The following is a 132,555-nucleotide window of genomic DNA, read 5'->3' as shown; positions in this document are numbered from 1 at the left end:
CATCCAATTAGACAAACAAGTTAACCAGTAAGCTTTTCCTATTACCTTCTTTTCTATTAATTATAATGTCATTATTTTGAAATCAATGTACAATTCATGAATATGTTTGGTGTCATTCTTTTTTTTTTAATAAAAACCCATATGTGGTCCCAAAATCCTAAAATATTTACTAGTTCACTAATAATAATTTACATTTGGTAGTATTTAATTAACTTTTCAAAAATCCTGAGATGTCTCATGTCTTTTCACCACCAATGAAACCCTTTATTCTGGGCTGGAGAGATGGCTCAGAGGTTAAGAGCACAGGCTGCTCTTCCAGAGGTCCAGAGTTCAATTCCCAGCAACCACATGATGGCTCACAACCATCTATAATGAGATCTGGTGCCCTCTTCTGGCATGCAGGCATACATGCAAGCAGAACACTCTATATATAATAAATAAATCTTTTTTTTTAAAAAAAGAACACTTCATTCTTATTCCTGGGACAGAGTTATATTACACTTATCCTATGTATCCAATATCAGTATCCTATTGATTTTGGCTCTGTATTACATCCCAATGAATAGACCATGAGGATATTTATTAACTGCTTCACTTCCAGCCCTTATTTGTCAAAACTTTTCAAGTTCTGGTACTCATTATTGTTAACCATTGATTAATACAATATCTGTACCAAAGTTCTGGTCAGTTAGAAACGGAGATGGGAAGACCTGGGGAAGACAACCAAGGGGATGGTGATCCTTTGGCTCACACAGCAAAAGCCAAACATCTGTTTTATCTGGGACATTGTATTTAGGTGGTTATTTGTACAGTAATTAGCATTACCTTGTTTGATATTACACTAGTACATCAAGTTAAAAAAATTATCTGACCTTGAAAATAAGCAAAATTACTAAGGAAATGATTACCTTCAAGTTTTGTGATGTACTGAAGGCATCACTGAGTTTACTCCTTTATCACTCAAAACTGAACACTTCTGTGATTCCTGACTTCATAAAATCCTGGGTACAATTTACTCAAAGAAGTCTGCCATTGCACTTGTAATAAATATTTATCATGTATTTATCTACAAATGAGTATCTTCATAAAATATCTTCTAAGAATTAAATGTGATAGTTTTCAAGCACCTAACTTATTTAGAAGGTTTTACTTCAAGAAAACTTCTGTTTCATGTATCCATACATTGTATATGTGCATATTTTCTGTATTATACATAATGTGTATATATAAATATATATATTTATTATATATATTTATATATATCTATTTCTTCAGCATATAGTTACAGCACACAAGTGCTTATGCATAAATTTTTAAAAGATTTATTTAATTTTAATTATGTGTATGCTTATGTGTCTGTGTTGTTACCTGCCCTTGAGTGCAGTGCCCATAGAGGCCAGAAGAGGGCATCAGATCTCCTGGAGCTAGAGTGGCAAGAAGCTGTGAGTTCCTAAGAAGGAAACTGAACTCAGGTCTTCTGTGTATGCTCTTGTCCATTCAGACATCTCCCTGGCCCAGGAGAATATTTTTCAAGAAACAAAATGCTAACAAAAAGAATAAGAAAGACATAAAGAAAAAATATCAAAATATTGAGAAAATGTATTTCTACTACAAATAGGTACCAGACAGGGTGAGAAGAATTAGTGATATTTTAGGCCTGCTATTAGGTGCTTGAAAACTATCATATTTAATTCTCAGAAGACATTTTGTGAAGATACTCAATTGTAAAAAAAATACATGATAAATATTTATCACGAGTGCATTGGCAGACTTCTTTGAGTAAATTGTATCTAAGATTTTATGAAGTCAGGAATCACAGAGGTATTTTACAGTCTCCTGTAACTCCAGCTCCAGAGGACACCATATCACTGGCTTCCATGGACACCTGTAGTATTCACTAGTATGTAGAGCATATACACACCTACAGGCAAATACACATAAAATAAATCTTTATTAAAGACTAGCTTGCTCCTTTTTAAAGGATCTTCAAGTACAAACTGTGGGGACATGGGGGCTCTGTCTAACACACTTGCACTGGATATAGCAGTCAGATTGTTTGGGATTGCTGCTGTTCTTACTGTTATAATAACGAAATGCCTAAGGCAACCTGACTCTGTATAGTAAAGAGGGTAATTTTTTCACCAGTTTGGAGGCTGAAGTTCCAAGACTGGGGATTCCTATTTGTTTTGGCCTCTGGTGAAGTTTAAGATCACACAGCATGGAAACATATAAGAAGAAGACATCTCATGAGAAATAGGAAGCCAGCAAGTGGCTGAGGGTAGGGGTTGACTTGTAACAACAGCTCATTCTGACCATCTCTTCTGACTGTAGCTCCTGAGGACTGCAGGAGTTTATGGTTGCTTTTGCCTTTTAAACATCTTCTCCCTTCAGTGTTTCCACAGGATCGCCACATTCAACCCATATACAAACTATCACATCAATAAATGGATAAAATAAGTTTCTAGCCCAATGGAATATATTTACACATGAACTGGAACAAGCTGGTTAAAAATATATAAGGAAAATAGGCTTAATGCCAGTTGAATATGTTTCTGATTGACACAGAGAATGTGATAATTGTAAGAAGTAATGCATGAAATGTGATCAACACAGTTGTCATTACAGTGAAGACCTGAACAAAGTGAGGGTAGAACTCAGAGAAATATCTCAGACATGAACATCCAAGAGAAATATACAGTTAGCATGGATGTTGGCACGTTCAGGAAATAAAATAGTAAAGCCTAGGGGTGAGGAATATAGCTCAACAGTAGAGTATTTAGAACGCATGAGATATATGAGGTCTATCAGTACATCATCAGTACAGCAAATATGTATATACTAATATATGTGTACATTAGTATATATGCACATGTATTAGTGGCCTTTATAAACTGGATCAGGAAAGGAAATAGATATCCTGGTTGCAGCTCAGTGAAGCCCACTTTGACTTCTGACCTACAGATATGTAAGATGAAAACAAGATGTGTGATGCCACCAAGAGTGTGGACATCTGTTATAAAGTCATAGAGAACAATATAGGAAGATAAATATATAGAAAGTCGGTATGGTTATGTCCATGTAAACTGGTATGTCATTTTTCTCATATTCTACTTGACAACATCAAAACGACAGTGGCAATATAAAGCTACTTACTATATATGATACAACTTATACACACACATGCACACACACATGCATTCATGCACCTTTCTATAGGTGAGTACATATGATGTATATTACAAAAATTGCATGAATTACAGACATCTAATGGGATACTTACATAATAATAATACTTGAAAGTAATAACTAGACTAACACTATAAAACATTATTCAGTGTAATTGCTGCTCAGATAGAATCACTGTCGATTATCTAAGTGATGTTGGCAAGGGATTCACCCAACTGCAACTACATTTAAAAATTGATTTAGCCGGGCAGTGGTGGCACACGCCTTTAATCCCAGAACTCAGGAGGTAGAGCCAGGCAGATCTCTGTGAGTTCGAGGCCAGCCTGGGCTGCCAAGTGAGTTCCAGGAAAGGCGCAAAGCTACACAGAGAAACCCTGTCTCAAAAAAAACAAAAAAAAAGATTTTTAAAAAAAGCATGGACTCCAGTGAAAGTCTAGAGTGATAGTTTAGTTCAGTAGATCTCTATGATGGAAACATTGTCTCCACCACTACCCTCCAGCAAGCCTGGTATAGTAAACAAGGCAGCCTCAACAACTAAGGCTGCTCCATAATGACTGGCTTTGGAGAGGCTTGCAGCCCCTCTTTCACAGGGTACTATTCTTCAGCCACTCAGCTCAGTGCTCCTGTGCCTCTTGCTGTAAGCACACTCCTACAGAAAGTGACTGTGAGATTGTTGCTTTATCAGCTCATCTGATGTTCTCTTACCAAGTATTAACACTCTAAAATTAAATTAGTTAGGCTCCAGTTTTTTGTTGTAATTTTTGCTAACTCTAGTTGGCTCACTGCTGCTTTGGTTTGTACTGATTACTCTGAGTCTAGAGTCCAAACAGAGCACCTCTTCACTGACTCTGTCTTCCTGTTAAGAGGACACTCCTCCATCCTAGGAAGCAAATCTGCATCTTCCCTGGGCATGAGTATGGTGTCAATGTGGTTATTGGTAATTACCAGTGTGTGGATGCATGCCAGGTGTGCTCTGCTTATATCTTAATTCTGTCTCTACTGTGGCTGCTTACTCTGCTCTGATGTGCAGATTTATATCAATTTCATCTAGGGTTAGAGCAAAGAGATTCCCAAGGAAGACTGAAGGAAAGAGAGGAATATGTGAGTACATTTGCTTTCCCAGATCCTTGGTGTTTAACTAATGAATGAATGAATGAATGAATGAACAAATGAATAAGTGATGTTTTCAGCTATGGTAAGTTGATAGGATGTTTTACTATGTTTCTAGGTTGGTGTCAAGTATTTGAATACTTAATACGTCTTACTTAATCCCTATACAAATAACATCCATATATACCTACCTAAATATATATATATATATATATATATATATACACACACACACATATATATACGCATACATACAAACACATGCACATATACATATATACCAACTCCATGGTTCCCTGCATATATATATGTATGTATGTATATGTATATGTGTGTATGTATGTATATTATTTGTATGTAGGGAACCATGAAGTGGGCGTGGCCTAGCTGCCTTGAGAGGCATGTGTCATAGGATTTTCAGGTTAGAGTCTGTGGCTCTTAGGGCACAACCTGCTTTTCAGTTCTTGAGAGACTGATGCACTCCCTCAGGCAGTGAAGAATTCAGCCCAGTTTGTGTTTCTCTGTATCTTCCCTTAATAGTCAAGGAAGCATGAGGACTTGACAGGGCAATAGGCCATAGACAATAATCTATGTACCCTATATGACTTGCAAATTTCACTGTATCCTGGCAATTGCCATTATATTCTGTCTCTGACCAAAGTATAAAAAATCTGATCGCTGTCAATAAAATTGTCACAGCCTCAGGTGTACTGTGGCCCCTCCAACCCGAGACTGGTTTCATTCCTTGTGGCCATATGAAGTGACCTTGGCACCAGGTAAGTAAGCACAGGTGGTTACACACATACATACATACATATGTATACACACATATATATATTATACACACACACACACACACACACACACACACACACACACAAATTACTGTGTGGTCAACTACCCTCAGATTTACATTTTATAGAAAAAGAAAAGGTATTCCCTTCCAGGCAACAATCTGGGATTAGGGTGACATGTAGGTTGAGTGTCACTGGCCTCACACGTGGGAAGAGAAACATACTTAGGACTCTGCAGTTCACTTGTCTATGGTTTGATGACATCACCTGTGCATACTAATCTGAGACCATCTGTCCCGTGGGTTCAGGCAATTTCATTCCATCTCTAGAGTGTACCACCAAATCCTAGATGACTGTGAGCTAGTCTGCATGATTTCTGTACAGTTGTTCCTTGTTTTCTTGTGACTTTTATTGAAATGCACATCTGCTTGAAAACAGTTTTTCTCCACCCTGTTAATCTCTTCCTCAAAAGCAGTCAAACTTGCTTCAGGCCTCTTGTCTTGCAGGATTTAGTGTGCAGAGTCCCCAGTCTAACAGTAACAGAGATTAGAGTGGGAGACAAGGGCTCTGAGCAGAACCTCACTTCTCAAGAGGACGAAGCTCTGAATAAGCCTGACCTCTCAGAGATGACATCACCATTATGCTCTTGTTGCTGTAAAATAGATTATTGAGTGCAGGGCCTCGCACAGTCCAGGCCACTGCTCAGCAGCTGAGCTCATCCTCGCTCAGAGCTTTCATTACCTTTTGCTCAACTTGTAATATTCTCCTAGCAGTAGAATTTCTAAAACCAAACAAAGGTAAGAGAGCATGAGAAGGAGTCCACCCATTGCTCCTTGTGGTGGGAAGTATTCCATCTTAATGACAGATCTATGTTCTAGCAGAGGTTGCCAGCAGGAAAATCCTTCCTAATTAGTAGATTTCTTTTTTTATCGTGAGTACACTTAGTAATATCAAATTATTGTAGTGTACAAATAAATTTTCTGTTAAGCTCAGAAAGCCATTGACTTTCTGCCAGACACTTAAAGAATTTCCCAAGTACAGAAGGCACAGGGTTTTGTTTTTCCTCCCACCGAGCAGTACAGAATTGCACGGCAAGGCCTCTTCTCTGCACTCTACCTGTTGAAGGTGCTGGTTTAACTACTCCCCTTTCATTTCCCTGTCCCTCTCAGCTCAGGCATTGCCATGGTGACAGGCATCATTTGGAGATCTCTTTCATAGTGGCTCTTAAGCATTTAAGGGTGCTTGACCATTCCTCGTAGCACAACGCACACTTTACATTATTAACCAACCACCTTTACAGAGAAACTAATAAGTGCAATGCACTTGATGTTCTCTGCTGTATTATTTATGCAAGCTCACAATGGATTTTGTGTTTTACTCATAGTTCAGAACTCCCAGCTGAAAATGATAATCTGTGTCAGAACACAGAGAAATTAAAAAAAAACAAAACAAAACTAATGTTCTTGAGTTTAAGAAAATGAGTATTTGTCATAAGAAAATGAATAGTGTATTTGTTCTACAATTTATGATTCAGGAGAATGTAAGGGAATCTCATGGTCCAAAGCTGACTTTTAATGTGGTGTATGTGGACCAACTCGAGTTTACATTCTAAACACGATTCCAGGTATAGTGCCCTTGGTGGTTCTGGGTTTGGCATTCCTGTGTCTTTGGCATTCCTGGGCCTGAGGGGAGTGTGATAGCCTGAATTTCCTCCAAATGGCCAATTTACAGGTATCTTTCCTCAGAGTTCTAAGGCTGCCCCCTTGTGGCAATCTAAGGTATATATTTGGAAGCTGTTGCTTCCAAACTCCAATAAAAGCCACAGAAGGAATTTAGGACATGAGTTCTCCCTCTGGTAGGAAGGGGAGATTGATCATGCTTTACCAGGAAAGCACAGTGGTTAGGGACAAGAGAAAACTGTGACCAAAACTGACATTTTGCTAAAGTGTTGTATAATCATTTAGCTTCTCTTGTCCTTTTAGTTGTGAGCCAGAGCCATTAACAGCTGAGCCACCTTTCCACACCACAGCATCAGTGAAGAGCTAGAACAGCACTTAATTCATCTCATGAGACCGTCATGAGGAATAAGTGAATTAGCACGCATAGACTGGAACATTCCTAGTCATATTTTAGCACATGAAACAGCAGCTCTCTATAGTGTCCATACTCTCAGCTGCAGCACAAGTCTGTCTATCCAACGCATATTTCTCCAGATTTTCCTGAAATAAGATTTAAGCCAAAGACCAAGGATGTAAAACGTGCATCTTAATTCTGCATAATTCTGAGGCATTTAGTCATCTAAAAGTGGTTACTGCACAGTCAGCTTTGTGCATCACAGACCCTGGCTGGTGACAGGGGCAGAGACTGATTGACATAAGTGACATTCAGACATGCCACAGTACCTATCACTGCATCAGACCTCTCTGAATTGTGTAGTTACACTGCCTTATGCTTTGGGAGTCTGTCACTGACATACATTCAGGTGTCTGTCCCAGGCAGCAGGAGTCCTTAGGAATCCAGATCTGAACAACCACCCACTGACCCTGAGCAGTGCCAGCTGCAGATGTACCACAGCAAGATAGGCTTGTGTCCAAGGTTTGTGGCTCTTTGAATGTGCTCCGTCAGTCATTCTTAGGCTACAGTGTCTCATGGATCAAAAACCTTTATACTGAAACCAGTGAAACTAAAAGCCATCCAAAATACAAAAAAAAAAAAACCAAAAAACAAAAAACAAATGAGAACTGAAACAAATATCTTCTGGTAGTGACAATTAGCCTATTTTCTACTGTCTGGGAAGTAATGAACAAAATTTAAATCATCAATTCTTATCCTCTAGGTTTTCCCTGTATCATATGGGGAATAAACACAGACTGGATTTCCTTTGATCTAAAATTACTACTTTTCCTCCATTTTAATATTTTTTAAAATTATGCATGACATTTTAATGTGATAATGCTCATTTTCATTTCTGAGAAAAGCCTGTTAATAAATCAATGCTGCATTTATAATCATTGCTAGCATTTCAGATTTAAAATTAGAAGAAGAAAAGCTAATGCTGATTACAACACACTATGAGGGATCAAATGAAAGTCTTCCTGGGGATTTTCAGGTTATAAACCCAGCAAGAGATATCTTCAAATTGTAGAACTCCTGGGATTTTAAAATGTACACATTGATTTGCACACACACACACACACACACACACACACACACACACACACACCAAGAAGTAGACACATACCACATGTTCTCAAACCACTTTTGCTACTGACTCCATCCCCAAATCCTCATGTGGAATATGCATGCCTTTGACCATTGTGTAGACCTTGAGGAGAATAGAAACTAGACTAAGAAGCTCCGACTTCTTTGAATTTGCAGCATGTGAGGACATTGAGAAGTATGGTTAGGTGAGACCTCTAATGGTTTCTTAGTAAGAGACACCAAAGACATAGTCGAAGGTTTGAAAATTTGTTTCTATTTTTTCCCTGTAGTCTCTGGCCAAAGCTTGAGTTCCACTGAGAAAAGAGTCTGATTTCTGATTTCTGAGAAGTCTCAAGAGTGTACTTCTTGACTCTGATTCTTCTTGTGGACCTTTCCTAATCTCCCAGGCTAAGAAGTAATGATAATGTGGCCATATATTAGGAAGCAGGAGATGGAGCATTAGGGAGAAGTAAGTGAACGTCTGTTCGGTCTCATGACCCTATGTGCGGCATATCTTATGTGCCCTCTTGTGGTAGATTTCCTGTCAGGATAACAACATTCATAGCTTCACCTACTTGCACATCCTAATCACCCACAAAATCTCAACCTCTCAATACCACCAAAGTGAGCAGTTAAGTTTACACATGAAATTCTGTGCAGACCACAGCATGTAGCACATACACACACACACACACACACACACACACACACACTCTTCTCATGTGAGTTACTAAAAAAAAGAAGCTGGTTTGCCTGATGCTCTTCAAAAGGAAATGATGAGATCCCAAACACAAATCACATGCTCATATGGTTGATGTCCTACTGTTGCCAGCTTGAAACTCTTAAGATGTTTTTCTGAATTTTCAGCTTTCCATGTGATGATGGATGAATGTGCATGTTGTAAAGGGTTATGCCCACCCTGTCCCCACTTCCTGCTGCTGGAGTCTGCATGCATCATCCATAATGATCTGAGAATCAGATTAGGCAGGTCTATAAGGCCAGTGACCCCAAAGATCAAGTTGTAAGTTACATGTTCTCAGTCTGTTTTGGAGAGTGAAACTATTCTGACTCAGAAAACAGGAACCAACCAACCCCATTGGATTTATTGTTCTTCACTTGATATTACTGTAGCAGCCAGCTGCTGTTGTAGAAATAGATACAGAGAAGGAAGAAGAAAAGACTAGACAACCAGAGCTCATTTCTCCTCCAGCAACCAAAAAGTAAAAGAAATCATTAAGTTAAAATGGTGCAATTCTACTGTTGTATAAAAAAATCATATATGGATACATATCTACACGTATATGTACATACATATAAAAGGTATATAGACACTATATGTAATGAGAAGAAATGTATATAAGCTTCTAATGCATGTTGTATAATTTCAGTGATTTCGTATACATCTTGGATTTTCTAATTTAAAAGTAACAGCTAAATGTCTTAATTATTAAAATAGGAAAGATTTAATTTAAAGCATTTAAAACTAATACTACACAATGCAAAATTTGATGACAAATAAAAACTGGTATTTTTGCTTACCTTAAATACTTGTAAGTGGTAACTAAATGCTGAAAAGAGAGAGAAGTAAGAAAAGTTGGCTCTTTCTTGTTTGCTTGCTTTTGTTTTGTTTTTGTTGAAGAGATAGGGCCTCTGTGGTCCAGGTTGGCCTCAACCCTATAAGATTCCTGCTGCCAATTCTACTGATACAGTTACAAACTTATGTCCATCTGCTTAGCAAGAAAAAGCTTTCTAATTTAGCACAACTAACATACTTTCTTCTCTCATGATGGGCTCAACACCTAGCATTATTATTTTTTACTATGCCCTGTAATTATTTTTAATGATGTTTAATTTATTATTTTTAAATTTCTTACATTAATTCAATGTACCTTGATCACATCCACCTCCTCCCTACCTCCAACTTTCTCCAACACCCCTCACCCATGAATTGCATCTCCTCTTTTGGTTCACTCAGAATAGAATACATGGTCAACGTAAAAGAAAGAACATAACAATGCCAAGAGAGAAGCAGAAAATACTTAGAAATTCTAATAATTTACTTGCTGGCTTGGATGTCTCTGGTTTCTCTGCCTCCAACACACCCTCACTCATAGCCCTTCTGTCTATTATATCATTTTGTCCACCAGCCACTGATACTCACTAGGCTCATAGGTTCCATGTCTTCTTTCAGAGGTTTTCATGTCTATCATTACTAAGTAGGTCCCAGGATTAAGAGAGACCCTAAAACAACAGCCTATTCACTCTGTCAAACCCATTGCTGATAACTTGCATCTGAATTTTGGAGTGGAGAGCTGCTGGAAGCAGGCTGAGCAGTGAGTGACATCTATGTCTTCTATACACTTAGCTCTTTTAGTATCAGAGTAGTCTATGAAATCAGCAAACACACTCTATGCCCATTTGCTGCATCTAGAAATAAGGAATCACCACAGTCAACTATCACAAATGAGTGTCATTGGTCCTAGAAGGCAAACGTAGAAATGACATGATTTTGGACATTATCCATGAGTTTCCATCAAGATTGTTATTTTTAGGTAAGTTAAATATTCTCTGAGTACACTTCTTCCTTAATGGGGTGTAGAAAATCCCATAGAACAAAGTCTTCCACTCAAAATCAAAACACATTTTACTTACTATCTCAACATTTTTCACCATAAGGGCTATTGACGTGAACCAGATCCCCTTTTAACCTGTATCCATCTAGGATTCTGAGTAATGTGCCATTGATGAGAAGACTTTAGCTCTATCCAGGTTCTTTCTGCAATGTCTGATGGCTCCAGCAGCCACACTAATCTGCAGAAGCAAGAGTGGTGGTCACGATAAAGCCAGCCAGCCTGACCTGATGTCACCAGAGAACTGAGTGCAAGAGCCGATGCATGGTGTCAATAGGGATGAAAGCTACTCCAGAGTGGGGCTGTTCCAGAATCTGAGCATTGCTCTGCTGCTGCACTAAGCCCTGATTGGTTCTTTGTCCTTCCCAGACTCTGAGAGCTTCCTGATAACCTTTGAGCAAATGTTCAGTTTACATTTGCTGGGACTCTCTCTGATGCTTCAGCTCATAACCCAATTGAAGCATCGTTAATGTGTGTGTTCAGATCCCAGGAAGTCTTGACAAATGGTATAGAAACAAATAATAACTCATTTCTGAGAATGTTTCTATACTCTTCTTGGAAAGGCCAACCAAATATTATTGATGACAGTATTCTGGAGGAAGAATGATGGATGAATATTTTATATTGTGTTAGAGAAATGACTACTGCATCTCAATATGCCAGATTAGCTACGAAGGGATGTTAGCTTAAGGGGAAGAACATCCTTTGCTTTTTGTCTGTGTGGATTTGGAAAAAATATCTGTGTGCTGTAGCATCATGATTCCTGAAAGATGTTTAAAAGAGCCAGTTCGCATTCATTGGGACTCTTAGGAAAGGTTATTTGATTTGATTTGATTGTATGAAGTACAGTGTCTTAGCTAGTTTGGGCTGCTGCAAGAAAATGCTTTATACTAAGCAATTTATAAAGAAGAGAAATTCATTACTCATTATTCTGGAGGCTGGGGCTTGCCTTTCCTCGGGCGTAGCATCATCTCTGTATAGACAGTAGAATAGAAAAAGGCTCCCTCAAGTTTTCCTGTTATGATAACACCATTCACAGTTTCATCCACTTGTATGTCTTAATGACCTGTCAATATGACAAAAGTGAAAATTAGGTTCCATGTGCCTTGCCTAGGGATAGAGATGTGCAGACCACACTGTACAGCACACTGGGATGTCCTATACATATTCTTGTCATGCCAGTTACTGGGCAAGATTTACTGTTTGGCTGATGTAATTCATGAACAATCATGAGATCTTATATTTGAAGCCAACAGAGGCCAGTGAGCCTTTTTCCCAACAGGAACCTGTGCATGTAATATAAGACACAGACAAGGGGGAACAGAAAGGACACTGGAATTTAACAAGGACTCCACACAGCTCTCAGAAAGTCTGCTTTGATGGAAGATTTACTCCAAAAGCATCAGCTTTAAGTTCCTTGGCCTTTGCAAGGAGTTTGCTTAGCTTTCTCGCTTGACCTTCACTGTGGCATTGACTCCTCTTCCAGAATGTTCTCTGAGATCTGGGGAGATGTTTATTGTTAGAGTCAAGAGCACCCCTTGGCCTTTATATGGTGCTACTTTCCTTTTGCTTTAAAAAATGAGATTTATGTGAGTTAGTGGTGGGAGCCATCCCTGGCGGTAGATGGGTCCTGCAGAGGATGTAAGGAGTCGGTGGTGGAAGAAGTGAACCAGGCCATGGTGGTCAGGAGAATCTTGTAGCTAACTGACTAGCAGCCAGAGTGTTTCTTTATTTATACAGAATTTAGTTAGCAGGGATACATTCATGATGTTCCAAAACATAGATCATATCATTTTTGGTTTTGGACATGTGTTTCACTTTCTTTTGCTCATCTTTTTGTCATCATTAATAAACTATGACAGAACAGAGTTATCATTTCCAATCATTTTCCCTCAAGTTTTGACATCATTAATAAACAGAGTTATCATTCTTACTCATTAACCCCATAACGCAATTTTTGAGAATCTAGAGGCATATGACAGCCTGTGCTCAGGCTGGTTGTTTTGGTTGCTTCAAGGACACTAGGCCAAAACAAAATCTTCAACCACCCTGGGCATTTTGTCATGTCCCAAGCAGTGTATTATTTACTCTTAGTGGTCAGAGTGCCCAGGAAAAATCCTCAGGCTAAAGCTGCTGTAGTTATTATTCAAAGTCTGGCATAATACAATCCATGTTCATATTTATATCCTTATAGAAGTTATCTATATGTCTAATCTTAGCATTCTGTTGTTCCTTGGTCATATGACATTATAGTGGCTCTATATGAGCTAACTTCTAAGAGAGGGAGTTCCTGACATCTCATACTTTTATCATCTTTCCACTCCATATTTACTTATCAATATGTCTCTATGTAGGGCAGAGTTGTATGCCACATAATTGTCTGAGTGTACAGTGGGAAGAGGCTTATAATCTGAACTGTGGCCAACTCCTCTATTCCACCGGATCTTGTTGACCTTTTTGAATTTACTTTGTTTTGAATATCTTGTTCCAGTGTAAGTATAGGGACAAATGTTTCAAGAATGTCTCATAGCCTCATGAAGAGACCTCTGGCTTCTTCTTTATGTGTCACAATCCCCAAGGCATAAGGAAGACCTTCAAGTAGATAAGGATATCTCCCTCAAAGTGTGGGGGGGGAATAGTATGTTCAGGAATTTCCTGGGTAAGCTTAGAAGCAGCGTTCCTGGGAGAAGGCATAAATGATTCATAAGGAATTTTCCATCAATCCAATGTCCTCAAATTATACAAATATTAAAAGTGCCCAAAGTATGTAACAGGTGGAGATGAAAACCAAAGGTGGCATTGCAGCCATCATGTGGCTCAGCTTTGCTGGATCTTTGTCAAGCAGCTGTGCTGGCTTTATGACTTCTGCCATTCCATTCAGATATGGCTGTGCCAAGTTAGAATGACTCTCTGTCCTTAGCCACCCTGTACTCTTTTCCTTTTTGCAATTACTATCTCCACTTCCTCTGATTCAGCTCTTTATTGCTATCAGTCCACCAGCTGGGGGCTTATCTTTTTCCAAGGAACAAAGAGGGGCACTGGGTTCCACAATTATCAGCAAGGGGATTTCACTGAAAGTAACGAAATTTTCAACTAACATAGATCTTAAAAGTAGAAGGAGATGCTGTATCATTGAATAGAAATTCTTAAAACTCTTACCATCACTTAAGAATGTTAGGCATCAATGTAATGCATCATATCTTCCCATAGATCAGCCACATCTAGAAAAAAAACAGTTTGCAGTTTCTCTCCTTAGGGTCTTGATATCTCAGACACATCTCTAGGCATTGGAGTTTGAGAGGACAGAATTCCACACTGGGAGGCAGAACAGAATTAAAAGGGCTTCTTTTCATATGCCTTTCCATTTTTACTAGGACTGGTAATCTTTCTCAAAATCTAAGAACACATCCTTCATTATAGATCCTTCTTCCGGAATGATCACTGCTTCATGTCCTGGTGTTGAACCCCTCATACCTGAAAAAAAATCTGTATTTCATGAGCAAGACATAATGTGTTAATTGTCTTTTAGGAAAACAGTCTGACTTCTAGCAAGACAGATACGAATGGTTTGTTTTTCTTACGAGAAAGCCAGAGTGGTAAAATCAGACACTTGGAAACATAACTGAAACGATGGGAAAGAGGGCTTACTTTTTTTGTGACTAATGGCCTAAATTGTGGAATTCACTCCAGTACCATGAAAACACCTCTTCCTTCTGTGTTTCCTCATACTCAGTCCATGACAGGAGGCAGGGCTAAGGACAGCAGCTGCAGAGGGATATGAGACATTGCCATGAAGAGGGGGAATCACATCCATGGAGTTTTTTTTCCTTTCAGATCTTTAGATCACAACAGGTAAATGGTAAGCACCACATGCAGAGACAGATGAGTGGGAGGCAACTATAACCCTTCCTGTTTGTGAGACACTGCCCTGAAGAGTCTGTGAAGACATGGCCCACAGTGATAAATGTCTGAGAAGAAGAAAGAGGGATTCAATTAGAAACAGTTCAGATTGCATCATAAAAGAAAATACTGTTAAGCTGAGGAGGGACCTGCTGAAAGAGAAGGCTAGATAGAAGTCTGAGATGAGATGATCCTAGGACAGGAATACCTCAGTTATAAATAATATCCATGACCATTGTGTAATTGTACCTCATTTTCATTATCCATTTTTCAATTACTTTGCTGTTAAAAGAAATAACATCATGAAATTTGCAAGCAAATGGATGGAACTAGAGAAAGTCATCCAGAGTGTGGTAACTCAGACCCTGAACGATAAGCATGGTATGTAGTCACGTATAAGTGGATATTAGCTGTAAAGTAAAAAATAACCATGCTACAATCCACAGCTCCAGAGAGGCTAGGTAACAAGGAGGAAACAATAGGGGGTGAATGGATCTCCCTGGGAAGGGGGAATGAAATAGATTTTGTGGGTGGACTGGGGGAGGGTGGGGTGGGAACAGGAGGGAACAAGTCAGGGAGTGCAGAAAGAGAGGACTGTGAGAGATGCATGGAAGTGAGGGGTAGGTATATTGGGAATGTGGCAGAAACCTAGTGCTAGGGGAACTCCCAGGAATCTACAGGAGTGAAAACTCCTGGTAATGAGGGATAGAGTCTGAACTGGCCATCTTCTGTAACTAGGCAAGGCTTCCAGTGGAGGGACTGGGACACCAACATGTAGATGTAACCAACCATCTTATTAAAATAAGAAACACAGAACCAATGCAAAGAAGAAAGCCAAGAGATCAGAGCTAAGAGCCTTACCCGCCTGCTGCAGCTAGCCTCTTCAGCCAAGAGACCTCTCCGAAAGAGATCTACTTCCTGTCTGTTTGTCTTTATATAGACTTTCTGTTCTGTCTTCTCATTGGTTGTAAAACCAACCACATGACTGCCTCGTCACTGTCTGTTGGCTGTATCCTTGAATACACAGAGATCTACCTAGCTCTGCCTACCAAGTGCTGGGATTAAAGGCGTGCACCACCACAGCCCAGCTTTTGCTATGACTCTAATAGCTCTGACCCCCGGGCAACTTTATTTATTAACATACAATTAAAATCACATTTCAGTACAAATAAAATACCACCATACCAACACAGCCACAAAATCTTTCCACCTACAATTTGTCCTACCTGCAAGATGGGCTGAAGTAAAGGTGGCACAGAACATGTGGGAGTGTGAAACGAATGACTAGTCCAGCCTGAGACCCATACCATAAAAGGGAGCCCATGTTTGACACTGTCTGGAGGGCCAGGAACAAGGGTCTGAATAGCCAAAAAACTAGAATAGAGTCAAACAGTTCCTGGGGATGGGGGAGTCAATGAAATGATTCCTTATGATACTCTGATATACTTGTAGAGGATAGCATAATTATTACGAGAGAAACTTCATTCAGCAACTGATGGGAGCAGATGCAGAGACCCACAATCAAGCATTAGACGGAGCTTGGGGAATCCTGCAGAAGAGGGGAAGGATTGTAGGAGCCAGAGGGGTCAAGGACACCACAAGAAAATGGCCAACAGAATCAATTAACCAGGGCTCATAGAGGCACACAGAGATTGAACCAACAATCCGGGAGCCTGTATGAGTCTGCTGACCTACGTCCTCTGCATACATGTTATGGTTATGCATTTGGATGTTCTTGTGGGACACCTAACAGTGGGATCAAGGGCTGTCTGTCACTGTTTTGCCTGCTTTTGGGACTCTTTCCCTCCTACTGGGTTGCCTTGTATGAGCCTTAATATGAGGGGATGTGCCTAGTCTCATTGCTACATATGTCATGTTTGGTTGATAACCCTGGGAGGCCTGTCCTTTTCTGGGAGGGGTCTGGGAGGAGAAGAGGGAAGGGAAACTGCACTTGGGATGTAATATATGAGAGAAGAATGATTAAAAAATGGAAAAAAAATCCATGACTTTATAATTAAATATGTGTGAAAATGAGGATGGTTGAGTGGATCCAAACCCTAACTCCTAACAGTATTAACTTCTTTGTGACCTTTGGTTCTTTCATCTTATTATCTGTTTCCTGTTTTAAACTAACCAAATCAAGCCTTATTATAAGTACTCAGGGCTATATGAGTTGAAGATGTACTTTTCATTTCTAAAACAGTATGTTAGAGAAAACAATGTGTCCCACAGTACACATTACACTTTGGGACAGTAACAGATTTCCGCCCCCCCCCCCCAGGAGTCCAGACATATGAAGCCAGAAAATAAAGGTAAATCATTCAATAAATAAATACTGCTTCTATTCAAAGGATAACACAAAAAGACTAGATAAAAGTCTGATGAAACACTGCCTGAAGAGTTGTTCCTGAGAGGGAAAGCAGAAGCAATGGGAACTTTATTTTTAAATTATCTAACATCTACGTATCTATTTACATTTTGTCATCTGCTTTCTGACATTCTCCTTCATGTGTGTCATCTATCTTCTATCTATCATCTACCTATCATCTCTCTAACAGGAGATTAAGATTTTCAGGAGTTGGTTTAAGGGTTTTGAACTTGACAAATCCCAGTGTTTTAGCACAGGCTGACTGAGGTCATGTGGAGATGATGTCATGTCTCCACCCTCTACTCAGTCCAGAGCAGAGCTTCAGAAACCTCATTCCTTCTCACTGGCACATTCTTCAGATGTTGTTAGGTTCACTCCATTATGGAAGACAATTCACTTTACTTACAGCATACTGACTTAAGTTTTAGTTAAATCTGCCAGGCGGTGGTGGTGCACGCCTTTAATCCCAGCACTCCAGAGGCAGAGCCAGGCGGATCTCTGTGAGTTCGAGGCCAGCCTGGGCTATCAAGTGAGTTCCAGGAGAGGTGCAAAGCTACACAGAGAAACCCTGTCTCGAAAAACAAAAAAAAAGTTTTAGTTAAATCTAAAAAGGACCTCCAGAGAAGCATCTGGACTGGTGTTTGACAATTATTAGGTACCTTGGCTGAGGCAAGTTGATACATAAATCAACCCTCATTTCACAAAGCAGTGGGAAACTGCACACTGAAAGGAACTAAATGATCAACTTTCCATGCTGTCCTTGCCTTCTTGGTTGTACACTTAGCCTTCAATGGCCAAGGCAGATCTCTAGCATCACTATTAGACCTTAATACTTATGAATATCTCAATCCTTATCATTACATAGGATAAGGTACCAATTCCTCAAGAATGTTAATATACATAACACATCAAAACGTAGTTAGTCACATGGCATGAGCTATTAACAGGCTCTGGTGTCAAAAATGAAGAACATATTAGGGCTTTATCTAGGTGAGGGGAGCAGAAGCCAGATGTTTCCATAAAAATAATTAGACAGTTTCCTAACTAACTTCAAGGAATCACAACACAATATTTTTTTATAAAGAATCCTTGGTGGTGGGTTGATAAAGGTGAAGGCCATTCTTCCTATAATGTCCTAGTACACAAGAGAAGGAATGTTACTGAAAGTCTCAAATGAGTGATAGAGAGCATAACAGAATAATGTATATTCATATTAGGAAAAGAAATAACAAAAGTAAAACCTGTGTTGATTTAAACAAACTCTGAATGGAAACCACAACTAACCACATATTAACATTCCATTTTTCAAATATCCAAATCTCACCTTGTACTGCACAAAGATAAGGGCATGACTATACATAGCAAATTAAATGGTCTTGCTGGTTGTTCAAAAAGAAATCGAGTGCTTTTGTTTCAAACATGAATTCAGTGGTGGTCTGCTATCACTAGGATTTGTGAGCTTAAGTAAGCTACTTGCACTGTGGAGTTCTGTTTATTTTCACTGGTCATTATATAAATTGGTTTTCAGAGTTTCCTTAAGGATTAAACATGATTACACACATAAGAGATTCAGAGCTAGTGAAACACAAGACAGTAGTTCCTTGCCTTAGATGCTGTGAGACTGCTGCTATACTTCACATTTTGTGTCCCTCACTTGCCTCATTTGCTTCTCATTGCTGTGATGAAACACTGAGCAAAAGCAACTTTGGGAGGAAAGGGTGTATTTTATCTTAGAGCTTAGTCTGTCATCTAGGAAAGCCAAGAACTCAAGAGAAGAGGCAAACACCACTGGGGAATGTTGTTTACTGGCTTGCTTTTCCTCTCATACTGAGCCAAGTATCTCATACAACCCAGGAACATCTGCCTAGTGGGGTTGGCCTCTCACATCTATCATCAGTCAAGACCATGGCCTACAAACATGCCCATAGGCCAGTATCACATGGTACTGCACAAAGATACTGGCACGGCTGTGCGCAGCAAATTAAACCAGTCTTGTTGGTTGTTCAAATGGCCCACAGACATGCCCAAAGTTACGCAGACACACTGAAGACAAAGTCTCTCTCTCTCTCTCTCTCTCTCTCTCTCTCTCTCTCTCTCTCTCTCTCCTTATCTCTGTCTGTCTCTGTCTCTCTCACACACAGACATACACACACACACCATTCTTAGTATACTATTACCAATTCTCTTGTCTTTATTGGGAAATCCTATGCTAATGACTTATTGTTAATTAAAGTGGTCTTATAAAATCCAAAAAAGCAAAGTACACCTGAAATGTGGAATTGCTTTGCTTAGGAATAAGTAGGCCCATTGAAAAAATACAGAGGAGGATGTTGAAAATGCCAGACTAACAAGGGAAGAGAGATGGTCAGTGCACCTGACCTGTGCCCTGTTCACTTTGTGGCTGTTCCCTTTCTCTAGTCATGGGTTTAAGATATGTGTGTCACTATGAGTGGTTATTAGAGAACATTGTGTTCTCTGAAGCTGAGCAGAAATAGATCTTCACTTCTTTCTGGAAAGCAGAGCTCAAATTTTGATAAATGTTACTAGAACACTATGTAAGAATGAAGAGACGAAGAGAGGGTGAGAAACTGAATATCCAACTCTGAGCTTTCTCAGCTGATACCTTAAAACCTTAGGGATGGATGAATCCATTAAGCCTTTTTCCTTCCAAAACTGCAGTAAGTAACTCAGGAACTTCAGCTATTTGTAGAAGATTAAACTAATTTCAGGGTTAAGACTCAAAAGCTGTGTCTCCCATTTCTACGTATAGGAATCATTTCATTAAGTGTTCATAATAAAATCATAGTTTAGAAAAACAAAAAATATATTGCTTTAAGGTCAAAACTGTTACAGGAATAAAAATGAAGCATATTTTATATATAAGTATTATTTTGTAGTTTTTATTTTTAAATTATTGCCTCTGAAAAGTCATTAATATTGAGAACTAGTCCTTATTTAATCTTTTGAGAAATATTGCCCATCCTGACAAGGAAAGATTAAATTAGAAGCTTCTCCATTAAAAGAGTTTTCATTAAGTATCTTTTATTATAATGTGTAATGCTATATTTGTGAAATGCTTAAATATACAGAATAATGAACTAAACACACACAGAGTACAAATTTTGTGTGTGTGTGAATATTGTATAAAGTAACAAATGAAGAATATAAGGTGTACAACACTGGTATGTATTGTAATAATTAAACATTGAAAACCACTGTTGTGGACTGCTTCCGTCTTCATTAGAAGCAGCGACCTTGAAGAGCCAACCTGATGGCATTCCCTCATGGAAGGAAGAGGTGGTTAGGGACATTAAGCCCTCCACTGAGATTTTAGCCTCTCCCTACCATGTTTCCTGCCACTTGTACGTAATTCTTCCTCAGCTGCACGAGGTCATAATGATTTGGGATCTGTCAGTTTATATGTACTGTGGAAGATGACTGGAGGGGGAGTACTGTCCATAAATCTATCAGGAAGTTGACATCCATGCTGGGGCAAGACTTTGCAGTGGTGCAGCTGTTTGGAGTCACAAACTTTGGTGAGTACCCCCTCAATGATGCAGTGGAAGGAAACCCAATAAACTCATTGTTAGACCTTGTAAGCCTTGGGTGGAATCATTCCTTGGGTCCTATCATTGGAAGACAGCTCTTGCCATCGTCAGTAAATATCTATTCCTTGTCCCAGGAAAAGTTTATATAACCACAACTCTTGACTTTATAAAGTAAGTACTGTTCTTCAGGTGTGCTCCTGATATTATCCACCATTGTTTCCCCTTCAAGAAGGAATTGCTGCTCTGAATTAACTGATTGAAATAGAAGAATGTGGTACAGGAGCATCAGCAAGACTAAGAGGATGCATGTTCCTGGAGACAGGCAATGCTCAGTTCCAGGTAGAAGACATATTAAAGGTGCTTTCCAAATTTAGAAGTGTAATATTTAGTTTCAGATAGTTTGGGTCAATGCTTTTATTTCTTTCACATTTTAGAATAATTTTACTTTGAAACAAGCACACTGTGTGTTCATAAAAGGTGATGGTAAGAACTGAGACAATATAAAAATTCATTCATCCAAGAAAGCTTTTTGTTTTTACTGAAAAACAATGGAAATTTGAAACACAAATATGGACTAATATGCATTTAAAATCCCCCTTTTCTCTCTTTGTTTACATGATATTCCATTAACTAAATCCCATTTCTACTAACACTTCACAGTGACACACTCAATATCCTCATTGCCTTTGGGAGCCATATACTATTACAAAGATGCAAATAAGCAACTAAGAAAGACAGCTATTGATTGACTTTGTCAAAAATTGAGTAGATGTTGGTCTATTGAGGTTTCACTGGAATTTGAAGTCTTTAACCTCAGTTTTTCTAAAAAATGAAGATATTCTAGAGTTTGATTGACAGCTTTGAAACATAAACATTAGGCAATTGCTAAGCTTGCATCCCTTTAAGATATCTTCTTGGAAGGCTGTCACCTTGAGTTGACTAGCTTGAACTGTTCGGGAGGCACCCAGGCAGTGGGACCAGGACCTGTCCTTAGTGCATGAGTTGGCTGTTTGGAACCTGGGGCTTACACAGGGACACTTTGCTCAGCCTGGGAGGAGGGGACTGGACCTGCCTGGACTGAATCTACCAGGTTGAACTCAGTCCCCAGGGGAGTCTTTGCCCTGGAGGAGATGGGAATGGGGGGGTGGGCTGGGAAGAGGTGGGGGAGGAAAGGGGAATCCGTGGCTGATATGTAAAAGTAAATTAAATTATAAAATAAAAAAAATATATTAACAAATAAAAGATATCTTCTTGGATATAAATATGTGCTTTATAAACAAGGGAGCATAGTGATGAGGGTAGAAGGCACCTTCTGCAATGGGAACTTGTTTGGAGGTAAATCTTAGATACTCTTTCTTTTTCTTTTTTTTTCCCCCAGGGGAGTCTTTGCCCTGGAGGAGATGGGAATGGGGGGGGTGAGCTGGGCGGAAGATGGGGGGGGCGTGCAGGAGGGGGGAGAACAAGGGAATCCATGGCTGATATGTAAAATTAAATTAAATTATTAAAAAAACTACAAATGGAAAAAAAACTTTAAAAAAATCTTACTCTTTTCTTAATGTGAGTAACCCAGTTTAGACTTCAAAACTGAAGATCAGCAACTTATTTAAGAAGGAAAATTAACTGACCCTCTTTTCTTACTTTATGTAATGATGTTAAAACTTCCTTATATAATACCATATATGTATATATAATCATAGTCTCCTTATTTATTACTACATACAGTATACAAGGCAAACACATTCAGGTTAGCCCCACCATGCCTTATGTGTCCTTACAGTTCCACTTATAACAACTATAATTTCCCTAGATCTTTCCATTTTACTGAATTATGAGTTCATCTCAAACATGTAACACTCTTATTACTCCTAGATTTTTGTGTCCAACACAAAAGATGTGGCAGAAAGAAGAAGCAGACTGAACTGCTTATAAGAGGAATTATACTGACTGGTCCTTCTACTAAGAGGTCAGTAAATGGTTGGGGCACAATAAATAAATAAATAAATAAATTAAATAAATAAATAAATAAATAAATAAATAAACAATCAAGCCAGGCGATTGAGAAGAGCAATTCTATGACATACACCCAGTCTAATGAAGTCAGGCAGTGCAAGGCTCACATATAAAGCCTGCTACAAGTCAGTTCAGTGCAGGGAGGGTGTTCTATTAGACAGTGTGTGTGTGTGTGTGTGTGTGTGTGTGTGTGTGTGTGTGTGTTTGTGTGTGTGTGTGTGTTTGAGGCTCCACAGGCCAGAAGAATCTCTAAAGAGGATCACAGTTCTGAAATGGTCCTAAAGAGATCCCTGCTCAAAATTATTTCTTCAAGTAATACATGTCACTTTTTAAGAGATAAAATTTGAAGTAGCTAACTACTACTAGAATGACCACCACCAAACACTTTTACAATGCCATGTTACCATCATCAAAATAATAAGGTTCTAACATTCACAGAGCATTACAATACTACCACACCATTGTTTTTACCCCATAGCACTAATTCACAAGTAGTCATCACTATTGCAATGTTATACAGAAATAAATACAACTGGTGTATTTACTTTCTGTAACTGAATTCATATCACCCAACTTTTATCTCAGAGTCACATGCCCTGTGTCAAATTCATGAATGCTTTCTCATTTATATCCAGCCAGTCTCCCATGCTCCCTTGCTTTCCCAACTTCTATATATGCTCTGCTTTGGCCATTATCATCTTATATTTGTAATGTTATCATTTTCTGAAAATCTTAATTTGAATTGCTCATTATAGATTTTTCACTCTAGAATGCAGGATGCAAATTCTTTGAGGACAGAGGGGTTGTTTGCTAAATGTACTACTGCCCAGCCAGAGAACAAAGCACTGTGATAGACAAGAGGTCCCAGTGAATGAACACCAAACAGACTAGACCCCCAAAGAAAGTCCCCTCGCAACATAATAATTAAACAATTAAACGTACTGAATAAAGAAAGAATATTAAGAGCAGCAAAGGATAAAGGTCAAGTGACATATAAAGACAAACCTATCAGAATAACACCCGATTTCTCAATGGAGACTTTGAAAGGACCTGGACAGATGTAATGCAGACACTAAGAGACCATGGATGTCAGCCTAGACTAATATACCCAGCAAAACTTTCAATCATCATAGATGGAGTGAAGAAGACATTCCGTGACAAAGCCAGTTTTAAACAATATTTATCCACAAACCCAGCCCTATAGAAAGCACTAGAAGGAAAATTCCAACCTAAGGAAGTCAGATACACCCTCAAAAACACAGGCAATAGATAAAGCCACAGCAGTAAACCCCAACGAAGAGAAGTACACACACATCACCACCAAAAAATAACAGGAATGAACAATCACTGGACATTAATATCCCTCAGTATCAATGGACTTAATTCACCTATAAAAAGACATAGGCTTACAGAATAGATACGAAAGCAGGACCCATCTTTCTGCTGCATACAAGAAACACATCTCAAATTCAAAGATAGACACTACCTAAAATTAAAAGGCTGGGAAAATACTTTCCAATCAAATGGTCTTAAGAAACAAGCGGGTGTAGCCATCCTGATATCCAGCAAAATAGACTTCAAACTAAAATCAATCAAAAGAGATCAAGAAGGGCATTACATACTCATCACAGGAAAGATCTACCAAGATGAAGTCTCAATTCTGAACATTTATGCCCCAAACACAAGAGCACCCATATATGTAAAAGAAACATTACTAAAGCTTAAATCACATATAAAACCCCACACATTAATAATGGGAGACCTCAACACCCCACTTTCACCACTGGACAGATCTCCCAAATTGAAACTTAACAGAGAAACAAAGGACTTAACTGATGTCATGACTCAAATGGACTTAATCGACATCTATAGAACATTCCATCCTAACAAAAAAGAATATACCTTCTTCTCAGCACCCCATGGAACCTTCTCTAAAATCGACCACATACTTGGCCACAAAACAAATCTAAACAGATACAAAACAATTGGAATAACCTCCTGTGTTCTATCAGACCACCATGGTCTAAAGTTGGATTTCAACAACAACAAAAACTACAGAAAACCTAAAATCTCATGGAAACTGAATAATACCCAACTGAATCACCAATGGGTTAAGGAAAAAATAAAGAAAGAAATTAAAGACTTCCTAGAGATCAACGAAAATGAAGACACCACGTATCCAAACCTATGGGACACTATGAAAGCAGTACTAAGAGGGAAATTCATAGCACTAAATGCCCACATAAATAAGCTGGAGAAATCTCACACTAGTGACTTAACAGCACACCTGAAAGTTCTAGAACAAGAAGAAGCAAAGTCTCCCAGGAAAAATAGATGCCAGGAAATTATTAAAGTGAGAGCTGAAATCAATAAAATAGAAACAAAGAGAACAATACAAAAAATTAATGAAACAAAGAGTTGGTTCTTTGAGAAAATCAACAAGATAGACAAGCCCTTATCCAAACTAACCAAAAGACAGAGAGAGAGAGCATCCAAATCAACAAAATCAGAAATGAAAAGGGGGACATAACAACAGACATTGAGGAAATCCAGAGAATCATCAGGTCATACTTCAAAAACCTCTATTCCACAAAACTGGAAAACTTAAAAGAAATGGATAATTTTCTGGATAGGTACCACATACCTAAATTAAATCAAGACCAGATAAACTATTTAAATAGTCCAATAACTCCTAACGAAATAGAAACAGTCATTAAAAGTCTCCCAACCAAAAAAAGCCCAGGACCAGATGGTTTCAGTGCAGAATTCTACCAGATCTTCAAAAAAGAGTTAATACCAATACTCTCTAAATTGTTCCACACAATAGAAACAGAAGGAACATTACCAAACTCCTTCTATGAGGCTACTATTACCCTGATTCCTAAACCCAACAAGGATACAACAAAGAAAGAGAACTACAGACCGATCTCCCTCATGAACATTGATGCAAAAATACTCAATCAAATACTGGCAAACAGACTCCAAGAACACATTAAAACAATTATCCACCATGATCAAATAGGATTCATTCCAGGGATGCAAGGATGGTTCAACATACGAAAATCTGTCAATGTAATACACCATATGAACAAACTCAAAGAAAAAAACCACATGATCATCTCACTAGATGCTGAAAAGGCATTTGACAAAATCCAACACCCCTTCATGATAAAGGTCTTGGAGTGATCAGGAATACAGGGAACATACCTAAACATAATAAAGGCAATTTACAGCAAGCCAACAACCAACATGATTTTAAATGGAGAGAAACTCAAAGCGATTCCACTAAAATCAGGAACGAGGCAAGGCTGTCCGCTCTCCCATACTTATTCAATATAGTACTTGAAGTTCTAGCCAGAGCAATAAGACAACATAAGGAGATTAAGGGGATACAAATTGGAAAGGAAGAAGTCAAGCTTTCCCTATTTGCAGATGACATGATAGTATACTTGAGCAACCCCAAAGATTCCACCAAGGAACTGATACAGCTTATAAACACCTTCAGCAACATAGCAGGATACAAGATCAACTCCAAAAAATCAGTAGCCCTCCTATATACAATGGACAAAGAAGCGGAGAAGGAAATCAGAGATACATCACCCTTTACTATAGCCACAAATGGCATAAAATACCTTGGGGTAACACTAACCAAGCAAGTGAAGGACCTATATGACAAGAACTTTAAGTCCCTGAAAAAAGAAATTGAAGAAGATGTCAGAAAATGGAAAGATCTCCCATGCTCATGGATAGGCTGGACTAACATAGTAAAAATGGCAATCTTACCAAAAGCAATCTACAGATTCAATGCAATCCCCATCAAAATACCAACACAATTCTTCACAGACCTGGAAAGAATAATACTTAACTTCATATGGAAAAACAAAAAACCCAGGATAGCCAAAAAATCCTGTACAATAACACAATCTCTGGAGGCATCACGATCCCTGACTTCAAGCTCTACTATAGAGCTACAGTAATAAAAACAGCTTGGTACTGGCATAAAAACCAACATGTCGACCAATGGAATCGAATTGAAGACCCTGACATTAATCCGCACACCTATGAACAAATAATTTTTGACAAAGAAGCCAAAAGTGCACAATGGAAAAAAGAAAGCATCTTCAACAAATGGTGCTGGCAAAACTGGATATCAACATGTAGAAGGCTGCAAATAGATCCATATCTATCACCATGCACAAAACTTAAGTCCAAGTGGATCAAGGACCTCAACATAAATCCAGCTACTCTGAACCTGCTAGAAGAGAAAGTAGGAAGCAGTCTTGAATGCATTGGCATAGGAGACCGCTTCCTAAATAGAACACCAGTAGCACAGACACTGAGAGAAACAATCAATCAATGGCACCTCTTGAAACTGAGAAGCTTTTGTAGAGCAAAGGATACAGTCAACAAAGCAAAGAGACAGCCTACAGAATGGGAAAAGATCTCCACCAACCCCACATCTGACAGAGGACTGATATCCAGAATATATAAGGAACTCAAGAAATTAGACATCAAAATGCCCAACAGTCCAATTAAGAAGTGGGCTATAGAACTAAACAGAGAATTCTCAACAGGGAAACTCAAATGGCTGGAAGACATTTAAGGAATTGTTCAACACCCCTAATCATCAGGGAAATGCAAATCAAAACAACTCTGAGATACCATCTTAAGCCTGTCAGAATGGCTAAGATCAAAAACACTGAAGACACCTTATGCTGGAGAGTATGTGGAGCTAGGGGAACTCTCCTCCACTGCTGGTGGGAATGCAAGCTTGTACAACCACTTTGGAAATCAATATGGCGCTTTCTTAGAAAATTGGGAATACATCTCCCCCCAGATCCAGCTATACCACTCTTGGGCATATACCCAAGGAATGCTCAACCACACCACAAGAGCACTTGTTCAGCTATGTTCATATCAGCATTGTTTGTAATAGCCAGAACACGGAAACAACCTAGATGCCCTTCAACTGAAGAATGGATAAACAAAATGTGGTACATATACATAATGGAATACTACTCAGCAGGGAAAAACAATGACATCATGAGGTTTGCAGACAAATGGATGGATCTAGAAAAAATCATCCTGAGTGAGGTAACTCAGACTCAGAAAGACAAACATGGTATGTACTCACTCATAGCAGGATACTAGATGTGGAACAAGGATGACTGGACTGCTACTCACATCACCAGGGAGGCTACCTGGAAAACAGGACCCCAAGAAAGACACAGGGATCGCCCAATGACAGAGAAATGGAATGAGATCCACATGAATAGCCTGGACATGAGTGGGGGTAGTGAAGGGCGAGGGTCGAGGGAAAGAGAGCTTGGGGGAGCAGGAGATCCCAGCTGGATCAACAACAGAGAGGGAGAACAAGGAATAGGAGACCATGGTAAATGAAGACCACATGAGAATAGGAAGAAGCAAATTGCTAGAGAGGCCCACAGAAATCCACAAAGATACCCCACAACAGACTGCTGGCAATGGTCGAGAGACAGCCCAAACTGACCTACTCTGGTGATGGGATGGCCAAACACCCTAATTGTCGTGCTAGAAACCTCATCCAACTACTGAGGGATCTGGATGCAGAGATCCATGACTAGGCCCCAGGTGGATCTCTGGGAGTCCAATTAGCGAGAATGAGGAGGGTTTATATGAGTGAGAATTGAGACCAAGGTTGGATAAAGCACAGAGACAAATAGCCGAACATATAGAAACACATGAAATATGAACCAATGGCTGAGGGGTCACCAACTGGATCAGGCCCTCTGAGTGGGTGAGACAGTTGATTGGCCTGATCTGTTTTGGAGGCATCCAGGCAGATGCACAGACCGGGTCCTGTGCTCATTGCATGAGTCGGCTATTTGAAACCTGGGGCCTATGCAGGGTCACTTGGCTTGGCCTGGGAGGAGGGGACTGGACCTACCTGGACTGAGTCTACCAGGTTGATCTCAGTCTTTGGGGAAGTCTTTGCCCTGGAGGAGATGGGAATGGGGGGCAGGCTGGGGGGAAGGTAAGGGGGGCGGGAGGGGGGAGAACAAGGGAATCCGTGGCTGATATGTAGATCTGAATTGTAGTGCAAAATAAAAATTAAAAAAAAATATTCTAGACTGAATTATTCCTATATTTCCCATAACCACCAAAGAGCTTATAACTCAATTTTTTATTAATTCCTATAATACACAGATGCACACAAATATATATATATATATATATATATATATACACACACACTCATATATTTATATACATACATACACACACTCTTATTTCTACTTTGTCCCTCTGAATTGTCTATAAACTACATTCTCTACATTAGTAGTTGGTTCTATGATTATTGTGAATAGCAAAGTCTGCCAATGCGGAAGTCTCTCTAGAAAACAGCATAGCATTTGTTTACATCCTCCTTCTGTTTCCCTCCAATCACATGGAAAATGCTCATATTTAATACAGCATAAATGCTAGGTGTATGGTTGTTATACTGTGTTCTTCAGAGAATAAGATTTGTAGGAAAATGCCTTTACTTATTTAGACACAATTTATTTTTCTGAAAAGTTTTCATCCTCTCTTGTCTGAATTCATGGATAAAGTCAAAGATATAAAGATCTGATGTATATTCAGTCTGTCCACACTGCAAAGTTATGAGTTATTAAAAGAAATACCAGCATTCTTAAATGTAATGACTCTTAAAACAATATTGAAACTGTGGCAAATAACTGTTTTGGGCAAGGCCTTCAGTGCTTAATGCAGATAAATTAATCAAATCAGAACCAAGTCTTATAATTACAAGCTCTTGACTTAACACCCAAGGCTTATCACAGGCAGAAAACCAGGGTCAATAAAGGAGTGTGTCCGTGCCTCCTGTCCACAGACAGATAAAGATCTCACAAGCCTTTAGTACTGTTGTTGACACCAAGTTAATCCCCTTCCTCCACTCTGATCACCTTGCTCATAAATGTCTGCCACCTTTCTCTACCTTGGCCACATATGAAGTCAAATCCTAGGGAAATCTTTCTGGAAGAAAGAAAAGAATTCTCAGTCTATTTATTGCTTAAGTAAAACCAGACACTCCACAGAATGCTGTTTCCAGAATTCCCACAAGGATGACCCCAGCTTAGACTACTATCAATAGTGCAGAGGGTGCTTGAGCTGGTCTAACCCAGTCATCAGAATGGTGAATACCCTGTCATCATAGAGCCTTCACCCAGTAACTGATGGAAGCAGATGCAGAGATCCACAGCCAAGCACTAGGCAGAGCTCTAAGGAGCACAGCTGAAGAGAGGAAGGAGGGATTCTGTGGGCAAGGGACATCAAGATAATGATTCAGAAACCTAGAGACAACTGAACTAAGCTAGTAGGAACTCATGAACTTTAAACTGACAGGAGTAGAGACTACATGGGACTGGACTAGGTCCTCTGCATAAGCAAGACAGTTATGTAGCTTGGTCTGTTAAAGGGGCTCCCGGCAGTAGGAACTGGATCCATCCCTGGTGCATGAGCTGGCTTTTTGGATCCCATTACCTATGGTGGGACACCTTGCACAGCCTTGATGAAGGGGAAGGGGCCTGGACCTACTTCTACTGAATGTACCAGGCTCTGCTGACTCTCCATGGAAGGCCTTACCATTTTGGAGGAAAGAATGAGGGATGGGTTAGAGGGGAGCTGGAGGAGGGATGAGAGGGGGAATCTGTGGTTGGTATATAAACTGAATAAAAAAATTTTCTTAATAAAGAAAAAAATAATTCCCTCGGGTTTTCAGATTGGGTTGTAGATTTCATTTTACATTTAGAGTTTTACCGTCATGGTTCTTTTGATGTATGAAACTTTTTATTCTTTGTTATTCTTGTATTTCATTGTTGTTTCATTTTTGTTGGTGGTGTTTTCTTTTTCTGTGCCCTTTTACTGTTTAATCCCTTCCTGTTCTCTTTATGTTGAGGGAAAGCATTGAGCTTTTCTATACCAGTTAAGTAGCTGCATCTTCCATTCAATCTCTACTCTGAGACTCCAGAATTCAGTTTCTGGGTTCTAAATTCCTCTCCACTTAGGAATCTCCCAAGGACTGGTTAATGTACTCAAGGAAAAATGGTGAGCTTCCCTTACCCTAAAAACACATAGAAGGTGTTAACTACTTTTACGGATTAGTCTTGTTAGCAAAACACACCATTGATGATACATCTGATCTCTGGGAGAGTCCTGTGAAAGAGCTTAAAACCTAAGAAGCAAGGACTACTAATGGCATCATAAAGCTATCCAAAGTACTGCTTCTAATTTGGGGAGTATCATCTATATCAAGAACAGTAAGAAAGCAGCCATTTTAGCATTATTCTTTTAGAAGACACCTTTATATCATAAAAATCAGAATGAGTTATTGGACATGCATGATGTGAAATGTCACAAAGAAGACTGACTGGAGTTTCCATGAGTATCCAGACATTCAGGGGAAAGTGTCGTACTTTACTGTTCATATACAGAGGGTATTTGTTCACAGGATTTCTCTTTGCGTGTCCCTTCATCTCACAATGTCTGTTTCTCTCTCTCTCTCTCTCTCTCTCTCTCTCTCTCTCTCTCTCTCTCTCTCTCTCAAACTTACTCACTCTCTTGCTGTATCTTCTCTTATCCTCTTTTTCTCTGTGATTCTTCAGTGATGACACAAGTCCATGATCATGTACCCATGTTCTCTATAACAAAGTCACACTCAAGCCACACTATTTCACTTTCTTCAAGTAATTTTCATATCACTTATAACACGTTGATGAAATTGGAGCTCGAGAAAATTTGGGGTTCTTAAATGGCTTGCATTTCAGGAGTGAAGGACTGGGTTTGCACACTGAAATCCACAAAAAATCCAAACATCTGGTTGCACATGAGTAATGCCACTACATGAAAGAAGTAAGCAGATTGTGTAAGTTTTGGAAATTATAGACCAGACAAACTGCCTAATGGCACACTTCCAAATAACTGAGAGGAACTGTTTCAAAGTCAAAAGGAGGGCAAGAAAGGACCACACACCAAGAGAATTCTGTAACCTCCCCATGACCACTATGCATGCTCACACCAATAAATGATATGGAACACACAAACATCTGAGAAAATAAGACATTGCGTGGTCACCAGAAACAACTGAGTAGTTTCTAAGTGTCTGTAAACAGAGGTGCTACACTTGCCACTCAAGCAGAGTTCAGGGGAATGCCTGGCACACTGCTACAGAGGCCTGAGTGCTGAGGTCCACTGAAAGGAGGGGATCATCTCACTTACCAGGCACTGACTCCTTCCTTGACTCTTTTCCAGTGGTGGAAATGGAGAGGGCCCTTGGATAGATAGCTTCCGGTCAGACACTCTGTCTGCTGCAGAGTCCTGACTTCTGAAATGCCTGAACCCAGGATACCCGGATGAAGATACCACCTGTTGATGGGGACAGGTCATTAACTGCCCTTATTCACAGTCCTTCAGAATTCCTGGCCTTGCCTCCAGCTCCAAGCCTGGAATAAACAGAGAATAACAATGTGGAAGAGATGACTGCTGAGCAATCAAAGCCTCTGAATGCCTATGAGGGCAGTACAGAAAACCAAGGCTCATCATTTCTCCCTCTAGCACACTCTGACATGCAGCAGCCCCTGAACTACACTGATGCTGGGAGATTAAGGTAGAAGCCAGATTCTGATAATGCCATCTTGTGAAGCAACAGCCTTGGTCTAGGAGAGCCTGGGTCTTTGCAGAGTGTCATGGTCTCAAGCATGACATGGAAGACATGACTACAGTGCTGTCAGATATTCACCTTCCCCAAATCTTAAACTCCCTCACTGACCTAGACCACCAGGAAAATCCCACAGCAATCCATTCCAAAGACTCCACAGTCATCAGGAAGGATCAGGCCCAGGAAAGTTCCAGCATCACTGGACTCTGAAAAAGTGAACAAGAAAGACCAGAAAGTATCTCATCTGCTTCATGGACCTCTTCAGGACCAAATCCAGCACCAGGACCTGGTGGAGGGAGCAGAGGCTGGAAACAATGCTGGGGCCAGTGAAGGGGATATTGACAACATGGACAACAAACACTTGGAGGTCAAAGCTCAGAAATCTGCACTCAGCAGGCCCAGGGTAGCTAGGGTGCAAGGACAAGACAAGACCAAGAGGACCAGAGAAAACAACTTCAGCAAAATACAGCAGCTGAAGCCATCATGTCACAGAGTCAAGACACAAGAGAAGCCCACCATCCCCAAGACCAAGAGGAAGAGGAATCCACCTGAGCTCAGCAATGACGCCTTTAAAAAGCCTCAAACTCACCTCGGAATGTACATAATGGGCATCCACTCAGGTCCTTCACTCACGGGGGAAGAAGAATAATGACAAAACTGGCATCTCCTCCTCCCAGACTCTGCTAAACTTCAGCAACAAAAATGTCTGGACAAGCCCAGCCACCACATCCCGTCTGGATGTGCCATGTGATGGCCGAGGCCATGGTAAAACCCCGAGCAACGCTCAGAGACCAGAGAGCAATGCTCACAGAGACTGTCCATCCCCATCTCAGTATGAGCTTCCCCACCTGGGAAGGTCAAGTTAGTACCTCTGGCTTTCCCAGGCCTGGAGAAGCCACAAGCCAGACTGGTTTCTAGAAAGCCTCTCTTATAGTGGTATTTTATTTGTACTGAAATGTGATATTAATTGTATATTAATATATAAAGTTGCCCAGGGGTCAGAGCTATTAGAGCCATAGCAAGAGCATGGTGGTGGTGGCGCAAGCCTTTAATCCCAGCACTTGGTAGACAGAGCTAGGTAGATCTCTGTGTGTTCAAGGATACAGCCAACATTGGAGACACAAGCTTTTAATCTCAATACCATAGAGGACCTGGAGGGCTGTACACACAGGCAGTGACGAGGCAGTCACGTGTTTGGGTTTACAACCAATGAGAAGGCAGAACAGAAAGACTATTTAAAGACATACACACAGGAAATAGGCCCCCTTTTCGGAGAGCTCTCTTGGCTGAAGCAGGAAGGGTAAGGCTCTTAGTTCTGACATCTTGGCTTTCTTCTCTGAATCGGCTCTGTGTTTCTTATTTAATAAGACGGTAGGTTACATCTACACTCTCTCCCTGGCTTCACGCAGGCTCCCTGCAGTATACCATGTGAGGCCTCATTCCCACTCAGCTCAGCCTACCACACTCAAGCCATCTAAACCAGCTCCTGCCTGCACTTCTTTGATGGCCTCTGACAAGCCTGTTCTGCCTATTGCTACCAGGGCCACACGAGCTAACATAACCAACCCCATCCAATCTTTCCCTGGGCCTCAGCCAGCTGTCTGTAGGCCATTATCATACAGGGCATCATCTCACACTTCACTACAGAGGGAGCTTATTTCTGCTGCCAGGAAAAAGGCCCCATCACCTCCAAAACCTCAGATCCATTATCTGCTGCAAGACTTCAGCTACCAACCAATTCCATGGAGGAAAGTCCACATTCCAGGGCCAGTCATCTCACAGCCCATCACAGAAGAGCAGAGACCAGAGAGGGAGGCCATGAAGAGACAGGCTCAACGGGAGAGAGAGAATGCTGCCAAGTACACCTCTCTGGGAAAACCACAGCTCTTCCTTCAGAGGCAGAAGGATATAGAAATTTCTAGATATTATGACTATATCATATAAGTCCTAGCCTAGTTTTTGGAACACAGTGGTATTCAACACAGACAAAATGAGATATAGACATAGATATACATGTATACGTTGGATTAAAATCTTGGTGAGTGTGTAGATAAGTAGGTACATATGGAGTTAGGAAAATTAATTGGTAGATCCAGGGATTTATATATAAATGGTCAGACAGTTTCTATACTTGTAAATATTTGAAGACACTAAAAGTGATTGAAGAAATTAAGTCAGTTATATCATCCATTAGTAAGTATATATAGAATGCTTTGACGGTTTCTTCATACCTTTGCTATTGTTCTTTAATGTTTCCAAAGTAGAAATATGTGTTACATAAATTCATCATATGCTAGAAATCACTGGTAGTGTTATTTAAGGTAAAAGTAATTTGTCAAAACCTGTTGTGGTTATAAAATTATTCTCCTTGACTTTTATTTTCATTATACTGGCTTTTGATCTTGGTATGTTTCCTATAGTGTATACTGTATAGTGAACACACTCCTGTTCTTCCAACACTTCCTCCCATTTTGTACCAATTAGCGAGAATGAGGAGGGTTTATATGAGAGAGAATTGTTGAGTCCATTTTCCTTTTAACAACATACGTGGGTTTAGAGAAGGAAAGAGCCATTCTCCAACTTCAAAGCCAGCTTTAATTGTTAATTGAACTAGGACTACAAAAAGACCAATTGTGTTAGTGGTCTGTAGAGAAGAGCAGAAACAAACATTTAGGAAGACTTAAGAAATTTTACATGTGATACACCAACAGGCCAAATTACTCTTTTTCTTGGGACATTTTTTCTAGATTATTTGTCCTTTATCTTCAGATGTCTCATTTGTCCAGTGTTCTTCAGATTCCTTGGCCTTCATTCTCCTGAAAGACAAAAACAAAAAAACGCTTCCCCAAACCTAACTTTGGAGAGGTTCCCTTTTGGCAAGTTATATCTGATTAAATAAAAAGGCATTTGTTAGTGGTATAAGTTAGTTTAAATTGGATGGTCATGCTGGTTGATGAACTATCACCTCTTCTAATTAAGGGGTCTCTGTTGTTCAAATTGAACCTATATCAATTTTGATGGTATCTACAGCTTATCTTTTCCTATAGAAACAAAAGCAAAACCTCGTTCCCAACATAACACATATCCTGGTTTCCATTCTGAGGTCAGCACATCCTTAAAGTATATAGGCCGATTTAATTCTTCAGTTTTATCTATTATCCAGTGTCTCTCTGCAGCTATTGTCCCTTTCTCATTAGCACTGAGAAAATTCAAAGTTAATAGAGCATTATGTAATCTATTTCTGGGGGGGGGGGTTGTTACCCCTTTCTGTTTATTTAGCATATCCTTTAGAGTTCTATTTGATCTTTCTAAAACTGCTTGGCCTGTAGGATTATGTGGTATAACTGTAATATGCTTTATATTGTAATAAGCAAAAAAAGTTTCATTTTACGAGAGACATATGCTGGAACACGGTCAGTTTTAATTTGTGCAGGTTTAACCATGATGGCCATAACTTCTAGCAAATGCATGATTACAGGTTCAGCATTTTCAGAACCAAAAGCATTTCTGCACTGAAATCCTGAATAAGTATCAATGGTATAGTGTACATATTTTAGTTTTCCAAATTCTGCAAAGTGAAACACATCCATCTGCCAGATTTCATTCCTCTGAGTACCCTTTGAGTTACATCCAGCTGGTAGCAGAGTCTGGTTATAAAAGGAAAAATTAGGACATTTCCTTACAATATCCTTAGCTTGTTGCCACGTTATAGAAAAATTCTTTTTTAAATCTTTACTATTGACATGATGTTTTTTATGAAATTCTGAAGCCTCCAGCACATTTCCTATCAATAATTTATCAATCTTGTCATTACCTTGTGCTAGAGGGCCTGGCAGTCCCATATGGGATCAGATGTGAGTTATATATAAGGGATGCTCCTATTCCTGATTATATCTTGTAACTGAATAAATAGTGAAGTTAATTCTGACTCATCAGGGATAAATTCTGCAGTCTCAATATGTAATACCACTCTTTCAGCATACTGAGAGTTTGTAACTATGTTGAGAGGTTCTGAAAAATCCGATAATATCAAAGAATATCATACAATTCCATTTTTGAACTGAATTATAATGACTTTGAACCACTTTACTTAAATTTTCAATTTTTTCCTGCTTCCTCAATTCTGTCCCACGCATTCATGGCTGCCATGCGGCATAGAATTAAGGTTTGATTATCATATAAACATTGTCTTTGATCCTGGGCAATGTCCACACCTCTTCTTCTACATGGTGTCTATTGCCTTAGCCTCCTCCTTAAGCCATTGTCACCACTGTAATTGTGCTCTGGATTCTAGAACATCTGTTACCAACTCTTTCCAGTCCTGAGGAATAATCCTATTACAAGTTGACCACGAGTTTAACATTTGCTTTACAAATGGAGAATGCATTCCATAGGATACTATAGCTTCTTTAAATCTCCTTAAATCTACCATTTCCACTGGAGTCCAGTTAGCTTGTACATGCCGTTGAGCAGGTAGTTCCTGTAAGGCTACCAGATGAGTTAAGTTTGATTGTTTGTAAAGAGGCTGTCTCTCTGTAACCATATAATGCGTTCCTGAAATAATTTCACCTTTAAAGTCTTCTGCCTGGGTCTGAATTTCTCTATAATTCATTTTAACCTTTTTTTCTCAAGCTTTTATCGTGGCACTTAAGTTGACCAATCTTTTTAATACTAAAATAAGGATAATTAAACAAATAATAGTTATAACTGTTGTTTCCTACATCCTATCAACATTAATTATCCTCTCATTTAACTGTACAGTTTTCAAGACTGTCTAATGAATTATCAAACAAAGATTAATTTCCTTTTATTGAAAAATATTTTCTATTTTTTAATATGGAAAAAATGTTCTCTTTTAACTAGTTTCTCCCTTTAAGATATCTGATATCTTAATTGACTTACCAAGTCTGCATAGAACAGTAGAAGTCCAAGGGATTTTCAAAGCAGCTACCTAGCATGATGGCAGTCCAAAATGAGAATCAGAGAGAGAGAGAGAGAGAGAGAGAGAGAGAGAGAGAGAGAGAGAGAGAGAGACAGAGAGAGAGAGACAGAGAGACAGAGAGACAGAGAGAGACAGAGAGACAGAAACAGAGACATAGAGAAAGAGAAAGAGAGAGAAAGCACCTACTAAAAGCTAAAAACTAAATAAAAAGTCCAGCCACGTGTTCTGGTCTGAACCAGGGGCTCTGTAAACACACAAACAGTGCAGCTGCTTGCAGTTCTGCAACCTTGCAGCTCCAGCAACATGAGTAGGAGATCTGGCTACAAGTAGCTCCAGCTGCATTTAGCCAGATCTCATGTAGCTCTGGCCAAGCCAGGGGGCCTGTAAACCCTGGCATATAAGGCCATCAATGGGTTTTTTTAATGAATTCTTGCCACATGAGCACCAATTGTAGATGAATTTCTAAATGGTCTTATTAAATAAGAAACACAGAGCCAAATATAGGGGTGAAAGCCTTAGAGATCAGAGAAATAGAGAGAGCCACCAACTTTACCTCTCCAGTCCTGCACCTACCAAAAGTGAGCTACTTCCTGTCTTACCCATGCCTTTATTGCCTTGCTATACTGCCCTCTCATTGGCTCTTAGCCTAGCTACCTCACTTCCTTGTCAATGCCTGTCTGTACAGACCGCCAGGTCTCTGTGGTTGGTACTGGGATTAAATGCGTGTGTCACCAAGCTTGGCTGTTCCCTACTGTGTCCTTGATCACACAGAGACCCTATGCCACATGATCGAATTAAGAGCGTGTGCTACCACTGCATCACTTCTATGTTTACTTAAAAGTGGCTGGCCATTTTACCCTTGATCTCCAGGCATGCTTTATATATTAACATACAAATAAGATATCACCACAAATGGTGTATCTGTCTTCACAATATCTAACTACTATGTGGGACCAAAATTGTTCATTCTAAAGAGAGCTATTTCCAAAGTCATTCATGTAGAAAATATTAACAAACCCACCATGAAAAGATGCTACTACCTGTATACGATGATCCTCACAGGGACAAATTTGGGTACAACAGAATAATGAAAAGCAATGGCTTAGGGAGGCCTCTGGTGTTATGCTGTCTTTGTGTGGCTTTAATTACAGATTTAAGCACTGCCATGAGACTACTGTCCTTCACTTTACATCTTAGGAGCAATAGAAATGCATTTGAATAGATATCTTCTAACCTTGATATTATTACTTTAATCTTGATGTTTTCAAACTAAGGGTGTTGTAGAATAATTCTTATTAAACAAAGCTCAGGAAGCATTTTCATATTAAAGCAATTCATATAGTGCTGTACTTGTATTGAATCCTTCTCAATAACATTAGTTCTCATTGTACTTTTCATTGAACATATTCTTTTAAAACTGTATAATGTATGCTGAGCCCAGTAACTTTCCTTAACTGTCACCAAAAATCTTAGACATTGACAACTGCTTGACAGCATTGCCTCCCAAGTCATGAATGGAACCATGGAGATATGTGTAATCTAGGATCCATATATACAGACAGCATCAGGAGATATTTGTCTGGGACTGGATACATATGGTATAATATGAAAATCACGAGTTACAAGAACTCTCCTGCAATCACCTTGACTGAATTCATCACTTTAGCTGAAATGGTTCTGTTGTGTGTAGACATCACATATTCCTTATCCACTGCTCTCTTATTGGAAAACAAGATCAGCTAACATAGATATTCCTGAAAAATGCTGCGATATGTACTGATGTGCAAAGCAATAACATGTTCAATTCCTTGGAGATGTATAAATGGGAAATGATATAGACATAGTGATGGTGTTTAAAGTGACCTCATACTGAAATAGAGAGAGGGTAGAATACTTCACATTATACCCACCAACTTATTGGTGTTTCCTGTGGAAGCAATACTTGGAAGCCCCCTACTTTCAGTTAACCCTTATTTCTACTCTCTAGCATAAAGAAAGACCATTTTCCAATGTGCCTGATAGTCAAATGCAAGTAACATCTAGAATGACAAGTCAAGTTTTCATGAATCTGCATGGCTCCTTCTACTATGTACAGTTAAGCTTCACAGACACAGACCTGTCTATCACTGCAAATTTCTGTTCAATTACTTTCTAAGGTATCCATCCATCCAAGGTAATCACTGCTAACATATCACAATGGAATGTTCACTTGATTTTTGAATAAAAAGCCATGCTACACTATTCTACCCCACTGCTCTAGTTCTCAATTTGATTGGACTACTAGTAGGACAATCCCTGAGCTTTGGATGGACTGCTTTGTACATGATCCATTTCTGAGTACCAGCCAGCCATCTCACCACAACAGCAGCCACTGAGACTCAGCAGCTGAAACAATTACAACTCTCTCCATCAGCAACAGAAACAAATGCCAAAGGATGGCCAGCAAGGAAGCAGACTCTAACTGTTACATCTGCATCTGCAACTACATTAATCTCCTGCAAAACTGCAAAGGTTTAGAAGGGAAATGTAGAGACCCAACCATTCCATTCAACAAAACAATAGCAGTTGTCTTACCTCTGGGACATAGGAACTACTCAGTCACAGAACATTTTATGGTGGATTGCAGTACAAGATAAGAATTCCCTTCTGTGCATATGTACACATAACAAATTGGAGAGTTGTTACAAATATATCTAACAACTGTGCCTTCTCCTTACCAGTGTATAATTCTCTCTTGACATTTTAATATGTGGAAGAGCCATCCAACAACCTAATAGCACAATTCCTGACCATTCTCCCCCAAAATGATGGAAGAGCCTGCTTGGTCTATGAAAGCCACCCAGCTGGCTATCAGAAAGGGGATTCCAGCTCCAGGCGAGTCTGAACTTCTCATATTCTGGAAATCATTCAATTTGGCCCTTTTCTACTTCTTGCTCATAACTTACAACAGGATCACAATAACTTTCATATTTTAGGAGGAACTAAGGACCTTCTTAGCCAACATCTCCTGAGGCTTAACCCTACCTCTGTTACTTAGCATTTAGCAGGCATCTTTCTTCAGAGAGTGCCATTTTCTCACACATACAGGATGCCATCTTTCAAGTTATTTAACTTACATTTACTTTTCTTGGAGATGCTGTTCTAAAAAATATTTTATCATATTTGTTTGTTATCTCTTGAAAGCTTTTTCTTTTGTAAAGAGGGAGAGAATGGTAGTATGTACTGAGAAATGAGGACTTGGAAAATAATTGAAAGGAGTGTGGTAACTAAGTTCGGTATATGTGGTTAGAGGAAATAAGTCATGTTACACTGAAAGAAAAATAATATGCGAATACTAAAAAGTAAAAAACACAGAAATTATGAGAATTAAACACTGAACACAGTTCTATCTATCTACTTACCAATCTTTCATTTTCTCTCCACTGTCAGAATTCAAATAACACAGGCCCCGGCATGTTCTACTCATTTGGTTCTAACCTGCTACAAGAGAACAGTTTTTTCTGATGGATTTACAACCAGAAGCCTGGATGAACCTTCCAACTTTCAGTCATTGCCACTTGGAATGTGTCACATTATCTGACAAGTGGTCAGTCATGAAGGAAACTACAAGGGTGAACGACAAAGGCAGCCTGCTGGCCTATGAAAAAGGAAGTCTTATTGCAGACCTTTGCCAAGCAATCCAAAATATGATACAATCCACATGGAGGAACAGGTCTACTGAGCTGGACATGTAGCTGCTAGCTACGGCACTAGCTCAGTGTAAAAGAGGTCCCAAGGGAAAGTGCTGACAGCTCATGTGAATGCAGGAGGAGAGCTAAACAGGCTCCAGGGTCATTTTCAATGAGGACTGACAGACACTGTCACAGTAGTGCTTGTTGAGGCAGTTAGAGTAAGAAATGTATATAAATGCACACTACACCCATGCCATAAGACAGTCTATGAACCATCCAGTGAATGACCAAAAATGATAACAATCTAAATCAAAATGAGGAAATACACAAGATTTCCCCGTATTTCATCAAAATTTTGCATTCCTGTCTGTGAAGATACACTGAGATGGGAAATGGGTTGTTCTCTTTTTTTCAAATATAAAGGGAAATTGTAGGATAAAAGAGCCAGCCAAAGAAACACACAGTGGCCCTGAAACTATGGCTCTAAAAGAAGAGCCAAAAGCTTAAAAAGGGCCAAAAAAAGAAATAGACCATAGCCCTGAAACCAGAGCCAAAAGGTTAAAAATGGCCAGTGAATAAAAACACACTTGGGACCTGAAACCAGAGTCAAAGAAACACACTCTGCCCCTGACACACTCAACACAAAAACCAACCAATCCCTTAGGAAGAAAACCAACCAATCCCTGAGCACAAAATGTAACAAATCTCTGAGTTTGTCCAAACTCAGGGACTGGAATCTGAGCAATTCTCACCCTGAAAAGCTCCCCCACTAAGAACCTCTACTACATAAGCCCTGTACACGTTCAGTTGGGAAATGCCTTTTTCCACTCTGTTAGAGGAAGCAACCTTCCTGGATTCTTCCCCTCTAATAAATCTCTTGAATGAGATTTGGGTGAGACCTTCTTTCGTCAGAAGGGAGCAGAGCAGAGAGGGAACATTAGCCGTAGTGGAGCAGAGTAGAGCAGAACTGTACCTTTTGCTGTGGAAACCTTCCCCTAACAAAGCAGAGTGGTTGCATTGGGGAAAGCTTTAACTGGAACAGATGTAAGCTGCTAGCTTAAATTGACTTTGTGCTATTGCTTGGCTCTCAACTGCCAGGATCCCATTCCAACAAGCTGCAACACTTACAAAAACACCTACATTGCATTTTCATGTAACCCACCACCACATACCAACAAATGCCTTCCTGCTCCAGGTGTTCCATCTCTATTTAGCCTTTTCTCATAAAAAAGCATGGCAGAGAATGCTAGAAGCCCAGGATTCTGCAGAGACTGTTGCCAGAAGGAAGAAGCTTCAGTAACTGTCACACTCATTATACTTGTGGATGAAGAGAGAAGGCAGCCAGACTCAATGACTAACAACTTCAAACTATAAGAAGGGAGGCAAGATACAAAGAATGCCCATGAGTCTGAGACCAGAGTGAGGTACAAGATGAGCACCCAAACAACAGGGGTTACCCCTCAAGTGCTTGCTACAACCAGCAGCCTCCAATTACAAGCATCTTCACGGTGAACAGAAGACCATTGCTTCTGGAAGTTCACCATGATACTTCCCACCACTCTAAGGATACAGGTTCACCCTAGTCCAAGAATCAAAGCCTACCAAAAAGGGATGAAAAGCAGAGAAGGGAGATGTGAGTCTTGGCTGGGTCAACACAGACCAAGGAAGGCCTCTAGGAGAAGAAACCCAAATAGAAGATTCTTGGAGTTGATCATCAAAGGTGCATCAATACCCTGTTCTTCTACCCAGTCAGAAGGGAGCCCTTTGATCTCTTCCTTGGGTCATGGACAGAGGATGACAGCTCATAAATCAGATCAAGTGAAACGGTTTCACACCCACGTTTCCTTCACGAAGGTGTTCCTCTCTTTCTTGCCCAAGGCTACTGACTGTATGTACAGTGTATGATGATGGGACACTCTATGCTGGAAGGTGACACCTCATGGGAACAATAGACACAGCTTCATCGATAAACCTTATAAGAAGCTCTGCCAATACTCTGGACTAAACCACATGAAAGGGGGACTTCCATGCCAAGATTGGCTTCTTTCACTAGCCCACACCTCAGCCTCTGTGGCTACTGTTGGATTCCTGGCATTTTCTTTAACCAATCCCATTTGTTAGCTCAGAATCCGATCTTCCCATTGGCTGCTGCCCTGTTTATGACATCAATCTCCCTCCAACTCTACCATCACCTGGTAGGTTCTAGGGGTTGTCATGGCGATGCCTGTAAACAAATTTGGATCATCACAGGTCACCTGTGACCAGTGACCAGTAAGTGCTGTCTGATACTGGACACACTTGCCACTCAGGTCAGCTGATCAGACAAGGACAACCAATTCTCTTGCTCAATTGTACTGTGGATTGCTGATACTCTCCCTCCAACCATGGCAAGTAAGGAAAGAAACTTTAAAACATTTCTTTTGATCACTTCTCCCCTTATTTTTACTATAATTTAAATCTTGGTTTAGTGGGGATACCATTGATGCTGATAGAGTTACCTGGAATTGAATGTCACATTTAGATTTGGTTCTTACTGGGGTTAGAAAATATGGAAATAAAAGAAGACAAACTGCAGAGATGACCCTGATGTACACAAAGGCAGTTTGGAACTGAATGTTACAGATAACCACAGATTATATAAAAAGGCACAAGACAATGTCACATCCCCACCCATTATTATGCAGCCACACTGTTGAGATTAGTCTAGGTAACGGTTTCCTGTCACATATACAAAATAATATCCAGCTGTGATCCCTGGCTCTTACACTCTATCCAGACCATCTTCCACATCATCCTCCACATTTTTTTGAACACTGCTTGTGTTGGATGTTATCAACATGGGCTGGGTACTCCACAGTCAGTTGTTCTCTGGACAAGAACTGACACACCAGTGTGTGCAAGAATTCTCACAAGGATTCCCAACTAGGAGAGTTACAAGAAATTAACAATTACTATGGAAGTGTTCATTGAAGAATGAATTTAACCAACTATTAAATTAAGAAATAACCTTATTCAGAGATGAACTCCACAATACATTTGTAGTCGCAAGACATCACACGAAACACAGGCAATCAACATGAAATGTTATCAGCAGGTTGTATTCATGTAGTCATATATGTATATGAGTTGAATGGTTATATAAAAGTAAGAGGTAATGACTTACACAAAAAGTAGTGGGGAACAGAAGGAGCTAGATGACCAAGGGATTCTTAGCTAAATACAGTTCTTATCTATGAAATTCCTGATACATCATTTCATTAAGAAAGCTCCGAGTAGAGCCAAGCCTGGAGGACATGGAAAGAACCTACAATGCCAGCACTCTGGTGCAGAGGCAGGCCAGTCTGTGTGATTTCAAGGTCAGACTGATCTAGGGAGAATCTCTCTCTCTGCATAGAGGAAGCTCTGCACAGAACAGGACAAAGGTACAGGCATGAGAAGCTGTCTAAGGTTCTCCTACTTTAAACACTTCTGTTCTGGGACACAGGTGTGAGGCAGTACCACAGCAGGTATCAGAACAAGACAAAGCAGGGCAAAGTATGGTGTTGTCTAGTCAGAGCAAGGGTCAACCTGGATCAACTAGGAAATGCTTGCCCACACAGGAAGAACAGGCAGCTCATCAAATGAGTGTCATCCTATCCATTACCAAGAATCATTCTGAACCACTTGTTTGGGATATGAGAGGGAAAATAGGTCTCAGACTTTCCCAGACAGAACAAACTGCAGTTAACAAAGCTCCTCATGGGAAGCCACACAGATTCCATATCACTGTTCTTCCCACTTTCCTCTTCCTTCCTACAGAAAATTTCCAAAGTGCACCTTTCTGTGGGACAGAATGTGCTCTGCAGCCCTCTGTGCCTGTGCTGAGGAATGCCACGCCCTTAGCAGGAAGTGTGTGCAACTTCTTCAAGGTCTGCATCCCAGCTGTGAGTTCAGCATGGCTCCTGCCATCAGACTCCAGCACTTGTTCCCAGCAGCTCATGGACAGTGCCTACCCCTACTTACCAGCTGGCACAACCATGGTGACTGCATTGACTGACCAGGGCCAGAGCTCTGCCTCAGCACTCTCCTATCCAGGTGTTCTTAGTGGGATCCCACGGGAAGCACTGACAGGAGGGGAGCTGCACTCCAGGACTTCACTGTAACTGTCATTGACCAGAATACCACATTCTCCTCCTTGTCTATGACAGCCCAGGGTGACAATATTTTAGATCCCATTGCCTTAGTCCTTTCCTATCCAACACTATCTGCCAGCCTTGTTCAGGCCACAGCACCACAGGTACCTAATCAAGGATACAGCCTGGCACCTTCCTACCAGGAGGGCAGCCACCTCTATCAAATGACCTCAACAGCCTCGGTCCTCTGATGGCTAGAGGACTCAGGCAGTGCATGCAGGCCTGTAGATCTGTGTCCTATTCTGGGGGTCAGTGCTCTGCCCTGAAACCAGGGATGGTGATGATGCCAAAGGAGATTCAGCCAACGAATGTCCAAACACCCTTCTCCAACTCTGCCATCTAACATCCCACACCTGCTCAAGACATGCCAGACACCCGTCTTCAAGTAAAGCCAGGAGGGGAGGAGTGAGATCAGCACACAAAGCAGACACAGCTCGACCTTTCAGCAGTGGATGTCCTCAGGGAGAAAGGATGGGAGTCCTGAGAGCTCAGCCTTGGCCTGGCTCACCATCCCCATCTTCAGTCTCTATAATGACTGACAATGCAGGGCAATGAGTGGCACCCATCCTCCATTAAGACATGTCCAAGGACACCACCACAGACACACACATCACTGACCTAGTTAATCAGTCCCATGCACCATTACACAGCAATCACCTGTGGGAAGCCTTCCTTGGCAGTGGATGGGTTCTGCAGAAAATGTAAGGAGTCAGTGGTGAAGGAAGTGAGCCAGGCCATGGTGGTTGCGAGAATCTTGTAGCCTGACTAACTAGCAGCCAGAGTGTTTTTCTTTATTTATACAGAATTTACTTAGCAGACATTCATCATGTTCCAAAACATGGATCATATCATTTTTGTTTTGGACACCTCCTTTTGCTCATCTTTTAGTCATCATTTGTAAACTATGACCAAACAGTTATTATTTCCAATCATTTTCCCTCAAGTTTTGACATCATTAATAAACAGAGTAATCATTCTTACTCATTAGCCCCATAGCCCTATTTTTAATAATCTAGAGGCATATGATAGCCTGTGGTAAGGCCTGTTGCTTTGATTACTTCAAGGACACTAGACCAAAACAAAATCCTCAACCATCCTGGGCATTTTGTCATGTCCCAAGCAATGTATTATTAACTCTTAATGGTCAGAGTACCCAGGAGAAATCCTTAGGCTAAAGATGCTGAAGTTATTATTCAAATTCTGACATAATACAATCAATGTTCACATTTATCTCCTTATAGAATTTGTCTATATGTTTAATCCTGGCATTCTGTTGTTCCTTGGTCATGTGACATTATAGTGGCTCTACATGAGTTAACTTCTAAGACAGGGAGGTTGTAACACCTCCTACTTTCATCATCTTTCCACTCCATATTTTACTTATCAATATGTCTCTATGTAGGGCAGAGTTGTATGTCACGTAATTGTCGGAGTGTACAGTGGGAAGAGCCTTGTAATCTGAACTGTGGACAATTCCTCTAGACCACCAAATCTTGTTGACCTTTTTAATTTTACTTTGTTTTGAATAGCTTGTCCCTGTGTAAGTACAGGGACAGATGTTTCAAGTATATCTAATAGCCTCATGAAGAAACCTCTGGCTTCTTTATGTGTCACAACATCCAAGGCGTAAAGAAGACCTTCAAGTAGATAAGGATATCTCCCTCAAAGTGTGTGTGGGGGGAACAGTATGTTCAGGACTTTACTGGGTAAGCTTAGAAGCAGCATGCCTGGGAGAAGGCATAAATGATTCATAAAGAATTTTCCATGGATGCAACATACCCAAATTGTACAAATATTAAAAGTGCCCCATTAAAAGTGTAACAGGTGAAAACCAAAGGCGGCATGGCAGCCATCATGTGGCTCAGCTTTGCTGGATCTTTGTCAAGCAGCAGTTCTGGCTTTATAACTTCTGCCATTCCATTCAGATATGGCTGTGTCAATCACCTACTTCCTAATCTGTTGCTCAGTGCTATAGAGGACACCAAGGCATTTCTATTTGGTAGACCTTTATTTTCTGTTTGCTGAATTCTGATTCTAGAGCAGTGCAACTCCAAATCTGTCCTAGAAGAAGTATTACTCCCAGATTCCAAGTGCTGGCCCTGCTGTTCTCTTACAAGCATAAGTGCAGTGAGAGTCCAGGATACCCAGTGTCTGCTGTTCTCTTACAAGCATAAGTGCAGTGAGAGTCCAGGATACCCAGTGTACCAGTGTACAACTGCTAAGTTGGGCAAAGCTTCTCTCTCTCTCTCTCTCTCTCTCTCTCTCTCTCTTTCATTGGCTCTGTCCCTCTCTCTCTTCTTTTTTTTGCAATGGTTATTCAGAGGTGAGCCAAGTCTATGCATAATCATTAGGATATTTTAGCTACTACACAGTCACACAAACCCAACATTTCACCTTCTTAACCCAATTTTCATATCATTAAAACAAGACTGTGAAGTGTGGAGCTGGAGGAAATCCAGGGTTGTAGAAATGATTGCCTTGCAGGAGTGAGGAACTGGGTTTGGTTACCTGAACCCATTTAGAAAGTCAGGCAACTGGGGGCATTTGAGTAATGCCAAGAGTTGGAAGACAAGGGGAAGTTCTTGAATATTGTGGACCAGACAACCTGCCTGATAGCAAACTTCCATGGAAATGAGGGTCACTCTTACAGACATGGGAAAGGAAAGGGAGGACCACACCCCAAGGGATTTCTGTCACCTCCCCATGATCACTATGCATGCACACAACACACAAACACCAAGGAAAACACAAACATTTGAGAAAACATGATATCACATGGTTACCAGAAATAAGACAGTGGTCACAAGTCTCCCAATGGAGGTGCCGCCTGTGCTACTCAAGCAGAGCTCATAGGAATGCCTTCCCCACTGCTGTAGGGGTCTGAGTACTGAGGTGCACTGAAAAGTGGGGAGCACCTCACTTACCAGGATCTGACTTCTTCCTTGACTCTTTTTCAGTGATGAAAATGGAGACAACCCTGGGATTGACAGCTTCAGGCCAGACACACTGTCTGCTGCAGAGTCCAGACCTCTGCAGTGCCTGCACCCAGGATGTCCAGAAGACACCACCTGTCCATGGGGACTGGTCATTAACTGCTCCCATGCACAGTTTTTTGGAATTCCTGCCCTTGCCTCCTGCTCCAAGCTTGGAACAAACAGAGAATAATGACTTGGATTTAATGACAGCCTCTCTATCAACTCCTGTGGATGTTCCCTCTGCTGGCAAGAAGGAGGACCTATTACCTCCCAAACCTCAATTCCAATATGACTTCAGCTGACAACCAATTCCAAGGAGGAAAGTCAGCATTTCAGGGCCAGTCATCTCAAAGCCCATCACAGAAGAGCAGAGACCAGAGAGGGAGGCCATGAAGAGGCAGGCTCAACGGAAGAGAGAGAATGCTGCCAAGTACACCTCTCTGGGAAAACCACAGCTCTTCCTTCAGAGGCAAAAGGATATGGAAATTTCTAGATATTTTGGCTATGTCATGTATGGGCTGGCCTGGAGTTTGGAACACAGTACTATTCAACATAGACAAGGTAAGCCATTGACCCAGATATACATGTATACGTTGGACTTAAAGATTTGGGTGAATGTGTACATATATAGGTACATATGGAGTTAAGGAGGTTAATGTGTAGATCCAAGAAAATTTAAATAAATGGTCAGACAGTTTCTATACTTGTAAATATTTGAAGACACTAAAAGTGACTGGAGATGCTAAAATTGGATATTTCATCCATGAGTAAGTATATAGAAGACTTTGATGGTTTCTTCGTACCTTTGCTGTTATTCATTTATGTTGCCAAAGTAGTAATATGTGATATATTAATATATCATATGCTATAAATCCCTGGTAGTATTTTTATTTAAGGTAAAAGTAATTAGCTAAAACCTGGACTAGTTATAAAATTATTTTGACTTTTATTTTCATTATACTGGTTTTTGAACTTGGTATGTTTCCTATAGTGTATACTGTTATAGTAAACACACTCCTGTTCTCACCACACTTCCTCCCATTTTGAATCACTCACTTCAGTCCTTTAACCATTACTAGTCTTGGGCAGAGCTCCTCCTGAAATTTCATAACATGAAATACAGGATTCCATATATGCACCATCAAGGACGTACTTTAAAGAGAAAATTTACAAGGTTGAACAATTTCCTGAGAAGGGTTTCATTCGTTTACTCTTTGTCTCAAGTTGTATCCATCTTTGAAATCACCCATTAATACTTTATTTTGTGTTTGTGTGTTTGTTTGTCTACCTGAATTCCTGTGGAACAAATGTGTGGAGTGCCCACAGAGGTCAGAAGAGGCCATCGGATCTGTGAAGTTTGTAATTAAGAGATTGAAAGCCACAAGAAGGGGCTCTGAAGCAAGCCTGGGGACTCTGCAAGAAAAGCAAGTATTCTTATCTACTGAGCCATCTCATGAGCCTCAGTTGAATCCACATACTGCAAACAACATAACTTCATTTTCTCTATGGCTGAAAAGACTTCACATTCTACGAACATCTCATTTTCTTCACCCATGGCAATGCTGTTGGACACCATGCTTGGTTCCCTAATATTCTTGAAACGGTGCTGCAGTCAACACTGATGGGCAAGTACCTCTCTAATATATTGAGTTCTTTGGAAAGACATATATGATCCATGGGGTGGGCCAGGTTTAGGCTTTTGGAGGATCCTCCACACTGACATCCAATCAGGCTGGAAATCTTTCCATCTTCAGCATTGTATAGCATTGCTTTCTGTGAACTCTCTCAGTGGTGGCTGTCATTTCTTTTCTAGTTGGCCTTGGATGGCATCTAGGAGGTTCACTATGCATTTCCCTGATTCCTCCTCCATCTGAACCTTTGTATGTCCAAACTCTCTTTTTTATGAAATAGGGGAGGACTGTCTTTCTCTTTGCACTTTACTACCTGGGTTGCCTTCTTTCTTATGATTTATGTATTTTATCTAATTCTAAATAATCTAAATATTAATCTTCTCACAGGGGTAGCAATAGCAAAGATATCCTCCTGTTCTCTAGGACCCCCTCTCAAATAATTGTTTCTTTTTTTTTCTGGGAACAAATGCTTTACTTCCCCAAGAGACCATTTGTCAAATACGTCCCAGATTTCTGACGTGTGATTTCCTCCATCCTGGGCTATCTCTAAACATCCAACACTTTGGCATACTCTGTGCTCTAATACTGTCAGTGTTACTCAGACTATGGCTACAGAGACATTTGGCATTTCTTTGACAGGGTGACACATAGGAAACATAACGCATTGATTTGCTAATTTGCTTTTAGATATTTCAGACAGGTTCTCTCTTCATAACACTGCATGTTCAGGAACTAACTATGTTGATCTGGCTACCCTTGAACTCACAAACATCATCCTGCCTCTATCTATGCCACTACCTTTGCCTCTGTCTATGACTCTTCCTCTGCCTCTGCAATTTCCCAGGCACTGACCCTGCCTCAAGTGTGCTGAGACTAAAGGAATGCTCCAAAGAGCCAAATGGAATCAAGTTTCATTCTGTCTATGTGGATATCCAGGCTTCCCAGCATGATTGGATGAAGGAGATATGTGTAAGCCAAGGTGCATTTTTGGTACCTACCCAAAACCTGAAGAGATTAAACTGAATGTGTTTACAACTGGAAATCAACTCAGACTGCTGTTTCTAAATATCTGCAGCTGTGGCAGAGATCCTAAGAATGTCATCCAGCTGTTGTAGGGGCCTAAGTACAGATGTGCACTGAAAGAAAGGGACATCCCACTTACCAGGGACTGACTTCTTCCTTGACTCTTTTTCAGTGGTGCAAAGGGAGACTTCCCTGGGAATCACAACTCAAGCCAGAGACTCCCTCAGCTGCAGAACAGAACTCTGCTACTCCTGCACCCTGGATTACCAGATGATAACACCACCTGTTGATGGTGGCAAGTCATTAACTGCTCCCATCCTCAATCTTCAGAATTCCTGGCATTTCCACAAGCTCCATGGCTAGAACAAACAGAAAATGACAACCTGCATGAGATGGCAGCAAATCTGTCAATGCCTCTGGAAGCCTATGAGTGCATGAAAGAAAACCAAGACCCATCTCTCTCCTTTTAGCACACCCCGACATGAAGCATCCCTTGCACTTCACTCATGCTGGGAGCCTAGGGCAGAAGCTTGCTTCTGACAATGCCACATTGTGAAGCAGCAGTCTTGGTCAGGATGAGCCTGGAACATGCACAGTGTATTGGCCTCCAGCATAGACTTGCAGGCATGACTACACTGATGGCAGAAGTTCACCTCCCCAAATGATCAACTCCCTCTCTGAACTAAACCAATTCCAGGTTCCCACAGCCACCCAATGCAAAGGCTGCAGGTCATCAGGAGGAATAAGGCCCAGTAAAGATAAGGTGTACTCAGCACACCCTTAAACCAGCTGAGGATGAAGGAAAAGAAAGTTTCTAATCTGCTTTATGGAGCTACTTGGGGCAGAATCCAATGTCAGGATCTGGTGGAGGGAGAGAGGCTGGGACCAGTGTTGTGGCCAGACAAGGGGCTATTGACAACATGGCCAAGCAAATAGAGGGCAAAGCTCAGAAAGCCACACTCTGTAGGCCCAGCAGACCTAGGGTTCATGGGCAAGACCAGACCAAGAGAACTAGAGAAAACAACTCCAAGAAAGCTGAGGGAGCTGAGGCCATCAAGTCACAGAGTCAAGGCAGAAGACAAGCCCACTGTCCTCAACAACAAGAGGAAGCAGGATCTACCTGAGCTCAGCCATGATACATTTAAAAAGCCTCAAACCAACCTCAGCATGCACATGCTGGATCTGTGATGGTCTGTCACTCACTGTGAAAGAAGGGAGAGAAGAAAACTGGCATCTCCTGAACCTTCAACTCTTTGTGCTACTCTGTGCTCTAATAGTATCAGAGTTTGTTACACTTTGGCCTCTGAGGAATTTGGCATTATCTTTTTCCAGGGTTACATATAGTAAACAGAATTCATTTATTTATTAACTCACTTTTAGATTCTTGAGACAGGGACCTTCTCCATAGCCAAGCATATCCTGGAACTGGCTGCACTGACCAAGTAATCATTGAATTCACAAAAATCTTTCTGCCTCTCTGCCTCTGCCTCTGCCTCTGCCTCTGCCTCTGCCTCTGCCTCCTCTGCCTCTGCCTCTGCCTCTGCCTCTCTGCCTCTGCCTCTCTGCCTCTGCCTCTGCCTCTGCCTCTGCCTCCCTGCCTCTGCCTCTCTGCCTCTGCCTCTGCCTCTGCCTCTGCCTCTGCCTCTGCCTCTCTGCCTCTGCCTCTGCCTCTGCCTCTGCCTCTGCCTCTGCCTCTGCCTCCTCCTCAGCCAATGCCTCAAGAGTACTGGGACTAAAGAAATGCTCCAACAAGCCAAGTGGAATCAAGGTTCTTTCTGTACATGTGGATAACCATGTTTCCCAGCAAGGCTCGATGAAGAGACCATTCTTAATCCATGGTGCATTTTTTGTACATACCTAAAATCCAAAGAGACTTAACTGCAAGTGTTTACAACTGGAACTTAACTTGGATTCATTTTTTCTGGCAATCTGTTTTGTTTCTGTTGTAGGCTGTACTTGCTACAATGCCTGTGAAGCATTGACCTCTAATGAGGTAGGCTTATGCTATGTTGGGGACTTTTTGCTTTTGTGGTAAAGTTTTTATTGCTTTTCTACTTCTAAGAAGTAGGGCATCACAATTTTGTTGAGCGATTGTATTCAAGCTGTCCATAGAGTTTCATCATGTATCTATCTTAAAAATATCTAAACCCCAACTACTGTGTAGGCCCCAAATTGTCCATTCTAATAAAGGCTATGTCCAGAGTCACCCAATTAGAAAATGCTAACAAAGACAGCATGAAAAGATCCCACCTTCTGTATGCAATGATCCTCACAGGGACAATTTTCAAATAACAGAATGATGAATAGCAATGGCTTAGGGAGGCCTCTGGTTTTATCTCGCTCTGTGTGTGGCTTTAACTAGAGATTTGGACACTGCCATGAGACTATTGTGCTTCACTTTACACCTTAGGAACAATAGAAAGGCATTTGGACAGATATCTTCCAATCTTGATATTATTATTTTAATCTTTGTTTTCAAATTAAGTATCACATAGAACAACCCTTATTAAATAAATCTCAGGAAGCATTTTTCTTATTAAAGCAATTAATACAATTCTCTTCTTTTATGGAATTCTTCTCAGTGACTATTAATTCTCATTGTACTATTCATTGAACACGTTTTTCTTAAAACATTACATTGTATACTGAGCCCAGAAACTCGGTTACTTACACCTACTCATTCCTTAACTCTCAACACAAATCTTAGCAATTATTCTGCTCCACAGCATTGCCTCCAATGTCATGAATGGAAACATGTAGGTAAGTGTAATCTAGGATTGATATATAGAGACAGCATCAGATATTTGTCTGGGGCTGGATACACTTGGTACAATATGATTATCTCAAGTTAAAAGAATTCTCCTGCAATCACCTTGACTGCATTCATCACTTTAGCTGAAATGAGTTCCATGGTGTGTAGACATCACATATGCCCTATCCATTGCTGTTACTGAAGCAAGATCAGGCCCTAATATAGATATTCCTGAAAAATGCTGCAATCTACACTGATGTGCAAAGCAATAACATGATCAATTTCTTGTAATAGTAAGGATGAGATATGTGGAAGACCAGGTGTTGGTGTTTAAAGGCTCTCCACACTGAAATTCATAGAAGGTAGAACACTTCACATTATACCCACCAACTTATTGGTATTTCCTGTGAAAGTAATACATGGAAGTCCATTACTTTCAATTAACTCTCCACTTCTTCTATTCTCTAGCTTACAAAAACACCATTTTCCACCAGGTCCTGGTGTTCAAATGCAAGTAACATTTAGAATGACAAGTCAAGTTATCATGACTCTCCATGGCTCCTTCTACTATGTACAGTTAAGCTTCACAGCCACAGACCTGTCTATCACTGCATTAATCTGTTCAATTACTTTCTAAGGTCTCCATCCATCTGAGGTAATGACTGCTAAGACATCACAATAGGATGTTCACTTGATTTTTGAATAGAAAGCCATGCTACTCTATTCTACCTCACTGCTCTAGGTCTCAATTCGATTGGGCTCCTACTTGCAGGACAATCCCTGAGCTTTGGATGGACTGCTTTGTGCATGGTCCATTTCTGAGTACCAGCCTGTCATCTGACCACAACAGCAGCCACTGAGACTCAGCAACCTAAATGATGACAACTCTCTCCATCAGCAACAGAAACAAATGCCAAAGGAAGAACAGCAAGGAGGAAGACTATAACAATTACATCTGCACCTGAAACTACATTAATCTCCTGCAAAAGCAAGGCTCAGAAGGGATATATAGAGACCCAGACACTCCATTGAACAAAACATTAGCAATTGTCTTCCAACTGGGACCTAGTACCTCCTCACTCACAAGAGATTTTATGGTGGATCATACTACTTGATAAGAATTCCCTTCTGGGGCATTACATACTCATCACAGGAAAGATCCACCAAGATGAAGTTTCAATTCTGAACATTTATGCCCCAAACACAAGGGCACCCACATATGTAAAAGAAACATTACTAAAGCTTAAACCACATATAAAACCCCACACAGTAATAGTGGGAGACCTCAACACCCCACTTTCACCAATGGACAGATCTCCGAAATCAAAACTTAACAGGGAAAAAAAAGGATTTAACTGATGTCATGACTCAAATGGACTTAATCGATATCTACAGAACCTTCCATCCTAACAAAAAAAGAATATACCTTCTTCTCAGCACCCCATGGAACCTTCTCTAAAATCGACCATATACTTGGCCACAAAACAAGTCTCAACAGATACAAAACAATTGGAATAACTTCCTGTGTTCTATCAGGCCACCATGGTCTAACATTGGATTTCAACAACAACAAAAAACTACAGAAAACCTACAATCTCATGGAAACTGAATAATACTCAACTGAATCACCAATGGGTTAAGGAAGAAATAAAGAAATTAAAGACTTCCTAGAGATCAACAAAAATGAAGACACCACATACCCAAACTTATGGGACACTATGAAAGCAGTGCTAAGAGGGAAATTCATAGCACTAAATGCCCACATAAATAAGCTGGAGAAATCTCACAGTAGTGACTTAACAGCACACCTGAAAGCTCTAGAACAAGAAGAAGCAAAGTCTCCCAGGAAAAATAGACACCAGGAAATTATCAAAGTGAGAGCTGAAATCAATAAAATAGAAACAAAGAGAAAAATACAAAAATTAATGAAACAAGAGTTGGTTCTTTGAGAAAATGAACAAGATAGACAAGCGCTTATCCAAACTAACCAAAAGACAGAGAGAGAACATCCAAATCAACAAAATCAGAAATGAAAAGGGGGACATAACAACAAACAATGAGGAAATCCAGAGAATCATCAAGTCATACTTCAAAAACCTCTACTCTACAAAACTGGAAAACCTAAAAAAAATGGATAACTTTCTGGATAGGTACCACATACCTAAATTAAATCAAGACCAGATAAACTATTTAAATAGTCCAATAACCCCTAAGGAAATAGAATCAGTCATTAAAAGTCTCCCAACCAAAAAAAGCCCAGGACCAGATGGTTTCAGCACAGAATTCTACCAGATCTTCAAAGAAAAGTTAATACCAATACTCTCTAAATTGTTCCACACAATAGAAACAGAAGGAACATTACCAAACTCCTTCTATGAGACTACAATTACGCTGATTCCTAAACCAAACAAGGATACAACAAAGAAAGAGAACTACAGACCGATCTCCCTCATGAACATTGATGCTAAAATACTGGCAAACAGACTCCAAGAACACATCAAAACAAATATCCACCATGATCAAGTAGGCTTCATTCCAAGGATGCAAGGGTGGTTCAACATTCGAAAGTCCGTCAATGTGATACACCATATAAACAAACTCAAAGAAAAAAACCACATGATCATCTCACTAGATGCTGAAAAGGCATTTGACAAAATCCAACACCCCTTCATGATAAAGGTCTTGGAGCGATCAGGAATACAGGGAACATACCTAAACATAATAAAGGCAATTTACAGCAAGCCAACAGCCAACATCAAAGTAAATGGAGAGAAACTCAAAGCAATTCCACTAAAATCAGGAATGAGGCAAGGCTGTCTGCTCTCTCCATACTTATTCAATATAGTACTTGAAGTTCTAGCCAGAGCAATAAGACAACATAAGGAGATTAAGGGGATACAAATTGGAAAAGAAGAAGTCAAGCTTTCCCTATTTGCAGATGACATGATAGTATACTTGAGCAACCCCAAAGATTTCACCAAGGAACTGATACAGCTTATAAACACCTTCAGCAACACAGCAGGATGCAAGAACAACTCAAAAAATCAGTAGCCCTCCTATATACAATGGACAAAGAGGCTGAGAAAGAAATCAGAGATACATCACCCTTCACTATAGCCACAAATGACATAAAATACCTTGGGGTAAGACTAACCAAACAAGTGAAGGACCTATATGACAAGGATTTTAAGTCCCTGAAAAAAGAAATTGAAGAAGATGTCAGAAAATGGAAAGATCTCCCATGCTCATGTTTAGGCAGGATTAACATAGTAAAAATGGAAATCTTATCAAAAGCAATCTACAGATTCAATGCAATCTCCATCAAAATACCAACACAATTCTTCACAGACCTGGAAAGAGTAATACTCAACTTCATATGGAAAAACAAAAAACCCAGGATAGCCAAAAGAATCCTGTATAATAACACAACCTCTGGAGGCATCACGATCCTTGACTTCAAGCTCTACTATAGAGCTACAGTAATAAAAACAGCTTGGTACTGGCATAAAACCGACATGTGGACCAATGGAATCAAATTGAAGACCCTGACATTAATCCGCACACCTATGAACATATAATTTTTGACAAAGAAGCCAAAAGTGCACAATGGAAAAAAGAAAGCTTCTTCAACAAATGGTGCTGGCATAACTGGATATCAACATGTAGAAGGCTGCAAATAGATCCATATCTATCACCATGCACAAAACTTAAGTCCAAGTGGATCAAGGACCTCAACATAAATCCAGCTACTCTGAACCTGCTAGAAGAGAAAGTAGGAAGGAGTCTTGAACACATTGGCATGGGAGATCACTTCCTAAATATAACACCAGTAGCACAGACACTGAGAGAAACAATCAATCAATGGGACCTCTTGAAACTGAGAAGCTTTTGTAGAGCAAAGTATATGGTCAACAAGGCAAAGCGACAGCCTACAATATGGGAAAAGGTCTTCAACAACCCCACATCTGACAGAGGACTGATATCCAGAATATATAAGGAACTCAAGAAATTAGACATCAAAATGCCCAACAGTCCAATTAAGTAATGGGCTATAGAACAAAACAGATTATTCTCAAAAGAGGAAACTCAAATGCCTGAAAGACATTTAAGGAATTGCTCAACATCCCTAATCATCAGGGAAATGCAAATCAAAACAACTCTGAGATACCACCTTACGCCGGTCAGAATGGCTAAGATCAAAAACATTGAAGACACCTTATGCTGAAGAGAATGTATAGCTAGGGGAACTCTCCTCCACTGCTGGTGGGAATGCAAGCTTGTACAACCACTTTGAAAATCAATATGGCGCATTCTTAGAAAATTGGGAATCCGTCTCCCCCAAGATCCAGCTATACCACTCTTGGGCATATACCCAAGGAATGCTCATTCATACCACAAGAGCACTTGTTCAGCTATGTTCATATCAGCATTGTTTGTAATAGCCAGAACATGGAAACAACCTAGATGCCCTTCAAATGAAGAATGGATAAACAAAATGTGGTACATATACACAATGGAATACTACTCAGCAGAGAAAAACAATGACATCATGAGGATGGCAGGCAAATGGATGGATCTACAAAAAATCATCCAGAGTAAGGTAACCCAGACTCAGAAAGACAAACATGGTATGTACTCACTCATAGGAGGATACTAGATGTGGAACAAGGATGACTGGGAAGCTACTCACATCACCAGGGAGGCTACCTGGAAAACAGGACCCCAAGAAAGACACGGGGATCGCCCAATGACGGAGAAATTGAATGAGATCTACATGAATAGCCTGGACATGAGTGGGGTTAATGAAGGGCGAGGGTCAAGGGAAAGAGAGCTTGGGGGAGCGGGAGATCCCAGCTGGATCAACAACAGAGAGGGAGAACAAGGAATAGGAGACCATGGTAAATGAAGACCACATGAGAATAGGAAGAAGCAAAGTGCTAGAGAGGCCCACAGAAATCCACAAAGATACTCCCACAACAGACTGCTGGCAATGGTCGAGAGACAGCCCAAACTGACCTACTCTGGTGATGGGATGGCCAAACACCCTAATTGTCGTGCTAGAAACCCCATCCAACTACTGAGGGATCTGGATGCAGAGATCCAAGGCTAGGCCCTGGGTGGAGCTCTGGGTGTCCAATTAGAGAGAAAGAGGAGGGTTTATATGAGTGAGAATTGTTGAGACCAAGGTTGGATAAAGCACAGGGACAAATAGTCAAACGAATGGTAACACATGAACTATGAAGCAATGGCTGAGGGGTCCCCAACTTGATCAGGACCTCTGAATGGTTGAGACAGTTGATTGGCTTGATCTGTTTGGGAGGCATTCAGGCAGTGGGACCAGGTCCTGTGCTCATTGCATGAGTTGGCTGTTTGAAACCTGGGGCCTATGCAGGGTCGCTTGGCTCGGCCTGGGAGGAGGGGATTGGACATGCCTGGACTGAGTCTACCAGGTTGATCTCAGTCCCCAGGGGAGGCTTTGCCCTGGAGGAGGTGGGAATGGGGGTGGGCTGGGGGAAAGGTGAGGGGCCGGGAGGGGGGAGAACAAGGAATCCATGGCTGATATGTAGAACTGAATTGTATTCCAAAATAAGATAATAAATAAAATAAAAAAAAGTTCCCTTCTGTGCATGTGTACACATATCAAATTGGAGAGTTGTTGCGAATTGACCTAACAAATGTGCCTTCTCTGTACCAGTGTATACATCTCTCTTGACATTTTACTATGTGGGGGAGGCAGCCAACAACCTAATAGGACACTTCCTGACCATTCTCCCCCAAAATGATGGAAGAGCCTGCTTGGTCTATGAAAGCCAGCCAACTGGCTATCAGAAAGGGGGTTCCAGCTAAGGGCAAGTTAGACTTCTTCATATCCTGCAACTCAGATTGGCACTATTCTACTTCTGGCTCGTAACTTACAACAGGATCGAAATAGCTTTCATAATTTGGAAGGTCCTAAGGACCTTCTTGCCCAACACCTCCTGAGGCTTATGCCCACCTCTGGCACTTAACATTTAGCAGGCATATGTCTTCAGGGAGACACTTTCCACCCATGCAGGATACCATCTTCAAATTCTTAACTTACTTTTACTATTCTTGGAGATGCTGTCCCAAATCTTCTGGCACTTGGAGGATATAATGATACCATCCAGGAAAGACAGATTTCCTAACAGGGTACCTAGCATCTGTGAAGACCTACCACTGCCTATTCTATCAGGGGACAGGCTTCCTGCAAAGTTACACGCTAACCAGATTCTCTAAGAAGGAGGACAAGTCTAGTCCTCTACACCTGGAAAAGATCCCAACCCTTAGAGCTACAGATTCCTCACTAGAACAGAATTCACAATAAGGGTAGGTATGGATAGAAAGTCCTATCTTAAGAATTAAAAAAGTCTTGGTATTCTAGATCATAGACTTCTATGACAAGTCTCTTTAACTCCTAGTTTTCATGACTCTTGTGGGGCCATTGTGGATCATAACATCTCTTAGGAGTCTGGTAACATTAACCCAACCTCTTCTCATTGAAACAAATACAAGAGCATGGCCACCATCTCCCCTTCACTTGAGTTTATGCACACATCTGATACACACCACAACAACACTGAAGAAGCAGGTGCCTCACTCTCTTTTTCTGAACAAACCAGACCACTGAGAGGGCTCAGAATGAGCAAGCAATCTCTGACCCTAGCACATTATCTCTAATGAAAACATATACCCAGGTTATCCTGTATGTATTGCTAAATACAGCATAGCATGTGCTTACTTTGCTCTCAGAAGTCAACATTTTACATGCATGTTTTCTATCTATTCTGATTTATGGACTTCGGAAGCTCACTAGCATGGCATGTGGGTTTTTGTAAATATCTTCCTGAAAATTTAGCCAGCACAAGTATTATCACATGTGTGTCTCCATAACCATGTCTATTCCTACAGAGGGAGAAACAAAGGTCTTCTCACCTGACATAGAACACCACTGATACAGCAAGAAATAATTCCACCCAAATCAACAGTAATGAACTTGTTAAATACCAAAGTTATTTAAAAGTGAATCGTGGATGAGTTACTTGCACTAGGTACCATGATTTAGATGTAGATACATGAAGCAAAAACTCATGTTGGAGACTGACCCAGGACTGTTTGATCCAGGTCTGTTGTGTCTTGAGTTTTCTGCTTCGTGGAGTCTTGCAAAAACAGGGCGTCCTTGGCCTAACCACAAAATGTACGTTTAGATAAACCACTTGGCATAAACTGTAATCAGCCAGCTGCAGAAGCCTGGGACCAAAGAAACACCCTACCCTGACCACCCTGACTTCTTCTCAAAAAAAATTTTCGACTCTCCCTGTTCCCCTTCCCTGCCTGAAATCCTGCTTATAAGCTGCAACATCCTGCCAATAAATGAGACCTTGACGCAACTCAGACTGACTCTGTCTTTCTTTATGGGCCTGGTCTCCTTCTTCTCTCACCCCCATTGGCTTTCAGGTGGTTCCCTCCTCGAGACCCTCGAATAACCTGACCTGCTGGATGGGTCAAACTCACATGTGCATCATATAAAGAACAGGAAATCCCTAAGTGCTCTTTCATGATTGGAAGCCATCAAGACAGGTGTGAAAAGTGTCTTCCTGGTAATGCATTAAAACTTGTATGAGCTTAAGGAGGATTCCTGTGCACTTTGCACTTCAGCTTTTCTAAAACTGGGAATTCTACCTGCTTTGAGTCTCATAGGATCCTCAACCTCCACAAAGAAAGTTACAGTGTGGAGGAAACTGTTACTCAACAAACAGGGATGGCCCTGTTCTCTTGGCTTTCCCTCTGTTGGCTTCTCTTGGTTGCTTTACCTCTTTATATCACCAATGTGCACGTTGGATTGAATCGCGCACAACTACCAAGGCCTCCCATAGCTTCCAAGGAACATAACAAACCAATAGGATTAGCAAATGTACTAAAGACCCATACCACTCCCAAGGTCCCAGTTGAATTCATCTCATTCCTAAGACTAGCATGAATACAGGCCCATCCATTTCTGGGAACTATACATCAGAGACCACCCAGAATGTACTCTTCCATCAACAAATCTATCCACTGTTACCTTTTCAGAACCTGGTTTTAACAGGAACCCCAAAACATGAAGAATAATAAACAAGCCAGAAAAATGCCTATATTTTCATATTACTTTGAACACAATTGAGGGGCCATGCTGACTACTGCAATTGAAGTACCAATGCACACTGTCCTACTGAGCTTTTGTTAATATAACACAAACCAGAGTCCTGAGGAAAGACAAAAAATCAGTTCAGCAGTTGCCTACTGCTTCTAGGGTTTTTAGCCTTGAGAGAAAAGGAAACGGACTGGAAGGATGTCCAATGCTGAAGCGCAAAATTCTCTTTTGTCAAAATTTTCTATCTTCTATCCCTTTCTCAATTTCTATCTGTAAAAAATAAGTGTAAGGTATAGTGTAGTAATATAGTGTAGGAAAAACTTAGAAGTATAAGATCATGTAGAAAAAATAAGTAAGGCAACTAGACAGAAAAAACTCTTCAATTTTCTAACTTTGGGGGCTATGAACGCATACTGGGAAAAAAATCTTTCTTTGGGCTTTACAGGTAGTAAAAAAGCTCTTCTTTGAGCTTATAGGGAAGAAAAAGTTTCCTGTGGAAGCTTTTGACCTGGGGACAGCTGAAATGCTAAGTCCAAGTGGCAGGAGAAAGTGATTTCTCCCTGAGGCGAAAATGTGGGTGTAAGGGACAGCCTCTAGTTAAAAAACCATTTACTCTGACAGTGCATCTCTGCCCGCTCTGGAACGGCTGAGAGAATTAGGCAACTTTGGAGTGTGGCTTTGTCCCAATGTTACAGTTCCCTAGCGAAAAGTATCACAACTCTATAACAACAACACTCACTAAATCCCAGTGTTGTATAGCAAAGCTGACTATAAACTCTAAACTTTAGAAATGATGTATGTATTTCCTGTCTAGTTAAGAGAATCTTTCTAATATAGTGATGATAATTAAGCATAAGAAGTAGAAAAAGATGAAAATAAGATATGTGAGTTTGTAGAAATTTTGTTTTGTTAGATCTGTGTTAAGAAATCTTTAGGTGTTTGCTAAGTTAGATATATGCTAATGGTAGCCCTATATAAGTTTGTAAAATAGATCGATGGAGTTCCTTTAAGAATATAAGCTTGATATCCAGTTTTGCCAGCACCATTTGTTGAAGATGCTTTCTTTTTTCCATTGTGCACTTTTGGCTTCTTTGTCAAAAATTATTTGTTCATAGGTGTGCGGATTAATGTCAGGGTCTTCAATTCGATTCCATTGGTCCACATGTCGGTTTTTATGCCAGTACCAAGCTGTTTTTATTACTGTAGCTCTATAGTAGAGCTTGAAGTCAGGGATCGTGATGCCTCCAGAGGTTGTTTTATTGTACAGGATTCTTTTGGCTATCCTGGGTTTTTTGTTTTTCCATATGAAGTTGAGTATTATTCTTTCCAGGTCTGTGAAGAATTGTGTTGGTATTTTGATGGGGATTGCATTGAATCTGTAGATTGCTTTTGGTAAGATTGCCATTTTTACTATGTTAGTTCTGCCTATCCATGAGCATGGGAGATCTTTCCATTTTCTGACATCTTCTTCAATTTCTTTTTTCAGGGACTTAAAGTTCTTGTCATATAGGTCCTTCACTTGCTTGGTTAGTATTACCCCAAGGTATTTTATGTCATTTGTGGCTATAGTAAAGGGTGATGTATCTCTGATTTCCTTCTCCGCTTTTTTGTCCATTGTATATAGGAGGGCTACTGATTTTTTGGAGTTGATCTTGTATCCTGCTATGTTGCTGAAGGTGTTTATAAGCTGTATCAGTTCCTTGGTGGAATCTTTGGGGTTGCTCAAGTATACTATCATGTCATCTGCAAATAGGGAAAGCTTGACTTCTTCCTTTCCAATTTGTATCCCCTTAATCTCCTTATGTTGTCTTATTGCTCTGGCTAGAACTTCAAGTACTATATTGAATAAGTATGGGGAGAGCGGACAGCCTTGCCTCGTTCCTGATTTTAGTGGAATCGCTTTGAGTTTCTCTCCATTTAATTTGATGTTGGCTGTTGGCTTGCTGTAAATTGCCTTTATTATGTTTAGGTATGTTCCCTGTATTCCTGATCACTCCAAGACCTTTATCATGAAGGGGTGTTGGATTTTGTCAAATGCCTTTTCAGCATCTAGTGAGATGATCATGTGGTTTTTTTCTTTGAGTTTGTTTATATGGTGTATCACATTGACAGACTTTCGTATGTTGAACCATCCTTGCATCCCTGGAATGAATCCTACTTGATCATGGTGGATAATTGTTTTGATGTGTTCTTGGAGTCTGTTTGCCAGTATTTTATTGAGTATTTTTGCATCAATGTTCATGAGGGAGATCGGTCTGTAGTTCTCTTTCTTTGTTGTATCCTTGTTTGGTTTGGGAATCAGGGTAATTGTAGCCTCATAGAAGGAGTTTGGTAATGTTCCTTCTGTTTCTATTGTATGGAACAATTTAGAGAGTATTGGTATTAACTCTTCTTTGAAGATCTGGTAGAATTCTGCACTGAAACCATCTGGTCCTGGGCTTTTTTTGGTTGGGAGACTTTTAATGACTGTTTCTATTTCGTTAGGGGTTATTGGACTATTTAAATAGTTTATCTGGTCTTGATTTAATTTAGGTATGTGGTATCTATCCAGAAAATTATCCATTTCTTTTAGGTTTTCCAGTTTTGTGGAATAGAGGTTTTTGAAGTATGACCTGATGATTCTCTGGATTTCCTCAATGTTTGTTGTTATGTCCCCCTTTTCATTTCTGATTTTGTTGATTTGGATGTTCTCTCTCTGTCTTTTGGTTAGTTTGGATAAGGGCTTGTCTATCTTGTTGATTTTCTCAAAGAACCAACTCTTTGTTTCATTAATTTTTTGTATTGTTCTCTTTGTTTCTATTTTATTGATTTCAGCTCTCACTTTGATAATTTCCTGGCATCTATTTTTCCTGGGAGACTTTGCTTCTTCCTGTTCTAGAACTTTCAGGTGTGCTGTTAAGTCACTAGTGTGAGATTTCTCCAGCTTATTTATGTGGGCGTTTAGTGCTATGAATTTCCCTCTTAGTACTGCTTTCATAGTGTCCCATAGGTTTGGATATGTGGTGTCTTCATTTTCGTTGATCTCTAGGAAGTCTTTAATTTCTTTCTTTATTTCTTCCTTAACCCATTGGTGATTCAGGTGGGTATTGTTCAGTTTCCATGAGATTGTAGGTTTTTTGTAGTTTTTGTTGTTGTTGAAATCCAACTTTAGACCATGGTGGTCTGATAGAACACAGGAGGTTATTCTAATTGTTTTGTGTCTGTTTAGATTTGTTTTGTGACCAAGTATGTGGTCGATTTTAGAGAAGGTTCCATGGGGTGCTGAGAAGAAGGTATATTCTTTTTTGTTAGGATGGAATGTTCTGTAGATGTCGATTAAGTCCATTTGAGTCATGACATCAATTAAGTCCTTTATTTCTCTGTTAAGTTTCGATTTGGGGGATCTGTCCAGTGGTGAAAGTGGGGTGTTGAGGTCTCCCACTATTAATGTGTGGGGTTTTATATGTGATTTAAGCTTTAATAATGTTTCTTTCACATATGTGGGTGCCCTTGTGTTTGGGGCATAAATGTTCAGAATTGAGACTTCATCTTGGTGGATCTTTCCTGTGATGAGTATGTAATGCCCTTCTTGATCTCTTTTGATTGATTTTAGTTTGAAGTCTATTTTGCTGGATATCAGGATGGCTACACCCGCTTGTTTCTTAAGACGGTTTGATTGGAAAGTCTTTTCCCAGCCTTTTATTTTTAGGTAGTGTCTATCTTTGAATTTGAGATGTGTTTCTTGTATGCAGCAGAGAGATGGGTCCTGCTTTCGTATCCATTCTGTAAGCCTATGTCTTTTTATAGGTGAATTAAGTCCATTGATATTGAGAGATATTAATGTCCAGTGATTGTTCATTCCTGTTATTTTTTGGTGGTGATGTGTGTGTACTTTTCTTCGTTGGGGTCTACTGCTGTGGCTTTATCTATTGCCTGTGTTTTCGAGGTTGTATCTGACTTCCTTAGGTTGGAATTTTCCTTCTAGTGCTTTCTGTAGGCCTGGGTTTGTGGATAAATATTGTTTAAATCTGGCTTTGTCATGGAATGTCTTGTTCACTCCATCTATGAGGATTGAAAGTTTTGCTGGGTATATTAGTCTAGGCTGACATCCATGGTCTCTTAATGTCTGCATTACATCTGTCCAGGACCTTCTGGCTTTCAAAGTCTCCATTGAGAAATCGGGTGTTATTCTGATAGGTTTGCCTTTATATGTCACTTGGCCTTTTTCCTTTGCTGCTCTTAATATTCTTTCTTTATTCTGTACGTTTAATTGTTTAATTATTATGTGGCGAGGGGACTTTTTTTGGGGGTCTAGTCTGTTTGGTGTTCTATAGGCTTCCTGTATCTTCATAGGCATTTCCTTCTTTAAGTTGGGAAAGTTTTCTTCTATGATCTTGTTGAATATATTTTCTGTGCCCTTGAGTATTCTTCTCCTTCTTCTACCCCTATTATTCGTAGGTTTGGTCTTTTCATGGTGTCCCAAATTTCTTGGACATTTTGGTTCATGACTTTGTTGACTTTAGTGTTTTCTTTGACTGATGAATCTATTTCTTCTATTGTATCTTCAACGCTAGGCCCCAGGTTTCAAACAGAAAACCCATGCAATGAGCACAGGACCCGGTCCCACTGCCTGGATGCCTCTCAAACAGATCAAGCCAATCAACTGTCTCACCCACTCAGAGGGTCTGATCCAGTTGGTGACCCCTCAGCCATTGGGTCATATTTCATATGTTTCCGTTCATTTGGCTATTTGTCCCTGTGCTTTATCCAACCTTGGTCTCAACAATTCTCACTCATATAAACCCTCCTCATTCTCGCTAATTGGACTCCCAGAGATCCACCTGGGGCCTAGTCATGGATCTCTGCATCCAGATCCCTCAGTAGTTGGATGAGGTTTCTAGCACGACAATTAGGGTATTTGGCCATCCCATCACCAGAGTAGGTAGGTTTGGGCTGTCTCTCGACCATTGCCAGCAGTCTGTTGTGGGGGTATCTTTGTGGATTTCTGTGGGCCTCTCTAGCACTTTGCTTCTTCCTATTCTCATGTGGTCTTCATTTACCATGGTCTCCCATTCCTTGTTCTCCCTCTCTGTTGTTGATCCAGCTGGGATCTTCCGCTCCCCCAAGCTCTCTTTCCCTCGACCCTCGCCCTTCACTACCCCCACTCATGTCCAGGCTGTTCATGTAGATCTAATTCCACTTCTCTGTCATTTGGCGATCCCCGTGTCTTTCTTAGGGTCCTGTTTTCCAGGTAGCTGCCTGGTGATGTGAGTAGCAGTCCAGTCATCCTTGTTCCACATCTAGTATCCTCCTATGAGTGAGTACATACCATGTTTGTCTTTCTGAGTCTGGGTTACCTCACTCAGGATGATTTTTTCTAGATCCATCCATTTGTCTGCAAACCTCATGATGTCATTGTTTATCTCTGCTGAGTAGTACTCCATTGTGTATATGTACCACATTTTGTTTATCCATTCTTCAGTTGAAGGGCATCTAGGTTGTTTCCATGTTCTGGCTATTACAAACAATGCTGATATGAACATAGCTGAACAAGTGCTCTTGTGGTGTGGTTGAGCATTCCTTGGGTATATGCCCAAGAGTGGTATAGCTGGATCTTGGGGGAGATGGATTCCCAATTTTCTAAGAATGTGCCATATTGATTTCCAAAGTGGTTGTACAAGCTTGCATTCCCACCAGCAGTGGAGGAGAGTTTCCCTAGCTCCACATCCTCTCCAGCATAAGGTGTCTTCAGTGTTTTTGATCTTAGTCATTCTGACAGGCGTAAGGTGGTATCTCAGAGTTGTTTTGATTTGCATTTCCCTGATGATTAGGGATGTTGAGCAATTCCTTAAATGTCTTTCAGGCATTTGAGTTTCCTCTTTTGAGAATTCTCTGTTTAGTTCTATAGCCCATTTCTTAATTGGACTGTTGGGCATTTTGATGTCTAATTTCTTGAGTTCCTTATATATTCTGGATATCAGTCCTCTGTCAGATGTGGGGTTGGTGAAGATCTTTTCCCATTCTGTAGGCTGTCCCTTTGCTAAGGTGGTCTTAAGACATGTAGTAATAAGCTTGTAAGAAGTAAAGATGTTAGTTGTAAATGTAAGTTTAAATAAGAATTTGTAAATGTAAGTTTAAATAAATATAAGTAAATAAGTAAAGATTCTAGTTGTAAAAGATGAAAATAAGAAGTAAATAAGAAATACATTTGCTAAAGTAGTTCTATAGTTTCCTTAAGGAGTATAAGTAAGTAGAAGTTAATACGTTATACGTGAGTTTGTAAAAAATGTAAATGTTAAGTGTGAGTCTATGCTTAATTTATATAGTAAAAGAACCTGAGACACAGGCAAAGTAGGCAGTCTGAATGGTTTCAAAAGCTCCAGAAGCTGCTAGGGAGTGAAGAATGGCAGACACCAGAGCCACAACAAGGCATCTGCAGCTGAGATCTGTGGAAAATCAACGCAACATAGAAAAACCTGAGCTAACATAAAAAACGGTGCAGTTTAAAATATTACTGTACCTAAAAAGGTCTCTGGCTTGAGAATAAAAGTTGCAGAGACACTTGTTTAAACTAAAATTATTAACTGCAAAAAGTTTTACTTGTAAAACATCTCTTCATATTTGAAAGTGAAAGCCTGATACCAGAATTTACTTTTTTTGAACTTTTTGAACTTAAAAAAAATGAGATAAAACTACAAAAAGATTTTTGTTATGGATTTTGTCATATTTGGAAGACTCATACCAGAATTTATTATTTGAATTTTGGAACTTAATAAATGAAATGAACAGTAGAAATTTCATTTTGATGGGACAATTTTGAGTTTACTTATAGTAATGACCTAGGAACTGTTTGCTGGAATTGGGTTAAAAATGGAACTGTTTAAATGAAGAAATTTATTGTTTCTACCTAGAGTCAAGATGCAGTTTTGTGTATGCATATATGCTTTATTAACGGGTGATTCATGAACCGTTTTATGGAACTGTTTATGTCAAAATGGAATTACTTATGGAACTGGTTTTGTGTTATAAATGTAACTGTTTAAATGGAAAAGTTTGGGTTTTCTAACTAGGCTTGAGATTTTATTCAAAAAAATTTATAAAGAAAGGAAGAAATAATATTCCTTAGTCTACTTAATTTAAAAAATATTTTCTTATTTGAGTGGATTAGTGTTTTGTTAGTAAGAAATGCAAGTGAGTATACTAAGATTAAAGTGTAAAGAATTTTATTATGAAACTACTTTTGGATGTTTTGCTAAAAGTTTTCAAAGTGTTAATGGTTAGATTGAGAATATTGCTTTTCAATATGGGTTTGTAGGAATTGTGTAAGTTTGGATTTTTCTAATTAGGTTTGAGATTTTGTTTTAAAAAATTATAAAGAAAACGAGGAGTTAGGAGTGAATTAAGATTGAATGTATGTTTGTAGATATTATGTTAACCTATTGATAGTAATGCACCCTTTTTTAAGAACAGTTTGCTTTAGCTTGTACAACCACTTTGGAAGTCAATATGGCGCTTTCTTAGAAAATTGGGAAACCCTCTCCCCCAAGATCCAGCTATACCACTCTTGGGCATATACCCAAGGAATGCTCAACCACACCACAAGAGCACTTGTTCAGCTATGTTCATATCAGCATTGTTTGTAATAGCCAGAACATGGAAACAACCTAGATGCCCTTCAAATGAAGAATGGATAAACAAAATGTGGTACATATACACAATGGAATACTACTCAGCAGAGAAAAACAATGACATCATGAGGTTTGCAGACAAATGGGTGGATCTAGAAAAAATCATCCTAAGTGAGGTAACCCAGACTCAGAAAGACAAACATGGTATGTACTCACTCATAGGAGGATACTAGATGTGGAACAAGGATGACTGGACTGCTACTCACATCACCAGGGAGGCTACCTGGAAAACAGGACCCCAAGAAAGACACGGGGATCGCCCAATGACGGAGAAATGGAAGAGATCTACATGAACAGCCTGGACATGAGTGGGGGTAGTGAAGGGCGAGGGTCGAGGGAAAGAGAGCTTGGGTGAGTGGGAGATCCCAGATGGATCAACAACAGAGAGGGAGAACAAGGAATGGGAGACCATGGTAAATGAAGACCACAAGAGAACAGGAAGAAGCAAAGTGCTAGAGAGGCCCACAGAAATCCACAAAGATACCCCCACAACAGACTGCTGGCAATGGTCGAAACCTCATCCAACTACTGAGGGATCTGGATGCAGAGATCCATGACTAGGCCCCGGGTGGATCTCTGGGAGTCCAGTTAGCGAGAATGAGGAAGGTTTATATGAGCGAGAACTGTTGAGACCAAGGTTGGATAAAGCACAGGGACAAATAGCCAAAGGAATGGAAACACATGAACTATGAACCAATGCCTGAGGGGTCACCAACTGGATCAGGCCCTCTGAATGGGTGAGACAGTTGAATGGCTTGATCTGTTTGGGAGGCATCCAGGCAGTGGGACCGGGTCCTGTGCTCATTGCATGGTTTTTCTGTTTGAAACCTGGGGCCTATGCAGGATCGCTTGGCTCGGCCTGAGAGAAGGGGACTGGACCTACCTGGACTGAGTCTACCAGGTTGATCTCAGTCCTCCTCGGGGGAAGCTTTGCCCTGGAGGAGGTGGGAATGGGGGGTGGGCTGGGGGGAAAGTGAGGGGGCGGGAGGGGGGAGAACAAGGGAATCCGTGGCTGATATGTAGAACTGAATTGTATTGCAAAATAAAAAGTTTTTAAAAATTAAAAAAAAAAAATAACACACTGTACAACTGCAAAGCTGGTTGGCCCATGTAACTGCATCCTGAACGACATGTGTGTCTTAAGAAGTGGAGACTTTAAAAATAAAGAAGACTTGATTTGTAAAAAAAAAAAAAAAAAAGAAAGAAAGAAAGAAAGTGGGACGGGGGGGAGCCCATTGTCAGGTTCCTCATGGCTTTACCCAGCAGGTCCTCATAGAGAGGATGATTAGGACCAGGTGCCTGAGTGCAGGTGTCTGAGATGGTCTGCACTTGGCTGTGCTGGGGGGAGGTCTTTTGCTCCACCCCCTTGGCCTCTCTATAAATACCCTGGGGCAGAGACAGTCAGGGCCCATTGGAAAAGGTACCAGGCCCTCTCGAGGCTATCCTTTATTTTCTATCTGTTTATCTCTGCAATATGAATCCTTCTATTTAATATTTCCAGCTGCTCACCCTCAAGAAAACTCTGAAGAGCTGTGAGGTTGGTGGGTAAATGCCCCACAGACCTGAAGATGACCTATGCACTGAGGAGAGAGAACAACACCCCTATGAAGTCAGGGGACGAAATAAACTGCACTACAAGAGTAAAGAAGCAAATGAATGTTTGGGTATTGACAAACTGCAACATCATGGGAAGCAACGGTCACCCATTAATCTGAACTCTGAATGAAATGGGGTTAACTATCTATGAAAGTCTCAGGCCATGCCTGATGGAAACCCATGTAGGCTGCCTGCAAACCTTCTCTTCTCTCTCTAATGCCCAGATCCAATCCCACAAACTCATCCTGAGTTCTGTAACAGAACACACTTACCTGGCCTTCTGACACATGCTACTCTATAAGGTGAATCCCACAGATATATCCCTTGGGCAACAAGTAGGAAGAAGGGAGAACAACAACACTCAGACATCCAATTCTTCCAGTCTCATCCCTGCTCCATTGCCTAGGATAACAACCCACACACAAACTGAGCATGAACATTTTAACCTGGTGCCTACATGGAGCTTAACTCCTACAATCAAGGGTTGTTGGTGTGAGAAGGTATTCTGCAGGTTGATGAATGAGAAATCGGAAAACCAACAGAGCCAGAAATCCTTTGGCCTAATCTGTCTTGCCTGACAATTACAGTAGGCCAATGGTGACACAGAACATGGTGGAGGAGCCAATCAATTTCTGATTTAATTTAAGGCACACCCCACAAGAGGGAAACCATACCCAACACCACTTGTCTAACAAAGAACCAGAAACAAAATAGCCCAGAGTCTTAGGCTAAGGGCAGACACTACTCATCTAAATAGAAAGTCAAAAAATTACCAATCAGTGTATGTATTATAGCTATTAGCTTAGAATTTCATGGTACTCTGAACTCAGAGAACAAATGGGCCTCTGACTCATGTGCCAGCACTCACAACCCTTTCCTCCCACTGGGTAGCCATGTTCAATTTGGTAAAAATAAGTGTACATTCATCTTATTTTACTTTATTTCATCATATTTGGTTGTTCTCTCTTGAAAACCTTTTCTAAAGAGGGACAGAAAGGGAGTAGGCACTGAGAAGTGGGGACTTGGAAAAGAATTACAAGGAGTGGAGGGTGGGGAAACTAAAATCACTATAGGCTGTTAGATGAAATAAGTTCATTGTTACACTGAAGGAAAAATAATATGCAAATATTTAAAAATAAAAAACAGAAATGATGGGAATTATAAACAGAACATAGTTCTGTCTATCTATCCATCTATCTATCTGTCTATCTATCTCTATCTATTTATCTCTCGTTTTCTCTCCACTTTCAGACTTCTCAATAACACAGGCCCAGTGATGTTCTACTCATTAGGGTCTACGCTGCTACAAGAGGACACTTTTTTTCCTGAAAGGTCTACAACCTGGAACCTGGATGAACCTTATGACTTTTAGTCATTGACACTTGGAATGTGTCACAGTATCTGACAAGTGGTCAGTCATGAAGGAAATTGCAAGGAAGAAAGACAGAGGCAGCCTGCTGGCCTATGAAAAAGGACAGTCTTATTGCAGAGTTTTGCCAAGAACTACAAAACATGAAACAATATGTATAGAGGAACAGTTCTACTGAACTGGGCATGTAGCTGCATGCTACAGTAATAGCTCAGGGTAAAGGAGGTCCTGAGTGAAAGTGCTGACATCTCATGTGAATGCAGGAGGAGAGCTAAACAGGCTCCAGGGTCAATTTCAGTAAGGACTCACAGACATTGTCATATTAGTACTTTTTCAGGCAGTTAGAATAAGAAATGTATATAAATGTGTACTATAAACATGCCATAATACTGGCTAAAAACCCACCAGTCAATGACAGAAAAGAATGAAAACAATCTAAACCAAAATGAGGAAACACAAGATTTCCCCATATTTCAACAAAAGATCACATTCCTGTTTGAGAAGATACACTGAGATGGGAAACTGGTTGTTCTTTTCCATACATACAGAAGAAAAATAAATACTATGCTTTTTCATGTCACCCAGCACCCAGTACCAAAACATGTCTTCTTTCTCCAGGTGTTCTACTCTCTTTATCCTGATCTCAGACTCACACTTGGCAGAGAATGCTAGAAGCCCAGGATTCTGCAGACTGTTGCCAGGAGGAAGAAGCTTCAGTAACTGTCACACTCATTATACTTGTGGATGAAGAGAGAAGGTGGCCAGACTCAATGGCTAACAACCTCAATACTATAAGAAGGGAGGCAAGACAAAAAGAATGCCCACATGTCTGAATCCAGGGTGAGACACACAGTGAGTTTCAGAATAACAGGGGCTACAGAGACTTGCCTATCTCAGGAAAATAAAAGTCAAGAAGGAGAGAAAACATCCAAAGGTATACGAGTCTGGGCAGCAAAAGAGCAACAAGTTCGAAAAAGGTAACATGTGCAGCAAGGTTCACCATCAGGCCCTCAAGTGTTTGCTTCTACCAGCAGCATCCAATTACAAGCATCTTCACGGTGAACAAAAGAACACTGCTTCTGGAAGTTCACCATGATACTGCCCACCACGTAAGGATACAGGTTCACAATGGTCCAAGAATCAAACCCTACCAAAAAGGGGTAAAAAGCAGAGAAGAGATATGTGAGTCCTGCCTGGGGCAACACAGACTAAGGAAGGCCTCTAGGAGAAGACACTCAAAGAGAAAAGTCTTGGAGTTCATCATCCAAGGTGCATTCAATGCACTCAGTCCTGTCCTTCAACAAAGTCACAAAGGAGCCCTTTGATCTCTTCCTTGGGTCATGGACAGATGCTGACAGCCCATAAATCAGATCAACTGAAACGGTTTCTCACCTGACTTCCCTCCACCTAGGTGTTCACCTCCTTCCTGCCCAAGACTACTGACTGTATGTACAGTGCATGCTGATGGGACACTGTCTGCTAGAAGTTGATACCTCAAAGAAACAGTAGACACAGCTTCAACATGGAACCTTATAAGAAGCTCTGCCAATACTCTGGAGTAAACCTCATGGGAAGGGGGACTTCCATGCCAGGATTGCCTCCTTTCACTAGCCCACACCTCAGCCTCCATGGCTACTATTGGTCTCCTGGTATCCTATCCAACCAATACCATCTTTTAGCTCAGAATCCAACCTTCCCATTGGCTGCTGCCCCGTTTATGACATCATTGTCCCTCCAAACCTACCACCACCTGGTATGTACTTGGAGTATCCATGGAGATGCCTGTAAACAAATTTGGACCATCACAGGTCACCTGTGACCAGTGACCAGTAAGTGCTGTCTGATACCAGACACACTTGCCATTTAGGTCAGCTGATCAGACAAGGACAACCAAATCTCTTCCTACATTGTAGGGTGGATTGCTGATACTCTCCCTCCGACCATGGCAGGTAAGGAAAGAAACTTTAAACATTTCTTTTGATCACATCTCCCCTTATTTTTACTATTCTTTTAAATCTTTGTTTTGGGGATACCATTTATGCTGATAGTGATGTCTTGAACTGAATGTCACATTTAGGTTTGGTTCTGACTAGGTATATGAGCTTGGACAGACAGTTTAATCTCAAGTGTTTTCCATCAACCTCAGGGAGATGAGAGTGTCACTAAGTTCTGGGCTCTGTACTGTCAAGTCTCAAGAGGCAAGTGAACAGGGAATATAATCAGGCCCTTCTTGACGATGCTAAATTCAAGAGACACAGGAACCTGAACAAGATGTGCAGAAATCTAGCATTCCTTAACAAGAATGGGACAGACTCCCTGGCATACTATTTCCCATTTATTGTTTCAAGATCAGGGCGCTCTAAAAGTAATGTTCATACCAGGAACGGTGACACACACTTGTAATCACAGCATGTAGAGCTTGAAGGGATGAAGTTCAGTTCAAGTGTAACTTGGTCTACACTGGCCTGTCTCCACATTCACCAAAATAAATATTAGAAATAGACAAAGAGAATGGCTGCCATGTTTTGGAGTTACTTGGACTTCCCTAGATTAAAAAAGGAAACTTAGAAGGCATGGATTCTGAGAAGGCAGTTATTGTAGTGGAAGATATATTGAGGGAGTTACATGTAAGACAGACACACAGGAAATTGGGGAAGAAGAAAATAAAGTATGAGGAATGAGAAAATATAGACATACAAGAAGGCACACTGCAGAGTGTCCCTGGAGGCACATTAAGGTAGTTTGGAACAGAACGTTGCAGACAACCACAGAAATTAAATCAAAATAACACAAGGCATTGCATACATTGTACATATATACATTTTATAATTCCCAAGCCATGTACAGACAACCACACGGTTAAGATCAGTCTGAAAAAAAGTTCCATGTCACATACACAAAACAGTATCCTGCTCTGTTTCCTGCCATCCAGCTAAATTGCGCAACGTGCCTATTGTCATATGGGCACTGGTGGTGTTGGATATTGACAACTGGGGCTGGGCACTCTGACAGACAGTTGTACACTGCACTATGACAACTGGCATGCCATTGAGTGGGTGCAATTTTCACAAGGGTTCCTCAGTAGAAGAGTTATAAGAAATTAATAGTTACTGAGGAACTGGCAAAAAAAAAATTGTCCCAGAGTTAAATTGAGAAACAATCTCATTCAGACACAATACTCATTAGAAATATCAAGAGGTCACACTACACAGGTGCAAACAAGACAAAAATGTTATCAGTTGGTTGTATTCATGAAGTCATGTACCCATATGTGTTTAAAGGTTATATAAATAGCAAGAGGACATTAATTATAGAAGGCATGGGATGGAAACAGTAGGAGTTAAGAGGAGAAAGGGATTCTTAGCTTAAATGCAGTGCTTATCTATGAAATTCCTGATACATCATTATTGTAAGAAAGCTCAGAGTAGAGACAAATCTGGTAGACATGGCAAGTAAGTACTGCACTCTGGAGGCAGAGGCAGGCGAGTCTGTGTGATTGCCAAGGCCAGACTGATCTAGGTAGAGAGACCTTTAATCTCTACATAGAGAAAGATCTGCATAGAACAGGACAAAGGCACAGGCATGAGGTTCTTCTCCTTTAAACACTTCTCTTCTTGGACACAGGTGTGAGGCAGTACCACAGCAGGTATCAAAACAAGACAAAGCAGGGCAAAAAAGGGTGTTGTCTAGTAAGAGCAAGGGTCAACGTGGATCAACTAGGAAGTGCATGTCCACACAGGAAGAACAGGCAGCTCATCAAATGAGTGTCATCCTATCCATTACCAAGAATCATTCTGAACCATTTGTTTGGGATATATGAGGGAAAATAGGTCTCAGACTCTCCCAGACAGGACAAACTGCAGATAATAAAGCTCCTCACAGGAAGCCATGCAGATTCCATCTCACTGTTCTTTCCACTTTCCTCTTCTTTCTTAAAGAAAATTTCCGAAGTGCACCTTTCTGTGGGACAGAATGTGCTCTGCAGCCCTCTGTGCCTGTGCTGAGGAATGCCACGCCCTTAGCAGGAAGTGTGTGCAACTTCTCCAGGGTCTCCACCCCAGCTCTGAGTTCAGCATGGCTCCTGCCATCAGACTCCAGCACTTGTTGCCAGCAGCTCATGGACAGTGCATACCCCTACCTACCAGCTGGCACAACAATGGTGACTGCGCTGACTGACCAGGGCCAGAGCTCTGCCTCAGCACTCTCCTATCCAGGTGTTCTCCAGTGGGATCCCATGGGAAGCACTGACAGGAGGGGAGCTGCACTCCAGGACTTCACTGTAACTGTCATTGACCAGAATACCACATTCTCCTCCTTGTCTATGACAGCCCAGGGTGACAATATTTTAGATCCCAATGCGTTAGTCCTTTCCTATCCAACACTGTCTGCCAGCCTTGTGCAGGACACACCACCACAGTTGCAAAATCCAGGATACAGCCTGGCACCTTCCTACCAGGAGGGCAGCCAGGTGCACTACTATGAACTCAATATCCCGGGCCCTCTGATGGCTGGAGAACTTGGGCAGTGCCTGCAGGTCTGTGGCTCTGTGTCCTACTCTCAGGGTTAGGGCTCTGCCCTGCAACCAGAGATGGTGATGATGCTAAAGGAGATTCAGCCAACAAATGTCCAAACACCTTTCTCCACCTCTGCCATCTACTATCCCACACCTGCTCAAGACATGGCAGACATCAGTCTTCAAGGTGAGTAAAGCCAGGAGGGAGGAGTGAGATCATCACTCAAAGCAGACACAGTTCGACTTCTCAGCAGTGGATGTCCTCAGGGAGAAAGGATGGGAGTCCTGAGAGCTCAGCCTTGGCCTGGCTCACCATCTCCATCTTCAGTCTCTATAATGACTGACAATGCAGGACAATGAGTGGCACCCATCCTCCATTAAGACATGTCCAAGGACACCACCACAGACACACACATCAATTACCTAGCTTATCAGTCCCATGCATTGTTACACAGCAATCACCTCCTTCCTAATCTATTCCTCAGGGCTGTAGAGGACACCAAGGCCTTTCTGTTTGGGAACACTTTATTTTCTCTGGGTTCAATTCTGACTCTAGTGCTGTGCAACTCCAAATCTGTCCTAGAAGAAGTATTCCTCGCAGATTCCAAGTGCTGGCCCTGCCATTCTCTTCCAAGCTTAAGTGCATTGAGAGTCCGGTATACCCAGTGTACAAGTGTACAACTGCTAAGTTGGGCAAAGCTTCTCTCTCTCTCTCTCTCTCTCTCTCTCTCTCTCTCTCTCTCTCTCTCTCTCTCTCTCTCTCTCTCCTTTTCTTTGCTATGGTTGGTTATTCAGAGGAGAGCCAAGGCTATGCATGATCACTAGGATATGTTCTCTACTACACAGTCACACCCAAGACTAAAGATTTCACCTTCTTAAACCAATTTTCACGTCATTAATAACAAGGCTGTGAAATGTGGAGCTGGACGAAATCCAGGGTTGTTGAAAGGATTGCTTTGCAGGAGTGAGTAACTGGGTTTGGATACCTGAAACCACTTAAAAAGCCAGGCTACTGGGGGCATTTGAGTAATGGCAAGAAGTTGGCAGACACAGGTAAGTTCTTGAAAATTATGGACCAGACAAGCTGCTGATAGCAAACTTCCACGGAAATGAGGGTCACTCTTACAGAGACATGCGAAAGGAAAGGGAGGATCACACCCCAAGGGAATTCTGTCACCTCCCCATGATCACTATGCATGCACACAACACACAAACACGGAGGACAAAACAAACATCTGAGAAAACATGATATCACATGGTTACCAGAAATAAGACAGTGGTCACAAGTTTCCCAACAGAGGTGCTGTGCCGACTGTGCCACTCAAGCAGAGCTCATAGGAATGCCTTCCCCACTGTTGTAGGGGTCTGAGTACTGAGGTGCACTGAAAAGTGGGGAGCACCTCACTTACCAGGCACTGACTTCTTCCTTGACTCTTTTTCAGTGGTGAAAATGGAGACATCCCTGGAACTGACAACTTCAGGCCAGACACTCTGTCTGCTGCAAAGTCCAGACCTCTGCAATGCCTGCATCCAGATGAAGACACCACCTGTCCATGGGGACTGGTCATTAATTGCCCCCATCGACAGTCCTTCAGAACTCCTGCACTTGCCTCCTGCTCCAAGCTTGGAACAAACAGAGAATAACGACTTGGATTTGATGACAGCCAATCTATCAACTCCTCTGGATGCCTATGAGGGCATAAAAGAAAACCAAGATCCATCACTTCTCCCTTTAGCACATGCCAACATGCAGCAGGCCCTGAGCTACACTGATTCAGGGAGCCTAAAACAGAAGCTTTCTCCTGACAATGCCACCTTGGGAAGCAACAGCCTTGGTCAGGATGAGCCTGGGGTGTTGCAAGATGCAATGAGCTCCAGCATGGACTTTGCAGACATGACTACACTGGTGGCAGATATTCACCTTCCCCGACTCTTCAACTCAATCACTGAAATGAACCAATTCCAAGATCCCACAGCAACCCAATCCAAAGACATCAGGAGGGATCAGGCCCAGGAAAGCTCCAGCATCATCAGGGTACCTGTGGACCAAGTGAATGGCCAGAAAGCCTCTGAGATGCTTGATGGGTCTTCTCAGGCCAGAATCCAGCTCAGGACCTGGTGGAGGAAGAAGAGGTTGTGGGCAGTGCTGGGTCCAGTGAAGGGGCTATTGACAACATGCCTAAGCACTTGGAGGGCAATGCCCAGAAAGCCACACCTAACATGCCCAGCAGAGCTAGGGCTCAGGGGCAAGACAAGACAAAGAGAACCAGAGAAAAAAACTCCAAGAAAACAGAGGAGCTGAAGCAGTCAAGGAACAGAGTCAAGGCAGAAGAAAATACCACCAAGCCAAAGAACAAGAGGAAGAGGAATCCACGTGAGCTCAGCCACAACAGCTTTAAAAAGTCTCGAACTCACCTGGGCATGCACATGCTAGAATCTGTGCAAGTCTTTTACCCACTGGGGAAGAAGAAAACTGGCATCTTCTCCTCCAGGGCTCGGCTAAACTTCAGCAACAACAAAGATAGCAGGACAGGCCCAGCCACCTCATCCCTTCTGGATGTGCCATGTGATGTCCGGGGCCCTGGTAAAAGCCCGAGCAATGCTCAGAGACCAGGGAACAATGTCCACAGGGAGTGTCCATCTCCATCCCAGTATGAGTTGCCCCCACCTGGGAAGGTCAAGTTGGTACCTCTGCCTTTTCCAGCCCCGGACAAGGCACAAGCCAGACTGGTTTCCAGAAAGCCTCTCTCCCTGGCTTCACGCAGGCCCCCTGCAGTATACCCTGTGAGGCCTCATTCCCACTCGGCTCAGCCTACCACACTCAAGCCATCCAAACCAGTTCCTGCCAGGACTTCTTTGATGGCCTCTGACAAGCCAGTTTTGCCTATTGCTACCAGTGCCACACGAGCTAACATAACCAACCCCATCCAGTCTTGCACTGGGCCTCAGCCAGCTGTCTGTAGGCCAGTATCCTACAGGGCATCATCTCACACTTCACTCCAGAGGGAGCTTGCCTCTGCTGACAAGAACAAGGCCCCATCACCTCCCAAACCTCAAATCCAATATCTGCTGCAAGACTTCAGCCACCAACCAATTCCATGGAGGAAAGTCCACATTCCAGGGCCAGTCATCTCACAGCCCATCACAGAAGAGCAGAGGCCAGAGAGGGAGGCCATGAAGAGGCAGGCTCAATGGGAGAGAGAGAATGCTGCCAAGTACACCTCTCTGGGAAAACTGCAGCTTTTCCTTCAGAGGGAGAAGGATATGGAAATTTCTCGATATTATGGCTATGCAATGTAAGAGCAGGCCAGGTTTTTAGAGCAAAGTGCTTTTCAATGTGGATAAGAAGAGATATAAATACCAATACACATGTATACAAGGAGTTTAACAACTTAAATGAAATGTATAGATACATAGGTCCAAATGTAGTAATACAGATGACTATGTAGATATAGATGGATATACAAAATGTCTATATTCACATATATTTGAGTACTTAGTAAAACTCCCTAAAAAGTCTTAAGTCTGTTATTTCATCTGTGAGTAAGTTGTCTTTCAGTATTTATCTTAACTTTGATAATTTAATTTTTACATTTTCCAAGTACAATATCATATTCTATATGAAATAAAACTCACAAAATACTTTTTAAGTATTAAATCAATTAAATGCTCTAGTTGTATTAACATTATTATCCTGGAGTTTTTCATTCACAGGACATGGTATGTCTTGAAGCACATACTGAGTATTGAGCTTACTTCCTCTTTGACCACAGTCTGACCATTTCTCACACCTCTCCCCACAGCACTTAGACATCATTTTTCTGTACAGAGCTATGCCTCTAATTTCATGAAACACATACATAGGATTTCATTTACATAAATATAATCTAGGAACCACATATGAAAGAAATCATGGACAGTTTACTGAGCCTGGTTAATTTATATGATAATCTCCACAGATATTTTCCTTCACAAAGCATAATTTCATTCTTTTTATGAATTAATAATTTCCCAACGTGTTAATACATCACATTTTCTTTATACTTTTCTCTGTTGTTGACACTCAGGCTATTTCCCTAATGTTGCTGCTGTGGACTGTTGCAAAGGCTATTTTTGGTGTCAACCTGAATACATGTGGAATTAGTTGACTGGGTATAATTGTGAGGGATTTTTTTTCATTAAAAAAATTATTAAATCATTTGACATAGAAATATCCAACTTTAATCCAGATCTTTTGAGATGGGAAGATCTGCCTTTAGTTTGGGCCACACCTTCTAGTGGCAGCATATATGAAGGACATGAAAGAAGGAAGCTCTTTGCTCTTTGCTTGCTTGCCCTTGCTCTTGCTAGCATGTCCTTCCTTCACTGGCATTAGATCTTACTTCTTCTTTGGGATTCCAGAGTATGCTGAAGACCAGCTGAGATATCCAGCTTCATAGACTGAACCACTACTCCACCCTTGGACTTTCAGTTGGTAGATATGCATTGTTGGACTAAGTAGACCATAGCCTGTAAGCCACTCTAATAAATCCCCTTTCTATATAGCGAGATGGATAGATTGAATGAGTCTATCAGTTCTGTTCCTCTAGAGAACCCTGACTAGTATAATTCTGCTGTAATCAATATTGATGTGCAGATATGTCACTAATATATATATGAGTTGAAATCCTTCTTGTAAATACCCAGAAATAGTATAACTGGGTCATGTGGAAGATTCGTTTTTATTTTTTTTTAAGAACCTCCATTGTGATTCTGTTGTGTGGTGATTCTAGAAAAGAGCACACATGGACACTCTTATGTCTGAATAGAAAGTCTGTATTTCTGTCCAGCAGCTGCATGGGAAACCTGCACAAATCATGCAGCCCTGAGCCTCACTGCCTCTGGTCTTTTAAGCACAAAAACTATATCCTGTGTTGACATGCTTTACTGAGCAAGAACAGTTAGCAAGAAGCAGAACTACAGAAGCCAAAAAAAGACAAGGCTTAGTACATTTATGGGCTTTCCTGGATCCTGGAGGTATTGACTTTGTCTTTCATGTATTAGGTCTTTGTTCCCATTTCTGCAGGTGTTGGGGCCTACATGCTGGGTTCTGAGGTCAGAATGATGCCTCCAACGTAGTGTCCATTGTGCTGAGGTCTGGGGGCCTGTTACAACCCCTGTACCTGATGTAATAGCTTATATCCTCACCAGTGACATATGTTTTTCTTCAGTTTGTGTTCTTGACACCGTTTGTCATTTCTTGACTTAATTAGTGTCATTCTAACTCAAGTGAAATTAATCTCAAAGTAATCTTAATTTAGACTTCTCTGACAATGAACATTTGTGTGTGTGTGTGTGTGTGTGTGTGTGTGTGTGTGTGTGTGTGTGTGCTGGACAGGTGAATTCCATCTTTTGTGAAATATCTTTTAATTCATGAGTCATTAACTAGGATGTTTTCTGTTAACTTTCTAGTTCTTTGCACTCTAGATAGTAATCCTCTATCAGATGTAGAGACCTAAAGACTTTCTTCCATTCTATGGGCTGCATCCTCACTGTTTCTCTTGCTTGGCAGAAGCTTTTTGAGTTTATGAGTTTCCACTTGTCAATAGTAGGCATCAGCTCCTGGATGGAGAGGTTATTATCAGTCATTGCTTGGTTCTGTATTAAAAGTGTTCACTTTTTCCTCTAACAGTTTCAAACATTGCATTAAATTCTTAGGAGCATTTGGACTTGAGTGTAATACAGGGTAAGAGATAGGAATCTAGTTTTTTTCTCCTACAAGTAGCATACACTTTTCCTAGCAAAAACTGTGATTCTGTTTTTTCTGCAAAGCCTATGCTTGGTATTTTTGTCAAAAAACAGTTCTCGGTAGCTGTGTGGGTTTATATCTCAGTCCTCTATATACCATTAATGGATGTGTCTGTTTTTGTGCCAGTGCTATGCTGATTTTGTTACTGTTGCTCTGTAATATCACTTTATGTCAGGACTGGCGATATCACCAGCATTAATGTTTTTGCCCAGTATTAATTAAGTTATCTGGGGGACTTTGCAGGTCCATACGTGACTGTTCAGAGTTTTTTCCTACACCTGGGAAGACTGGTATTTGGGTTTTGGTGGAGATTACTATTCAACTTACAGACTGACTTGATAGCCATTTTCACAATATTAATTCTTGCCATCATAAGTATGGCACAGTTTTTAGCCTTCCAGTATCTTCTATGTTGTTAGTTTAGTGACCATGAATGACTTTTGCCAGTTTCTATAATTAAAAGGTTTTCTTTCTACTTCAGTTATGGCAGAGTCTTGCTAGCTACAGTTCAATAGGTCACAAGCAGTCTTTCAGAGTATGAAATATATTATTCCTATCCCATCAGACTTTTCAATTTTATGTTCTTCTTATGGGTTTCCCATTATATACCACTTGGTATTTCTCTCTTGCATCTTTCAATATCACATTTGTTTCATATAGTTAGTATTTTGAATATATGGTTACCTGGGGAGACCTTTCATTGCATTTATCTCTTTGATAGTCATAGTAATAAACACCTCCTGTGCATAAACTGGAATATCTTCCCCAAGATTTGAGACAGTTTGTTATGAGTTTATTGAAAATACATTTAGAACAGAATTCTTACCTCTTTTCCATTCTCATGATTTATAGAGTTGGGGTCTTAGTTTGGTTTCTGTTGGTGTGACAAAGACCATGACTGGCTAGTTTTATGTCAACTTGACACAAGCTAAAGACATCTGAGATGAGGGAACCTCAATTAAGAAAATGCCTCCACATTTAGTTATTCAAACATCCTTCCTTTTGGCATATTGTTAATGAATGTGCTGGATTCATTTATGTCTTCAAAATATTAAAAATCAATTAAAATATTGATTCCAAGAAAGCAAAAAAAAAAAAACACCTCCATAAGATCAGGCTGTAGGCAAGCTGTAGGGCATTTTCTTCACTAGTGATGGATGGAGGAGTGCCCAGTCCACTGTGGATAAGGCTATGCCTGGGCTGGTGGTCCTGCAATTTACTAGAGAGCAGACTGAGCAATATGTGAGGAGCAAGCCAGTAAGTAGCACTCCTCTGCAGCCTCCGTTTCAGCTCCTGCTTCCAAGTTCCTTCCTTGATTCCTTCAATGATGGACTATGATGTGGAAGTGTGAGCCAAATAATCCCTTTCCACTCTGACCTGCTTTTAGTCATGGTTCAGCATCACAATCATAACCGTAACTAAGAAAGAAACGGGTACCAAGATCATGCGGGTATTGCTGTGACAGATATGACCTTGTTGGTTTGGGAAGGAATGTAGAATGACTCTGGAACTCTAAGCTAGAAAAGTCTTTAAATATTGAGGGCTCAGTTGGCTGTTCTATGGGAACTTGGAAAATAAGAATGTTGAGAGCAGTACAAACAATGGAGTCCTGGCTTGTGAAGTTTCAGAGGGAAATAAAGACTTTTCCAGCGCATTTGTATTTAGAATCTGTGATGTCTGGTCAGCTGGAACTGAAGAATCAGCTATGATTAGCAAGAGACCAGAACCACTAATGTAAAACTTTTGCTTTACTGGAACAATTGATGCTGGAGATGAGAAATTATCAGTTATTGCACCATTGAGGTGAAATCTCTGGGTAAGTGTTTCCTCAGAGTCAGCACACAGAAGCTGTGTTCCAGAGGCTAACAAGTTTGAACCTCATGCTGGCAGCCAAACTTGTTAGTGTAAGAGTCTCCTGGGAAGTACTGGTTTTTTAGGCATGAAGGGGTCATAGAGAAAAGTTGAGGCCGTGTACCGTGAAGAGAGCCCAGGAGAAGCTATTGGAGAAAGCACATCCCACTTGCCGCAGAAGATGCCTGTATTTTAGATACCAGTACCATGATACCACCACCAAAAACAGCAGCAGTGGTTCAGTAGAGCTAGCCTGAGCTTAGAAGCTATGGATGATGCAGATGGCAGAGCCAGAGAAGTGACACAAGCCTTTTAAGAGAGCCCCAGAAGACCATCATTAGATCCCAGACATTGGACATTGTGGTATTTACATAGTTAGTTTGGTTGGCTTTGGCCTGGTTGTGACTGTGCCCTAGTTCTTCTCTCTTAAAGTAAAAGAGTAATATTTTTTTATTTTACAGGAGCCCACAGTTGAGACTAAAATTTTAAAGAGATCCTGGAGTTTTACAAAGAATTTGGATTCTAAAAGAAAATTGGGATATTTTAATGATACTTTATTTGAAGTTTTAAAGAGCCAAGGCATTCTTAAAACTTGGAATATTTTATATTGTGACATTAATGTTAATGTGAGATCTTGGAGATGAATAAGAAAGAAAAAGTTATAACTTTAAACTGATGTGTTTGTGTGTCAAGACAAGGGGTCAATTGAGTCGATTAATTTTATCTCAACCTGACTCAAGCTAAAGTCATCTGAGAGGAGGATCTTCCATGTTCCTGGCCTGACTTCCTTTAATGATGGACTATGATATGGAAGTGTAAGCCAAATAAACCCTTCCCTCCACAACCTGCTTTTGGGCACAATGTTTCATCATAGCTAGAGTTACCCTAGCTAGAGTTTTTGGAGGGAAGCAACAAAAAGCAAGTCACAGCAACTTGGGGAGAAAAGGATTTATTTCATCTTACAGCTCACAGTCCATCATTGAAAGAAGCCAGGGCAAAGGAACTCAAAGAAGGAACCTGAAGGCAGGAACTGAAGCAGAGACCATGGAGGAATGCTGCTTACTAGCTTACCCAATGAGTGTTATTACAGCATCCAGGACTCCCAGCCAAGGGGTGGCAATGCCCATAGTGAGCTGGTCCCTTCCACATCAATCATTAATCAAGAAAATATCCCCACAGACTTGCCTAAGGGAATCTCAATTGAGGTTTCTCTTCCTCAATAACTCTCGCTTGTGCAGAGTTAACAAAAGCCTAACCAAGACAGTGGGTGTCATATCATCACACAGACCTCAAATGTCCTGTTTGTACCAACTTATAGACCTCAAACTTTCTGCTTTCCCATCCCATGGAACCCAAGTGTTCTGTTTATCATCCTACCTACTTATCTTCATCATGGTCTGCAAGTCTCACTTCCTCCCCTATCCTCAGGCCCTGATACAGTGATCTCCCTGACTCATTCTTCAGCTGAACTTTTCCAAGGAGCTTTGTGGTTGGTTTGGTTATTATTCACTATTTCTCTTTATTGAATTACATTTTCATATCCTCCATTAGCTTCCTTTTGTGTACCTTGGAATACACTCAGAAGTTATTTGTGTCCTTTGAGTACTTTAGACATATTTGTAAGCATTCTTTTGAATTCTTTGTCTGAGATTTCATCTATTTTATTATCAGTAGAGGGCATTATTGTGGAAACAGTAATTTTGGAGATGTCATGTTGTCATTACATCCAAATTGATTCCGTCTAGTCCCTGTGTTTCACAGCCTCACCAGCCAGGATGTAAGAGAGCATTTCATTTCCTGCTTTAAGTCCTTTCCCCTTCATACTTAGCTGGCAGGGGAGATACCATGATGAAGGGGTTCTTCCCATGACAAAGCATATCCATTGAACTTGGGATGTGCTAGCCTCAGCAATTTCCACAAAAAAGGGGGGTGGTTTGGAGGGAAGCAACAAAAAGCAAAAACAAAAATCTATCCTAACTCAATCATTTCAGAGTCAGATAAATACTCCCTGATTATCATGGTTTCACGCACCTAGCCATTTGGTTTTTGGTGTGTGTGTGTGTGTGTGTGTGTGTGTGTGTGTGTGTGTGTGTGTGTGTTTTATGGTGAAGTGTGGAAGATCCGTGTCTTACTTAGGGTTTCCATTGCTGGGATGAGACACTAGGACCAAAAACAATTTAGGAGGAACGTTACACTTACAGTTCCATATCATGTTCCATCACTGAAGGAAATTGAGGCAGGAACCTGGAAGCAGAAGCTGATGCAGAGACTGTGGAAGAGAACTGCTTACTGGCTTGCTCAGTAGGCTTTCTTATAAAACCCAGAGCCACCAGCCCAGACATGCCTGCATCTGTAGTGGGTTTGGCCCTCTCCCATAAATCAAAAATTACAAATTTGCCCTGTTCATTTGCCTGCCTATAGCTCAACTTTATGGAGGCATTTTCTCAATTAAGGTTGCCTCCTAATAGATGACTCTATCTTGTGTAAAGTTAATGTGACAACTAGTAAAAAAAAAACCACAATCATGCAGAAGTACTCTGTCAGCAAAGACACGGAATGATTGAGATAGATTTTACCTCAAAAGCTTGGTTTTTACAAACATAAACATGAACTCAGAATTACCTGTGGAAATTTGCAAAAACATTTCATGCCTCACTGTTTGGGTGTTTTTAATTTTACATACACAAGTGTGTTGTCTGCTTGTCTGTATGTACTTAACATGGGTGCAATGCCCATTGAGGCCAGAAGAAGGGGCGAGAATCTTGAAACTGGAGTTACAGATGACTGTGAGCTACTGTATGGAAGCTGGAAGCAAAACTTGAGTCCTCTGCAAAAGCAGTAGGAGCTCCTAGCTACTAGGCTATCTCTCCAGCCTTCACTGGGCAATTAATAAAGTCCTCCATCTGAATGATGAATCATGGATTTTTCCCTTCCCCGTGTTCAGCATCAGACAGGAGGAGTATCCTCCTTCACCTTAACCTTGTTCTTTTCTCATACATTCCAAGTACTGGGATCCCAGGAAGGGCTCTTTAATACGAATCTAGTTTGGATTCTCTTTCCCTTCCTGCTTTCAGCAGTAAGAAAGAAACATCATGTGAACACCTCTATCTTATCCTCTTTCTTATCCAATTACTCGTCTCTTGAGAAGATAACATGGAAGACACTAGCCACAAGTCTCTTTCTTTAATTCCTTCCTTACACAGCAAATTCTTGCTGGTCAGCCATCTCAGCTTCAGCTGCATGTCTTGCTTTGATTAGCAGCCACTATACAACCTCATAGATGGCTTTCCAGCAATATTGTCCCATACATGCTAGTCTTAGTCAAATCATGCTCTAGTCAATGAACCTCATCAAGAAGGTACAACATTCATACCACATAGAGGAAGACAGCCAATGGAGTGTTAATAACTCCATTACCATTACCTTAGACCTAGCTATTGCTATACTTTTCTGTTCAGTTAGTTGCCATGGCTACCAGAACAAAGTAACTGTAAAATGGCAATGAGATAATCCTGTTAAGTCATACTATAGCAGAGAGACGAGAAGGACAGAGCTAGCATACTGAATTGACACTGGATCATAAATAAAGGAGGAATCAATTTGGAGGAGAGAGAGCTGAATGGGAGTATAGAATCTCAGTTGCTGATTGTTTCTCGAAGCCTAGATGTCCTTCTCAGGCTCCCAGATACCTGTTCCAGCCCTGGGTTGCTGCAGGCCACAGGAATATATCATAAGAACTCAGCTGGTTATGGCAAAGTCACTACGTGGAGGGATCAGGAAATTCCTCCAGAGAAAGCCAAATTCCAAGGAGTTTTTGGTGTGACTTGGCTTGTTACCTATCAGCTGTCTTCTGTTATGAAAATCATGTGTGCCTTCATAGTTTTCCCAATTGACTTTTCCCTAAGAAGGGCTAACAGTGTGGACTGATCACTCTCTGGACATACACATTCCAGGAATTTGGAGAACAGCCTCAGGAAAGGCTTTCTCTGGAATCAGATTATTTCCCTTAGCCACTTTCAAGGACTACAGGAAACACCACCCAGTAGGGCGGCCAACTTCCGAGAATAACAATGATAACAGCCCACGTGCAAGTCTCCTGACTTAAAATCCATGAGGAGACACCGCCCAGGTGGGCACTCAACTTCGGAGGACTAACAATGATAGCAGCCCACAGGCAAGTCTCCTGATTTAAGGTAAATTCCACAAGGAGACACCGCCTAGGAGAGGTGGACGTTAAGTAATAGCTTTACACAATTTAGCTCGGACCCTCCCTTTATATACCGGGACTTCCAGGGCATGGGATGGAGAAGAGAAAAGAGAATGAAAGAACTAGATGGGTAAGAATTTGAGAGGAACAAACTGAGATGGGGAAGAACTAGATTGAAGGGCTAGAAGAGAGGACTAGAGGAACGAGATGGAAGATGAGGAAGAGCCAGATGGGGAAGAACAAGATGAGGAAGAGCCAGATGAGAGAGAAGGAGATGGGAGAGGAGCTGATAGGGGAAAGAACTAGACAGATGAGAACCTAGAAGGAACAGAACTAGATGAAGGAATTAAGATAGAACCTAGGGGGGACAGTAGATAAATATAGAGAAATCAGGCAAGAAAGGAGCTAGACATGAGAGTAGAATACAAACTGTGTAGAGAGAGAACTATCGCAGAATAATGAAGTGTATGAACTAAGGAGTCTCGTGTACATAGATTCATTTCTTTTCATCAAAGATTAATTATCAGCTGGTTGTAGATTCTTCCCGGACACTAGGAGGGGACTATCAAGGGGCTGGACCCCCTTAGTCTCCGATACTAGGTAGCCCTTTATGAGGCCAAGTCACACATGCAGGTCCTGTCACTTGATGGTCCTTCAGGAGACAGACTGAAAATGCCTTTCTTGCCTATGAGTAGTTTCTGTGGGATTAAAGTCAGGTCATAAATACTGGTCCCATTGGTGAACAGTCCTTCATGGGAGAGTTCACAGATACAATGTCATTACCAGGTGGTCCTTCAGGAAACTGTTTGTGAATGTCAGTCCTGCTTCTAGGTAGTCCTTCCCACATCATTAAGAACCTGAGTCTGTTTCCTTGAAGACTCTGTCTCTGCCCAGGTTTCTACCTTGCTGAATTGCAGGGTTGTGATGCAAAGTTTCTTCCCTGTAGTCTAGACATTCTGTTTGCCTGATCTCAAACACATACTCACATGAATTATTGCTCTGAATTTCCCAAGAGTATAGTTCATTGAGCATCTAGAGCTGGCAAGCCTCTGACTCAGTGAGAGGCTCTTTTTTTTTTTTGGTTTTTCAAGACAAGATTTCTCCATGTAGTTTTGGTCCCTGTCCTAGATCTCACTCTGTAGACCAGGCTGGCCTCGAACTCACAGAGATCCACCTGGCTCTGCGTACCAAGTGCTGGATTAAAGGTGTGTGCCACTGCTGCCCGGCTGAAAGGCTTTTAAAATTATGTGTCTGGAGGGGCTGGAGAAATTACTCTGTAATTAAGAATGCTTGCTGCACAATCATGAGGACCAAATCTGTCTGACAAAACCAGTTGCATCTTGATTAAAAAACTAGTAATAACACTAAGCAAATTCATTCAGCCAGGATGTGGTGGTGCACACCTTTAAACCCAGAACTTAGAAGAAAGAGGCAGGTAGATCTCTATGAGAGATCTACAGAGTCTACAGAGTGAGTTCCATGACAACCAAGGCTACATAGAGAAACCATGTCTTAAAAAAATAAACAAAAAATATTGGCCAGTCTTCCTAATGAACATGGAAACAAAAATTCTCAATAAACTGGCAAACCAAATTTAATGACATATCAAAAACATCATCCACCATCATCAAGTTGGCTTTATTTCAAAGATACAAGGTTGGTTCAACATATGTAAAACAATAAATGTAAAATATCACATAAATCAACTCAAGGATAGAAACCACATGACCATATCAAAAGATTCAGAAAGGTCCTTGGACAAAATCCAACATCCATTTATGATTTAAAAAAGCAAAACACTGGCTGGGCGGTGGTGGCACACGCCTTTAATCCTAGCACTCGGGAGGCAGAGCCAGGAGGATCTCTGTGAGTTCGAGGCCAGCCTGGGCTACCAAGTGAGTTCCAGGAAAGGCGCAAAGCTACACAGAGAAACCCTGTCTCGAAAAACCAAAAAAAAGAAAAGAAAAGAAAAGAAAAAAACAAAACAAAACACTGAAGATCCTTGAAATAAAAAGAACATGCCTCAACATAATAAAGGCTACAAAAGTATAGCCACTACTATACTAAGTAAGGAAAAGAAGTATTTCCACTAAAATCAGCACTTTGACAAGGGTGCCTACATTTTCCACCTTTTTCAATATAGCACTTGAAGTCTTAGAACAGTAAGAGAGAAAGAAAAAAAGGGATAAAAACAGAAAGGGAAGAGTCTGCCCCTACTTGCAGGTAACATGATCTATATGTAAGAGGTTTCATAAACTATACTAGGAAAGTCTTCGAACAAATAAGCATTTTCAGCAAAGAAGCAAGATATAAAAATCAACATATAAAATTGTAATCTTTCAACCCCTACCCATTGCAGTCCCAGTTGCAGTCCAGCAGGCAGGACTCCTACAGGCAGACTTGACTACCACCATCCCCTACTAGACCCTGTAACCTACAAGCCCTACTCCACCCTCCAAACTCACCCATCCTCTGAGACCACAGCGGCTCCCTGAAACACAGACTCTGCCAGCTCCATTTGGACCAAGAAGTAATTCTTTATTCTCCTAGCCAATCACCCTAGCCTCTAGGCTTTAGGCCCAGGGGCACAATCCATGCCCCCAGACCCCCACCCATTGCAGCATCAATTGCAGGCCAGGAGGCAGGACTTCTACAGGCAAGTCTGACTACCACCCCCCACCAGACCCTGTAACCTACAAGCCCCACTCCATCCCCCAAACACACCCATCCTACGAGACCACAGCTGCTCCATGAGACACAAACTCTACCAGCTCTGATCGGACCAAGGGGTGAGTCTGTTCTCCTAGACGATCACCCCAGCCTCTAGGCTTTAGGCCTAGGGGCAAAACCCATGCCCCCAGACCCCCACCAACTGCAGTCCCAGTTGCAGGCCAGCAGGCAGGAAGTGAAAATATTAAGGGATGAGGTTGTGCAGGAGTAGAGGAGAAGATAGAAGGGAGAATGTTAAAGAGAAGTCAAGGAGTGGGAGATGAAGTGAGGCCAGAGCACAAGGGAAATAAAAAGGAGAGGAGGACATGGAGGAAGAGGGAGTGGAAGGAGAGGAATAAGGAAGAGGAGGAAGAAAAGTAGAGACTAGTACTAGCAGAAGGATGAGAAAGTAATGAATGTAGAAGGAAGAACGAGAGACACAGGATAGGAAGGAAGAAGTGGAGCTTGCAGATGAGGGCAAGGAGGAAGAGAGAAATAGAAGTAGAGAGGATGAGGAAGGGGTTGTACAGAAGGAAAGATTAGGAAGAGGGGAATGAGCTAGAAAGGAGATGGGAGCTAGAGGAAAGGGGAAGAGGAAATATCTGGAAGTGGAGGAGAGTGACTAGGATGAGAAAGAGTAGTAGAATAGGGAATGAGAGGAAGATTAAAAGAAGACAAAAGAATAGCAGGAGAGAAAGGAGGTATAGTAAGATATAAAATGATATAGGGAGATGAGAAAGTGGAAGGGGAGGAGAAACAAAAGAAGTAGGAGAAGGAAGGTGAAATAGATCAAAGAAGGAAGAGGACAAGAAGAGAGCTGAGGAAGGAAGAAGAAGACAAGATGAGGGCTGAAGAAGGAGGAAGAGAGCTGAGGAGGGAGGAAGATAACAAGAAGAGAGCTGAAGAAGGAGAAAGAGGACAGGAAGAGAGCTGAGGAAGGAAGAAGAAGACAAGATGAGGGCTGAAGAAGGAGGAAGAGAGCTGAGGAGGGAGGAAGATAACAAGAAGAGAGCTGAAGAAGGAGAAAGAGGACAGGAAGAGAGCTGAGGAAGGAGGAAGAGGACAGGAAGAGAGCTGAGGAGGGAGGAAGAGGACAGGAAGAGAGCTGAGGAGGGAGGAAGAGGACAGGAAGAAAGCTGAGGAGGGAGGAAGAGGACAGGAAGAAAGCTGAGGAAGGAGGAAGAAGACAAGAAGAGAGCTGAGGAGGGAGGATGAGGAGGATTTTAAGAAATGTCAAGAAGATGGTGAGGAAGAAAAAGGGAAGTGAAGAGGTAGAGGAAAGAAAGGAAGAGGAGTGAGGAAAGGAATGAGGATGGGGAGGAGGAAGACAAAGGAGAAAGACAGAAGGCAAAGAAGAGAAGGAGCCATAGGACTACAATAAGGAAAATGCAGGAAAAGGAGAAAGTGAAGGAAAGACAAGAGGATGAAGAGAAGGAAGAGAAAGGATGCAAGAGGAAAAAAGAAAGGGAGCAGTAAGAGGAGGAGGAAGTGGTGGGACAGAAAGTGGAAAAGGTTGAAATGGGGAGACAATGGAGGAAGAAGAAGGGAGGATGAGCAATGAGGAAGTGGAGGAGAAGTCATAAAAGGAGAAAGAGGAAGTTGAAGGAGAGGGAGGGGAGGAGGGTGGACAGTAAATGAAAAAAAGGATAGAAGGAGAGAAGGGGAAAGAGGAAGCAAAGAAGAGAAAGAGAGAAGACAAGATGAAGAAGAGGAGGAGGAAGTGCAGGAGCAAGAGAGAAAGTGAAATGGAAAAGCAGGGAGAAAATGAAGGAGGGAAAGTGGAGGTGGAGGCAGATGTGAAGGAGATGAAAGATGGATGAAAAAGGAGGAGTTGGAGAAGGGAGAGTGGGGGATGTAGACAGATGAGGAGGAAAAGGAGTAGAAAATAGGTGAGGTGGGAGAGAAAATGAGAGGAACGGAACAGAGGAAGTGGGAGAAGGTAGGAGAAAGGAAGAAGATGGAGAAGGGAATAGAGAACAGGAAGAGGATATGGAGGAGATGAGCAAAGAAGAGATACAAGAGGAAGATATGGGGGTTACGATATGAAGGAGAGGAAATGGAGGAGGAATAGATGGAAAAGGAAGAGATGAAGGGATCGCAGAAAGAAGAGGAGATGGATAGAATAGTAAGAGACAGTTGAGGATGAGGGGAAAGACAAGATGGAGAAGGAGAAGGTGGAACATCAGGAGGAGACAGAAGGAGTAGGAAAAAGATAGATGAAGGAGGAAGAGAAGATAGAGGAGGAGAAGATGAGGCAAAGGAAAGATAGAAGAAATGAGTGAGGTGAAGATGAAGGAAAAGTCAAAGGATGAGGTGGAGGAGTGGGATATGGAAGAGAGGAAGCAGAAAAGGAAGTCAGAGGAGAGGAAGGAAATGGAGGAGGAGATGGAAGAAGCAAGGTAAGGAAAATATGAAGGAGGAAGAGTAGAAAGACAAGATGAAGAATTGGGGAATAAGATGAAGCAGAGGAATATATAATGAAGAGATGCAGATGGGAGATCATGGAGGAGATGAAGAAGGTGATGGAGGAAAAGGAGATGTGATGGAGGAGTAGGTGCAAGAGAAAAGGGTAAGAAGGGGATGAAAAAGGAAAAGACAGGATATTGAAAAGTAGAATGATGAGGAGGGGCAGGGAAAGGAAGGCATGAAGGAGGATGTTGAAAAAGATGGAGATGAACATGGAAAGGGAGATGGAGGAGGACAGGAGTGAGGAGATCATGGAGTTAGAGAAGAGGAAAGGGGTGGAGGAGAAGGAGATGGATGAAGAAAAGGAGATAGAGGAGAAAGTTGAATGAGAGAAACAAGATGGAAGGGGTGAGGGATGCAGACATAGAAGACAGAGATGAAGGAACAGGTGAGAGATGAAATTAAAAGAGGATACAGAAGAGGAAGAAATAGAGGAAAGATAGAAGATAGAGTAGGAAGGAGATGAAAAGGAAGAGGTGGAGAAGAAGGAGGAGATGGAGATGGGAAAAAACAAGAGATGATAAGGGAATGGAGAAAGTGGAAATGGAGGAGGAGAAGGAAATGGGAGAGAAGATAGAGGAGGAGTTGGAGAAAGAGAAGATGGAGCAGGAAGCAACAGAATTGAGAGGAGGAGGCAATGAAAGAGGAGGAAGAGATAGGAGGAGATGTAGGAGGAGGAAATTGAAAAAGACGAGGAAAGAAATGGAGGAGAAGGAAGATGAAGAGGAAGAGATGGAAAAAAGGAACAGTCAGAAGGAAGAAGAGGTGGAGAAGAAAGTAGAGGAGTAGATGGAGAAATAAGGGATGTAAAAATAGGAGATAAAGAAAAAGAAGGAGATGGAATATAAGTAGGAGATTGATAAGGAAGAGGTAGACAGGAAGAAGAGATATAGGAGAAGGAAGAGCAAGAGATAAATGTGAAAGATGGATGAAGAAGAGGAGATAAAAGGGGAAGAGGAGATGAAGAGATAGGACAATGATGAGGGGAAGATAGAGAAAGAAGAAAAGGGGAAGAGAAGAAAGATAGAGAAGGAGATAGAAGAAATGGAGGAAGACAAAAAGAGGAAATGAAGGAGGATATGGTGGTAGAAGAGAAATGGAAGAAGAGACAGAAGAAGATAAAGAGGAAGAGGAGTAGATAAAGGTAGTGAAATATGGGAGGAAGAAAAGATGGAGGAGATAGAAGAGGAAGATAAAGGGGAGAGAAGTAGATAAAGGTAGAGAAACTTGGAGGAATAGAAGATGGAGAAGGGGGAAGTAAAAAGGGAAACGGACAAAGAGGAGGAGGACGAAAAGATGAAGGAAGAAATTGGTAAGTAGGGGGGAACAGATGAGATGGAGAAGAATGAGGAAGGTAAGGGAGATAGAATAGAAGTGGAGGATATAGGAAAAGAAAAGGAGAAAAAGAATGATATGGAGCAGGAGAAAAGGAAGAGGAGGAGAGGAAGAATAGGAAAAGGAAGAACAGGAGGAGATGGAACAGGAGGAGATGGAACAGGAGGAGAAGGGGAAGAGGAAGAGGAGGAGATAGGAGAAAAGAGAAAGGGAGACGGGAGAAAGAAGAGGAGGAGGAAGAGATGGAAGAAAAGGAAGGGGAAGGAAGAGAAGAACAAATGATTAGGAAACGGAGGAGAGGAAAAGAGAACATGAGAAGGGGAAGGAAGATGAGGAGGAGAAGAAAAATATGGAAGAGAAGGGTGTCAGACCTGTCGACAGTAAGCTGGGTAGCTGGGTAGAGGCGTGTGGATTGAAGAGACAATGAAGAAGACAGAAAAGAGTTGAGAGGTCTGTCGGTTAATGTCGGACAGTACTGTCAAACAGCCCCGAGTTTATTTTATAGTTAGCTTATATATAGTTTTGAAGGACAGAGGTAGAACAATGTATAGTATAGGCATTTAACCGTTATCTATCTTGTCTTGTATTAAGGAACAGGCAGTTTTAATTTTTATCTTAATGTATCTTTGGAAGGCATCAGTAGTTTGTGTCCAGCTAGATAGTATGTTTTCTCTTATGGGCTAATTAGAACTTTCTCATAGCCCTTTAAGGAGACTCTGTGGGCTAATCAGAACTTTCTCACAGCCTTGGAGCAAACAAGCTTGAACTCTATTGACTCAGAATAGACCTCAGATTTAAAGTAAAAAACTAAGTCAATTATGGGCTCCCACAGAAGGGAAGGTGAAAGAAAGAATGTGGAGGAAGAGGAAGAGGTAAAAGGGAAGAGGGTCAGGGAAATGAGAGAAGGAGGTAAAGAATTAGGAGGAAAAGAAAGAGGAGGTAGAAGGAGGAAATGACAGAAGAGTAAAGGAGACAAGACAGGATATAAAAGAAAGGGAAGGGATGGAAGAGAAGGCTAGGGAGGAGAAGGCAGAGAAGGAAATGGAGGAAGATAGAAGATGGAAGAAGAATAAGAGGAGAGGAGAGGAGAGGAGAGGAGAGGAGAGGAGGGAAGAAGAGAAAGAAAGGATTAGAAGGAAATAACAGAGGGTAAAGAAGAAGAGATGATGAAGGGGATTAGAAGCAGAGAAGAAAGGAATATGGAGGAGGAAAGGAGAAGGAAGAAAACAGAGGAAGAAGAGGAAGTAGAGAAATAGGAAGAGGATATGGAGATGGAGGAAGAGAAGAAAATAGAGGAGGATAAGGAGATGAAGGGCAAGTAGAGGGAAGAGGGGAAATAGTTATAGAAGATGAGTTGGAGAAGGAGGAGGAAGAAAGGAAGAGGATGTATATGACATGACGAGGAGGAGGTGTTGGAAAAAGAGGAGAAGGAAGAGAGGGAGGAGATGGAGAAGGAAGAAATGATGGAGGAAGGGAAGACTATGGAAGACGGGGTGGGAAACTGGGAATCAGAGGATTAAGAGATGTAATTGGAGGGGGAGATGGAGGATGAGGAGAAGGAGAGCTGATGAAGATGAAGAGATGAAGGAGAAGGATGAGATGGATAAGAAAATATGTAGGAGAAAGAAGAAAATGAGGAGTAGCTGTAGAAAGAGGAGAGGGGGAAAGTAAAGGAGCAGAAAGAGAAGAGATGGAGGAGGAAGGGGATAAAGACTGGGAGGAGATGAAGAAGAAGCAGGAGATAAAGGAGAAGAAGAGGATCAAAAGAGACACAGGAGGAAAACTAGGAAGAGGAGGAGATTGAGAAGGAGGAAGAGATAGTGGAGGAGATGGAAGAAGAGGATATGGGAGATTAGGATGAATAGAAGTAGAAAGAAATGGAGAAGAAATCAGGGAAAATGAAGAAGGAGATAAAGGGAAGGAGGAAGAGGGGGAGAAGATAGAAGAGGAAGAGGCAGAGAAAGAAGAGGTGGAAAAGGAGGAGGTGAAAGAGATGGAGGAGTACCAGGATGACACTGAGAAAGAGGAGGAGGAAAGGGAAGAGAAGGAGGCCATGGAGGAGGAGAAGGAGGTGGAGGAAGAGAAAGAGGGATGAGGAACATCAGAAGATGGAAGAGGAAGAGATGGAGAAGGAAGAGGAATAGGAGGAAAAGTAGATGAAGGAGAAGGTGCTTGAGGCAGAGGAAGAAGACATAAAAGAGGAAGAGAAGGAAAAGGGAGTAGAAGGAGATGGAGTAGGAGAAGCATGAGGAAGAAGAAGGAAGGGACATGAGAAAATGGAGGGTGGGAATGAGAAAAAGAAGGAGAGAGATGAGATGGAGGAAGACAAGGAAGAGATGGAGGAGATGCAGGAAGAGAAGATGGAGGAGGAAAAGGAGCAGAAGAGGACAAGGTGGCAGGAGGAAGAGAATTAGGGGAGGAGGAGGAAATAGGAGAAAAGGTAACAGAGGAGATGGAGGAGGAAGAGAAGGAGGAAGGAAAGGAGATGGAGGTACAGGGGGAGAAGGAAATGGAGAGGGAGAAGAGAAAGCTGGAGAAGAAGAGAAAGAAGTTGGAGGAGGAAGAGGATGAGTATGAGGAGGAGGAAGAGGAGGAGGAGGAGGAGGAGGAGGAGGAGGAGGAGGAGGAGGGGAGGGGAAAGGACAAAGAAATGGAGGAAGAGGAGGAAAAGGAAACAGATGGCTGGCCTGGGAGGAGGCTGCAGCGCCTGAGTTGGGTGATGATGGGAGTGCCCAAGCATCAGGTACTGCATTGTATGTGAGGAGCTTTGTGGAGCCATATCATGTGGGCAGAGATGGGAAGAGGTCAGAGAAAGATGGCATGTGACAGACAGTGTGAGAGGCACAGAGTGGGAATCACATTGGGAGGAAGATAGAGGGGAGTAGGGGACCCAGGCCAGCTGTAGGGGGTTCACCCTCTTCCCATTAGCCTTAGTTTCCACATTTGTTCCTGGAGATGAGTGCTGGTCCATTCTTACCCTAGCTGTATTCCCATAGGGCACCCCATCCCTCTTTCTGGAATAGTTGTAGCTTCCCCTGCAGAAGAGGAGACAGAGAGCCAAGAGAGTCATAGGTGTGGATTGCTTGGTCCACAGTCAGTGCTCAATTAGTGCCCCTTCCTTTTCCTGAGGTGTGTGTGGGGGGGAGCCAGTAGGAAGCAAAGGACAGAAGGGAGGAAGAGAAAGGGAAGGAAGTGTTTATAAGAAGCTTAGCATACTGCTGGTGCCCAATAAATGCCCATATTCTCCAGGCAGAGAAGCAGGAAGCAGAGGCTGGCAGAGACCATTGTTAGTGGGGACTGGAGGGCAAGAGAGAGAAAGCATACTAGCAGTACTCAATAAATGTATTCTTTGTCTTGAAAGAGAGTAAACAGAGAGAGGAGAGAGGAGAGGTGGGGGAGGGGAGGGTGTAAAGAGATAAGAGAGGGTGAGTGAAGTGCCTGGTATACAATAGGGGTCAAAGTGTGTTCATTCTTCTCCCAGGAGGGCAGAAAGGGGGGAGACGAATAAGAGATGACAATGGGTGGGGGTGCAGGAGGGAAAGGAGCCCAGAGTCTGGGACCTCATACACAGCAGGTGCTCACAAGATTCCTAGTGGGGAGGGGCCAGACCTACTGGGTGGGGAGAGCAGACATAGTGGACAGACAGCAGAGCTGAGCAGAAAGTGCAGAGGCAGAGGGTAGAAAGGGTGGACAAACACCAGGGGGACCAGAAGGACCCTAGGGCTCAGGCAGAGACAGGAGACTGGAGGTGGCAGATGCCCCAGGCCTGGTCCTCAGGGTCACTCCCCTGCCTAGGGCGGAGCAGAAAGCCACTGGCTTCTCTGAAGGAGCTGGAGGCAGGAGCCCCCAACTGTCAGGACAGGAGACAAGGGTGCATTGTCCTGGCTCTGGCACAGCCTGGTCCAAGGGGGAGGGGAGCCTGGTCTGCCTGGCCTCTGCATCCCATGACCCACTGTCCCCTATCTGGGCTGACCTTTCTTCCTGCCTCTCTTGTCTTGAGTCCCTGCTCTCCACCCCTCTGTCCTGTTGTGGGGCAGGAGGGAATGACCCTGCTGCCAGGATCTGGGCTGGGCATTGGTGGGGACAGAGGGGGAGGAAAAATGGAGGCAGGGAAGAGGGAGCCAGCACAGAAACAGCTTTATTCAGGAAAGAACACAAGGCCTGGGCCCCAGCAAAGAGAGACCTGAAAATAGGAGATGGGAAGGAAGTGGTAGGGAACAAGCAAGCAGAGATAGAGAGGGAGAATCAGAGAAAGGCAGAGAGAGAGAGAGAGAGAGAGAGAGAGAGAGAGAGAGAGAGAGAGAGAGAGAGAGAGAGAAAGGCAAAGATGAGAGAGACAAAGACAGACATGGAAAGAGAAATACAGAGAGAGGGAAATCAGGTCAAGAGAGAGACAGACACATACGGGAACATCAGAGATAGAGGGAGTATTGGATTGAGAGATGGAGAGAGGCAGAGATGAAGGAAGATCGAAAATCAGAGAGAGAGACGGAGAGACACAGAAGCAGAGAGAGAGGGAGGGAGACAGGGAAAATCAGGCACAGAGATGGAGGGAGGGAGGGAGGGAGAGAGGGAGGAAGGGAGAGGGAGCAGGAGGGGGAGAGGGAGCAGGGGGGGAGAGAGAGAGGAGAGAGAGAGAAGAGAGAAGAGAGGAGAGGGAAGCAGAGACAGAGACAGAGAGATGAAGGGGGGGGCAGACACAGGCAGAGAGAGGTACAGAAGGATGAGGCTGGAGGCCATGGAAGGTAGAAGGGGCCCAGTCAGGAGAGGCAAGCGGACAGGTGGAGAGACACTGGGCATCTTGTGGGCCACCATGGCAGCAGGACCTCTCACCTGGCCTTAGTGTCTGCGTCCCCAACCCCAGCTCAAGCCCTGCAATTTAAGGGGCACCAAGGGGCGGGTCCTGTCCCTATCCACACCTTATCTGCCCAGACCCTGGCCTTGCAGCTAAATTGAGCCTCAGCTGTCAGCACAGCCAGCAACAGCTGACAGTCAGCCACACCACCAACCCTCCCCCATGGCCTGTGCCTCAGGCCCCTGGAGGTCAGCACGGAGCCCCACACCCATGGGTGTCAGGGAACCCACCAGCTTCAGGACAGGCCTGGTCAGGCATGTTAGGGCCAAGGTGCTCTCCTCAGAAGTGAGGTGTCAGTGGGGCACCAAGTCAGCACTAAGGGCAAACAGAAGGCATTGAATCGGTGCAGGCCTGCACCCTTCCCTCCACAGGCTCCTCATTTAGAACCTTATTTGGTCACAGCTGAGGGTGCACCTGGGATGTCACAGGCCAAGAATAGAAATACTCAGGGAGTCCTGGCAGCTGTCCCCTACCCGGTACTGGACAGGCTACAGGTGGGGGAGGGGTGGGCAGGAAGCAGGGAGATGGAGGCATAGAGAAGGTAAGCAGCCCAGAAACCCAGAGGGACTTCAGAGCCATGGGAAGAGATGGGGTAGTGGGGTGTGGTGGCTTACACCTGTAATTCCGGTACCTGAGGCAGGAGGATCATGGCAAGTTTGAGACCAATTTGAGTTATACAGTGAGACTGTGTCTCAAAAAGGGGAAGAGGGCGCACACACAAACACATACACACACACACACACACACACACACACACACACACACACACACACATGCACAGAGGTGGGGGAATAAAAGAGTTAACTTGGACACATATGGAGAAGGACAGGCAGACAAAAGAGACCCAGGGAGGGGCTAGAAGGCAGGAAAAGACAGAGGCCAGGAGGCAGCAAAGGTCCCAGGCTCCAGGGCTGAGTGCTCTGGCAATCCAGTATGTGTCCTCCACATGCTGCCTTGGTTTTTACTTTGCAACTTGCCCTTTGACCTCAGAAGTCTTGAGAACCAGATGGCAGCAGCTTGAGCCCCTGCCTTTTACTAGCATGGTGCCAGGATGTGGCCTTCAACTCCAGATGAATTCACTACCAGTGTAGATCCTGGCCAAGGCAGGGTGTCATACTCCAATCTGGGCCCCTCCTCACCCATAGTCTCTCCTGGGTCCCTGTTGCCCAGGCCTGTCCCTTCAGCTGAGGACAATCTCTCCCCTTATTTCCTACAGGCCCTAGGGCTCAGGGCCAGATCCTGGCCCCCTCCTTCCCCTCTTGGGGCTCATGCCATCACCTCCACTATTTCTTCAGGGCTCCTCCTGGCTCCAGTCCTCCTTCCACTCTGTCCCAGATAGGTCTGTCTGTCAACACCTCCCCAAATAACTGTGGTGGTAACAGCAGGGCCACAGCACTCTGGGTACATCAGCAACTTCCAATTCTGGGGCCCCTCCAGTTTCACAGCCTCTTGAGGATGTCTGGCTGGCGACTGATGGAGGCACTTCTCTTTGCTCCAGTCTGGTGCCCTAGGAAAATATTCCTTCAACAGCCCTTCAGTCTGTTCCTCACCTCCTGCAGGGCTGAGCCCAACTGCTCCTTCTCAGGTGGCCCAGCACACCTGAGAAAATGGCAGCAGCTGTGCCAGTTTCCTGCCCTCCTCACAGCTTCAGATCTTGCACACTGGCTGTCCCTGTGGGGGTCAGAAATTCTAAATGGGCTCCCCTGGGCTGGCCTCCTGCTTCAAAGGACCTTGTGACTTCATCCAGCCACCCACCAAGTCCATTGTTCCTGAGGGAGACTGATTATAACCAGACCTATCTGCTGCCCAACTCCCCTGCACTTGGGAAGTCAAGGTCCGTGGTCACAGGCTGCTGGATCCATGGCCACCTTTGGGGACTACTGTCCAGCCTGCTTCCTCACTGATGGTCTAAACCTTAGAAAGGAGTGGTCCCTGCTTCATCTTATGTTACCCTACTGATTTGGGGAGACAGCATGTTGGTCTCTGGCTTCTGTCTCCCTCTGGGCAACGGTCTGTGACCAAGAGCTGTCCCCAGGAGCTCAGGCGCAGATAGCAAAAGAGCAGATTTATTGAGGCAGCAGTGGTTAGGGGGAGTGGGGACCCTAGGGCAGGGCACAGGCCTCCTGGACCCTGTAACCTACAAACCCCACTCCACCCCACAAACACCCCCTCCATCCTCCAAGACTACAGCTGCTCCCTGAGACATAGACTCCAAGAGCCCCAAGTGGGCCAAGAGCTCCCATTGGAATAAGAGCTCCGATTGGACCAAGAGCTCAAATTGGACCAAGAGTGCCAGCTGGACCAAGAGTGGCTCCCTGAGACACAGACACCATTTGCACTGATTGGAGAAAGAGATAGGTAGACACCAGTTCAAGATTACATTCAACAACATAAAGGGCAGTATGGCACCACCAGAAACTAGTAGTTCTAAATCAGCAATACCTGAACATCCCAACATAGAAGAAGCACAAGAAAATGGCCTTAAAAATGACTTTAAGAAGATTATAGAGGCCTTTAAAAAGGAAATGAAAAAAATCCCTAAAAGAAATCAAGGAAAAGACAAAAAATTGGAAGAAATCAATATCCCTTTAAAAAAAAAAGCCAAGAAAACCAAGAAAAAGGAATCAAACATGTGAAGAAAACAGTTCAAGACTTAAAAGCTGAAATAGAGGCAATAAAGGAGACACAAACCAAAGGAAAACTGGAAATGGAAAATCCGAGTAAACAAACAGGAACTACAAATGCAAGCATAACCAACAGAACGCAAGAGATGGAAGAGAGAATCTCTGGCATTGAAGATACATTGAGGAAGTAGATTCGTCAGTCAAAGAAAACATTAAAGCCAACAAAGTCATAACACAAAATAATCAGGAAATCTGGGACACCATGAAAAACCAATCTAAGAATAAAGCACCCCATGGAAATTTCTCTAAAATTGACCACATACTCAGTCATGAAGCAAATCTCAATATATACAAAAAAATTGGAATAACTTCCTGTATCTTATCAGATCACCATGCCTTAAAATTAGATTTCAACAACAACACAAATTGCAGAAAGCCTATAAACTCATGGAAACTGAATAATGCTCAACTTAATCACCACTGGGTCAAGGAGGAAATAAAGAAAAAAATTAAAGACTTCCTAGAATTCAATGAAAAAGAGTTACAACATACCCAGGCTTATAGGACACTATGAAAGCAGTGCTAAGAGGAAAATTCATAGCACTAAATGCCTACATAAAGAAGTTGGAGAAATGTCACACTAGTGACTTAACAGCACACCTGAAAGCTCTAGAATAAAAGAAGCAAACTCACCCAGGAGGAATAGATGCCAGGAAATAATCAAATTGAGTGCTGAAATCAATAAAATAGAAACAAAGAGAACAATATAAAGAATCAAAGTAACAAATAGTTGGTTCTTTGAGAAAATCAAAAAGACAGACAAACAGTTATCCAAATTAACCAAAAATCAGAGAGAGAATATTGAAATTAACAAAATCATAAATGAAAAGAATAGACAATGAGGAAATCCAGAGAATCACCAGGGCATACTTCAAAAACCTGTACTCCACAAAATTGAAAAATCTAAAAGAAATGGACAATTCCATTTCAAATATATTCAAGTTAAGTCAAGACCAGATAAATAATTTAAATAGACCTATAACCCATAAGAAAACAGAAGCAGCTATTAAAAGTCTCCCAACCAAAAAAAAAAAAAAAAAAAAGGCAAGGGCCAGATGGTTTCAGCAAAGAATTCTACCAGAATTTCAAAGAAGAGCTAATTCCAATATTCTTCAGATTGTTCCACACAACAGAAACAGAAGGAACATTACCAAACTCTTTTAATCAGGCTACAGTCACCCTGATAGCACAAACTACACAAAGATGCAACAAAGAAAGAGAATTATACACCAATCTCCCTCATGAACATTGATGTAAAAATACTCAATAAAATACAGGCAAACCGAATCCAAGAAGACATCAAAAAATCATCCATCATGATCAAGTAGACTTCATCCCAGAGATGCAGGGATGGTTCAACATACGAAAATCTGTCAATGTAATACACCATATAAACAAACTGAAGGGAAAAAAACACATGATCGTCTCATTAGATGTTGAAAAAGCCTTCGACACAATCCAATATCCCTTCATAATAAAGGTCTTGGAGAGATCAGGGATATAAGGAACATACCTAAACATAATAAAGGCAATTTACAGCAAGCCAACAGCCAACATCAAATTAAATGGAGAGAAACACAAAGCAATTCCACTAAAATCAGGAACAAGACAAGGCTGTCCCCTCTCCCCATATCTATTCAATATAGTACTCGAAGTTATAGCCAGGGCAATAAGACAACAAAAGGAGATCAAGGGGTACAGATTGGAAAGGAAGAAGTCAAATGTTTGTTATCTGCAGATAAAATGACAGTAAATATAAGGTAGCCCGAAGGGGGAGCTTGCTCAGAACTAAAGAACTGTGCTTTTCAAGACTCTGGAGACATCTCTTTCAACTCTGCTTGAAAGTGACCCCAAAAATTCTACCAGGAAACTCCTACAACTGATAAGCATCTTCAGCAATGTGGCAGGATACAAGATTAACTAAAAAAAAAATCAGTAGCCCTCCTATATACAAATGATAAATGGGCTGAGGAAGAAATCAGAGAAACATCACTCTTTACAATAGCCACAAATAATATAAAATACCTTGGGGTAACTCTAACTAAGCAAGTGAAGGACCTGTATGATAAGAACTTTAAGTCTCTGAAGAAAGAAATTGAAGAAGATATCAGAAAATGGAAAGATCTCCCATGCTCATGGATAGGTAGGATTAACACAGTAAAAATGGCAATCTTACCAAAAGCAATCTACAGATTCAATGCAATCACCATCAAAATCCCAACACAATTCTTGATAGACCTAGAAAGAACAATACTCAACTTCATATGGAAAAACAAAAACCCCAGGATAGCTAAAAGAATCCTGTAAAATAAAGCAACCTCTGAAGGCATCACCATCCCTGACTTCAAGCTCTACTATAGAGAGCTACAGTAATAAAAACATCTTAGTATTGGCATAAAAAACCGATATGTGGACCAATGAAATCAAATTGAAGACCCTGACATTAATCCACACACTTATGAGCACCTGATTTTTGACAAAGAAGCCAAAACTATACAATGAGAAAAAGAAAGCATCTTCAAAAAATGGTGCTGGCATAATTGGGTGCAACATGTAGAAGATTGCAAATAGATCCGTATCTGTCGCCATGCACAAAACTCAATTCCAAGTGGATCAAAGACTTCAACATAAATCCAGCTACACTGAACCTAATAGAAGAGAAAGTAGAAAGTAACCTTGAATGCATTGGCACAGGAGACCACTTCCTAAATATAACACCAGTAGCACAGACACTGAGAGCAACCATTAATAAATGGGACCTTCTAAAACTGAGAAGCTTCTGCAAGGCAAAAGACACAGTAAATAGGACAAAACAACAGCCTACAGAATGGGAAAAGATTTTCACCAACCCCACATCTGATAGAGGGCTGATCTTCAAAATATATAAAGAATTCAAGAAACTAAACATCAAAATATTGAACAATGCAATTAAAAAATGGGCTACAGAGCTAAACAGAGAAATCTCAACAGAAGAATCTCAAATGGCTGAACATTTAAGGAATTGCTCAACATCCTTAGTCATCAGGGAAATACAAATCAAAACGACTCTGAGATACCATCTTATGCCTGTCAGAATGGTTAAGATCAAAAACAGTGAGGAAAGCTCATGATGGAGAAGATGTGGTGCAAGGGAAACACTCCTCCCCTGTTGGTGGGAGTGCAAACCTATACAGCAACTTTTGAAACCAGCATGGTGGTTTCTTAGAAATTTGGGAATCAATCTTCCTCAAGATCCAGCTATAGCACTCTTGGGCATATACCCAAGGAATGCTCAATCATACCACAAAGACACATGCTCAACTATGTTCATAGCAGCATTATTCATAATAACCAGAACCTGGAAAAAACCTAGATTCCCCTCAACTGAAGAATGGATAAAAAAAAAAAAATGTGGTACATATACACAATGGAGTACTACTCAGCAGAGAAAAATAAGGACATCATGAAATTTGCAGGCAAATAGATGGAACTAGAAAATATCATCCTGAGTGAGGGAACCCAGACTCAGAAGGACAAACACGGTATGTACTCACTCATAGGAGGATACTAGATGTAAAGCAAAGAATGACCAGGCAACAACCCACAGCTCCAGAGAAGCTAGGTAACAAGGAGGACCCTAAGAGAAATGCATTGATCGCCCTGAGAAGGGGAAATAGATGAGATCTCCATGAGTAATTGGGGATGAGGGGGGCAATGGAGGGTAGTAGACGGGGGATGAGAACATAAGGGAATGGGATGGTTGATCTGGAACAGGGATGGAGTGGGAGAGCAATGAAAGAGATACCATAATAAAGAGGGAGAGACATCATAGGGATAGAGAGAAACCAGGTACAAGGGAAGTTCCCAGGAATCCACAAAGATGACCCCAGCTTAGACTGCTAGCAATAGCGGAGAGGGTGCCTGAACTAGCCTACCCAAGTAATCAGATTGGTGAATACTTTAACTCTCATTATAAAGCCTTCATCCAGTAACTGATGGAAACAGATGCAAAGATCCACAGCAAAGCACCACGCTGAACTCTAGGATTCCAGTGAAAGAGAAATAAGAGGGAGTTTATGAGCAAGTACATGAAGATCATGCTGGGGAAACCTACAGAGACAACCAAACCAAACTAGTGGGAACTCATGAATGAGGACCAATAGCTGTGGAGCCTCCGTGGACTGGACTAGGCCTGTGCATAAGCCATACAGTTGTGTAGCTCGATCTACTTAAGGGGCCCCTTAGCAGTAGGATCAGGATCCATCCCTGGTGCATGAGCTGGCTTTTTGGAGCCCACTACCTATGGTATAGCCTTGATAGAGGGGGAACCACTGCCTGGTACAGTCTTGATGGGGGGGGGGGGGGACTTGGACCTGCCACTACTGAATATACCAGGTTCTGCTGACTCCCCATGGGAGGCCATACCTTGTTGGAGGAGGGAATGGGGAGTGGGTTGGGGGGCAGAAGGCAGGAGGGGTGGGAGGAGGGATATTGGTATATAAAATGAATAAAAATTCCTTAATAAAAATAGATTTTTAAATTCATATTAAAGAGCTAGTTTGACAAGCCTAAGCTAAAGGCCAAGCTTTCATAATTAATAAGAAATCTTCCTGTCATTGTTTAAGGGCTGGCGATCCAAAGATAGTCCCACAAGAAAGCTTGCTACAGGAAGCTGTACAAGGGAAGCTGCACCTGCCACACAGCATCGAGAGGGAAAAGCTGATTGTAGCCTGCCAGCAGGAGACCCTTCAGGTTCACTGGCAGGCAGCCAGGACTGTTGTCAACCAAGTGGTGCCCTTAGCACATGCCCAATACTGCTGGACTCCATCTACACCAAGCTTCTGGAAAGCCAAGGTGATGAAAACAAATTGGTGAGAGAGCATTTCAATGTTGCCACTTTACTTCCTGGTGGACAATAAGCATATCACATGAAGATGTGTGTGCAGATGCTGCAGCCATTCCAAACGTGGAGTGGCAGACCAGAAGCTGGACCCTGCATGCCACGAGATCCTGTGTGTGAACAGTACACCATTATTCTTCAAGCAATGGTTGGTATCAGCGAAAACTTTTTGCTATAGTCAAAATGACAGCCATAGGAAGGCTACAGGACACAAACAAGAGCCACAAGAGTTGGTAAGCTAATGAGTCCCAGAAGAGGAAAAAAGAAAAAGCAGTTGCCAATCAGGAGGAGGGAGTCCAAAGACTACACATAGCCAGAGCCCTGCCAGCCCTGGGACACAGAGTCCAAAGCAGAGGACACTGCAGCTCAGGGTTCTGAAGGCTCTCATTCCAGGTCACATGGCCCCACTGCTTTGGGTTTATGGCAGGTGTGCTGAGTGGCAGAGACAGAAAGCACTGCTCATCTCATAAGTCACAAAGCAAGGAAAGTCAGGAAGGGCCAGGGTCTTACACTCCTCTTTATAACCTAACTTCTCCCACATCCCCACATCCTAATGGTTCCATTGCTTCCCCCTAGAGCCCTCCCCACAAGGAACAAGCCTTTAAGACATGGACCTTAGAGGGACATTCAAGATCCAGACCATTGCACCTGAGTAATAGGCCTTCCCCATCTACTTCCTGACCAGTGGTCAAAACATCCCACATCTGCCTTCAGGCCATAAGTGTTCATCATGAAGGTGACAGTTATGAAACCCTCTCTCAGACCACACACGTGCACACACACACACACACACACACACACACACACATACACGCATGCACACACACACACACACACACACACACACACACACGCATGCGCACACACACACACACACACACACACACACACACACACACACACGCGCACACCCATGGTTGGACAGCACTCTGACTAAGACCCTGATGCTGCCTTTGATGTTGAACTATTTCTGCTATTTCTGACTTGCTAGACTTGACACCTCAATTGTCACCTTTCAACTTAAAGTTTCCTCTCAATGATGACAAAATATATGGATTGGGAAAGAAAGGTTACACTGGGTGGAAAGAGGAGGTGGCTCCCATCTGGATCAGAAGGAGCAGAGTCTCCTGAAAGCTCTGCGCTGTCATTTTCTTGTCACTGGAACCCAGAGAGCATAAATGGTCATACATGTGACATTGCAGGGCAGCTTTTAAACATTTATCTTCAGGGCTCAACTACCAGGGATGATTTCCCACTTCATTATCTGTTAACTAATGGGTAAAAGAAAATCTCCTGGGCACCCTTTGAGTGTCTGTCTGTCCTAGATCTCATACTGTGATCCATCACACAGCTTTATCCCTTCTAACTAATGTCTAGTCCAGAACTCATGTACTGACAATTAACATCATTGATTACCATCCAGGAATATGGTCAACAGGCATAATGTTTCATCAATGTCACTGAGCAATTTCCTAATTAAAGAGAAGGAAGGACTTCTCTGGCCATCAGAGTGAATTTATGTGCAGATCTCAGATCCCTTGGTGATGGCTCTCTGCTGAGGATTCAGCATTAACTGGGATTACTTTGCAAGAACAGTGAGAAATGCCTGTATGCTCTGTGGCTCCAGAGATAGGACATCTCCAGAGAAAGGGGGAACACTTCAACAAGTACAGTGCTTGGGACAGACAGAACTCAGCTTAGAACAGAAAGAACTTAGCAGGCCTGCTTCAGCCAGGCAAAGCAAAGAGGTCAGTTCAGGGAAGTGACAAACAGAGGTGAGCTCCTCACACTGTGTCCCCTCAAGTACGGCCTTCCTGCAATCCTTTATAGGGATCCTTGGTGGGTGGCGTCTAGGGGATAATGAAAGGAAACAAGCTACTTGTCCCTAGTTACATCCACCAGAGATAAGTAAGATCCCAGAGGCTCTGTCCTAGTCAGATGGAATCTTATTGTCGTTAGGAAGGAAAATGGAACCAGTGTATGTAGTCTGATGCTCAAACCAGCCCACCTCCAATTTTGACCTCTACCTGCTCCCTTGCTCCCCTTCAAATCATGACTCTTTCAGAGACACAGGCTACAGATGTACCTTTGGAGATGGCAGTGTTTACTTAGTACCCTCTCCAGGGGCATTTGCATTCCAGAATATGACCCTTCAGAAAGCTGGTAACCTCTGCTGATGGAAGGACTCTCCTCTCTGTTGTTGGGATCTGGGGCCCTGCAATTCCCTGGGACAAGAGCTTGCTTGTTACTCCACATCCACTGACAGTGACAGGGGATATGGCAAGTTACGGTGTTTCCTGGAATCACACCACTTAGGAAGCATGGACCAGCTGCTCAGTCATTGCTGCACTCCTTGACAAATGCTGTCTGTACCCCACATACACACCTCAGCACTGTGGGACCCTGCCATCCCACCTGCTTTAAGCCCCTCTCACAAGAACTTTTCTCCCGTGTTGATGAAGAGGGAAAATTGAAATCCCAATGAGATAGCACCAATAAATGTCATCATACACACACTAAGAGCCAAAACAGATCAATAATCGCAATTAGTAACAATTTCCCTAAGTGACTTCAGCTCCCTGTCTGATTTCTACCTGATACAAGAAAATGACACTGGCACCTTAAATTTGTGAGCTCGTGATCATATATAATGCACAAGGGTGGACACATAAATGCTGTTCAATGCACAGACACTCTGCAGATACGAACGTCCTTCCAAAGCCATAACAAGGTCACTGGGCAGAAAATCCTTTTATGGAAAAAGCGAAAAGAGTACCTTCAAAAATAAATAAATAATAGACATAAAGTCTGAGTGACAAGTCAAACCCCTTGCATTCATCAGAGCAGCCCTGTACTGGACTCACTAAAATCTACCTGTGCATCCTGTCCTCTGGGATGGCCGGCCTCCTGCCTTTCCACCCTCTTCAGCAGCCACCAATTCAGGAATGCCATCTGCAACCACACCTCTTCTTTCTCTCTCCCTTTAACCTCTCTCTCATGGAAGCCCCCTGACTCTGTTGAGATATTAAATCAAAATCCAGCAACAGTGTTTACAGAGAAATAACTCTGATCCTGAATGTCCCCAGCTCCTTCTTACAAGAACCAGCTGTGATCCCCAGAAGTAGTGGGTAATCCTGACTTTTAACAGGCATGGATGGAAATCACTCCCTTACTCAGGAAGAAGGCACCAGCCTCTTTCATTTCTGATCCTACACTGACACCTAGTGGGAAACTAACGTATCATTCTGAAGACCCCCTGCAGCTTTGATGATCAGTTCTTCTCCAACCCCGCCTTCAGGGAAAGATCTCAGAGCTGGCAGAAGATGAGTGTTGCTAGGCCTAGTGGTGCAAACTTGTTATCCCACCTACTTGAGAGGCTGAGGCAGGGAGATCTCAATTTCAAGGCTAGCCTGGGCACCCTACCATGGGCTCAAAATAAAATGCAAAAAGAAGGGTAGGGATTGGGCTCAGTGGCAGAACACTTGCCTAGTACACATCAGCTGCTAAGGTCATCTCATATGTAATTTTTTACTAGACAACTAAGTAGGAAGTGTGTCTGTGACCTTGAGGTGGATTGATGTTCAGTAATTATCCGTGTGCTTACTTTATACATGAGGCTGCCAGTGAGAACCATGAGCATGGTCTTTATAGCTCTTATTGCGATCATTTGGTCACTTACTGAGTCCTTTCCTCTAAACTGTTTGATGTGTCTGTCATAGTATCTTATGGGTCTTTTCTTCCAGTTCAGGCAGCTAGGACGTCCACAGCTCTGTCCTCTCCTGGTCTACCTGCAGTTTCCTGCTTCTGATAGCAATATCCACTCTTGGTCTAAACTGCAGTTTGCTGCATCTGCATATTTTTCTTGTACATTGCTTTTGCATATTCTTCTATACTGCTTTTTATAGTTTAAGCTACATGTTGCACATTAAAGAACAGAAGAGACATTAGAAGCTAAAGGTATTTCTGCCTTTCACAAAGCATGTGCCTTTTAAACTGTTGCAAGCAGCTGTGCTGAGGGGCTCTCTTCTTCACAGAACTAGGCTAACCTCGCTCCAGGTCTGCTGTGGCCTGAAGCAGAGGTAGGTCTCTTCCTTCCAGCTAGGTGTTAGGACACAAGCAACACAGCCAAACTTCAGTATTTGCTTGCACTCCTTTCTCTCTCTCACTTCCCAATATTAGGAACCACTGTGGAGGCAGGCACAGGGGAAAATGAGGCCTGCAGCCAGCGTCTACTTCTCTGAGACTGAACATGTCAGAAAGGAGAGTACAAGTACGAACTGAGTGCATGCCCTTGCAGCCTACAGTGAGGGTCCTTGAAACTCCTCCAGGGTCTCAGGAATAACTCCCAAATCCAAAGCCTCAAATTCATGTGAGCCCCTCATATAAACCAAACCGAGTTGTACTCGATGGAATCAGCTCACAGCAACTTAATCTACTGAAAACCTGGTATACTGGTTCACACCTTTAATCCCTATGGTGATATTTTATTTGTACTAAAATGTGATTTTATTTCTATGTTAATAAATAAAGTTGCCTGAGGGTCAGAGCTAATAGCAAGCCATAGCAGAGCTGAGCATTCTTGGCGCGCGCCTTTAATCCCAGCACTTGGTAGGCAGAGCTAGGTAGATCTCTGTGTGGTCAAGGATACAGCCAGCATTGAAGACACACGCCTTTAATCTCAATACTAATCATAGAAGATCTGGAGGTCTGTACAAACAGGCAGTAACGAGGCAGTCATGTGGTTGGGTTTACAACCAATGAGAAGGCAGAACAGAAAGTCTATATAAAGACAAACACTCAGGAAGTAAGTCTCTCTCTTGGCTGAAGAGGATCGCTGAAGCAGGAAGGGTAAGGCTCTTAGCTCTGACCTCTTGGGCTTTTATCTTTACATTGGCTCTGTGTTTCTTATTTAATAAGATGGTTGGTTACATCTACAAATCCCAGCACTCAGGAGGTAGAGGCAGGTGGATCTCTTGAGTTCAAGACCAGCCTGATCTACACATAGTGAGTTCCAGGACAGCCAGAGCTACATAGTGAGACACTGCCTCAGACAAGAAAATAGATGAAGCCCTATAGTACACAACATGGAGTCAAGAAAGCCTAAAAAGTGACTTTCACAGGTTGAGAGATTAGGGAATTGCATTTGAAAAACTGATGTTGGGCTATACATGGTATGTGTCATAGTCTCTACTGTTGATACTAAATTTAAACCAAATTTTAAAATATGGTGCCATCTGTTGACTAGGGGAATGCATGTGATCAGGCCTGTGATTTCTATTGCCAATGTGTTAAATTATTCAATGCAGGAAATGATTTGCCTAGCAGAAATGCCCAATGCTGAGATGGGGTAGAGCTCAACAAGTAGATCTGTTGCCTAGCAAGTGGGAAACCTGGCTTCCATCCACAACATTTTGGACCATCACAAAACAAAGTAAGGGAAGTAAAGTCTAACGGCAGTCTCTTTATTCTCCAGTGGCCTCTGATGATATTATTAAAGTAGAAGAACAGAGCCAGCAAAATGAGGCAGTGAGTAAGGAAGCTGGCTGCCAAGCCTGACAACCTGAGTTCAGTATCCTAAACTTGCATCAGAGAAGGAAAGAAGCAACTATTTTAAGTTGTCTTCTGAGCTACACATAAATAGCATGGTGAACACATACACACACACACACACACACACAAACACAATAAATAACCAACCAACCTGAAGAATGCTGGTGCCATTGGGTCCATGTTCTCCTCTATCCAACACCTGTAGTTCTGCTTGCCAGTCCTCTGTACTGACACCAGAGTTTGGATCAAGTGCAAAACAGGGTCAGGGAGTTCATAATCTGTGCCTTGTATTTTTGAGGGCATGGATAAAGCTGAGTATCTAATGTTAAGCAGTGCTGTCTTGCAGAGTAGTCCAAGCCAGCCTATGAAGCAAGCACAGGAGAACCCACAATTCAAGAAATGCAATGACCTAGAACCCAAAGTGTCCTGAAAAACCTTGAGATTTCAGATCAATTTACAGCTTTAAGTTTCAATCAGCAAATCCATGCCAACATTCCCACAGTCCAGAAAACTCCAAAGTATGAGACACTGCTGGTCCCAAACATTTTGGATAAGATGAGAAATACTCACCCTCTGATGTTCTCATAGTATTTCACACAGGGCTTTCTTGTGTGAAAACCCAAAAAGGCCTGTCTCTCTCACAAACAAATAACCATTGAAAAGAACTGGAACTGGGCCTGATGGTGATCTCCTATAGTCCTGTCACTGGGCAGGCTGAGGCACATGTATGCATGTGTGTATACATATTTCATACAACAAATGAAATAAAAGAGTAATGAAACAGTTTCCAGCTCTCATGATTAATAAGGCCTCTGGTTCTAATTGCATGCTTGGAGGTAATTTCTTTCTAATCACTAATTTTTTAAGCAGTGACAAAAACTCCAGTAGAAATGTTTCTCCTTAATCCAAAAGTGAAGTGGGCTACAGAAAGTAATTCCCACTGTCACCAGAAGTCCTTAGATAAATGGATCTCATTCACTAGTAATCCTGTGAGTAAATTCTAGGCCAGCCAGGGACACATGAGTCCCCTGGGGGGCGAAAAGAAAATCCAGACGATGGTGGCTCATGCCTTTAATCCCATAACATAGAGGGCAGAGGCAGGCAAGTCTCTGAGTTTGAGGCCACCTGGTCTACAAGAGTGAGTTCCAGGATAGCCAGCTCTTACAAAGAGAAACCTTGTCTCGAAAAACTAAAAAGAAAAAAGAAAAAAAAAATCCTAAGACCTCAATACAGCCATTACATCCACTACTTCAGGCCCATTTCTGCCCTCCGTAGTCCCAATCTCCCTCGCATCCTCTCCATGACAGCTTGCCAAGCTATACTTCATTAATCCTGACCTGCAACCGGACTGCTAGGCCATGAGAGCCATAAACTGAAGAGGCCACAAATAACAGACTCCACCCGCCACAGAACCGGCGCTTAGCTAGCCCCTCCCTCGGCAGCAGAGCTAAACCCAAGGCGCATGCACCGCCAGAGCCTGTCACATTTCGATGGCGTCACACAAAGCGCCGTGTCCGAGATATGGTCCCATCCATTGATGCCGCCTGGAGCAAGTCTGTCTGTGTACTGTGCGCAAGTTGTTTCTTGGGCACAAGGGATTTTTCCAGCGAAAAGGTAAACAAGAAAGAGTCCTGGTGGCTGAAAGCTGCTGAACAAAGTGAAGAAAGGGGGAAGAGTGAGTGAGACCTGAAGGAAACGTCATCAAAGCGCTCCGGAAGCGTCCGACAATGAAGGGTAAGCAGGATGAGAGACACGAAATTGGGCCGGGATGACAGTATACAGGGTCTGGAACAGGAAGCTGAATCAGGGATACCTGTCGCAACAGAGTCCCAAGACAGTTTCCAGGGAACAGACTCATAGTACACAAAAGAAATCAAGGTGCAGAGTGTGAAGTGGCCGGACACAGTCTCTAAGTTAGGAATAGATGTCAAGATAGAGTGTGTGTTCTCCCCAGGGGAGCTAGGGCTGCTCAGGGGAACTAGAAGAGGTGGATCCAAGACCTTGGCAGGACTTAGCCACTACCTGCCCAGATAACTGCTGACAGGACCTGCTCCCCTCTACCACCTGGCTTTTCACCCTTTGTCATGTAAAAACCTTCTTAGGCCCAGTATAGCAAACCTAAGGCATTGGTATTTGAGCAGAAAAGAGATGTTCCAGGAAAGGAAGCAAGCACTGGAGCAGTATTAGAGGGAGAGGGGGATACTGTAAAGATTAAGCCTCTGATCTGTTGGTTTACACTCCTGCCATGTCCTTTTATCAGAGATCAAGTGCCTTGGCATATCTCAACTTCAATATTATTTTGTACATAACTAGGAATAACTATGTTTAAAATTGCTTAGAAAGATGAATGAGATTAAAATAAATATATACACGCACCTACCAGTGTATATATGTGTTGTTTTAAATCAACTACTTGACAAGCAGTGAGTGTACCAGAGCTATTACATGTGTACTGCTGCAGAAAGACTTCCAACTCTGTTGCTAGGCATCTGGGGTAGGTAAAACAAAGTTATTCCTAGGGTCCCAGGCCCTGCACATTAATCTCAATAAACAAACTGGAGTCTCAATCTGCAGTTCAACGGAGAACTAGATTCTGTATGTAAAACTGGTAACTACCTTGGTTTGTTTGCTTGGTCAAACATGTTCTCAGGGAAGCAGAGGAGAACAGAGGTGGGTTTTTGTTTCTTTGTTTGTTATTATTGTTGCTGTTGGAATAAGGTCCGCTATATAGTTCTGACTGAGCTGGAAACAGACTGTAAAGGAGGCTGGCCTCTCCCTCTGAAGTGATGGGATCAACTGTGTGCGCTACCACACTCAGCTCAGAGACTAAATGTATAGAGTGTAGTGTGAGCTACATTTTCTGGTCATTTGCCCTTTCCTACCACATTTACAACTGTACTCTGTCCCCCAATGCCACCGTGATGGTTTCCTCCAAACAAATAAGAAACAGAAGCATGGAGGTTTAGAGAGATTTTGGCATCATGCTGGCCATATTTAGAATTTGCAGAAAGACTGTTGTATTTTGTCTATCAGGATACATTCCAATTTTATAGATTCTAAACAGCGAAAAATATGTTTTAAATTTCTTGTAGTCAGCAAAATACAGTGTTTCAACCAACCACCCCCTAACCGTTAACATCACCTCAGTTTTAGTGTCTTCATTCCTTAGTGAGCAACTGCCACAGCATAATTATAACTTGTATTTTAAATCAGAACTACTCTAAATGTGATCCAATGAGGAGTTTTTCTGGACATGCAGAGTCTGGAGTAGGAACTAAAACCCCATGTTTTAATAAGATCCCAGAGGTTCTTAAACACATTAAGCTTTGAGAGGTGCGCTTTTAAACCTCATCCTAAATATTTCTAGGACAAATCTGGCCAGAGGGAAGAGTTAAGAAGTATCTAAGATAGTTGTGGTGGTACATGTCTGTAATCCCAGGAACTAGCACTTAGGAGCCTGAGACAGAAGTATTGGAGGTTTAAGGCCATTGTGAGCTACATAGCAAATTCTAAGTCAGCCTAGGATGCAAAGTGAGACTGTGTCTTTAAATAAATATGTAAATAAGCAGCATTCAGTAGGACCAGGGACATGGATCCATGGTGAAGCATTTGCCTGGCATGCATTAAACTCCAATGAGTTTAATCCCCCAGGACTGCAGAGTAAAACAGATGTACCATCCAAGAAAGCTTTGCCTTTTCATACTAACTGTTAGGCCCAGATTGTGACCCCAAAAATACCACCAAAGACCTTAGGTACAGAATGCAAAAGCAAGGTTTATTTCTGTTTACAAGCCGCAGGCAGGGAAGCTCGATCCAAAGTAACCGTGAGGCCAGGAGGAACTTGCTTTTTCTTTGTGTGGCTAGCTTTTTAAAGCAAAATCCACAAGCGCTACAGGGGCATTGGGGGAGTTTTGCACAGGTGCAACTCAGATTGGTTTATTTTTATCTCTGTTCTCTTTCAATTGGGTGAGGGTATGTAACCTTTGAATTTACTGGTTAGTGGTTACAATTTATCACTTTGGGGGCAGTCCAGCACAAGTCCCAGGCTTTGTCCTTGAGCCACCATGGGGGCTGGCTGGCCAAGCACGTACTGCGCATAACTCTAAGTTAGTGAGGGGCCCCAGAGAGTAAACATCTGGCTGAACTTTGAGCAGTCTGAGTACATGCAGAAAGGGAGCTACTGCAAGGACTATGTCTTTTGTTCATGGCCCTCCCTGAAACTGCTTGCTCAAGTCTCAGGAAACTGAAATTGAGGCCTGATCTCTGAGAGAAGACTGAGCAGCCTGTTATGGCATCTGCTTGGTCCTTTCACTAACCAAGTATTCTGTCTCTAAATAAGTGTAGTTTTGGTCATACTTAGAAGAGCCTTGGATATTACACTCATTCCTAACAGGAAGTAATCTATTTTTGTCTTTCATCCCCCAGCAGTGATTTACCATGGCTTTTCTCATAAAGAAGCCAAGGAGCACGATGTACAGGTAGTGTCTTTCAAAGGTGGGCTGGGAGCAGTAGACTTGATAGCAAAGATGGTTCAATGTCTTCTAAGACTGGTCTAGCTGTCCTTTCCCATGGATTACTCTTCACCTTTACAGTCAGCATATTAGACCCCATCGAGGTCTTTTGTGCTGATGTCTTCTTGTGCCAGACTCCTTTCTTAGGGTACCAGGGTCAGCTCTGAGGGACTTGGACACCTAGATTTCATGTCATCTTCCACTCCATGGGGAATGACAGCCGGTGCCTACCTGAAACCTGACTTGCTCTTGCTTCTGTGTTCAGTGTTCAGGCCATTTCATAAGTGAATGTTAAAAATTCTGTCTGGATGCTTCAGCATGCTTTGTCAGTTGGGTGGACATGTCACCTGTGTCTCATAAAGAACACATGCTCTACCAGGCTGTGTGGCGCATGCCTTTAATCCCAGTTCTTGGGAGGCAGAGGCAGGCAGTTCTCTGAGTTTAAAGACAACTAGGGATATACAGAGAAACCCTGTCTCAAAAAAGCAAAAGAGAGAGAATATCCTTGAAATCAAGATTTTAAAAGGCCTTGATTTTATTTCCCCATGAAAGTGAGACTTCATATGAGTTTAAAAGAACCAAATTGTTCTGATATTGATGATAGATTGTTTAGCCATCCCGACTTTGAACTGCCTCAAAGATTGTGTGTTCTGTCTTTTTACCCCCTGCTTTAGCAGAGAGAGGATATCGGCCACTGTTAATATGTTAACCTAAATAAAGCTGGCAGTTAGCCTCAGACTTGTTTTTACTGTCTGGTTAGTGCAAAAAGAGCCCAGCAAATGGTCCAGCCAAGAGGTAGGTCCTCAGGAAAGAGCACTGTCCGGGTTGCAGCAGATGAAGGCCAAGTGAGATGCCTGCTGCCCAGTGAAGAATAGACTGTTGCTGCCCCAACTTGAGAGGTGGTGAAACTAGAGTGTCTCAGGACTGGGTGCAACAGTGAAGTGGTTTCACCCGCTCTTCCCTAGGGTATTACAGTCCTGTAGATGAGAGTGAGTAGTGCCCGAGATGCACTTCACTCTTTCTGCCTCAAGGGGGACTGGAGCAGACCTCTCCAACAGCAGCCACATGGAGGCCACAAGGCTGAAAAGCAAGGAAAGGGGACTGTGGTGCTCAGTATCAGATTTCCTCCTCCTTGACCTGCCTGGAACCCCAAGGCAATTTCCCCTAGTTCTGGAATGCCTATTTCCCTAACACCCCCAGCTCCCTTCCACTTCAAGTTAGTCTTGTGGTCATGACTTATTAAATAACCTGTATCATCCATTTCTAAAGCTTCTTTCCCCACAAGGATTAGAGAAGTCTTGTGTTACAAAGGATTTTGAATGCTCAATAGAGTTACCTCAGAGAAACAGGACAGGAAGTCAGTGTTTGACCTGGCTACAGTGTAGGACAGTGTCACAGTTAGCATGTGAGTGTTACTTTTACATCTTGGTAGTTGTCTGTAGCAAACACTTGGAAGACAAGGGATTTGTAACCTAGATCAGCAAAAATGGTGGCTCTCAGGAATGGGACATGAGGACCCCGGAGTCTGAGAACAGAACAGTAAACCACACCACCATGTCTCCGAATAGGAGCTGGGAAGCCAGCGGGCTGAGGCCTTTGTGAGGGCCTTCCTGAAGCAGAGCATACTTCACTGGAGCCAGCAAGACTTTTGAGAGCCATCTGCAACGTAAGGCTGTGGTCTTGGAATACTTGTCAGAAGCCAAAGCAGCAGCAGAAGAAATCCAAAGTCCTCACTGCCAAACAGAGGAGAGACATGAGGCTCTTTGACATTAACCCAGAGCAACAGAGGTACGCCCATCTTTCCTAAAGGCCTTGCCACTCATCATTGCCTAGTCTTTCTGGTCAGGGTGTGGACTGGTGATTCCAGGGGCTCACTAGGCAGCTCTGCCCCCTTAGTCTCAGGGGCTTCTCTGTCTTCCGTCACAGGAGGCAGCCTCCCCCTACCAATGTTTTTATGTCTTGGCTTGGTTTCTAAAAGTCAGGCATTGGTGAGCCAGAGAACTTTCATCATTTAGTGTCTCTCCTAGGCTCAGTAATAAGTGAGTCTGTTACCCATAGCCACAGACTGTCTTGGCTTTCTAGAAAAGAGGAACTGATATTCCTTAATATGGACTTTCCTATAGCTTTTAATATCACTAGACAGAATCACCCACTCAAAGGTTACTGCCAAGGAGAGGTACTGCCTACACTTATCTGAAGTTTCTGAAAGGAATATATCACTTTCTTATGGGAGGATGTCTCCCTTAAGGAAGTTCTGAGTTTGTGTGTACAGCCACTATTTATAGGCTTTGTATAACACTCTATTGCCACATAGCCTTCCACGTCCCAGAAGGCATGAGAGTGTCACTTTACTCTGGGACTGTCTCCCTGGGGTTCTTGCAGGAAGTTCTTGTTTCAAGTTTGAGCCTGGTGTTCTTGACTCTCTGACCCTGGCTTTGTGTGAACGGGCACCAAGACAAATGGTAATAGTCCCAGGGAAAATCTTTTGGTACTCTCCCTTCACTTTCCGGACATTCCCACTACTTTACACGAGGACCTGCTTTGCAAGTCTGCTAAACTTATTCCTGATAATTCAGAATTAACTTTATTATTTGTACAACCACAATAGGCAATCCAAGAAAGGACTTGCCCACTTTATATTACCCACTCATACTGGGTTGCCTGGACCATTAGCAAAAGGAAATGAAGAAATTGATCAATTACTAGTAGGAAATGTATTGGAAGCCTCAGAATTTCACAAGAAACATCATGTTAACTGTCAGAGCTTAAAGACATGTAGATGAATTTCTAAATGGTCTCATTAAATAAAACACAAAGCCAGATATAGGGGTGAAAGCTCGGGAGAGATCAGGGAAATAGGGAAAGTCACAGCTAACCTTATTCACCAACTTAGCAGCTTCCAAATGCTAGTTACTTCCTGTCTACCCACACCTTGCTGTTCTGCCATCTGATTTGCTCTCTCCATTTAGCTACATCATTTTCTCATCCTACCCAGCTCTGTCACTTCCTCTCTGTCTGTACAGACCTCCACAGTTAACTAGTTTTGGAATTTATGGCGTGTGCCACTACACCTGGCTCTGTTTCCAGTATGGCCTTGTACACACAAAGATCCTGCCTACCAAATGATAGGATTAAAGGCATTGCCTGACTTCTTTCTTACTTAAAATGGCTTGCTATTTCATCTGATCTCCAGGGAAGCTTAATTTATTAAAGCACAAATAAAATGTCACCATATTTCAGCACAAATAAAATATCACCACAAAGAAAAAAAATTTCATTACTTGGCAACAAGCTAAGGAAATTAGAAAAAAACTGTCCTGCTTTTCTTTGTATAAGCAAGTTCCTTTACCTGCAGGAACTAATCTTAAAGGTACATACACAAAGAAATGAAATTTGGCAAATGGATGTATTTCATTTAGCAGAATTTGGAAAATTAAAACACATTCATCATATCTTTGATACATACTCTGGATTTTAATTGGCACCTGCATTAAGTTCTGAAAAGGCTGATTCTATAATTACACTTTTATTAGAAACAAAGGCTGTAATGGACATAGCAATACAAAATAAAAATGATAACACCTCAGCATATATCTCCTGCATAATGACACTTTTTTTTTACAGGTTACAACATAAAACGCATTACAGAGATGCTATATAATCCTACCGTACAAGCAATTGTTGAAAGACCTAATAACACTCTAAAGGAGATGCTTGTCAAACAGAAGGATGATATGAGGACCCCTGGGGATAGAGTGCACAATGCTTTACTTACCTTCAATTTTTTAATTGCTAATGAAACAGTAACAACAGCTACTGACAGGCATTGGACGATACAAAAACTCCTGTGTACTGAAAGGTTGCCTTTACATCAGTATGGAAAATGGGAAAGGTGTTATGATGGGGTTGAGGTTATGCTTATGTTTCTGGAGGAGATTAGAAGTTGTGGATACCATCAAAATTAATAAAGCTTAGACATGAGCAAGAGAAGTCTCCTGAATGCTTCCTGTTACTGAGATGCATCTGGGAAGGAAAAAGCACAGGAATGCCTTTGGAGCAGACAGCTAATCCTCCTACTTGGGGACAGCTTAAGAATTTATATGACAAAGGGGAGGTAGTAATTCCTATGACTCAGAAACCTCTGAATTCTACAAATCTATTACTTTTCATGCTACCTATGGTAACTTTACAGGTAAAAGGGACTGATCATAGGTACTTAGACTTTACTCCTAATCCTCCAATTAATTTAGCAGTAAGGTGGGGAAATATGGATATTCCTTTGGTGGTTAATAAATCTTCTAGGCTATCTGGTCCTTATGATTACTGAGGCCCTACTCAGCCAATGGAGGAGGGTAAAGAGATTAAATTTATACTGTGGGAGCATAAGGAATTCCTATTCATATGGGAAATGGAATTCAAAGTCTAAATATAACCTCTCAAGTATGACTATCCACTGTGCTACCTAAGATTATCATAGTAAGTTTTATATACTTCATGCATCTGGTTTTAAAGGACAGGTGATTAATGCTACTAGATCCATAAATCTGCCATTCTGTGAGATGAAGGTTACCAACAAGGTCTCTGACTGGTACATTGGCAACAACGCAAGATTGAGAAACCTCAAGTGCTAATTAATATGTCCTGTGGAGACATCACTGATTGGAGCCCTTATGGCTCCCCTCAAGGAAAATATTCTCACTTAGAATTAAAATTGAAGTGGTATAGTTTGAGTGGAACTGTAGAAATCAGTTCTTATGTTAATGAACCTATCCAATGGCATGGAATTGGAATGTCAAGTTGTCTCCTGCAATTTGACAATTCAATTTGTACTAACTTGTGAAAGTTATCAAGTGCCTCCCACTCTCTTTTTTTATAAATTTTTTCACTTAAATTTTTTTTCTTTCATTTTACATACCAACCTGTTTCCCCTTCCTCCCCTTCTCCTACTTCTCCCCACCTTCCCGCCCCCATCCCACCCTATCTCCTCATAGAGGGTAAGGCCTCCCTTGGGTAATCAACACAGGCTGGCATACCAAGTTGGGGCTGGATCTAGCCCCACCCCACTGGATAAGGGCTGAGTAAGATATCTCACCACAGGGAATGGGCTCTAAAAGCCAGTTCATGTACCCAGGATAAGTCCTGGTCCCATTGCCAGGGGACACACAAAGACATCATGCCACACAACTTTCACCCCCATTCAGAGGGCTTAGTGTAGTCCAATGCAGGCTCCCCAGTTGTCAGTCCAGAGTCCATGAGCTCCCACTAGCTTGGGTCAGCTATCTCTGAGATTTTTCCCATCATAATCCTGACCCCCCACCCCCTTGTTCCTATAATCCTTCCTCCCTCTAGTCAACTGAAATCCATGATCTTGGCCAATTGCTTGGCTATCGGTCTCTGCATCTGCTTCCATCAGTCACTGGATGTAGATTCAGATGTAGGTTTAATGATGACAGTTAGGGTAGACACCAATCTCAGTGCAGGGGAAAGCTAGTTCAAGCACCCTCTCCACCAATGCTACGAGTCTTAGCTGGGGACAATCTTATGAGTTTCTGGGGTTTTCCATAGCTGCAGATTTCTCCCCATCCCCTTCATGGAAATTTCTGTCAAGATATCTCTTTCCTTGCTCTCCCTCCCTATCTCTCCCCAAACTCGGCCATCTCAAGTACTCATGTTCCCACCTTCCATCCCCTCCCTCTATTTCCCACTCCCAGTTTACCCAGGAGATCTTGACTCTTGCCCATTCCTGGGGCAATCCACATGTGTCCCTCTTAGTGTCCTCCTCTTTACATAGCTTCTCTAGGGTTGTGGATTGTAGCCAGGTTATTCTTTGCTTTGCATCTAATATTCACTTATGAGTGAGATATTACTGTGTTGGTCTTTCTGGGTCTGGGTTACCTCACTCAGGATTATTTTTTCTTGTTCAATCCATTTGCCTACAAATTTCATGGTGACTTTTTTTTTTGGCCACTGTGTAAAACTCCATTGTGTAAATGTACCACGTTTTCTTTATCCAGTTGAAAGGCATCTAGGTTGTTTCCGGGTTCTAGCTATTATAAATAATGCTGCTATGAACATAGTGGAACAAATGTCCTTGTGGTGTGGTTGAACATCTTTCTGGGTATATGCCCAGAAGTGGTATTGCTGGATCTTGAAGTAGGTTGATTCCCAATTTTCTGAGATACTGCCATACTGATTTCCAGAGTGGCTGTACAAGATGGCATTTCCACCAGCATTGGAGGAGTGTTCCCCTTTCTCCACATCCTCTCCAACACAAGGTATCATCATTGTTTTTTATCTTAACCATTGTGACAGGTGTAAGATGGTATCTCAGAGTTGTTTTAATTTGCATTTCCCTGATGGTTAAGCATGTTGAACATTTCCTTAAATGTCTTTTGGCCATTTGAGATTCTTCTCTTGAGAATTCCATGTTAGCTCTGTAGCCCATTTTTTTTATTGGATTGTTTGATATTTTGCTGTCTAGTTTCTTGAATTCTTTATATGTTTTGGAAATCAGCCCTCTATCAGATGTGGGATTGGTAAAGATCTTCTCCCATTCTGTATGCTGCCTTTTGTCTTATTGACAGTGTCCTTTACATTAAAGAAACTTCTCAGTTTGAGTAGGTTCCATTTATTAATATATTTGCACTCAGTGTCTATGCTACTGGTGTTATATTTAGGAAGTGGTCTCCTGTGCCAATGCATTCAAGACTATTTCCTACTTTCTCTTCTATCAGGTTCAGTGTAACTGGATTTATTAGTTCCCTTGAATTTGAGTTTTGTACATGGTAATAGATATGGATCTATTTGCATTCTTCTATATGTAGATACCCAGTTATGCCAGCAGCATTTGTTGAAGACACTTTCTTTCTTTTTTTTTTTTGCACTGTATAATTTTGGCTTCTTTGGCAAAATTGAGGTGTTCACAGGTGTGTGGATTAATGTCAGGGTCTTCAATTTGATTCCATTGATCAACATGTCTGTTTTTATGTAAATATCAAGCTGTCTTTATTATTATAACTATATAGTAGAGCTTGAAGTCAGGGATGGTGATGCCTCTGGAAGTTCCTTTATTGTATAGGATTGTTTTGGCTATCCTGGGTTTTTTGCTTTTCCATGTGATGTTGAGTATTGTGGTTTTAAGGTCTGTGAAGAATTGCATTGGGATTTTGATGGGGATTGCACTGAATCTATAGATTGCTTTTGGTAAGATTGCCACTTTTACTATGTTGATCCTACATATGCCATAACATGGGGGATCTTTCCATTTTCTGATACCTTCTTCAGTTTCTTTCTTCGAAGACTTAAAGTTCTTGTCATACAGGTCTTTCATTTGTTTGTTTAGAATTACCCAAAGATATTTTATGTTATTTGTGGCTATTGTAAAGGGTGATGTTTCTCTGATTTCTTTCTCAGCCCATTTAACATTTGTGTATAGGAAGGCTACTGATTTTTTGGAGTTAATCTTATATCCTGCCACATTACTGGTATTGAAGCTGTTTATCAGCTGCATACTATTATATCATCTGCAGATAGTGGAAGTTTGACTTCTTTTCTAATTTGTATCCTCTTGATCTCCTTTTGGCGTCTTATTGTTCTAGCTAGAACTTCAAGTGCTATATTGAATAGCTATGGGAAGAGTGGACATCTTTGTCTTATTCCTGATTTTAGTGGAATTACTTTGAATTTCTCACCATTTAGTTTGATATTGGCTGTTGACTTGCTGTATATTGCCTTTATTATGTTTAGGTATGTTCCTTATATCTCTGATCTCTCCAAGACCTTTATTATTAAGAGGTGTTGGATTTTGTCAAAGGCTTTTTTTAGCATCTAATGAGATGATGATGTGTTTTTATTTCCTTTCAGTTTGTTTATATGGTATATTACATTGACAGATTTTCATATGTTGAACCATCCCTGCATCTTGGGGATAAAGCCTACTTGATCATGATGGATGATTTTTTGATGTGTTCTTGGATTTGGTTTGCTAATATTTTATTGGGAATTTTTGCATCAATGTTCATGAGGGAGATTGGTCTGTAATTCTCTTTCCTAGTTGTGTGGTTTGGGTATGAGGGTAACTGTAGCTTCGTAAAAAGAGTTTGGCAATATTCCTTCTGTTTCTATCATTTGGAACAGTTTTAGGAGTATTGATATCAGCTCTTTTTGAATTCTGGTAGAGTTCTGTGCTGAAACCATCTTGCCTTGGGCTTTTTTTGGTTGGGAGATTTTGATGGCTGCTTCTATTTCCTTAGGGGTTATAGGTCTATTTAAATTGTTTATCTGATCTTGTTTTAATTTTGATATATGGTACCTGTCCAAAAAATTGTCCATTTCTTTTACATTTTCCAATTTTTGGAGTACAGGTTTTCAAAGTATAATCTAATGATTCTCTTGATTTCTTCCGCATCTCTTATTATGTCCCCCTTTTCATTTCTAATTTTGTTAATTTGGATATTCTCTCTCTGCTTTTTGGTTAGTTTGGATAAGGGTTTGTCTATCTTGTGGATTTTCTCAAAGAACTAACTTTTTGTTTAATTGATTCTTTATCTTATTCTCTTTGTTTCTATTGTATTGATTTCAGCCCTCAATTTGATTATTTCTTGTCTTCTACTCCTCCTGGGTGAGTTTGCTTCTTTTTGTTCTAGAGCTTTCAGGTGTGCTGTTAAGTCACTAGCGTGAGATTTCTCCAGCTTCTTTATGTGGGCATTTAGTGTTATGAATTTTCCTCTTAGCACTGCTTTCATAGTGTCCCATAAGTTTGGGTATGTTGTGCATTCATTTTCATTGAATTTGTGGAAGTCTTTAATTTCTTTCTTTCTTTCTTCCTTGACCCATTGGTGATTCAGTTGAGCATTGTTCAGTTTCCATGAGTTTGTAGCTTTCTGCATTTTGTATTGTTGTTGATTTCTAACTTTAAGCTGTGGTGGTCTGATAAGTTACAGGGGGTTTCTCCAATTTTTTTTTATCTGTTGAAATTTGTTTTGTTACCAAGTATGTTGTCAATTTTGGAGAAGGTTCCATGGGGTGCTTAAAAGAATGTATATTCTTTTGTGTTTGTGTGAAATGTTCTATAGATGTCTGTTATGTTCATTTGAGTCATAACATCTATTAGTTTCCTTATTTCTCTGTTAAATTTCTGTATGGCCGACCTGTCCAGTGGTGAGAGGAGGGTGTTGAGGTCTCCCACTATTAGGGTGTGGTGTTTGATGTGTGATTTGAGCTTCAGTCCTGTGGGATGTTCTGTATGCTGTGAATGTGTTGCTCTGATTGGTTGATAAATAAAACGCTGATTGACCAGTAGCCAGGCAGGAAGTATAGGCAGGATAAACAGACAAGGAGAATTGTGAGAAGTGGAAGGCTGAGTCAAGAGACACTGCTAGCCGCTGTCAGAAGAAGCAACATGTAAAGATACTGGTAAGTCATGAGCCATGTGGCAAGGTATAGATTAATAGAAATGGGTTAATTTAAGATATAAGAACTAGATAGCAAGAAACCTGCCATGGCCATACAGTTTATAAGTAATATAAGTCTATGTGTGTTTATTTGGGTCTGAGTGGTCCGGGTCCAGGTGGGACTGGAGATAACTCCAGCTGCACTTTAGTAATGTTTCTTTTACAAATGTAGGTGCCCTTGAAATAGGGGCATAAATTTTCAAAATTGAGACTTCATCTTAATGGATTTTTCCTGTGATGAATATGAAATGCCCTTTTTCATCTGTTTTGTTTGATTTTCGTTTGAAGTCTGTTGTGTTAGATATTAGGATAACTACACCCACTTGTTCCTTAGGTCCATTTGATTGGATATTCTTTCCTAGCCTTTAAAAAAAGGTAGTGTCTGTCTTTGAGGTTGAGGTATGTTTCTTGTATGCAGCAGGAAGATGGATCCTGTTTTTATATCCATTCTGTCAGCCTTTGTCTTTTTACAGGTGAATTGAATCCATTGATATTAAGGGATATTAATGACCAGTGACTGTTAATTCCTGTTTTTTTGTTTGTTGTTTTTTTGGTGGTGGTAGTGTGTGTGTTTCCCTTCTTTGGGATTTGCTGGTGTAACTTTATCTATTGCCAGTGTTTTGTTAGTTGCAGTAACTGCCCTGGGTTGGAGTTTTCCTTCTAGTACTTTCTGTGGGGCTGGATTTGTGGATATGTAATGTTTAAATCTGGTTTTATCATGGAATATCTTGTTTTCTCCATCTACAGTGATTGAAAGCTTTGCTGGGTATAATAGTCTGGGCTGGAATCTGTGTTCTCTTAGTATCTGCATAACATCTGTCCAGGGCCTTCTGGCTTCCAGAGTTTCCATTGAGAACTCAAGTGTAATTCTGATAAGTCTGCCTTTATATGTTATTTGATCTTTTTCCTTTGTTGCTCTTAATATTCTTTTTTTATTCTGTATGTATAGTGTTTTGACTATTATGTGACAATGGGACTTTTTTGTGGTCCAGTTTATTAGATGTTCTATATGCTTCTTGTACCTTCATAGACATGTCTGTCTTTAGGTTGGGAAAGCTTTTTTCTATAATTTTGTTGAATATATTTTCTGTACCTTTGAGCTGGAATTCTTCTCCTTCTTCTATCCCTACTATTTTTAGGTTTGGTCTTTTCATGGTGTCCTAGATTTCCTGGTTGTTTTGTGTTAAAAATTTGCTGGATTTCAACATTTTCTTTGACCGATGAATCTATTTCCTCTATAGTATCCTCAATCTGATATTCTCTCTTCCATTTCTTTTATTCTGTTGGTAATGCTTGCCTCTGTAGTTTCTGTTCATTTATTCAGATTTTCCTTTTCCTGAATTCGCTAAGTTTGAGTTTCTTTATTGCCTCTATTTCAGTTTTCAAGTCTTGAACTGTTTCCTTCACTTGTTTGGTTGTTATTTCTTGGGTCTATTGATTTTAAGAGATTTATTGATTTCCTTCAACTTTTTGTTTGTCTTTTCCTCCATTTCTTTAAGGGATTTTTTCATTTCCTCTTTTAGGGCCTCTATCATCTTTATAAAGTTGTTTTTAAGGTCATTTCCTTCTGGAACATCTGCTTTGGGATGTTCAGGTTTGGCTGTTGTAGGATTACTAGGTTTTGATGGGACTGCATTGCTCTTTATGTTGTTTAATGTGTTCTTACACTGCAGTCTACCCATTTCTTCCTTTAATATAAACAGGTGGAGCTCCAGATCATTCTTCCTCCAATTGGTGCAGGTGGACCCTCTGGGTCCTGTGGTTGCTCTTCTTCCCAATTGGTCCAGGATAAGGCATATGGCTCTGGTGGTCACTGGTGCCTAACAGAATGGTTGGCCAGAGGGGGGGTAGGAGGAGGCTGATGCCCAGTCTCTGGAGCTGCACTGGTGCGGGGAGTGGCACTGAATGTGCCCTCAGGGCCTAGGGGGACTGAGCAGTCTGGAGACTGTGGCCTCACCTGTTCCCAATTGGTGCAGGGTGGGCGTACAAGCCTGGTCACCTCCCATCCTCTTAAAGTATGGGAAGAAAAGTTACACATTAAGGATGGTAAGTATGCTTTGTCTTTTAGACTGATTGAAAGCCAACCTTTTATGGCTTGTGTACCATTACCTTACTAGCTACTAAATGGGCCTGTACAATTGTGCTGTAATAATTATTGCATCACTTGTGAATGCTGTACCCTTCATACCTGTGTTAATTCTAGTATGTCTTTAAACTTACTATTTCAAAGTTTATATATTCTTAGAGCAAGGGCAACAATCTGGATACCAGTGAAGTTGTCGATGTCATGTCAAGGCACACACATCTGATGAACCTGGTACAGAAGCTAGCTGAAAGAATATTAAGAAGAATACATCAAATGGTTGGATTGATTTTTGCAGTTATTATGAGAATTATTGCATTGACTGCTACTGGTGCAACAGCCAGAGTGGTGCTTCATAAAGAAATTCCAACTACTGGGTTTGTTAGAAACTGGCATAAGCATTCTACAGAACTTTGGACTGAACAAAATAAAATAGATAATGAGATAGTTAATGAATTAGCTGATTTGAGACAAGCTGGTATATTGTTGAGAGATCAGTTAGAACTATCAAAGGAGCAAATAAAGTTAAAATGTGATTGGAATGTTATTGTATTACTCCTTTAAAGTTTAATGAAAGCAAGTATGGTTGGGAAAAGATTAAGATGCATTTGATGGGTCACCCTAACTCTTCTCAAATGATTTATGATTTACAGCAAGAAAGTAAGAATTTTTTTAAAGTTACCTGATATGACAAGAATGGATGTTATGGAAAGCCTTGCAGATACTATAACCTCATTCAACCCTGTACATCACTTTAATAGATTTCTTGTTTGAGCAAGTGTTACTCTTTTGCTAGCAACAGTAACCTTATTGGCTTTAAGATGTGTTTTGATTTACTTATATAAGATTGTAAAACAGAAAGATAGAGAAAAGGCTGTATTTGCTGTGAAGCTACATAACCTCCAAAATAATTAATTGTTGCATGTAAAAAGGGGCATATGTTGGGAGAATTTCTGCAGAACTGCAGCTGGTTTGATTCCTGGGTGTTAGCACCTAGCTTTGATCTGCCTTTTGTGATTGCTACCTCCTGTCTCCATTATCTCCTGTTTGAAGTCTTATCTGAGTGTTTGCTAGGAGTTCAAAGCCTATGAAAACTTGGTTTAGGGACAACCCAGAAAACTGTGGTATTCCTTTACTGAGAATTTGCATTTGGCATTGTCTCATTGAGGGGCTTAGATAAGAGGTATATGGAATTGACTTGCTAAAGTTGTGAATTGGATAACAATAAAAGGGTCCTTTGCTTATCTACAGTGTTTCAGTCCATAGAGATGGACCCCCTCTGAAGGTGATAAAGTCTAAAATCATTCTTAGAGTGCTCTGTGCCTTCTTTCTTTGATACCCCATGAACACACATCCAATATCCCACAGTTCCTCTTGGGCAAAGGACATTGAGTGAACAGCACCTGGATTGTTATGGCTGATGTTATATCTCCACCTCCAGATCCTATTCCTAGTCTGAGCCAGGGGTTCCACCATCACATCTACAACTGGCCAACATGAAGAGAATCAGAGCAAAGGGCTCCCTCTTCCCTTCTCAAAAGCAGAAATTTAGCCTTGAGAAGGTTCTGCCAGGGAAGAAATTGAGGTTCAATTAGGGGAATGCACTCAGCTTTGGCCACATTGTCATTGGGGATCCTAGGGCTTACATGAAGTCTCAAGTGCTCCCTCATCCTCATTCTCAGCCCTGAGCCCAGCTGTCTTCCTGAACACTGGAAATCCCAAGCTCATGTTTCTGACTTTGTACCTGTTCCTGACTTATGACAGATACAGTCTCTTCCTCCCTCTGCATGAACTCTGGAAGCAGTACATCTGTGATCTATGCAGTGAGCTCAAGCCAGACACATGAGTTTTATTTCTGAAGCCTGCCATGGGATTAGACCCTCAAGTCTTGAGAGCACTAGAGATGCAGCCTGAGAAACCATCTGGCTGTGGGTGTTTGTGATCCTGTTTGCTTTGTTACCAACGCGTCTTTGAGGGCTCTTTTCACCACCTGCGCAGCTGCAGATGATTCAGGCCAAGCATGTAAAGGCAAATCTTCATGGTGCTATTATCTCAGGTGATTTCTATGAGAGCATATGTTCATCTGGGGACTGTTACTCAGTGGCAGTATTCTGCTTGTCATCTGTCACTTGGTGTCCCTTAGGTACAAACAGTGAAGTTACAAACAGTGAAGATCTAAGATGGTTGTGACCTGAGCCATCCTGGAACCTTGTTAAACACACTAAGTGCTCTCTGCATGTCATTGGCTCACACTGTTGGAACCTAGCCTTTATCTGGGCCTCTTGGGGGCAGATTCTCTCTCATCATGGTTTCCAGGGTGCCATCATATTGGTGAAATTATTAAGGCCACTCCACATAGTTAAAAGGAGATTTATTTAATGGCGTAACTTACAAATTAAGGGATAGGTAGGTCGCAGGGTCTGGGGAAGGTGTATCACAGTCCAGCGGTGTTCTCTGGAGCTCTGTTTTGTACACCTCCACCATCCAGGGTCCTGGAACCGAGCGAGTGTCCGCTGATCCAGATCTTGGGTCCCCAGGCGCCTCCCTTGGCCCCGCCTTGTAGGCGTGACAGTTGCCTAAGTCTCAATGGGGGTTGGAACTTCCAGAACAAAGCTGGAATGTCTACCCACTACACCATCACCAGTGCAGATCGTTCCTGTGATTGCCAGACTCATTTACCTCATTGCACCCAACAGCTACCTGGACATCCAGGAGGTACCTCAAACTACCTATCTAACACAGAACCCTTGGTCTCCATTTAGGTCAGCTCTCTCTGACCTGAATTCCTCATCTCCGAAAATGACACATCTCTGTATACAATTTGTTCAGCCTAGAAACCTAGAAACACACACATCACCTCTTTCCTAATCCTCCACCTCAAGTCAATTAACACCTTGTTTTTGAATCTAACTTACCTCCAGCTCCCTCAAGTTGGTATAGAAGCTTTCCCTCCCCCTCCCACAGCTCACATACTGCTTTTTTTTTTCCACATACACACCAGATTAAATTCCCAAAATGAAGGCTGTTATCAGACATCAGACTACCAACTGCCATTTGCCTCTTCTTTAGCAGCTTCCCATCCAGTCAGAGTAAAAATTTTCAGTGTCCGTGGCTGGCCTCTGTGTGACTTGCACATCAGGTGCTTTTGCTTAGGTCCTTCTCTTAATAAGGGTACTCTGCAGGTTTGCGTATTGATTCCTGCTGTAACTTAGGTCACCTTTCTGATGTCACTTCCTGAGAGTCTACCACTCCTAAAGTTTTCCCCTCTACTCAAATTATTC

The 132,555-nt window shown here is 41.7% G+C and overlaps 2 long non-coding RNA genes and 2 pseudogenes across 3 annotated transcripts in view; 2 read left to right on the top strand and 2 right to left on the bottom strand.

Annotated features, from left to right (window-relative positions):
- Positions 1 to 14,705: 14,705 nt before the first annotated feature.
- On the bottom strand, positions 14,706 to 74,724 carry LOC131901496 (uncharacterized). The gene is made up of 4 exons (XR_009376741.1): positions 73,885 to 74,724; positions 50,995 to 51,214; positions 32,003 to 32,226; positions 14,706 to 14,889 (listed from the first exon to the last, which is right to left on the bottom strand). It is a non-coding gene; the product is annotated as an uncharacterized LOC131901496 (long non-coding RNA).
- Positions 73,146 to 80,423, top strand: LOC131901482 (uncharacterized protein C2orf78 homolog; annotated as a pseudogene).
- A 34,303-nt stretch (positions 80,424 to 114,726) lies between these two features.
- On the top strand, positions 114,727 to 131,235 carry LOC131901490 (ribonuclease P protein subunit p29-like; annotated as a pseudogene).
- The window catches only part of LOC131901497 (uncharacterized), a 4,761-nt gene continuing 3,309 nt past the window's right edge, over positions 131,104 to 132,555 (bottom strand). Inside the window, exons 1-2 of one of the 2 annotated variants that reach the window (XR_009376742.1) lie at positions 132,273 to 132,555; positions 131,104 to 131,412 (exon numbers count right to left, since the gene is read on the bottom strand). The exon at positions 132,273 to 132,555 is cut by the window's right edge and continues 50 nt beyond it. This is a non-coding gene — a long non-coding RNA (uncharacterized LOC131901497). The remainder of the gene's footprint in view (positions 131,413 to 132,272) is intronic. The other variant, XR_009376743.1, reaches the window with a different exon arrangement.

This window comes from Peromyscus eremicus, unplaced genomic scaffold (assembly GCF_949786415.1).
Source record: "Peromyscus eremicus unplaced genomic scaffold, PerEre_H2_v1 PerEre#2#unplaced_91, whole genome shotgun sequence".
Lineage (NCBI taxonomy): Eukaryota > Metazoa > Chordata > Mammalia > Rodentia > Cricetidae > Peromyscus > Peromyscus eremicus.
The sequence above is the reverse complement of the archived record's forward strand: the minus strand, read 5'-3'. Positions and strand labels throughout refer to the sequence as shown.